At 38.7% G+C, this 111,401-nt stretch overlaps 1 protein-coding gene and 1 non-coding gene across 4 annotated transcripts; both read left to right on the forward strand.

The window, feature by feature from the left end:
• Nucleotides 1–33,345: 33,345 nt before the first annotated feature.
• Ugcg (UDP-glucose ceramide glucosyltransferase) lies at nucleotides 33,346–100,785 on the forward strand. Of its 3 annotated transcripts, XR_009227413.1 has the most exons (12): nucleotides 33,346–33,593; nucleotides 52,312–52,453; nucleotides 59,571–59,673; nucleotides 60,691–60,792; nucleotides 62,307–62,419; nucleotides 64,746–64,924; nucleotides 65,880–65,966; nucleotides 66,655–66,844; nucleotides 83,810–83,989; nucleotides 84,533–84,700; nucleotides 87,611–87,664; nucleotides 100,494–100,785. XR_009227413.1 is itself a non-coding variant. In XM_046451656.2 (9 exons), the coding sequence occupies exons 1-9, from the start codon at nucleotides 33,496–33,498 to the stop codon at nucleotides 67,486–67,488; spliced, it is 1,185 nt and encodes a 394-aa protein (XP_046307612.1). In that variant the 5' UTR covers nucleotides 33,351–33,495; the 3' UTR covers nucleotides 67,489–69,838. The 3 variants fall into 3 exon arrangements, 1 of the variants encoding a protein (XP_046307612.1); XR_009227414.1 differs by lacking the exon at nucleotides 87,611–87,664 and having other exon boundaries at nucleotides 100,494–100,783; XM_046451656.2 differs by lacking the exons at nucleotides 83,810–83,989; nucleotides 84,533–84,700; nucleotides 87,611–87,664; nucleotides 100,494–100,785 and adding an exon at nucleotides 67,318–69,838 and having other exon boundaries at nucleotides 33,351–33,593.
• Nucleotides 89,127–89,232, forward strand: LOC124097526 (U6 spliceosomal RNA). Its single transcript, XR_006853264.1, has one exon. It is a non-coding gene; the product is annotated as a U6 spliceosomal RNA (small nuclear RNA).
• Nucleotides 100,786–111,401: the final 10,616 nt, after the last annotated feature.

Below are 111,401 nucleotides of genomic sequence, written 5' to 3' on the forward strand. Positions count from 1 at the left end.
TACACAGAGATGCCACTATTACTAGATTTTGCAACTGGATGGTAACTGGTTTTGTCGCCATTATTATCCACAGTAACCACTAACGTGCATAGAATACAGTGGAGTTAGTAAACATTTGTCAATTGATTGAATGAGTTAATTAAAGTATAATTCCTCTCAGACTGTTTGTTGGGACAGACAGAACAGAGAGTTCTATTTTATTCCAGAGCAAAGAACTTGGGCCAAAAACATTAGTAACCAGGAAAACCATTTTGACTTCAACACCAAGCATCAGAGGTCAAGGGAGGTGTTGAATATCTAGAGTTCCTGCTCCCGGCAACCATCAGGAGGAAACTGAATTTCTACCTGGTGTGTAGCTACTACCACAGACTGAATTCCTAGACAGGGGATGGTGAGAATTGTTAGACTATTTCTAAGCCTGGGTCAACGAAGCTAATGCACTTCCTCACATGTGCCATTTCTTTTTTTCCAGCTTAAAGGTTGTGTTACTAAGTCCTACTCTTCTGAGACCTGGGATGTATAATAGGTTCATGCATATGTTCGTGACGTGCCAGTTATCTTTGGTTTCAGATCTCATAGAACACAAGGTCAAGGAAGTGGTTTCTGTTAATAGAAATAAAGAGCCCTTAACTTTTCAGATTATCTTTGATTTATGTGTTTCTGTGTGTAGCCAGGTTTCTCTTGGCCTTTTTCAAAACGAATGTGGTGTAACAATTGAAAATGTGTGGTAATTGACTATGGGCCTGTAGGGGAAATGTTATATTTTGGAGTGTTACTCAAAAATAGTTACTAACAGGGCTGGGGATATAGCTCAGCTGGTAGAGTGCTTGTATCCCATGCACAAGGCCCTGAGTTCAATCCTCCCACACACAAAAATCATTACTAATGGAAACCCCAAGGTAGTCCTTCAATGAAGGAAAAATTTATAGGTGTGATAAGCATAATCATTCCCCCCCAAAAATCCTGAAATTTTTATCTATCTCCCCATTTCTTTTTCTCTTTTTTTGTAGTACTGGGGATGGAACCCAGGGGTCCTCTACCATGAGCCACACCTCCCAGCCCTTTTGTAAGTTTTATTGCACATTTAGTGAGACTAAATAAATTGCCCAAGCTGGCCTAAACGTGCAATTCTCCTGCCTCAGCCTTCTGAGCCACTGGTATCACAGCTGTCTCTCACCATTCTTTTAATGTTGTAATACACATGAGGGAAAGGGGCAAAGTGATATGGGGTGAAGTTCCTGTGCATATTTGAGCAGAGCATGTGGTACACATGGAGGTGTATAGGTTGGGGCAAGAGGTGTGACGTCCATGAGTTTAGGATGAGGAATTGGTGGTGGCTCAGCATGTCCTGTGTCAGCTGTGAAGGCTGAAAAGGGCACTGAGTAAATGTGTATATACATGTGTAAGAATAAGGATGGTGGAAGAAACCAGGGATGTGGTGTTGATAGAATGGGGGGCAAGTATATGGATATGTGGTCAGGATTTATATAAGTGTGGGGTAGGTATGGTGTGGGAATCTAAGAGTGTAATATAAAAGAGAAATGTCTGTGTGAATGGACTTGGTGTGAGCATGTTTGTGTTTTGTGTGTGAGAGTAAAACTATTGGTGGAATCTAAGTGTGAAGTGTGGACAAAATGGTGGGGACAAAGTCTGCAAGTGTATGTGACAGTGTATGTAAAGAAATGAGGATTAGATGTAATGTGTGTATTGAATTGAACAGAGTGTAATTGTGTTGGTGGGGGGAGTAGTTTTAGACGTTTGTGCCTAATTATAGATAGGATATGTTTTTGAAAAGTTACTTTTATGTGGCAGGTCATATGCTTTGGACAAGGTGTGAGAGAGAGTGTGTGTGCATGTGTTCGTATGCACTAATGCACAAGTATGTTAGGACAAAGTATATGTGTGGCAGATAGAGCCCCAGTATATTGGTGAGTGGTAGATCAGTACAAAAGTGTTTATGATAACTTTGTTTGGTAAATGTGTGTGTAGTGCAGACCTCATGGTGACAATGAGACCCTAGAAGGAACACCATGTCACAACTGTGCTTTTTTCTCTCTCTCTGACTTGCTTATTCTATTTCCATTGTACTGATTGTTAATGAAAGAGGACCTTCAGCCCCCTCCCGATGGGTTAGTCATACCCAACAGACAAGTGGGCAGGGAGATTTCAACACCATGCTTCCTCAGTTCTGCCCTGGGTGGGTGGAGAGGATGCCCCCAAGATATTTTCACCCAGAGGCTTTGTGCCATCATCCTCTCAGCATCCCTGAGTCTCAGCTTTGTTGTATAGTACTTAAAATTTTATTCACTTCTGTCCTGAAAATGTCTGGGCCCATAGTGTGTTGGATCCAAAAAGATCCTCAGAGATGTTCTAGCTACTGGTTCCCATTCAGGATAACAGGGCAAGGGACAGTGACTACAACAGAATCTAAGTCTGATTAAGAGTGGGAATGGGAGGATGGTTCAGGTTCCAGGCAGTTCTTAAAAAAAAATGCTCCTTTCATCATTTGGATGTCATTCTTTCCTCCTCTAATTGAAAAACCATACTGCTCTGGGCCAGCCCTCTCCTAGAAGAGATAGTTTAAGAACCAGAAAGGGTAGGTATCCAGGCAAGATAAAACAGCCTTGTCATCAGCATGGATTTTGCTACCTTGAGATTCTCTGAGCCACCATTAAAGATAGTAACCTTTTGTTACTCGTTAACTTTTTATATATTTTTGGTACCGGGGTTTGAACTTGGGCACTCGACCACTGAGCCACTTCCTTAACCCTATTTTGTATTTTGTTTAGAGTCAGGGTCTCACTGAGTTGCATATTACCTCGTTTTTGCTGAGGCTGGCTTTGAACTCACAATCCTCGTGCCTCAGCCTCCCAAGTGCTGGGATTATAGGCATGCACCACTGCACCTGGTCACTCATTAACTTTTTTTAGTTTGTCCAACCCTGAAGACAGCACCTGAATTAAATCAGCATTCTTTGTGAGGTTAATTAGACAAAGACAATGATGTACTACATTAAAATGTGGGGCATGGGGGAGATCATAAATATACTACCTGAGTTTCAATAAAAACTGAAAGATGAGCATTATGACATTAGTAAGACACTCTGGTATATGTATTCATAATGGATAAAAATATCAGGTGGTATAGAAAAAGCATCAGTGTGTGTTCTAGGATGAGACTCTGATCTTCCCAAATTTTGAATCAATATGCCTAAGAAAAAATAGAAAAATAAGAAATATGATTCCCCTGTCCTTTTTGCCTCTCCAATTTGCCCTCACTCTTTACAATGGCCTTCAGATCTAAGCTAGAGAATTTAGAGATAATAATTCTTTGAATCTTTTAAATGTATCTGTCATTTCCTTTCTGCTTTCTTTGATCCCAAGGTTATTCATCTTCCTGCTCAAAAAGTAAAACAATGGAAAAGAACACATAATTTAGAAGTAAATAGATATTTCTGTAAATTTTGGCTCCATCTCTTACCTCATGACCCTAGGAAATTTGCTTAACTTCTCTGAGTTTTGGCTTCTCCATCTATAAAACATTATAATACTGACTACTGTATAAAGTTATAAAAATTGAATGATAGTATATGTTAAATACATGGCCCAGAAGAAACAGGTAAGTGAATATGAGTCCTATTTCCTTCTCTAACACATACTTTTTTTTTTTTTACCTTTACCTGCTATGCCAAATACCATTTGTCCAGTAAAGTCACTGAAGGCAGAAAACACCCCAGACTTCATCTGCCAGGGGACCCCAGAAGGATCAAGACTAGGGTGAAATGAATGAGGTACTTTTCTTAGGCACATAATTTAAGGAGATATCCAAACTGTTAGTAATCAAGATAAATTATATTTAATGTGTTTTTTAATAAAAATGAATACTTGGGGGGGATGAACATATTCTAAAATTATATAGTAGCCATGGTTGCACAACTTTATGAATAAATTAAAAACCACTGAATTGTACAGTTTGAAAGTATGGGCTTTATAGTTTGTGAATCATATCTCAAAATAAAGCGGTTATAAAAAATTATACAAAAATGATGAACAAAATGTCAAAATTTAATTTCAATGAAAGTAAAGGTCTAAGGACCACAGATACTGCTTGAGAATCAGTAAGAAGGAAGAAGTGGGGCCACATGCAGCAAGAAGGAACAGCATACTTCCTGTTTGTAGTGTTCATTTTTCTTTCCCAAGTTATGAGCACCAATTTTCCCCTGAGAACCTTAACGTCCTCTCAAGTCTCTTTCTTCCCTTTCTTCCTCTTCTCCACAGTTTATAGTGGAGAATGTGTGAGAGAGGAAGAGAAACAGTTTGGTAGCTAAGCTTAATCAGGGTGTGCAAAGCAAAGTCACTCTATTTCAGGCCCACCTCTAATCCAGAAAAGTCTTATAATAAGGTGAAGGCAATATTATATTAACAACTGGCACCTAAATTCCTAAGGGAAAAACTTGGAGAGCGAAAGTATCTCCAAATGGTTCAATGGAGAAGGTATTAACTAAGGGCATATGTATCAGTTGGTATCTGGGATTGTAGTATCAATCTTGCTACCTTAGTCAATGAGGGGAATTTATCTGGAGAAGACAGTAAAACAGAATAAAACAGCTAATTGTGATGGAAAAGGGAAAAGAGAGAACCTGGAGAAGACATGAGACCAGGTTCTGCATGGGGAGAATGGCGAGAGAGGGATCCCCTGAATGAGCAAATGGGGAGGGACACCCAAAAGACTTTTAAATAAAACAGGAATATCCAACATGAATTTTAAGTGTTGTTTGATGTATTCTGTGATGTAGTATCTCCCCTATAAACTCCATTCTTAAATAAATTCTATGAGTGAATGAGGGGTTGGTGTGGAAGCCAATGGGGGGGCTGAATTGCATGTATAGATTGGTCAGCTCATAATGAAAAATGGGACAGAGGAGGCAGAAGCCCGGATGCAGAAGACACTATGAGGAGTAATCCCCTTGGGCTGTTCAAAAACCTTACAAAGGGTTCTGGATTCTTATTGTCCTTTGGAATGGGGACAGATGAATCTATTTTGCCTGGTTCTCAAGGATCAGGCAGGTCACATCTGAGATCCAGGTTAGAATTAGCTATACATCCTGTTGAAGGTCCTGTGGGCTGCACGGAAGAGAGTGGAGAGAATCCTGCAAGTCCATTCTAATTGTATCCAGAAGAAAAGTTGGAGGAAGAAAGAATTGATCAGATTGCTACCAACCATAACTTCAACAAAGTTAATTGAAATACTTGGGGGCCCAATTCTCTGAGGTCCACACCTAAGGTTATTATTTGGCACATTTAGAATATGTCACATTCAAAAATTCAGAATCTGTATCAAGCTCAAGATCTCAGTTGGACAGCCAAGTTTTTAATTTTGATGACAGACATTCCAATTTAAGAACAGATGTTTTCAATATTACCTTACATAAATGATTCTCTTCTTTCCACCTGACCTCACATTAAAGGAGGTTTCCAATGGGAAATGAGGATTCAGTATAAACTAAACAGATTCTATAGTTTCATAGCATGCCAGGTGAATTTTTACTGGCTTTTCTATGTCTTTGTGTGTGACCAACAACTCAATTTTCTTCCCAGAACTTTCTTATCACAGACCATATTGTTTTACTTTGGACAAGCCTCAGAAATACTTACTCCAGCTTAAACCTAAAAATTCAAAGGTGAGGCTCTGGGCATAGGTATTTTTTTTAAAAGCTCCCAAATTATTTTAATGTTCTGCCTCAGTTGAGGATTGCAGGAACTGAATTGTTTAGGCATGTGTATTTTGAAAAACCCCATCCCTTCCAACTAGTTAAGCTTTGTTTACTAAAATAAGATTTAATATTTTCTAATTCTATGGATTGAATAATTCTTTCTGGTTTTTTCCTTATCAAAAGCCCAAACTAAGAAATGCAAATTTAGAAATTAATAATCTTGAAGAGTCCTGATAATTTAGTTCCTATAAACAATAATACTTTTACTCTATTGAGACAGAACTTTCATTTATTTGTTTGTTCATTTAATCAATATATTATTAAGCATCTTTTATGTGCCGATACTCTTCTAAGCACCGAGGATGCAAAAATAAACAAGATCCAAGTCCCTGCCCTCAGGAAAAATTGATAACAGGGAATTACAATACAGTGTGACCCACGTTAAGAAAGGAGTAAGCATGCAGAACATTTAATTGAATCTTGAAGACTGGGAACGTTTTCAAGGCACGGTCTAAGATGTGGCTAGGTGAATGAGAAGAACTTAGACCAAAAGAAGATAAGACTCAAAAGAACTGTAACTACAAAGGCAAGAGGGGTAAGGCCCAAAATCAAACAAGCAAAGAACACTCAAAGATCACAAGTATTGAGTGTGACCACAGCCTAAAATTCAAGATGGGTAGTGATTAGAGATAAGACTGAACATGTAAGTAAAAGTCAGACCATGAAGGGCCCTGTGTATCATGCTGTAGTATTTGGAATTTATCCAGGTAGAGTGTCAGAGAAAGATTTTAAAAGTCACTGAAACTGTTACTACCAAGAAGATTGAACACCCCAAGATCTGATGAAGTTGTGGAGGTATTGTGATTAGTACTAGGTCTACTAATGCTCTTATGACCCAGCTATTCTTCTGTAGATTTTTTTTTAATTTTTTTTATTGGTTGTTTTCTGTAGATTATGTGCCCAACAGAAATAGAAGCTGGTATCCTGCAAAAGATGTATAAAAAAATTCATAACATAAAATCTAAAAACCTAGAAATGACTCAAATATCCATCAACAGTAAAAAGAACAAGTAAATTGAGATTTATTCATAGAATGAAATATTACATAGCAATAAGAAATACTGAGTTACTTACACATGCCATGTACTATGTGAATGCTATATAATTCTACTTACATGAATTTTTAAAGTAGGCAAAGTAATCTATGATGACAAAAGTCAGAAAAGTAGTTACCTCATGGGTGGGGTATGATTCCATAGGGAGGAAAACTTCTGGAGTTCTATACTTGCTCTTATATACATATTTAAAAATATATCAAGCCATAATTTTAGATTTGGGCCCTTTCTTATACATAAATTTTACCTCAATAAAAATAAAAAGGGGAAGGCAATAGCAAAGTTTGCTTTTTAGAGTGGCTATTCTAATTGTAGAATAGATGAAAGGCAAGGATAAAATGTAGCAGTTATCTCAGTAAGAGATGGTGGTGGCCTGATGGTGTGGGTGAATTTTGCACAGAAAAAGGTAAGGAAAGGGGGCTTGGCACTTCCTGTGCGTGGTGGATGAGGGGGAAGGAAGTGTTAAGAGTGACTCAGAGGATCCTGGCTTAGGCAACAGGATGGATGGCGATGATATTCTGGAAAAGGGAGTATAGGAGGTAAAACAGGCTTGAATTCATATTTAGTCAATGAGAAAAACTGGGAAGAAGAAAAACTGGGTGTGGCCAACTTGGGCCATCCATTCTCTCTAGTTGGTCTGATGAGATGCTCATAATCTTAATTTAAGTCAGCTATATTTTATTGGCACTGGAAGAACAGGCTTGAGCCAGTTGGAGTAGTTGAGGGAAATATTAAGGAGTCACTGTCACCTTGTGAATAGAAATCTGGTTTTGAAAACAAGGTCTGTGAAAAAAAATGGATTTAAAGCAATAGGCTTTAAATTTTCCTAGATGTCAGGTAATGAAGAGGTAAAGGCAGATTATAGCAGAGGAAAGAAATATACTATCTTTATCTAAATGGTGAGGAACACAGCTCTTGGGCCTTTGAGAATGCACCTGTTTACATGGTTGTCTAGCATGAGGAGTAGTGGGGAAGAATGAGGGTTCAGAGCCAGACAGGTTCAGATCCTATCAATCAAACACCCATATCCGCCCCCTTTTTTGTGAAATGTTGCAAATAATACCCACCTTTCTAGAAGTATTCATGTATGAATACTCAACATATAGGAGCTCCCCTTTCCTCTTGTTATGTACAAAGTGTGTGCCCCCTTTTCAAGTCATGTAATCAATCCTGAAGGGTAATGACTTACTCCAACTACTTCTCCATAGACCACTATATTTTCTCTGTCTGGTTTTCCAAATTCTATTCTACAATCTTTCCTAATTGTGTCAAACAGTCATCTCCTCCCTCTAATGTATAGTATAAAAAGAGTAACTCTTAGTTATTGTAGGAAGTCTTTTTGTTCTTGTCCATTTCATCTTTGAGCTTTCATCTTTCTCTCACTAAAGTGCTATTAAAGATGTTTATTATTATTATTATTATTATTATTATTATTATTATTATTATTTTCTACTTGTGTTACTAGGGATTTAACTCAGGGCTGCTCTACCACTGAGCTATATCCCCAGTCCTTTTAATTTTTTTTTTTTTAAACAGGCTCTTACTAAATTGAGAGGCTGGCCTCAAACTTGGAATCCTGCCTCAGCCTCCTGAGCCACTGAGGTTATTGGCATGTGCCATTGTGCCCAGCTAAAGATAGTTTTTTAAGACCCCGAGATTGAATCTTTGGTCTTGATGTTATAGTCTAAAATCATTTTAAAATGTATCAGAATTAGTTTGGTGGCATTTAACCAAAAGTCTTAAAACAACAGTGATTCAAAAATGCAGAAATGTTTTCCTTACTTACCTTAAGAAGTCTGGATGCAGGCCTTCCTAGGTTGGCCTGGCAGCTCTTTAGTAACGTAAGGATCTTAAGCTACTGTATGTCCTCTGTCCACCATCTGGGTTTTTCATCCTCAAGTTACCTTGCAGTTCAAGATGGCAGCCACAGCTCCAGGCATTTTTTCTTAGCTGTCTTAGCTTGGCCAGAAGAAGGAAAAATGCATAAGGGCAATTAAGGGTAATTAAGGGATGAGACAACTTTCTTTATAATGGCCTTTATGAAAGTTCCACTAAAAATTTTCAGTTTAGGGGCTGGGGTTGTGGCTCAGTGGTAGAGTGTTCACCAACCACGTGTGAGGCCCTGGGTTCAATCCTCAGCACCACATATAAATAAATAAATAAAATAAAGGTATTGTGTCCAACTCCAACTAAAAAATAAATATATTTTTTTTAAAATTTCAGTTTACATTTTACTGACCAAAACTAGCTTCAAGGAGAGCTGGAAAACAATTCCAGGTGGTAAGATGCCCAGACAAAAATCTGGATTCTGTTTCTAAGGAGTGAAGGAAGAATACATATTGAGGTAGGCAACTAGTACTCTCCTCCCAAGAATTTCATTCATCTAGCAAATATTTATTATATGGCCTTATAATAAATAGTTAGTCACTATTCTGAACATCAAGGGAAAAAGAGAAAGGACAAATCTCTATCTTCATAGCATTTACATTGTAGTGAAATAATAGCATTTATTAAAGTGATTACTATATGGCAGACATGGTTTTAAGAATTTTACTTGTGTTAATTAAGATTTGTAACAATCCTTTGGGATTACCCATACTTCATAGATAAGGAGGAAACTAAGGCAGAGAGAAATTACTAAACTGCCCAAATTGACATAAGTCATAATGATAAAACCAAGATTTGGATTCAGACAGACTAACTCCAGAATGTATGCTTATAACTTCTAAACTATGTTGTTTCTTTTCCATTTCCCCATATGTTGAATTAGCTTTCTTTTCTTGGCATAAAAAATTATGCGTATGTTTTGGAGGCTTTAAATAGTAGGACTCAGTTTTCCCACTTTTCTCTGCTAGTTGCAGGGATCAGTAGAAGGAGAAACTCTGGCTACACCTCTTATCAGGAATGAGTAGGAAAAAGTTGTCACATACAGACCTAGAAAATTAGTGGGCTCAGACACCGTACAAGTAGGAAGTATCCTCCTTCCCTTTTTAAGAGCCAGAGGCCTTGTTTGCACATTTCTTCAAAGTATTATACTGGATATGTTTGTGACTTGGATTGGAGTCGATGATGGTATCACTAATTGCTCAATCCAGAAACCTGAACATCATCTCTGACTCTTCTCTGTCACTCCTATGTGTAATCAGTTAGTACTTGTAAGGTCAGGCACCGGTGACCAAAAGGAGGCAGATTAAAAGCAGCTGAACAAGGCTTTATTGAGATTCACTCCCTGGCGAGACCCTCCAGTCCAAGAGAGCTGGTCCAGGAGAATTGCACCCAGGCTCAGCCAGATTGGAATTTTATTGGGCTTAGGGCAGGAAGGGAGGGCTTGAGACAGGAAAGGGAGGTTTTTAGGGTCCCTTGTCCTCCTGGAGTTCATCAGGGGATCTTGCTGAGATCCATGTCCTTCCAGGATTGGTCAGAAGACCCCGCTGATTGACAGGTGGTTATGAGGCACCATCACTGCTTGTCTGTTGGCACCTGATTGGTTGTTCTTTTGTTGTAGGGACAGAGGAGGCAAGGCACCCAAGATAGCAGAAAACAGCTTTATTTGGCTGCAGCCAGGTTCAGAGGGCACAGCTTTTGCTGTAATCAATCCCCTGAACCCCAAGTCCAGGGAGTTTCAAAATTTTATACCCAGCATGTAAGGGGAGGGGCTCAGAAGTTCACAGTCTGCAGAAGGTTACATAAAAGCAGCTTTTTTTTTTCTTTCTCACTGTTCTGGGCAAGTTAACCCTTCAAGGACAACACCTAAGAAGGGGAGAGCTTCTTCTCCCCTTTCTTTCCTCTCCCTGCCAGCTGTTACCAGGGAGCCCAATTGTAACTTATCTTAAAAACATAGACATCTCTGTGAAGCCCCAGCTCAAGGCCAGAGGCCTTGTTTGCACATTTCTTCAAAGTATTATACTGGATATGTTTGTGAAAAACTAGTAAGGGGTGTCCAGTACCTGGAGTGCTGGTGTCTTCTTGGCCAGTGGCCAATTAAAACAGGGCAACACGAAAGTAGGACGTTTATCTACATTGAACTCTTTTGCAGAGAGTCTTTTGCTGACAATCCTAAAATCAGTCTGGGTGAAGATTTCTGGAGAGGCCCAATTAAGACTTTTCTGTGGAGAAAGGGGGTGCCACTTCACTTTCATGCACGGGTTGCCTGGTGCTTTGTTCCCTTAGCTACCTCAAACCCACCTAACAGTACTTTTGATTGAACCTCCTAAATATTTTGAGAATTTGTCAGCTTATCTCCATCTCCATTGTCACAGCTGCAAATCCATGCCACTTCTCTCTTGCCTGTGTGATTCAGTAGCCATACATGTGGTGATCCTGCCTCCAATCAGGCCCTTTTGAGTCCACTCTTCATGCTGTATCCAGGTGATCTAATACCCCAAACTTATCCCTCCACCCCCTACTTAAAACCCTTCAATGACTCCACATTGTCCTCAAAATAAAGTCCAAACCCTTCATTTGATTTATGAAGTCTTTCATACTCATAGCAGCTTGAAAGACTATTGCCAAATGGATTCCCCAGGAAGCAGACTTAGATGGAGATGAGCATGCAGAGATTTCTCAGAGTCCTCTTGGGTGTTACATCTGTGAAGGGAAGGGGAAGAAAGTAAACTGAACAGAGGAAGAAATTACACTGTGATATAGTCTCAACAAAGCCCTAAGCTGCCATTTTGTTTCTATCTGAAACTGGGAAAACCATCAGAATTATCCAAGTTGGGGTGAGAGGGCTGGGTCTTCATATCTCCGTATCAGCCATTGGATATGGGTTGCCCTGGGAAAGGGGGATGACCTTGGAGGGGGTCATTCATCCACCCTACACCCATTTCCACTAATTCCAAGCCCTTTTTAGAATAGTGACCTAACTCAGGACTTCCTTGTGCAACACCCTTGAGTACTCAAGGCCTTTTACCTAGTTTTTCCAGTATGAATTGGAGAGGGCAGGATCAAGGTGGGGCTGACTACCCTCAGGCTCATCTTCCCATTCAACTGCCTCTTACATCCCACACAGGACTCTTGGTTTCCTTATGGGATTTGCATTTTCTGGGTTCTTCGTGGATCTCCTTAACCCTATCAGGGGTTTCCTGCCCTGAGCCTTCTCTTACTCCACCACCAACATTGTACCTCCAACAGGTACTCTTAGGAAACTTCCCAGGAACTCAATATCTGAGGTCTAGTCACATCCCCTTCCTTCTCTGCTAATCAGTCCAACAGCTCTTAAATTTATCCTTATTGATCCCACATTGATATAGAAGTTTTATGGTAAAATTCTACCATGAATCCCTTAGCTTTGCCTTTGTTTTTTAAAGCCAATTTTTTAATACTTTTTTTATCTTAAGCATCAAGCTTATGAAGTTGAAAACCGTAATTGTCAAGATTATTGTCTCTGCTATAAATTTATAAAGGACTCTTCAAAAGCTCAAATCTAAATAATTTAACTGTGTGTGTGTGTGTGTGTGTGAGTGTGTGTGTGTGTGTGTGTAAAAATCTCTTCCTGCTCTTGGATAGTGGGGAGAATGATCTGAGCAAAAGAGAGAGAGAGAGAGAAAAAAATAGCCCACATTATTTTAAATCAAATTTTACCCCATTGTATAGGTAAGCCTGCTCTGTTTCACTCTACCTGCTCCCTTGGATCATCTCTCAAATAAGATTACCTGCCTCCAAATCGCGGTTATAAGTTCTGCTTTCAGGGGCATCCATTGAAAGGAAGCATAGTCTTCATAATCACTGAGCAGGCTCCAGAGTGCTCAGGAACAGGCTTATTTGATCTTCCTTGTGGTCCCCTCCTAAACTTTCCACACTGCACTCTGTGCTACAACTCTTATTAAATAGCTGAGCCACTGGACACAGGGTACTTTCTTGGAAATCACACCTGGTATCACCAGGAGACCCTCAAAGTAAGGAACACTTTTCTAAAGTTCAGAACACACTTTGGAAATTGTGTAATTTACCACAGCTCAGAGATGAGTCTGTGACTTTTAATGGCACAGGACTAAGGTTCAGGAATCGTGAAAAGGTTGTGCAATAATGAGGACAACTTATAACCATTGTTACAAACCCAAATCTGTCCTGAGGCCTTTTTTTCCTGACAGGACTAACTTCAAGCTTGGTTCAGTACTGCCTCTGTGGCTGGAGGGTTAATTTGCAGTTCTACCACTGGAATTATTCTTGGTCATCCCACATCTCAAAGTCAAGGCCAAACTGACCCTCTAGCCTCAAAAAGAAGGGCCATTTTCCCTCCAATTTCATTGTAAATACTATGTAAGTCTTCCTTGTCTTTATTATTATTATTATTATTATTTTGTTGGAGGTACTAGGGATTGAACCCAGAGCCTCATGCCTTGCTAGGTAATTGCTCTACTGCTGAGCTATATCCCTAGCCCTATGTCTTCTATATTTAACTGAATAAAGGACACCGTTTTCCTAACATAAATGTCAGTGGACAATTGTCAATGGATTGCCTGGAGGGAATCATAGGCATTATCTGGTTCTTTGGAACCAATAAGACACAATGCACAAAGTCTATAATCCCTACCTCTTTAAAAAATGTTTATATTTTGGAAGTCAGTGTTCAGTTTAGGTGAAGTCTGGTAGTCTAATAGTTTCAACATCAGTCATCTCAGAGTCTTTGTAAAACTTACCTTTGTAAGGGACCACCAAGAGACCGACTCATGCAACCGCAAAAGGGGGTTTATTGAGGATCCAGCATGCTGGGGCTCCGTGCTCACTCAAGAAGGGAGAGCGGCCAAGAGCCCCGAGCAGGGGTTAAGCAGTGCTTAAGTACACTTTTTGGGGAGGGCGGGGGCTTTGCATACATCAGAGCAAATCATCATGAGGCGCGGGAAAATCGAACAACAACTCTCGAACATGATTAGTACATTCATTGGCGGGAACAGGTCGGGTGGGGGTGATAGGTTAGTCCTAAAGCGGGGTACACATTTAAACTGATTGGTTTGGGCCCTGAATGCCTACGTGCCAAACTACACAGGGCCCAGGTTATTTAACAACTAAATGGTCAGGGGGAATATCTACTGGGCAGTCCCGTGAATTGTCCTAACAGCTACAGGAATTTCAGGTTTTGAGTGTAGCATAGGAACTTAACAATACCTGGTCTTTTACATTTTAACTCAGGCTTTGCAGCTTAGAATCTTTATGATGCCTGGTCTTTAACTTCAGTTTCTTTTATCCTTTCACCTTTGTTCCTTTTCAATCCTTTTTTTATTGAATATTAAAAAATCTTGGCATCCAATCTTACCCAGAGTCACCTTGCTACAAATATATAGGAAAGCTAGGCTCAGTGGTGCATGCCTGAAATGCCAGTGACTTGGGAGGCCAAAGAAGGAGGATTGCAAGTTCAAAGCCAGCCTCAGCAATTTAGCAAGGCCCTATGCAACCCAGCGAGACCCTGTCTAAATAAAACATGTAAAAGGGATGTGGCTCAGTGGTTAAGTGCTCTTGGGTTCAATCCCTGGTACCAAAAATAAATAAATAAATAAGTGACAGAAATATGACCTGTTCTAGCTCAAGCAGAAAAAGAATTTATGAGCTCCCATAACAAAATCATGGGAAAGAGATGACGTTTGTCTTTTCAGGGTCACTGGAGCAAAGCAATTGAATGTTGTCATACACACTCCCTCTCCATCTGTCATCTCTGCTTATTTACTCTTTATTGATTCTATTCTCTTAAGCCTCTCCAGTGAAAATGAACAGAAGTTGTGGTCTAATGGTCTTATTGTTTTTTTTTTAACAAAGTGATTAAAAACAAGAAAAAAATATTGTATTTATCATAATTGTTATCATTTCTGATACTCATTTCTTTGTGTAGGTCCAGATTTTCATCTGGTATCATATTTTTTCCATCTGGTGAACTTCCTGTAACATTTCTTAATCTATAGAACTTCTGGCAATAAATCCTTTTGAAGCCAGAGTTAAAGATAGGTAGTTAGTGTAGTTAAGTAAACAAATGGAGGCCATTATAGAGAATGGAGCCCAGGAAAGCAGAGCAGCACTTGGGGAAATTGAGAGCCCATCCTAAGGAAATGTTAATGAAGCAGCTCTCAGCAAACCTCTTAGCAAAAGGTGCTAATCAAAAGCCCCCTGCCCCAGGCCCTTCCTGCCCAGATTACTCCTCAGGCCCATCTGTCTCTCACCTTTTGGGCCTTCCCACCTACATTTCATCACTGCAAGATAACAGAACAAAGGACAGAAACGCAGGCGAAAGGAATGGTGGAAAGCTGAAAGAAGACCTTAGCTATAAAAGAGGGAAGACCTTCCCCTTCCATGGATTCCACCTCTTGTGTCCCCTTCTTCCTCCAGGGAGAAGTCTTTTCTGCTGTCCTTTAATAAAGCTTCTACTTTCCACTCTAACCTTGCCTTGCTTCTCTGGTGTTATACTTCAGCATTGGGGAAGCAAGGACTCATCACCAGTAAACAGCAGTAACACTTTCATCATTTTTCTTGAGAAAAAGTCTTTAGCCTTTATTTTTGAAAGATATTTTGGCTGGATGTAGGATTCTAGACTTACACTCTTGTTTTTTTTGTTTTGTTCTGTTTCTATTCTTTTTAAACATGATGTTTCGTTGTCTTTTGGTTTTCATAGTTTTTAATGATAAATATGCTGTAATTCTTTTCTAATTAAAATTTTTTTCTTGTAATTCTCATCTTTAACACTCTGAATGCAATTTGTTTCCTCTTGCTACTTTCAAGATTTTTCTCTTTACCCATTCATTTTCAGAAGTTTGACTTTGAAGTTACCAGGACTTATAAAGGGTTTTATTGGCCTGATTGTGGTTTTTCTGGGGTTTGTGGATCTATGTCTTGTTATCATAAAACTATTAGCCATTTTCTCTTCAAATATTTCTTCTGCCTTGTTCTCTCTTCTTCTGGTACTCCAATTACACATATATTAAGCTTTTGATATTACAATTCTAAGATACCCTCTTCTGTATTTTTCTCCCCCTCCCCTTCAATGTTTCAGTTTGACAATTTCTGCAGACATGTCTTCTATTAACCAATTCTTTCCTTAGCTGTATTCAGTCTGCTGCTGAAACCATTAAATGAATTCTTCATTTTCTTCTTAGTGTTTCCATTTCTCTAATGAAATCTACCATCTGTCCATGCATGTTGTGTACCTTTTTTTCACTAGATTCTTGAATAATTATTCCTATTGTTTTAAAGTCCCTACATGATAGTTTCATCTGATCTATGTAATCTCTGTGTCTGGTTTTGTTGAGTGTTTTACTTCTGGGTAATAGATAGTTAAATTTCTTGATTTCCATGTAACCCACATTTTTTTTTTAATTTAATGCTAGTCACTATGCATAGAAAAGAATGAGTTAATGGTACATATGCCAGGAATGAGTTAATGGTACATATGCCAAAAAGTGGGTATAGCTCTTCTTCTGTCAGGCTAATATTATGGAGAATTGAGTCAACCTAGTCTTGAATTGAGCTGAGTTTGGATTTTGTTGTTTTTTCTATTATCTTTGCTGAACCACAGTCTTCATATTCCTCCAGCAGTTTGTTGCTATTACCTTATGCATGTGGTACAGCCTATGCCCAGAGAGGGTCTCTCTTTACGCTATTGTACCTCTTAAGAGGTAGATTGCTGTTGCTTGTTACTTGACACTAGGTTCATAGGAGCAAGCAGCATTCTCTGTTGTTCTGATCCAACTTCCATTTCAGCCAGGCCCTAAGCTCTTGTACTCAGAGTTATAGTTCTTTCACATTCCTGTCTCTTCTTCCTATTTCTGCCTTGAGTTCCCATGCCAGTTAAACTCTGCCTTGTATCTGTGGTTGGTCTTGGGAATGAGGGAATTTTTTTGTGCCTTCTTAAGGGTAGCAGACCTCAACCTCATTTCAATGAACAATAATAAGCCCATAGGAAGTTTTCTCTTCCTTCCTCAAGGGAAAAGAATTTTTGCTTCTATCCCTTCCCCTTCAGCAATAGGTCTTTGCCTTTGTCTTATTGGTAAGATGATTTTCTTCTACTCCAGAAACAAACTGGTTTTGCCTCTACTCTTCTCCCAGTGGCAATGGTATTTTTCTTGGCCCTGGTGGTTACCAGAGGCTGGGGGAGGTAGGTAGATGGGAAAAAAACAATGTTGATCAAAGGGTACAAACTTTCAGTTAGATAGAGGGAATAAGTTTTAGTGACCTATTTCACAGAATGGCCACTATAGTAAATAATTATATTTCAAAATTGCTAAGAAAAGTAGATTTTAAATGTTTTTGCCGTAAAACATAAATATGTTAGGTGATGTATATGTTAATCAACTTGATGTAATCATTTCACAATATAAACATATATCAAACCTCACATTGTACTCCATAAATATATACAATTAGTATTTTCCAATTAAAAATAAAATTAAAGAAAAATAATTACTGCCGCAACCTGTGTGGCCAAACCCTAGAAACCAGTGAGGGGTGATAGAGATTAAGAAAGACACCTAAGCATTTACAAAGAAAAAGCTGGGACCAGGTGGGACTATGACCTCTGATGGAGGAACAGTGACCCAGAGCTATTACAGCACATTTATTATATAGGTTTTATCATCAAAAGATTATTTGTGGGAAAATTTTTGTAAAGCAGACAGGCTTGAAGTTTGCAGCACATGCAAGATCATGTGGTTATCTTGCTATGGTCAGAATTCTGTATCCCTGGCAGCTAGTGTCTGAGCTCAAGGTTAAGACTGTTATTGTTCCATGCCTTTGCATGAAACACTCTGCATCTCTGCATGGATCTTCCTCAGGCAGGGCACTGCTATAGCTCCTTGGAAATCTTTTCCTACACCTTTGCACAGAATGTTCCCAGGGAAAAGTGCAGCCACAGCTCTGAGGCAGTCAAAGACTATGGTCCTAATCACCACTCTCCACAAATTACTATCCCTTCCCAATGGCTTCAGACTTTTTATTCCTTTGAGAGAAAGATCTAGGAAACTAGGTAAGATTTTTGTACCTGTTCCCTAATAGTAGCTAATTATCTTCTTCATGCCTGGAACACGTAAGAGGGCTCTCATAAGTATCCTGCGCTGTCCTCATCTTTCTTGTGAGTAATCAAAGGAGGTCATAGAATAGGTTTTGCCAGTGAGTACAAATTCCTCCAATATCTAGCCATTCCAAAATGATATACTAGTTCACATTCGTCCTTTAAGAATTAACATTTTATTTTTTATTTTTTTTAAGAGAGAGAGAAAGAGAGAATTTTTTTTTTAATATTTATTTTTCAGTTTTCGGCAGACACAACATCTTTGTTTGTATGTGGTGCTGAGGATGGAACCTGGGCCGCACGCATGCCAGGCGAGCACACTACTGCTTGAGCCACATCCCCAGCCCTGAGAATTAACATTTTAGATAAATTCTTCTTATTTGTTTTTATGGAAGCAACCTTTTTCTCTAATATCTGCCAAAGGTGGAAGAGTCTGTGTTTCATCTCCCCCTGTAGGAGTTTGTCACTATGGGAATTAAATTTATTCAATTTCCTTTTGGGCTTATGTGATGATAGGTTCAAGAAAACATGTTTTATAGATTATCTGAATTTTTTTTGGTTATGATAGTGGGAGTCATGTTATTTTGGGACTTGCTTCTTCACCAGAAAGATGCTTTAATTAGGAAAAAAAATCACAGGAAAGAATCTGATTGGCCTAGTCATAATTGACCTATATCATATGTTCTTCCCTGCACCAGTCACTCTCCACAGGGGATGACAGAAGGAATAGGATGGGGAAAGAGATTCAGGGTGTCTTACCAGGCGAAGGAGTAGAAAGAATGTCTAACTAACAAAAGCAGCAATCTGTAATAGAATACAGATAATTTCTAAAACCATTTTAAATGAAAAATAAATGTACACATGGAAAAAAAATTCAAACAGTATGTGAGTATACAATGTGAAGTAATTCTCTTTGCCGAGTCAGACTTTGGTCAGCCTCCTCAGAGGCAACCATAGTTAGCAATTTCCTGAATATCCAGCCAGAAAGTTTCTCTGCATATACAAACACATACACACACAAACATATACCTTTACTCAAAATAGATGCTTTCTAAAGCAAACCTCCACTTAGCTGACTCATAAGATTAACTACCACTGTTCACTTTCTCTGGAATACACACAATGAATGACTACAGCATCCACAAGACCACTTCTACTGGGTGAGTTTCATGCTTCCAAGTCTGTTGTGTTTATTCTAAATCTTTTTGTATCAATTGTTATTATTATATTTAAGTAATTTAATGAATTGTACATAAATTGATCAAAATTAGTGCAAAAAGGTCAGTATTTATTAAAAAATTCTTTGGAAAAACTTAATAAATGTGATTTTTAAAAAAAATTTCTTTAGCTGTGAGAGAAGCAACTAAAAATTTTTGGAGGAAAACTAAAAATTCAAAAATGAGTTTGTGTTGAGGTTGTTTTCAAGCTATTTAATTGTTCAGGTCTTCATTCTACTTAGCAAATCATAAATAATGTTTCAAAAATTAAAGTCTCATTTTAAATGGGGGGCTTAGAAAATGCATTTTATGTCTAGTTGATGCGAGAAAGAGAACATGAGATTAATCAATAAATTCAAATCCAAATAAAAGATTTTGAGTTAAAATAAAAATTTTAACATACATTTAAGCTGGTCGCAGTGGCACAAATCTATAAACTCAGTAACTTGAGAGGCTGAGGCAGGAGGATCACAAGTTCAAAGTCAGCCTCAGCAACTTAGCCAGACCCTAAGAAACTTAGTGAGACTCTGTCTCAAAATAAAAAATAAAAAGGCTGGGGATGTGGGGATGTGGCTTAGTGGTTGAATGCCCTTGGGTTCAATCCCTAGTACAAAAACAACAACAACAACAAAAATAACAACAAAAAACAAATTTTAAATATATCATTTTATGACTTCTGGTTTTGTTTAGTCTTTTGATTAAACAATCTAATGATTGTCTTTATTTCATTGGATAAAATGTTCTATTTGGGTAATATGTGTGCTAGTGTGTGTGAATGTATATCTATACCCATACATACTAATTTAGTGCATTGTGGGTAAAATGATATTCCAATATAATTAACTTATTTTGCAATTCAATATATTTTGCACTTAATACCTATTTTTGAGAGGGGTCTACTCCCTCAGACTTCTGTCCCTCACTTTGCTCAGGTCTTGGCTCAAAAGTCATTTCTACAGAGAAACCCTACTTATCACTACAGAATCTAGGTTTGCTCTCTATTCTTTCTTTCACACTATCTTAGGTATTTATTTTTCATTGCCTACCTGCTCCATTGGAATATGAGTTGAGAATAGGAACTTAGTATTATTTACTGCTATTTCCTCATCACTCAAAATAGTACCTATGACATAACAGATTCTCAATAAATATTTGTTGAAGTTATAAATAAACAAATGGGCTTAGTCAGTCTGTTGGGTGTTCCAACACTGGGAGCCAAAAGAGGATGTTCAATAAATTCTTGGGTATAATTTGATTCAGTGTGGAACAGTAGCTTCATTAACATTAATCATGTAGTAATTCAAATGCAAATCAAAGAAAGGCATAAATTTTTCAAATTTACCTTTCATTCATTTTTGCCTAGTGATTTAATAACAGACTGACTTGGTACAATTGTGAATTGCCAAACATATTGCAATGACTAGCTTTTTGTTTCTTTAGAATGTTAGGTTATTTGCTGTCTCTTTCTTGCCTATACATTTTATAGTCCTCTGGTAAGAATCCAGTTACATTGTTAAATGTATGTACAAGCAAAGGCTAGTTAGTGCTACAGATCAAGGAGTAAATCAAGGAGTTTGTAAATGCTAGTGAAAGTTTTTCTTTCCTTGTCAGTCTTACATTAGGACATTGATCAACTCTCACTATTCCATGTATGCTAAGTGGCCAGTAAAATATCTCAAATTAACATAAAGTTCAAATTTTAGGAGCTAGGGATATAACAGTGGTAGAGTACCTGTTTAACATGTGTGAAGGCCTATATTCAATCCCCAGCATGGAAAAAAGAAAAAGACATTCTTTTTACAATGCCAAGTTGCCATAGATACAGAAAGATTGGATGATGGAGTATGGAAAGAGAAACACAAGAATAGGAATGAGGGGACACTGGGAGCAACTTTGAGAAAGTAAAACAAAACCAAAAATCCCAAATAAACAGGAAAAAAAAACATTTTGCAAAATTCTCCTAATCATCTGGAAGGCAGACCATTTAGAAACGTCTTACTATTAATCCAGATGTTGATAATACAGGTGCCTAGATCCTCAATTCTTGGAGTAAGATTTATAGACCAGCTTGGACATTGCTTGGGTGTCTATTAAAAATGTAGAATCTCAGGCTCCACCCCAGACCCATGGAACTGGAATCTATATTTGCGAAGGTCCCCAGCTGATTCCCCCATGCATATTGAAGTCTGAGAACCTTTGGCCTGGAGCAGCAATAATGAGGATTGAAGAGCCAAAGTGAATTTCAAAACTCTCCCAGAAGAGAGTTCAAGTTGTTCAATTAAGACCCTCTTTGCTGTGATGTTATTAATTCACAAATTTTTAAAAATCCAAGCCTCATATCTATTTATTATCTGTTTGAACTTGGGTAAATTATTTAACTCCCCTGTGCTTCATTAATATGTCAGTAAGGCCCCCAAAAACCTCTAGTTGCCAACTCTATGGATTATTTGTAATACCCCTCCTCTTTCACTGCCCTGTCAAATGGTCATACAGTTCATCACACAGTTCACTTTAATCTATTTGATCTACCTCATTATAAAATAACTTATAAAGGAATAAATACAAGGCCTAATGATGGGGCTCTGCTTTGAGCTGTGGGGAATAAGATTGCCTCCCTATGGACCACAACTGTGGAAATAGAAAATTGCTTAACAAGCTTATTAATTATGCCTAATGTGCACATAAAAGAAATTTGGTAAAAATAACTGATCTATATGCGAGCATTCTAGATTATATAAGAATTCATTCCTCTTCCTTTAGCATGATGGTTTTGGACAAATCATTACCATCATCATTTTTAACCCTTAGAATAACTTTCTAAAGGCTTATTTACCCTTAGAGTATGAATAGTGAGGCTAACGGGCTGAGAAAAAGAAAAATAAACAGAGTATATTTTAAACTTAATTGATGATAACTTCCAAGTTTTATTGGTATATTATAGTTATACATAATAGTGGGATTTGTTTAAACTATTTTTATTTAAACTATTTTGAACCATTTTTACCCACTATTTTTCTACACCTAGAGCCTTGTTAAACAGAATTTCCAATAAACTCTAGCCAGTATGCAAACACTTTATGGCTTGGATATGAAATATCCCCCAAAGGCACAAGCTAAGGGCTTGGTCTCCAATGCAGCAGTGTTCAGAGGTAGGGCTCTTGGGAGGCAGTTGGATCATGAAAACTCTGACCTCATCAATGGATCAATCATTGATTGTTTTGTAGCTGATGACATTGGGAGGTGGAGAAAAGAATAGGAGAAGGGGCTTAATTGGAGAAAGCAGGCCACTGAGGGCATGCCCTGGAAGGGTATTTCTTCTCCCCAGCTCCCTCCTCTCCCTTTCTCTCTGGCTCTCTTTCTCCTGCTCTGTTTCCTTGGAAGTCATGAGGTGAGTAGCTTTGATCTACCATGGCCTTCCACCATGATACACTGCTTCGCCACAGGCCCAGAAACAATGGAAAGAGCTGATCCTTGACTGAAACTGTGAGTCAAAGTAAATCTTTCCTCCTCCAAGTTGATTTTTTCAGGTATTTTGTCAGTGATGGAAACTTTCTAATAGAATGCCAAAGCTGGAGATAAGTCTTTACAATCATGGGTCAAATCTAATATTATTAAGATAAATTGATCTACAGATTCAATGCAACCACTGTAAAACAAAACAAAACAAACAAACAACAACACAAAAAAAAACCCCAGCATTTTTGCAGAAATTGACAAGCTGACCCTAAAATTCATACTGAAATGTGAGAGACATTGAAGAATCAAAATGATCTTGAAAAACAAGAACAAAGTTGGAGTACTATTACTTCCTAATTTCAACTTATTACAAGTTCACAAAAATCAAGATCGTGTGGTACTGGTGTAAAGATAGATATATAAATCAATGAGGTAGAATTTCAAGTCCAAAAATAAATTTTTAGATCTATATTCAACTGATTTTTGACAAGGGTGCCAAGATCATTCAGTAGGGAAAGAATAGTGCTAGGGAAAATCAGATATCCACATGCAAAAGAATGAAGTTGGACCCCTATCTAACACTGTATGTAAAAGCCAACTGAAACTGAAACAAAGACCTAAATATAGCAGCTAAAATTATAAAGTTCTTAGAAGAAAACGTAAGTGTGAAACTTGTGATCTTGAATTAGGCAATGATTTCTTGGGTATGACACTAAAGCACAAGTGACAAAAGAAAAAATTAGATAAATTGGACTATCAATACAAATAGCTTTGTGCTTCCCATGATAGAATCAAGAAAGGGAAAAGTCAACCCACAGATAGGAGATAGTATTTATAAACCATATAATTGTTAGGGAACTTGTATCTAGAGTACATAAAGAACTCTTACAACTCAATAATGAAAAGATAAAAATGCACCTGGAAATTCAACAAGGGATTTTAATAGACATTTTACCAAAAAATATACAAAATGCAAATAAACACATATAAATATGATCCATGTTAACAGCAACTAAGTAAATGAAATCAATACCACAGTGAGATACCATATCACACTTACTACAATGACTATAACAAACTTTGGTGAGGATGGGGAGAAATGAGAACTGACATATACTGCTGCTGGTATTGTAGAGTGGTGGAGCCATACCCAGAACTCCTAGCTATATAACAAAGAAAAATGCATGTCTACACAAAACCTGCATTCATCATAGCATTATCTGCAATAGCCAAAGAATGGAAATCATCCAAATTCAAGTCAACTGATGAATGGACAGCAAAATGTGGTATTTCCATACAATGGAATATTATTTGACTATAAAAAGAAATTAAGTACTGATAACATGTTTCAGAATGAATGACCTTAAAAACATTATACTGTGAGAGAATGTCACAAAAGTCACAAAGTTACCTATTATATAATTCTATTTCTATGAATTTTCCAAGATAGACAAATCTCTATAAAGATAAATTAAATTAGTGGTTTCCAGGGGCTGGGTGTAGTGGGAATGAGAAATGACTGCTTTGGGGTGTGGGATTTCTTTTTGCAGGATTGAAAATGTTCTGAAATTAGGTGATATTATGGTTTGGAACTAGAATATTTCCAAAAGCTCACATAGAGAAAGCATACAGCAAGCATTAGAGGTGGGGATTTTAGGAAATGATTCATATTCTGACTACACCAGTGGATTAATCTACTTGCTGGAATAATCCATTAATACCTGAATGGACTATTAGGAAAGTGGACCTAGGTGGAGGAAGCTGGGGCCTGGCCATCCAAGTGGCATGGCCTTAGATGGCCTTGGACTCTGTCTCTGGCCCCTTCCTCTTTCTCTGTCTCTCTCCTTCCTGGTTGCCATGCAGTGAGCACCTTTCCTCTACCATGCCTTTCTTCCATGATGTTCTTCCTCTCTCTGGCCCAGAGCAAAGGAATCAACCAACCATGGACTGGGGTCTCCAAAACTGTGAGCTCCAAATAAACTTCCCCCATTTTAAGTTTGCTTTCAAGTATTTTGGTCACAGTGACAAAAGCTGGGTAATATAGGTGGTAATGGTTGCAGAACTCTGAATAAACTAAAAGTCACTGAATTATATACTTTAAAAGAGTGAATTTCATGCTGTGTAACTATCTCAATAAAGATGGTTTATTTTTTAATTAATTAATTAGCTTTTTGGTACTGAGGATTGAACCTGGGCCTGAGCTACATCCCCAGCTTTTTTTAAAATTTTGAGACAGGGTCTTGCTAAGTTGCTTAGGGCTTCACTAAATTGCTGAGGCTGGCCTTAAACTTGCAATCCTGTCTCAGCCTTCCAAATCACTGGGATTATAGATATGTGCCACCACACCTAGCAAGCTGTTGTTTTAAAAACAAAATACAAAGGTCAAAAGTGGTTACCTGAGATCTTTGTATTTAAGATGTCCTAGAACTTCTCCATTGTTTTGGATAAACTCAGTGTTGTGGGCCTGGTGGTTTCCTCTCTAATGCTATTCATCCCTCATCTATTACAGCCATGCTTCAATTGATCCTAATTTGACCATTCTAAACGTGCTTGCCATAGCCTAAGCTAATTAGCAAATGATATTCAAGGGTATGCAATTTGTAAAAAAGAAAATTAAGATTTTTATTAGATACTTGTGAATAACTAACACATTCTCTCTTCCTGAATATGAAGCGAAAACTGTGAAGTACATGTAATTGTTGGCGGCCATTTTAAACCATGAGCAAGTCAGGTGAAAAACAAAGCTAATATATAGAGAAGGAGGGAGGCAAGACTACCCAAGAAAATGGAGCAAGAGCCCAGGTGAGCCATGCCTGACCCCTGTGTCCTTTAAATAGACTGTGACTGTATGACTAGCTTGCCTGGGACAGTCTCAGTTTACAACAGTTCTGCTAGCCCAATTGTTAATAGCGCCCCTTTCTTTCTCAAAAGTATCCTGTTTTAGATAAATAATTTATATGGTCATGTTCCCTCTAACTGGGTTTATAGCTACATATCAATTAACTTAGTAGTTAACCAAGGTCAACTGTTTCTCAAATTGTGTCCATTCAGACTGTTTTCTGCCTGGCTCCCAACAGGCTCCCTGAATTCTTCAGTTGTTTAAGTTACTTAGATTCAAAAAGTAACCACAGGAGACATCCTGCTTTCAAAACTCTCTCTGCCTGGAAATCTTAAGTCTTTTTTTTTTTCTGGGACATAGGTGAACTTCTCCATAAAGTCTTTCTAGACTTTTCAAAATAAAAGCAATCATTCCCAAAGCCAAAACAATTCTCCTCATCCATACCTCTATATCAACACTCATTGCATTACAATAATATGTTTTTATTTATCCTCCACAGAAGACTGTGAACTTTTTTTGTTTTGGGGGGGAGGGACTATATCATTTTAAACTTGTACACAAAGCATGAGAACACTGTGTGCCTAAAATGTAATACATTTTAATATTTTTTTTGGTCAAGGAATAAAGGAAAAGAAATAACTAGATAAGAAGTCCATTCATTTATTTTGCTTCATCATCTTAATAGAACGTTTAAATAATTTTACTCAATATTTTTCATTGTATAGTGATTGACCATTAAAGAAGGCTCCCAAGTCTAAATGATCCCAAATTGTTCAGATGAGCAATTGAGTTTAATGAACTTACATGATCCACAAGGCCCTGATAATTGTTCCTGTTTCTTTGAATTGCAAAATGAATTGTTGCATGCTTTTTCATGTTGGAGATGATACTACAATGCATAACCACAAGGCTTAAAATAATCAGATATGATTTTTTGTGGCTTTTTTTTTTTTTTTTTGGGCGGTGCTGGGAATTGAACCCAGGGCCTTGTGCATGTGAGGCAAGCACTCTACCAACTGAGATATATTCCCAGCCCTCAGACATGATTTTTGAATCCTAAAATTACGAGACTTGAGTGAGGGCTCTATTCTTCACAAATTCATTGTTTGGTACCATTCATATAAATATTATTAATTGGTTTCTGCTAATTCTGGACTAGAAAAGAGTTTGTATAAACTTGACTCTGAAAACTTTGCCTTGTGTTGATTCTGATATATCTTATTTTTAGTATTTCCTAAGGCATTTATTACCCAAAATAATTTTAACATCTATTTGATATCACAGTTTCTTGTATGTCAAAAAGTCCCTGTAGGGCTGGGGTCATAGCTCAGTGGTAGAACACTTGCCTTGCACGTATGAGGCACTGGGTTCAATCCTCAGTACCACATAAAAATAAATACATAAAATAAAGGCATTGTGTCTCTCTACAACATATATATATATATATATATATATATATATATATATATATTTTAAAGTACTTGTATACCTTTCTAATCTTATACTTCAGTTGTGTAGTATAATTTCAGGCCTGAAATTTAGTTTTCCCATGGAATAAAAGTCTATTTGTTTGTTCCTTACTGTTTAATTATATTTCTCCTGTTTCATACAATTGTCATCTAATTGCATTTGTTTCTGATTGACCAAATCAGGTATATTATCAAAAGGAAGAAATCTATAGGACATTTTGCCTGTGTAATAAGCAAGAGTTATGAAGTACTCTATGTTTCTGTCATGGAGGAACTGATTTGCTAAAAAATACCCTTAGAACTATAGCTAACTTTTTTTTCAATATTTTTTTCTAGTTGTCGATGGACCTTTATTTTATTTATTTATATGGAGTGCTGAGAATCCAACCCTGCCCCACACATGCTAGGCAAGTGCTCTACCACTGAGCTACAACCCCAGCCCATATAGCCAACTTTTAAAAACAGGTAGAAATAGTAAAGGAAGAACTCAAGAAAACAAAAGTGAGTGTTCGAGATGAGATGAGACCAAATGAATGAATCTTCTTTATTAAAAAATAATAATGAAATTCATAGAATATACATGAGCCTGGGCTATTATTTTTTACATATGTTAACTCATTTTATAGACAAGAACACTGGGGTAAGAGAGGTTAAGTGGTTTGCTCTGTAACTAGTAAGCAGTGAAACTGAGCTTCAGTGTTTGGGGATAAGATCTCACTATATTGAGTATATATATATATATATATATATATATATATATATATATATATATATATAAAAATTCTGGCTTTGAACTCTTGAACTCAAGGGATTCTCTTGCCTCTGTCTCCTGAGCAGCTGAGATTATAGATGAAGCCCACCACAGGGCTGGGATTCAAACCCAGCCAGTCTGCCCTTCAAGGAGTATGTGCTTAACGAAGCATCTGCATGGTATCCTAAAACAAAACATTCTTAAAATAGAAGGTATTTTGTAGAAATTCTAAACTCAGGAAGTCTAGTTTATCTCAACAGCTCTGTTCTTTAGTAAAAGTTAAATTCACATTTTAACCATATTATTGGTAATTCTTTGAAATATTGTAATGAAAAACAGACTTTATTGGTATTTTCTTAAATTATTTTATGAAAAAAAATTGTGAAAAAAATCCTTTTTTAAAATTCTTCCATTTGTTGCTTAACTCTACACTGTCATGTTTACTTATATGGCATTAACTTCGAAGTCTGACAGACCTGGGTCCAAACTCCATCTCTCACTTATCAGATATATCAACTGGGTAGTTTACTTAATCTTTTGAGCTTCTAATTATACATTTCATGACTGTTAATATATTTTTTAATTTGCTGGCACATAGTAATTTTTCTTATATTTAATAAATATTTCTCTTCCACCCCTGTCTCTTTCTCTCTCCACAATAAGTTTACTATTTGTTTTCATAACAGCCCCCACAAAGCGCGCGCGCACACACACGCATACACACACACACAACCAAGGTGACAATTCTAACATTCTGAACTGTACTAAATAAACTGGACTGAGGCATAACTATCCATCTATCTAAAAAGAAAGAATTTTTAAAAAGATCTTTAAAAAAGTAGTTGATATTTATGTGGGTCATATTTGGAAATCTTTTAAATTTAGATTCCTTTAAGAAAGAACATAAATGCATCAACCTAGTAAACTGTGGGGTAAAATGAAATCAAATCTGATTTTAAAAATTTTTTTGGTGGTGCTAGGAATTGGACCCAGGGCTAGACAAATACTACCAATGAACTATATCCCTAGCCCTCAAATATGACATTTTAAAAGAAAAATGAGTATGTGGTAAAATAGATTTCAGTGGAGCATTTGGATAAGAGTTGGGAAAGCAGCCTAGGATGATGTGAACTGCAGTGACCTGCAGGCTCTGCCCAGGACCATGCCCACAAATGTAAACACGCAGCACCAAGTGTTTATCAACAAGATCAGGCCCTGAACCGACAACCTGCCTGGAACTTTTGTAGCATCTGAAGGGTGATCAGGGTAGTAACTTATCTTTGGATCTGAAGGTTTTTACAAAGATACTACTTCATGGACAACAAACCAATGTAACTTAATCACCTGAGCTGATACATAGATAAGGTATTTTTCTACTGATTCCAAACATGCCTAGAAAATAATGCAAGACAAGAATCATTGTTTCTCTTTGCAATTGATTCTCATTTTGTTTTTGAAACTTCAAATTTACTCACTTTTGGGGGATCACCTTTTTTCACCTTGGTTTAAAATGTTTTTATAGGGCTGAAGTTTTACAACACGCCTACCTTTTTAAAACAACAGATTAAATGTAAGAAACTGAACTGTGATTTCTAAAATGTTTATATGAAAGTTTCTTATAATAATAACAACAAAGATGAAAAATATGTCCAATATTGAAATGAACACTGCTACTGACTCTGTCAGATAGAGCAGGAGCTTTGTTATAGGTCTTCATGCTGAGTTTAAGTGAACAGATGCCTAATTACTTTATTTATTTATTTTGCTGAGGATGGAACCTAGAGCCCCCAGCTCCTATACAGTTACTTCTATTCTATCTCTGTGACTTAATTTTGTGAGATAAAGGAGGGAATATGGTGGTTAATGGTTATTTTTTCACAAAGAAAAACTTTTAAAATGTTTACAAGATGAAATTTTTTCCCATTGATTTTTGTCAATGTAGATTAGTTTATTTATTCAAGCATTCACCAAATATTTGAGTGTCTACAAGGTGCAAAGCCCTGGGATCTCATGGTAAACTAGTTTATCTTGTTTATTCAGACACTTACAGCACTTACACACACACACACACACACACACACAAAATTTCAAGTTAAATATTTAAATAGGATAAATTTTATATAATGTATATAAATGTACACTAATTAAAAAAAAATACCCCCCTTTTGTTTTGTACTGGGGATTGAACCTAGGGGCCCTTTACCACTGAGCTACAACCCCAGCCTTTTTTATTTTTTATTTTGAGACAGGGTTTTACCAAGTTGCTTACAGCCTTGCTAAATAGCTGAGGCTGGCCTTAAACTTGCAGTCCTCCTGCCTCAGCCTCCTGAGCCACTGGGATTACAGGCAAGGGCCACTATGATTTAAAATAATTTTTTAAAGAGTAGATTTAAGGTTCCCTGCAAAACTGACTAGAAATTACAGCATTTCCATATATATACCTCCCTCTCCCACAGCCTCCTCTATCAACATAGCCTATTGGAGTGTTATATTTGTTACAATTGATAAACCTACATCAATGTATCATTATCACCTAAAGTTTATGGTTTATATTAGGATTCACTCTTGGTGTACTTTCTGGGGGTCTGACAACTGTATGGCATGTATCACATAAAATAATTTTACTACCCCCAAATCCTCTGTGCTCTGCTTATTCTTCCTTCCCTTCTACCCGTTGGCAACTGCTAATTTTTTACTATCTCCATATTTTTGCTTTTTTTTTTTTCAGAGAGTCACATAGTTGAAATCATATGGTATGTAGAAACTTTCCATATTGGCTTTTTCTAGAAATCTTATCATAGATGATATTTTTCTTAGACACATCCCAAATCAAGAATCCTAATTATCCAAAATGGGATAAGCTTTTAAAAATATAACATGATATAGGCACTTTGGGCAAAATGTAACTACGTATCAAATGGCAGGTTAAATTGTTTTGTTTCTCTGAAATAACTTATGTACCTGTGTTCTTCCAGTCCACTGCTCTTTTCTGGGATATTAAACCAATACAATTTCATTTCAGTTACAATTTAGAATTAGTTATAATTAAATTATTTTGGTTTGGGTTTGGTTCAAGCCAAAAATGTTCTTCAACCACTTGGTTTGAACCAGACATTTTGAATTATTTTCTCATTAAGGTTTGATAAACTACCTATGGTCATTAAGAGTTGAACTTGGGTTTTGTTTGCTCCATAATATACATCAATCTAATATATATCAAATGTTACTGAATCACCACTGGACAAAGTCAGAAGTGCTGAACTTGATGGAATCGTTTTTCTGGAATGGAAGCCCCTTTAAACAAACAAACATATTTTTAAAAAGTTAACTGTCCCACGGGAGATTAGCAATCAGGGTCTTTGCTGCATACTACATGGAGGAAATTTAGGCTTTGGAAAGTACATAATCTACAGAATATTAGGATTATTATTCTAAAGCTGTTGTTTAAAAACCAGATTTGGGCAGACTTAATTTAACTAGGGTCAAGTATGATAAAGCTGATCTCTAGCTGATTACACTCCATTACAGCAATTCTGGTTAACTCTTAAGAACGTCTACTTATAACTTTCTTTGGCCTCACTTTCTGTGTTATTGTTCAACTCTGTTGTAAGTCTGCAGAAAACATTTTGGAAAAATGCAGAATGTAACAAAATGTTTAAACGGAGCAACTGATGGAGTTCACCAAATCAAAGATGATATGAATCATAAGATGCAAAATTATTATACATATCACTAAGATGCACATTAGAAAGGGGGAAAATATCCTATTTTTTGTAAGATGCCATTGACTGTGAGATGCATTCGAATTTCAGAAATGTTAAAATACATTTTTTTAAAGTGTCTTAGACCCGATTAACTACAATAATGACATTTTAAATTGGGGGGGGGGGGCGGTTACCAGGAATTGAACCCAGGGATGCTTTGCCACTGAGCCACATTCCCAGTCCTTTTTATCTTTTATTTTAGAGACAGGGTCTTGCTAAATTGCTTAGGGCCTGGCTAAACTTCTGAGGCTGGCTTTGAATTCACAATCCTCCTTCCTCCGCCTCTCCAGGTGCTGGGATTACAGGCTAAAATTTCCATTTGTAGTTATTTCAATGTTAGGATTTTATTCTGCTATAACTTTATCAACCAGTAGCTCTCAACAATAAAAATTTAATTTCTAAGCACTGGTCTCTCTTTACACTAGAAGAACAAAGGGCATCGAGCATTCAGCACTGGTTCTCAGCACAGATTTACTATTTTTAGTAAATCTGTAAAAAACTGTGGTTTATCATTTAATCAAAGATAGCAGTAGCTCTATCACTATTAACTACAATAAGTAGTAATAATAAAATAAATAACTACTTTTCGAAACTGAATTCAATTCTAAAACCTCTCAAGGGAGGTCATGGATTATTTAAAAGGAAATCACTTGAAATAATAAACACTGTTTAAATGTAGAACAATCGAAAAAAACATAAACTCATCTAGGCTAAAGAAATAAACGGAAACATTTATTACTAGCACCTCCCTGGACTTAGGGTAAACACTAAGTTACGTTATTTTCTGAAGTAACTCTTTTTTTCCATTCTAAAGCAGTGCAATCCACGTTTAATAAAATTTTTCTAGGAGCTAGTCACGTTTTTTTAAAAAACGTTTTTTAAAAAGTGAAACTAACTTAACGCAATATATCCAAAACTTACCATTTCAGCGTGTAATCGATATAAGATTTATTAACCAGATGATCTACATGCACGGTGTATTGTCAACACTAACAGCACAACCGCTTTCGAACTAGCTGCATTTCAAGCGCTCACTTAACCTCTTGTGGCTACCTTCCGCAACAGTGCAGTCCCGGGAGATTTCAATTTCAACCTAATTCTGTACATTTTGAGTTTGAGAATTTTATTACATAATGTCCCTAAGATGCTTAAAGATCTGTGAGGCACACGGATATTTAATTCTTCGGTTCGTTTGGAACCAAAATTCCTAAGCATTAAGCGCAGGGGGTGACGCGCGGTGGGGGGGTAGTCTAGGGGAAACCCTCAGGTCCTTGAACGTGGCCTGGAGGAGGGCCTAGCCGCTCGGAGCGACGCCGGGTGGGGAGGCTGCAGACGCGGCGTTGAGAGATGAATTTCGAGACAAGGTCGGGAAGCTAACCGTGTCTTTTTTCTCGGGGAACCACGGGACTGCAGAGCCGGAGAGAGGAGGAGCAGCTCCGAACCCGGCACCCGGTTCCCGAGTCACCGCCGCCGCCAAGGAACGAGCACAGCTCAAGCTGTAAGGCAGCCTGTTCCCGGCGCCTTGGAGGCTAGGTGGGCGGCATCTGGACCGAGCAGCCTGCGGAAAGCCCGGAGCGCGTCCAGCACAAGCCGCCCAGGGGCGCGCTCGCGCCGGCGACGCAGCGGGCGCGCGAGCGGCGGGGTAGGCGGGGAGGAGAGGGCGCACCGCCCCTCCGAGGGGCGGGAGCCGCGGTTCCGGAGGGCGGGGGCGGGGCGCGCACCGCCGAGGAGTCGGGGCACGATCCGTTGGTTTCGATTAGTGCGCGGAGCCGCGGCGGCGGAGCAGGACGGCGGAGCTGCACCGCCCGGAGCTCAGCGGCGAGGAAGCAGGGCAGCGGGGAGGCAGGGCGGCGGCGGTGCGCAGGGTCCGGCCAGCGGCCGCAAAGGTCTGGACACACGAATCAGAGCCACGGGCAGCGTCAGCCCAGATCACGGAGCCCGGCCATCGCAGCGCCCGCAGCCGCGAGCGCGCCGAGGCCAGCGCGCGGGCGAGTGCCCGCGGGCGGGGGCGCGCAGGCCCTGCCCGCCCCTTCCGTCCCCACCCCCCTCCGCCCCTTCCTCTCCCCACCTTCCTCTCGGTTCCCGCGCCCCCGCACCGGGCGCCCACCCTGTCCTCCTCCGGCAGGAGCGCTGTCCGCGGCGGCAGCCGGAGCGGGCCGGGCCGGGCCGGCGGGCCGGGGGATGGCGCTGCTGGACCTGGCCCTGGAGGGAATGGCCGTGTTCGGGTTCGTCCTCTTCTTGGTGCTGTGGCTGATGCATTTCATGGCCATCATCTACACGTGAGTGAGGGGCAGCTGGAGGAGCTCGTGGCTAGGGTCTGGGCCTCGGGGAAAGGCGGGAGTGGGAGGTATTTGTGTTTTGGAGGGGACTGTGCTTGGGAGGGGTGAAGAAAGCTAGTTCTCAGACGCTTCCCTCCATCCCCTCTTCCCTTGTACAGGATGGGGTGAGGAGGGAGCGAGGGTCCTTGGGTAGGAAAAGTGACCAGTGAAGGGGTTGCAGGGTTGCAGGCTATTGAAAAGCCAGGGGGAAAGAAGGCTGTTCCTTACATATCAGGTTGCTTGTACTGATTGTACTGGGATTCGTGTGATTTTTTTCATCTGGGCCAAGATGTATGGTGTATTGTTTTTTTCTCTCGGCATGGACCACATTTCTGTTACGGTGATGATCGATTCCACTCTTCCGGGAGCTGCTCACAGCTACCTGGAGATCTCCCTGTGGATTTTCTTCTTCCTGGAAGTGTTCAGTGCGCTCTGATAGGTGTGAAGCACCTGTCCACCTTGAAAAATGTCCACTAAACCTCCGATCTGGTTGTTATGGCTTTGAGTCATTCTTAGTGTCTACATTTCAGTATGGTTTTCTTTTTTTTCTTCTAATTCCTCTTTTATTGTCTTGTTTAGATTTGTACCCTTCTCTTGCCCTCCTTATCTCTACAGTATTTAACAAATACTTCTTGAGGCCGACAAGATACCGGTTACTGTTCTTGGCTGGAACACACTTGGTGAGCAAGACATAATTCCTGTCCTCATGGAGCTTACATTCTTGAAGGAAGATACGATGACAAAAATCCAAAGAAGTTTATTCGGGGTAGCTATAAAGCCTCTGAATAAAACAGAATAGGGTGAAAAGGTGGAGACATGCGATTTGTGGCTAGTTTTGATATTTCACTCAGTGTCTCTAAAATTAAATTTGCCTGTGTAAATAAATGAAAGAATTGTGTAGCGCACATTACTGATGTGGATGCACTTGGCTTTTAGCCTGGGAGGAAAAAAGTAAAAATAAAGAAAATTTGTAAACTTTATCCTAATAGGGAGTCTCTTAGGAGACCAGAGGACTTGAAGAAATTCGTTTCTTCTAGGTTTTTAATTTTTTTCCCCTTTTTACTACAGAAAAAAAAAAAAGATGTGCTTTTCTTTTTGGAAACATTGCTTTTTATTAATAGAGTGTGGCACTTCCTGATGCTATAGAAAGATGCTCCTTGTACAGTATACATTGATATTTCTTTGAAAGTGAAAGAAAACATGCCACTTCCATATTGTTGATATTGGTTTTTGGAGTTTTTGAGTTGTAGGTACTGAACATGTATTGGAGTTCATTTTAAGTATATGTATGGGTTCTTTTTTTAAAAAAAAAAAAGTTACTTTTCCCAGTCATAAAAATAAAAATGCTCACTATATAATGAATTTAGGCAATATGGAGAGGAATAGAGAGTTAAAAACATGTATACGCAAACATTACCTTGTTAATCTTTTGTGACTGTCATTCCAGTTATATCTCTCTGTGTGTCAGAGAGACAGCGAGAGCAAGAAAAGAAGGGGGAAACCTTTTCAAATTCATCTAATTAATAAATGGTTATGAGAGTCAGTTTAGTACAAAGCACTGTTCAAGGTGCTAGAAATAAAACACCCAAGGTCATTGTTGAAGTGGAGCTGACATGTAAAATGTCATGACCATTTCTTTTTACGTCAATAACGAATATCTCTGCAGTTCTTAAAATTATTTGTTTTTTGGTACTGGGGATTGAACCCAGGGGTACTCTAGCACTGAGTTCCAGCTCCAGTCCCTTTTTTATTTTTGTATTTTGGAACAGGGTCTCACCAGGTTGCCCAAGCTGGCCTGAAAGTTGGTGATCCTCCTGTCTCAGCCTCCTAAGTAGTTAGGTTCACAGAGTGTTCCGCTGCACCCAGCTCTGCATTACTTCTAATAGATTTATGAGAGTCTAACGTTTTTATTCATTGTTATTGATGGCATTTAGGTTGTTTGCAGTTTATAAAACAACACTGTTTTGTTTGTTTTTTGGTTTTGGAGCTGAGGATTGAACCTAAGGCCTTGTGGATGCTAGGCAAAGATTCTACCACTGAGCTACATCCCCAGACCTTTTTCAATTTTTATTTTGAGACAGTGTCTCACCAAGTTGCCCAGGCTGGCCTGGAACTTGTGGTCCTCAGCTTTCTGAGTAGCTGGCATTACAGGAGTGCACCACCACACCCAGTAGAAGTGGTGTATCTTTTAAACTGTAATACAAGTTGTTCTGTAAAAATGTTGTATCTATTCATAGGCCTGGTAACATTGTATGATGTGCCCATTTCTCTTACAAAGTGTTAGGCTTTTCTTTTGTTGTTCTATTAATTACCAATCCTGTCAAATATTTTTCATATATTTATATACTACCTGCTCCTAAGTAGTTTTTTTTTTTTTTTTTTTTTTTGGGGGGGGGTGTACCAGGGATGGGCACCTAAGCCCTAAGTCATATCCTAGCCCTTTGTACTTTTTTATTTTAGAGAAAGGGTCTTGCTAAGTCTCTGAGATTGGTTTTGAACTTGCAGTCCTCCTGCCTCAGCCTCTCAAGACACTGGGATTACAAGTGTGTGCCTCCATGCCTTGCTTCTTTCTTGAATTTTTAATTTTACTCTTTAATGCACCTGATATCTTGCTTTGTTATGAGATTCTAGAGCCCTGATTATTTTAGTTTCATTTGTCCCAAAATCATTTTTCAAATTATTGATAATTCCACTCTTTTGAAAATACCATCTTTATATTTTCTTTTCTTTTTTTTTTAATATTTTTTTAAATATTTATTTATTTTTGGTGGACACAACATCTTTGTTTGTAGGTGGTGCTGAGGATTGAACCTGGGCCGCACGCATGCCAGGCGAGCGCGCTACGGCTTGAGCCACATCCCCAGCCCATCTTTATATTTTCTTCTTTATACTTTGGTATTTTAGAGGGCTTCCAGTGGCATTTCACAGATTTATTAATCCTTGTATTTATATTTATTAATCTAGTTTTCATTTTTAATTAATGAAATTTTATTAACTGGTGAGGCAAACCTCTCCTTGTTCTTTTGCAAAACGTTTTGAATTGGTACACATTTTTACTTAAAGATGAACTTTAAAGTCTTTGTTTCAGACTCTTAAGTAATCTTTTTCTTATTGTTTTGGTTGAAATTAAATTTATAGCTTCATTTGGAAAAGCCTGAATTTCCACATGGGACCATGATATTCTGCCTCCCTCCATTATATATTTGTAATTATATATATCATACCTCTTTAATTAAAATTAACCCCATTTCAGATAAGCATCTGGAAATGTTCTTAAACTTGAGGCCACTCTGGAATTGTTTTATTTCCTTTGGCTTAATGGTAAACAACAGATGTTTTCTTAAAATACTTTTTTAAGTTTTTTACTCTTGGGCAAATTTTTAGCTTAGTTGCGATAATGTAGAGAGGCTTTGTATTGTCTATAGCCCCACAAAACTGCCTTTTTTACTGATAGTAACAGGTTCCTGAAAAGCATGTGAAAATCAAAGAAAACGCAATTAGTTTGTTACAGTTTGGAGTGCCTTGTTAATTGCAGTAAACCTGTGAATATTTTTATGATTGAATAACTGATGGAAGGTAGATAATCAACAGATTAATTTGTGTATAAATTAAGTCTCATCTTTTTTGATAAGTCTTTTTTTTCTGGACTGATTCCACCATCAGGATTTTTGATTTGATACTTTTTTAAAATTGAATTAAAAGATGCCTCCCAGTTTAATGAGTCGTTTTCAAACAGATAACTAAGCACTTTTTCATCTCCCTCTCCCAACTGTATTTAGTAAAATTGCAGTTGAATCTCAACATTTGACAAACAAGGTTAAAGAACTTTGGCAACAATATATTGGTTAAAATACTGTGCTAGATAGTTTATATTTTATTAAAGGATATGTTTTCTGAATACATATTCTATATCCCCTCAAATCCTTTTTTAAAATAAGGCAGCATACCAGTTAGCAGGTATTGATACTTCTGAAAATGTGTGCTTGCCACTGGTAGAAATGGAACCTATTCTTAAAAACTTATGGCTCTATATCTAGGTGTCAGATTAAGGAGCATGGCTTCTCCTTATTCAAAATGTTTAAGTAATATAAATATTGTAAAGAGATTTCAAGGAAAAATTAAAGCATTTTAAAAACTGGTTATATTAGAAATATTAAACACCATGTATATCAGTGTATAATGGCATCTACTTAAGTTAGTCTTGATGTTTTTTTTGTATCTTCTTTCAAATAAAGAGCTAAGGATTGGGCTTTATTTTAAAAAATAGAGCTGAAGTTGATTAGAACAATAAACAACTATTATTTAGTGAGGTTATTTGTTCTGATTTTACAGGTGTCTTACAATTCATTTAAGCCTGCAATTTAAAAAAATTTTTGGTATCAGGATTGAACCCAGGGATGCTTAACCGCTGGGCCACATCCCCAGCCGTTTTTATATTTTTATTTTGAGACAAAGACTTCCTTAGACTAGGGCCTCCATAAGGTGCTGAGGCTGTAAGCCTGCAATTTTAAAAGCCGTGATAACTTACAAACTAGAAAACCAATATTTCCAGTGTTTAGAACCATCTTCACGTGACATTATCTCCACCAGCCGCTTTGCTCCTTCCAATTTTAATACTGAACTGAGGCTTAGTCATTTCCTAACATTTTAGATGGCAGATACTTGTTGGAAGGGTCTTATTCCCAAGATTTTTGATTTCCTAAAAATAGTTGATGACGAGAGCCTCAGCAGGCAGAGTTATTTGGTGATCTTCGTGCTGTTCCCCCCCCCCCCTTTCCTTTTTGTGAGAGTAAGCATGGCTTGGTAGTTGGGGACTGAGGGGAAAGCAAACACAGGTCTGAAACTAGGTGTCTTCTTCCCTCTTAGCCCCTCAGAGCCATCTTGCAGGATAATGAGGGTATCTAAGCAGGACGGACACCTTTCCTTTTTTTACTGCCCTTTATTCTTTTTCTCCTTTCTTTTCCCCACCCAACTCTGTCCCTCTGATTATCAGTTTCCCTCTCTTTTGTAAAGTCCTAATGTTTAGCATTAGACTCTGTGTTTCCTGTTCATTGACTAGAAGTGCCAGGCTAGTGTGGTAGTAACTTCTTGTATCCACAGATACTAACTGTCCTCTAGTAAAGCAGAAGTCCTTTTCCTGGAGGTTTTTTCAAGTGAATTCTGCTTTGTACAAATACATTTCTAAGGTTTCCAGCAGAGCATTTTATACCATTTGCATAACTTTTGAATAGAGGTTATGTGTTCATTGTGATTACAATTGCAATAAACTACCTGTCAGAAGCTAGTTGTGTTTTTAATCTAAATTTTAGTATTTAGAATATTTAGGTGGTATGATTTGGGGCTTAAATTCACGTATACATTGGTCTTCTAAACCTTGATGAAATAAAAATCGAGAACTTCTTTTCTGGTTTAAACCTGAAGATGCACTTGGACTTTGGTCAAATGTTGATCAGATCTGGGTGTGTGGCATATGCCTGTAATCCCAGCAGTTTAGGAGGCTGAGGCAGGAGGATTACAAGTTCGAGGCCAGCCTTGGCAACTTAGATCCTGTCTCAAAATAACACATAAGAAGGGCTGGCTCAGTGATAGGTACTAGGGACTGAACCCAGGAGTGTTCTATCCCTAGTACCTGAAAAAAAAAAAAAGTTAATCAGTCAAAGTCATTGTGGCAGGACCACTTCATGATGAATGAATTAAACATTTCAGCAGTTGAGCCTCTTTAACCTGAGCCTAGAAACAATCATATGTTACCTTTAAGGAGAAGAATGAAAATTATAATTTAGTTTCAATATTCAGTGATAACTCTATTGATTCATTTCTCCCTCCCTTTTGCTACATACATAATTATTTCCATACACCTTTCTTTTTTTTTTTTAAGAGAGAGAAAGGGAGAGAGAGAGAATTTTTTTAATATTTATTTTTCAGTTCTTGGTGGACACAACATCTTTGTTTGTATGTGGTGCTGAGGATCGAACTCGGGCTGCACGCATGCCAGGCGAGCGCGCTACCGCTGGAGCCACATCCCCAGCCCCCTATACACCTTTCTATCTACCCTAGATTATGGAAACTATTTCTGCTCACTGGTATCTTTACCTACATCCTTGCTCTCTTTCTATTTTATCCTTCTGGAACACTAATCTTGGTTCATATGCTTAAAGACTTACTATGACTCCCCAGTGCCTTCAGGTTAAAAATCAGTCTCCCTAACAAGACATGTACAGCTCCTTAGCATACCATGCCCTTTTACCTACCTGTTTCTTCTGTATCGTTGAGTTGGTGGCGTTTGTCTGAATATGCAATGGACTTTCTGTAGAATTCTCTCTTCTCTTCTTTTTTCCTTTTTCTATAACTCCTGCTCCTTCAAGTCATTTTATATTTTAATTAATTAATTATTTTTTTGGTACTGGGAATTGAACCCAGAGGTGCTTTACCACTGAGCCACATCCCCAACCATCCATTTATTTATTTATTTATTATTTTGAGACAAGATCTCAAGAGTTTGCTCAGGGCCTCACTAAATTGCTGAGGCTATCCTCAAACTTGTGATCCTCCTGCCTCAGCCTACTGAGTTGCTGGGATTACAGGCATGTGCCACTGTGCCTGGCTCCCTGGCTTGTCATATAATGTGTAGCTCCCTACTGGGTTAGATGCTCCCTCTGTGTCTTTTCATAGTACTTCAGATTTACTCATCTAAATTGTAAATGAATGTCTCTTTTCTCATTAGATTTTTGAGGATAGAGATGATTTCTTATTTACTACTGTGTATTCAGGGTCTACTAAGCACTCAGTTACTACCTGTTAAATGAATGATCTTTGAGGTTTCTCCAGTAGCAATCCTGGATTTTTATTTATTCATTAATTCAGTCTCTGATGGCCATTGTGGTTTGAGGTATATCATAGAATTTGGGATGCTTTCAGTGATCAGAGATTTTAATGAAACTGATTAGAACAAGTAAGATATTTTTTTAAAATATTTTTTTTAATAGTTATTGATGGACCTTTATTTATTTGTTTGTTTGTATGTGGTGCTGAGGATCGAACCCAGGGCCTCACACATGCTAGGCAAGTGCTCTACCACTGGGCCACAACCCCAGCCCCACAAGTAAAATCTTTAACTCACTATTTCTAACTAGTTACAAGTTAAAATAGGAATAGGGATACATCAATAACTTGTTTGCCTTCAGATTCTTTGTTAAATCTGAATTTTCCTCCAAAGGTTTTCCCAATGGACTGGCTGTCTTTCCCATAAATAATCTTGATGCTCAGATCTGTCTTTGGGGCAGTCATAACCCAGGGCTATCCTGATTTGTATCACAAATGCTTTTTCTCCAGTCATGGAATTTTATTTTATACATGAATAGTTTAATTTAAACATTAAGTTCACTTTTTCTTTTTTATATATGTATTTTTTATGTATAGACCTTTACTTTTATTCATTTACTTATATATGTGGTGCTGAGAATCGAACCCAATGCTTCATACATGCTAGGCAAGTGCTCTACCACTGAGCCACAGCCTCAGCCCTAAGTTCACTTTAAAAGAGTAATTTTAGGGGATTTTGTAGAAGAGTATAGAGACAGTCTCATTAGTTTCCTTTTGATGCAAATGTGGCTTTGGGCCTGTGGTGTGTTTGTGGGTGCTGTGTTTTGAAGTGCTTTCTAGTGAGTGCAGATCTACTAAGCAATCAGCAAAATGCTGTGTTCTACATGTTTTCTATACACTGGAGCTAATTCTGTTGTCACTAAAGGGTTATTGAATTGGGTCTTATGTTCCTGTTTGAGAACTTAATAAGGATCTTCTCTTTGTTTTCTATGGTGGTGGACTCCTTTATATTTTGTAATATTGGTATTTATTGTCCAGTGGAAATAGTTGTGTTTTCCTGTACAGCTAACTCATTGTCAGTTATTTTTCTTTCTCTGGGGAATCTTGTCCGGAGAGTCAAGGTTGCACTGGAAGGTATGCTTTGTGTTGCTACTGAAGCCCATTTTGTTGCAATGCCATTTTAAAATGATAAGTACTGTGTCAATAATATTAGTCATGACACATACCAACCAGAATCACATAACCACCACCTTCCAGAACAAAATCATAACAGCAACAACAACAAAGGCCTTTAGTCTTTAATCACTGGGAACTGCTGACATGGACTGTGTATAGTATGGGCCTGCCGATATCAGAATCAACCTAATTTTGTGTGAAATATTAACAAATGTGGTGGCGTGGAGCAGAGGAGATAAATTCCTGGGGTTAGATAAATTGTTTTAACTGAATTCCATAGCAGAACTATAAAATAGCAGTCTGGATCTGTTAAGCAAGGTGACCTTTGTCCTTGTGGAATCCATATTCTTTCTTGGAATTTGTTAAATGCAAGTCTTGTGCCTCACATCTGGTGGAGAAAAGCTATATAAGGTTGCTGCAGAGCCTGCTGCCAGCCACCTGAAGGGGAAAGAGCACCGCCCACCACTGCCGTCGTTCAACTTTGTCTTCTCTTTCCAAGGGCTTCCCCTCCTATCAGGCTTCCCTCTTGCTGAAACTAAATTAGAATAGAAAACTGTAAAAGAAACCAGTTAAAAATGGTACAAAGCATTAACTGAAAAATCATTGTGGTCGATGAGAGTAAAAAGATGAAAAGACTAAACAATCAGCTAACATGATGAAAAAGTAACAATTTTAGAGACTTGGATGCTAGGAAATAAAAACAAAGCTGGGCACCTGCCTGTTCTCATGTTTGCAGGAGTGGGGCAGATGGGTGGAGAGGTCTGATTTGAGAGTCATACTTAGGGGACCTATAAGGAGCCTTCTGCCAGCCCTTCTTCAGATTGCTCAGGTGGCAACAGAAGGGTCACACTCTGTCCTGTCACCAAGTCTAGGTGTGGGCTGCTCCTAGTACTGACAGAACAAAGTCCCACTCCTGGGCCTGCCTTCCCCTCCCCACTGCCACAGGGAGCAAGCCCATTGGCTTTCCCCAAACTATTCAGGTATGACCTTATCTCAGATTCCTGCTTTGGACAGGGGACAGGGCTAGGTACTCCTATTCCCAACCTCTGTTGGTATCTTCTCTTGAAAGAATAAAATTGCCTTTCTCCACGAAAAAAAAGGGGGGGGGGCGGAATTGGAGAATCAACTAAGCTAACATAAGGCCATCCCATCAATTCAGAGGCAGTTAGGATCATTAAGCTAAGGCAGGTATAATGCTGGCAGAACCCCTTAATATTTCTTACTGTCACTTGAAGTTCTTTGAAGTCTTCCCTAAATAGATAGATGTCCTTCTAGCTCACAATGGAAAAAGCAGGACCCTGAAGGTCTCTCTCTTTTGCCTCTGACTCATCGCTCACCACCTTTGGACTTTAGGCTGGACGAAGTTGCTTTGAGGAAGCACCACTCTGGTACCTCCACTCCTCCTCTGTCACCACTGTTGGCAATTCCAGCCCTGAGCACTTCCCTGTCCCTGTCCTTGGGGGTGTTAATGTCTTTAGAACACCTGAATGCCTTTTTTTTTTTAGATGGTGAATCTAGCTCCCGATTTAAAATTTAATTTAAAAACAATTCCTTGGGAAAATGATACATCTATTGGAATTTTACTATGCTTTCTAACTCCCCAGAATTGCCTACCTGTATCAGGATCACTTTTTATGAAAAATGGAATCAAATCATTGATGATTTGTATAGGAAGGCTATGCCCTTTATATACCCACTGCATTTCTGGAAGTGTAATAAAATCAAATTTCTGAAAATTAAATGGATATATGTGTTAGGAGGGCAGATTATATTTCAAGAGAACTAAGAATGTTGTTAAAAATCACAAATGATTTTAACACTTGTGGTCCAAATGCCTGAGAGCTTGCCTTGCCACGGAGCGCTTTCTAGGTGTTAGAGACTAGGGGAAGGGGCTTTCTCTCTCACCCTGAGTGGGGTGGGAAAGCTGGTGGGTAGCTTCTCTGGGGGCTGTGCTGGACATTGGAATATAATGGTCAATAGAACAAACATAGTCGCTACAGTATCTTCTGGAATTTTTTCAACATCTTCATACTAAAAGGCAGTAGCTTGAAGTTACATAATAACTAGCAGTTGCTTTCTGCCTTGTATCTGCTGCAGAGTGGAAACAGTTCTGCCTTGCTGGTCTTAGCTCTGAGGGAGCCACCTTCTGCCTGTACTAGCCAAGGGACAGGGGTTCTTGTTACCCAGTGTCTTGAGTCAGCCTCTGAGGATAGGAGCATTAAGAGAAGCCAGAACTATGCAGCATCTCTGCCCAGCTAAGAACCCATCGCATGGTTTAAGAGGAGAGCATGGCTAAAAAACAAATGAGCAAAACAGTAACAGGCCATTTTTGTTGGAAAGTAATTTGTGATATTCAGTGTTCCTTACTCTTAAACTTGCATGGTTTTATGCTTTTGGATGTCTATAGCACTTTAAATTTCCTAAATATATGGTGTGATTTTAGCTTTACATACAATTTTTTTTTTAATATTTATTTTTTATTTCTCGGCGGAAACAACATCTTTGTTTGTATGTGGTGCTGAGGATCGAACCCGGGCCGCACGAGCCACATCCCCAGCCCCTACATACAATGTTAACCTAAATAGTGGGCATGATTTAAACTGTACATTAGGTGTGTTTTATGCCATGTTTTGACTTAATTTTGTTTTAACCATAATTGGGGGCTTTGGATAATTTTTTTTCTCCCCTTTTAATCTTTCTTAGTACATTCAAGTTTATTTTATGTTTTTTTAAAAAAGCATTCAAGGATTATACTTGGAAAGAAATAAAAAAATGAAAACAAAAAAATCATAATGGCTTAATATATGAATCTTTTGGAAATATATGAATTTCTAGTCTTTCCAATTTGGCATATGTCTCAGCAATATTTGACGTCTCTGAATCCCTAATCAAAACTATGATACTTCAGAGAAATTATATTTTGGTGGAAAAGTCTTTGAAATTATAGCATAGGTCTTATTTTAAAGTTATGGATAGTAATAGGTATATTTTTCTTTGTGGCTTTAATCTCATGTCTTTCTCACAGCTTTCCTGTAAGATAGGTACTATTATGTACACTTTTATTTATTTTATTTTTTATTTTTGGTACCAGGGATTGAACTGAGGGGCACTCAACCAGTGAGCTGCATCCCCAGCCCTATTTTGTATTTTATTTAGAGACAGGGTCTCACTGAGTTGCTTAGCATCTCTCTTTTGCTGCCTCAGCCTTCGAAGCCACTGGGATTACAAGTGTGCACCACCTTACCTGGCCTATGGCCTATTATACACACTTTAAAAAAACACTTAAAGAAGTAACTTGCCCAAGGGCACAGCTAGTAAGCTGGGATAGAAACCTAGGCAGTCTGCCACCAGCCCAGGCTCTTAAATCACTATGCTATATACTGCCAGAGGTGACTTCAAAATAACCCCGGAAGTAATCCATAGGGGTAGGGTATCTAAATGAGGATTTCTCCACTTGCTGTCTTAGTCTGTGGCATTGGAAACACTTAGATTATGATGGAGAAGGCCCCTGCTCATTCACCTCTCCTACTCTTCACATTTTCAGTCCATCCCATAATTGCTAGTCTTTAAGTTTCCACCTGGGCCCTCCTCTGTTCTTACAGTAGTAACCTAGTCTTCCTGGGTCTGTGGTTCTCCACCCAGATGGCACTTTGGAATGACATGAATGGCTTAAAAAGTACTGCCACCTGGACCCCACCCCGAGAGATTCTGATTTAATTGGTCTCAGCATCAGGATTTAAAAATCAACTTCCCCAGGTGATTTTGATGTACAGCCTGGACCGAGAACAGCTGCTCTAGACTGTTGATCCACAGTTGTTACCTCTTGGCTTCATTTAGTTCTCCCCGTAGCCCGAACCTGCAGTTCATCACTTTATTATCCTGCGCTTTGCCTCGCCTCACCTTCCCTGGCCTTATATCAGTCTGCCCTGCTATCCTGAATCCATCCAATAATTTATAGCTTCTCAACTTTCAAATCCTGCAGAGGGTAATCACACGCCATGTGGATTAGTACTACTACACATTCATGGTCTCAGATCTCAGCCAAGCCTACAGTGCTATCTGGCAGTACTTTGTTTCTTTATTTAGCTCTGTCATCCATTACCTCTTCTAAATCTTCACCATTCTACCACATTCTTGGCAGATTTATCTTAATTCCTACTTCACACTGTGGATCCTATCATGCCATTAATTTTTTTTTTTTTCTTTTCTTTCTCTTTAACTAGCTCTTTCCCCTTAGCCTGTGTCCTCAGGCATTCTTACAAAACCAAACAAATCTTTGTGCTTCATCTAGTCACTCTGTGGCCCCTTCCCTCCCTGCAGGGTTTCAGGGAACTAATCTTATTCACTATCATCATGTCCCACCTCCCATTCGCTTCCTTTGTAGCCCGTGTACCCCGAGGCTCCATCAACTACTCCATCCCTGCCAAAAGTGCTCAGAGGTCATCAAGTACATACTAAATCTAGTGGACATTTCAGTTCTTGTCTTGACCTCTTGGCAACTTTTAATGTTGTTCTTTCTTGATCCCTTGAAGAAGAAAACAGCCACCCACATAAATCTTTCTGTTACTTTACTTTCATCCTGGCTGTCTTTCTACCTCTGATCACCACTCACTCTTGATCCGCTTCATACATTACTAGTTTGATAATATAAGCTATATTCATCTTTTTTCATGTAATTTTTCTACTTCTTTTTAAAAATTTGTTCTAATTAGTTATACATGACAGTGGAATGCACTTTGACACATCATACATAAATGGAGAATAATTTCTCATTTTTCTGGTTGTACATGATGTAGAATCACACCATCATGTAGTCATAGATGTACATAGGGTTATAATGTCTGATTCATTCTACTACTTTTTCTATCCCCATACCCCTCCCCTCCCTTCACTTCTCTCTCTACCTAATCCAAAGTAACTCTATTCTTCCCTAGCCCCTTGTTCCCTTATTGTGAATTAGCATCTGAATACCAGAGAAAACATTCCAGCCTTTGGTTTTTTTGGGATGGCTTATTTAACTTAGCATGATATTTTATTCATTCTTGACCACCTGTAGATAGTATATGGATGACTCCCATATTTTTGTCTCTAGACCAGTCTTACCTCTTGAGCTCTGTATCTGTTTATTTACCTGTAATCTATTCAACAACCTAAAAAAATACTAAGAGTGTACTCTCTAACATTGTTTTGCTGGGGGCTGGAGAATTTATAGTTTACTGTGGTTTTTCTCTTGTGCAATGTCATCCTATGTTAAAATCACTTGGGATATTTAAGAAAATGCATACCTTAGGCTCAGGCTGGTTCATTAAATTGTGTTCACTTCCTGTGAGCACTGTCCTTACTCATAGTGGCCAACTACTAGCCCCCTGAGAAAGAGATTACCACTTCATGTCTTAAGAGTAACTTTATTGTGTTCAAAATAATGTTCATTGCTTTCTTCCATCTATGATTGTGGCCAGATTTAATGAATGGCACTAGTTACCCAAGCCCAAACCTGAGAATCATCTGTGTACATCCTTATCACCTCCTCCACCCCTCATTGAACACTGGCCAGACCCCATGAATTCTGAAGTTTCATTTTTCCCTTGACTTTTTTTTTTCCTGCTCTTCTCTCTGCTGCTTTTTTGGCTTATGTACCTGTCTTTTTTTTTGGGCGGGGGGACCTTTAGAATATTGCCCCCTGCCTTTTCTCATACTTGTACTTTTTTTTTCTTTACTTCTATGAATACAAAAATAGTCCTGTTATCTTCTTTTTAGTCTTTCATGTTTTTTTCTTGCCAAGAGGCTGGGCTCCTTTTCAGCATTGTCTGTGAAGTAGAGGAAGAGGCTATAGCACAAAGGAATTTTAAAGTATTTCTTCCCAAGCTTGAATGTGCCCACGAATCACCTGGATATCTTGTTAAAATGCAGATTCTGTTTCAATAGTTCTGAGGGGTAGGGGAACTGAGAAAGATATTTTCACAAGCTCCAGGAGATACCAGGGCTGCTGGTCAGTGCACCACACTTGGAGTGTGACAGTCTTAAAGGAATGCCATCTGTTGAATGTTAGATGCTTCCCTCTCTCTCCTTCCAGGGTGTGTAAAATAAATAAATAAATAAATAAATAAATAAATAAATAAATAAATAAATATATATATATATATATATATATATATTTTTTTTTTTTTTTTTTTTGATACTGTAATTGAACTCAGGGGCACTTGACCACTGAGCTACATTCCCAGCCCTATTTAGTATTTTATTTAGAGACAGGGTCTCACTGAGTTGCTTAGGACCTTGGCCTTTGCTGAGGCTGGCTTTGAACTTGCCATCCTTCTGCTTCAGCCTCCCCAACTGCTGGGATTGCAGGCATGCACCACCACACCCAGCCTAAACATACTTTAATGATAGTGTATACCATGTATGTACAGAGACTTGGGCAGAAATTACTTTTAAATGAGAGGTGGCCTGTGCACAGGTGACAATCACCAATCCTATTCTAAACACATGGAGATGATGTTGTGGTCATATAACACGTGTGTTCGATTGAGAATGAGCATGCGTGTTCACACGCAGCCCTGAAAATAAGAAAGGAAAATCTCCATCACGATTCACAAACCAAGAAGTGGAAACGGGTAACCAGGAAAAACTCTGTCAACGTGTAGGTGCCTTAGGCTCAAGTTCATACTGTACCTAACGCGGAAATCCTGATCTGAGATACTGAAATAAAAACTGTTCAAAACCAGTAAGCCTTGCAATACTTTGTCAGAAACACTCATAAAACTGGCTCAAGCGAGCCAGGCACAGTGGTGCATGCCTGTATCTAAGCAACTCAGGAGGCTGAGACAGGAGCATCACAAGTTTGAGGCCAGCCTCGGCAACTTAGCAAGACTGTCTCAAGATTAAAAAAAAAAAAAAAAAAAAATTAAAAAGGTGTGTGGGGGGGACCTGGGAATGTAGCTCTGTGGTAAAGCCCCCCTAGGTTCAATCCCGAGTACAAAACAATCAATCAAAAATGGCCCACTTGGAGGACTCCACCCCAGACCATTTTTGAGAAAAGTATAAATGGGCTGCTGATCACAATTTGAAACATACAGCTGTAGGTTGATTTACAACACACTGATCATGGGCAAGGTCTCGTTTCTGTGTGTGGCAGGCAGAGTTACTACATCCTTGCTCCAGAGCATAGCTTTCTTGTCATCCATAAGAATTTTATAAGAATTTGTGCAACTCCCCTCATTAAACCACAACTTGCTGATTGTAGATAATTTGCCTGTTCTTCATTGTATCTCCAGTCTATAGGATAATGTTGAACGGGCTCAAAATAGATTTTTCACTAAGTGAACTCTAAATAACATGGAGCATCACTATATGCCAAACACCATGCAAGTTTTGTGATTTAATCAAAATCACATGCTTTGTGATTTAATGGGTATTCTTTCATTATTTTGGTAAACATTTTATGTAATTTGTATTATGGGCCTCTGTCAGTTTATTTCATAAGTCAAAACAGTATTCTGCAAAGTAGAATCTTATATCCTAGGGGGTACATGACAAGCTCACCCCTTGGGCTATGGAAAGAAAATCCTACTAAAGAGCGATTGCAGATGAGAATTTTGAGGGTTCTGCCATATCGTCTGACTTATAACTATTTTTGAGTAGAAATTTCAGATATACTACTTATCAGTTCTCTTTGCCCATAAGCTTTCACTGCTATTTGGAGAGTCAGAATGAGTTTATGATAAAATACTGCATTCTCAATATGAAAAGCTCTTAAAAGGATAGCAGGTGCATCCATGTTAATATTTGAAGTAAAATATTTTAAGACGAGGAAGAAGAAGAGGAAAATAGGATTCACTCTCAACATTTTCACAAATTGAAAACTGTAAGACTGCTGAGTAGTTTAAATGGCCCTTGTTGCTGTTTTGTTCTTAATTTAATGTCTGCCAAATGCAATGGAATTATCAGTGGGCTGGGTTTCACTATAAATTGGTCAGCACTTAATGTAAGTGTTTTGAGACAGTTTCTTATTATTTAATGGTCACATAATGGGGAAAATGGATAAAAACTAATGAGATTTCAGAGTTCTGTTGTCCGCTCCTAAACTCTTTCATGATTCTCTGTGTGTTTGCCTCTTAGTCTCTCTGTGATGCATTTTGGGTGATTGCTACAGATCTAGTTTCTAGTTCTCTCTTATGCTAGGTGTATGTGAACTTCTGTCTTAACCTGTCCATTGAATTCCTAATGTCAACGAGACAACTTTCCTTTTTAGGTATTGCGTGGTTCTTTTCATAGCTTCGTGGTCCTAGTTGATGGTTTCTCATTCCTTCTCTTGAGTTTTGTTCAGGCAACACTGATACTTTGCATTCTGGGCCCCAAACCCACTTGATGGGGTGTTTTCCAAAAAGACTTTTCCTTTTATTTTATAACACTTAGGACTGAACCTAAGATAAGCAGCATCCCCGGCTTCCTCTTAGGGCCAGGCCTTTTCTGCCTTGCCTTTCAGGGATGCTAGATTTATACCAGGCTTTCAGAACAGATTGCCTGTCATTCTTATGTCAGGCTTGTCTCCATCTCTAGGTCACCCAGGACCAGCAGATGGCCTGGAGGTGAGCATTGGTCTCGGCACATACTCACTGAAAAGTTCTTGTTTCTGACATAGGAGGCCTTTTAAATATTTTCCTAACAGTTCAATCATGTATTTTAAGACATGCTTTATTTTTAACATGTTTGAATTTAAAGGGAGGGGAGAAAATTGTATTTTGTTCACACATACATGCATACATACACACAGTTTGTATGCTTTGGCTTCTATACACATTTTTTAAATCTCTGGAAGGATGAGTAAGAAACTAATAATCCCGGGGTAATGATTAGAATGGGGCAGATGGGGTAAGGGTGATGGGGAGACTTCTTTTAGGAGAACATTTAATATTTTTAGTGATTTCAACCATATGAACATGTTACTGATTTAATCAATCAAAATGTGTGATACGAACTTTTTACCCCTCAGCCATCCAAATTCCTGTATCGGGTAGGTTTTTCCAGACAGTTGGTGTGCTGTTTTATTGGAAATGGGCAAAGGGTGATTTCTGTGGTATTCCAGCTCCGTAGATCCTAGTTTTGCCTCTGTGTGGCCCTCTAGGTGCACTCTGGAGATGAGTGGTTTCCACACTGTCTGTGGCAAAAGATTCATTCTTATATTTTCCAGACTGCCGTGAACTGATAAGTTTGCCAAACTAGAGTAAAAATAAATTGTTGTAAGTTTCTTAAGTTTTCTGTTAGTTTCTTCTCATTGCAGACCAGCGAAAGGCAGCTGGTGGACCAGAGCACACTCTGAATAGCACTGCTGTAAAGGATGTTCCGTATTTTCTGGTGTTTGATGTTGTGGATCAGAAATTAACACTACCGTGTTCTATGCATTTCTTACCAATTAAAAATGGTTCCATTGTATGTAGCCTGTTTTCTTCCTGTAAAGATGTTTCCGTGGCCATTTCTGAAACATGAAGTGTTTATCATAGCACATCCTCACCTTAAATAGCTGGGAGTGAGCTTGCAGCTGGCTGCTCGTCCTGCTGTGCTTCCAAGTCACTCATAGGGTCATAGTGTAATTCTTTGATTAAAAGATGCATTGATACTAGGTGTGTGTATGCGGGGGGGGGGGTTGTTTTGTTTTGTTTTACTAATCTTCTCAAAGGTCTTATTATTGTTTTTCACAATTCTGTCAGGACTGCCATCTGGTTGGCAGCAATTATAAGATGCCATTAATTTTAGACACAGTAAAATGTGGGAAAATGTGTCTGAGAATATCTTGCAGGGGACCCATGATTGTTCTAGCATCTAGTTACTGTTAACACTTGGAGACTTCCTTTTGAGAAGTACTTGCAATGTACTTATGAGAAGCAGAGAGGAAGTCTTTAGTGTTCTGTTTTAGAAACCTCACCACTCTGTCTCATGTGGCATCTTTTGTTTCGACAGCCCGAGGTACAGTGAAACACTGATTGGCAGGGATTTTTTTCAGCAAGGGCCCTGTGCTGAAGCACCACTAGTGAGAACCTTGGCCAACTTGACACTGGCATATCTTCCAGTGTTGTTAACAGACATTTTTCTCATTGAGAATTTTTCTCCTATTTTCAACTTCCCTTATTCTACTCCTGCCATTCTGAGCTTATTAGTATCAAAAGTCATTATCCCATTTTCTTCTTCCCCTTAAGATGTTTGACGTTCCTTTCAATTATATATTATCTGGACTGTTCATAATTTTCTCAAAACTTTTCTTGTTTTGTTTCATATTTTTCTGGCATAGATAATGAATTTTATTTTACCTATAGTTCTTTGCCCACCTTGATGGCAGTTCAAGAGGAAGAGCAATAATGTGTGGGCTATCACTGTCACTCACTTCTTCGCCATGCCATTCCTCTATGCCCAGCATAATTCTTAGGCACCGAGAACACAATAATAAACCAAGAGTCGTCTGAGTTCTTCATTGGAACATTTGTTCAGCTTAGTTCTGTTTTTCCTAAACCAAAAGCTTAATTGGTTCTACTTTCTTCATTTTCAGGTCTTCTTTTTTAGAAAGATGTCAGCTTTTAAAAATCTCATTTTAGGATTTAGTAATTTATTGATAGCTTGCTATGTGCTTTATTTTGATTTGACACTAATATATTCTCTAGAAATAAATTATGTGTCATTTGCTTTACAGCCGATTACACCTCAATAAGAAGGCAACAGACAAACAGCCATATAGCAAGCTTCCAGGTGTCTCTCTTCTGAAACCACTGAAAGGGGTAGATCCTAACCTCATCAACAACTTGGAAACATTCTTTGAATTGGATTATCCCAAAGTAAGTACAACATTGTACTCACTAGAAATGGGCTGGACCATGTGTTTATTCTTCTCTCATAAACACTTAGGAATTTTCACACTGCATACAGTGAAAGATTTGAAAATTCACCGTGATGTTGGACTCATAACATTTAAGCTTCATTAGTAGTTGTCACAGGACAGCGGTAGGGATGACCAAGGGGTGTAAATTCCTTGTCTTAAGCACCTATATGTCCATCTAAAGTAGTGAGCCTCCTGGAACTTAAGACATGGTCAGGTGCTGGTGGTATGAGTATAAAAATCTTGTTCCAGCTGGGCATGGTGGCAGACACCTGTTATCCCCAGCTTGGGAGGTTGAGACAGGAGGATCTCAAGTTCAAAGCCAGCCTCAGCAATGGCAAGGCGCTAAGCAACTCAGTGAGACCCTGTCTCTAAATAAAATACAAAATAGGGCTGGGGATGTGGCTCAGTGGCCGAGTGCCCCTTGGTTTAAATCACTGGTACCTCCCACCTCCCCCCCAAAAAAAAAATTCTTGTTCCTTGAGATTCATATGAAAACAGAAGGAAGAGGAGGATGTGAGTGAGAAACAGGGTGTAGTGGTCTGAAATGGAATGAAGACAGCTAGGACTAACATGAATCCCCTTGAGAAACTGGCTTTGAGCCTAGAAGGGGTTATGATTAGTGGCAAGCAGAGGTCTCATCTTACCTAATTTTTAATTTCTTTATTCTGGTTTTTAATGCTTAATTGTATTGCTCATACCACTTACCTATATATTCTGCATCTACAACTCAGTGTGCCCCTTCATTGGAGAACTTCCAGTTTTCTTAAGATAGATCTGTATTATTTTTATAGATTCCTTTTAGTATTCACTTTGAGTTTTTTGGGAAAACTTAATACACGTTGAATTTTCATATTTAGCTTTACTGAAGGTTTATAAATTGCCTATTTGAGCTAAGTGAAATAAGCCAATAGCAAAAATACCAAAGGCAGAAGGTTCTCTTTCATATGCAGATGTTAACATACAATAAGTGGAGGAAGAATAGAAGTTCATTGAATTAGACAAAGGGAAATGAAGGGAAGAGAAGGGGGATGGGAATAGGAAAGACAGTAGAATGAATGGGACATAACTTTCCTATGTTCTTATGTGAATAATGACCATTGAAACTCCACATAATGTAAACCACAAGAATGGGAAGTTATACTCCATGTGTGTGTGATATGTCAAAATATATTCTACTGTCATGTATAACTAAAAAGAACAAATAAAAACAATCAATTAATAGCCTATTTGAGACACTGCTTTTCAAAGGGTGTAGATTACTTGTAAGAACAAAGTGTCTTTAAATTTTTACATGCTTGATTTTCAGTACAGCTTAATTTTCCCTTTGTCAGTACTCACTTGCCTCGATTTTTTACCATTTCCTCAGTTGTGTGTTTTTTTTTTTCAGTTATTTTTCTACTTGGAGGCTCTTCCCTGCTGTTTCTTTAGTACTCTATAATCTGCACTATCAGGTGATGATGAACATACCACACTTCTCAGGGGGATCAGTGTTCATGCTCTTTCTTTTAGCCCTTATTTTTCTTGGTGTAGCACCAATGAAAAGAATAACAAAGACACAGCTATGGTAGCCTTAATATAGTTCTTAGTAAGTATGGGGACATGAGTATCATTCAGGTTTTTTAGTGTTATTTTTATATTATCACATTGTGAGTTTTAGATTTATGTATTGAGAACTAATTAAAGCAAAATTTTCTTCTGGCCTATTATGTGTTTATATTTTAAAAATTCAGAGATTTGAATTATATGTATATATTATACAGTCAAATAAATATGTCATTTTAAAAAAATAAGATAATTATATGTTTCCCCCTTTAACTAGAGATGCAAATTGGAAAGTGATAGAAATAAGGTTAATTATAAATTACAATTTGGAAAGAATGATAGAAATAAGATTAATTATAAAGTAACTTTCACAAGTAGAAAAATGGAAGTTTTCAAGACCCACATTATATAAGTAAATGCAAAGGAAAATTTATTTTTATGAATGAAATATTTTCATTCATTATGAATAAGTATTAGGGCAAAGCTTAGAATTACAAATTATATACCTTTATTGATGTGGAATGTGATCTCATATTTTACTTTCTTAACCATCATCTTATCCTTTCCCCATTCAATCACCCCACCCTCCTCCACATTCAGTCACTCTTTTTTTTCCATGCATTGCAATTGTTTAATTGATGCATAATTATACATAATAGTGGGATATGTTGTGACATAGTGTTTTCATTCTTTTCTTGCTTTACTTCCTAGAAATTGTTCGTTTTTGAAAAAGGTTTTGACCAAATATAGTACTACCTTGCCTTCACATGGCAAAAGCTCTTTCCCAACCATTACATATGATGCAGTCCTGTAAGCAAATGATAATATTATTTGACAGATTAGCAAACCAAGGTACAGAGAGGATAAGTGGTTTGCTCCAATTCACTGAATCATAAAATGCCCAGAATAAATACTAAGTTTGTTAAATTACTGTAGTTGTCTTTCTGCAGTTCACTTAATAACTAAGACCATGTTCAAGTGTAAATAAATGAGTTTGAATTCTAGAATTCTAGTGACCTTTCAATTCCAGGCTTTAAAAACAAGATTATGTTTTGTGCAAAATCACCTCTGATCTATACATGAAATGCTGCCTCAACCAACATTGATTTGACTGCTTTGCTTCAATCACTTTTAAGCCTTGGTTATTTAATTTTTATGTTGCAGCCTTTCTGAGGTGATAAGTCATGGGATTTAAATAGTTGAGGAAGTTTGTGCAGCCTTTAGTTATAGAACGTGTTCTTAAAAATAACCCTGGGAACATATGTTCCATTAATTATGAACACTTGGGGTGAATCTGTAATTGATTTCTTCTGAATGAAATTTTTAAAAAGTGATATAATTCAGGATTATTTCAAGCTCCAGTTTCACTTAGGTCTTTTACCATTTGCAGTATATCATTAAGGTATTTGAGTTAGTTGAAGAGAAAGCTATTTTAGTGCTCTTTATGAAATGAGAACCAGCATATGCAGAAGATTATTCCTATTCTAAAGCAAACAAGTTTATTTTATAATTATAAAAGCTGTGTAAATAGAATATTTGGAAACCAGAGGAAAAGTGCAAAGTGCATGTGAATTAGGTACTACTGTGCTTGGTCACGCGTTTTACTTGTTCTGTCTGTAATGAAACATTTGCAGTAATAAATTAGACCACTGAAATCACAGTTCTGAGTGTGAACTGATGCAATGTTTGTGTCACCAGAGGCAAGTAATCACAAAATAAACAGTCACATGACCGCCAGGCCCAGCACACTTTAGTGTTTGCTTTTTGTTGAGTGTGAAGGTCATTTTACAAAAGTATGGAAATATCTTCCTTCTGGACATAAGTTTTTCTTCTGCTGTTTGATTTGGAACATCATGGGCCATTTTGGGGAAAAAGGGTAGAACATATGTTGAAGTTTTAATTTTTTATTTAATTTTGGGCATTTGCAAGAATATTTATTAGTGGTACTTGTTCTGAATTTCTAGTAAGATTATACTAATTGCCCTGAAAGATTTCTGTGCTTGAAATGTCTTATAAATTCACCTTCATGTTGATGCATATTCTTTAGGAGAAGACACAAGAATGAAAAAAAAAATGATACAATTCATTTTCTGCAAAATTGAATGCTCATTTGGCATCAGCATAGGAGAGGTTTGGGGGAGATCCAGCAGTAGCAGAAGGATTCAGCATTATGCATCTAAAGTGGCTTGCTAGCTTCACTTCAGCCATGTAAACACTTTTAAAATTAATGGTCAGTTTTTAACAATATAGCTATGGTAATTGGACTTTTTTTCTTTTCTCTCTCTTTTGCAAATGTAGAATTGGTTTAAAATGTTACAAGTTCAGAGCTATGTTTTAGATTCCTCATTGTCGGTGGTGCAGTTATCCTTATGAGGAATATTTTTCTAATGCAGTAGTCATCTAACAAAGAATTAAAAGACTTTAAAATAGAGGCTGGGGTTATGTCTTAATGGTAGAGCACTTGCCTCCCACATGAGAGACCCTGGGTTCGATCCTCAGCACCACATAAAAATAAATAAACAAAATAAAGATATTGTGTCCACGTATAACTAAAAAAAATTTAAAAAAGACTTAAAAATAGGATCAATTGAAAGCTCAAGTACAAGTGTTGTTAATACATGTAGTAAAATGAAGTCTGAAAGATGAAGAATTTATCGAATGAATTTGAAAAACTGTATCAACAATCTGTTTTTTGAGACTAGATAACAAATATTCAACCTTACCTGTCAAAACTTTGAATTTGGAGCAGTTTTCTTATAAAACATCTTCTTTCTGGCATCTTTCTTTTGCTTAGAAGTTACCCCAGACAAATGTTTTAACAAATATATTCACCACTGACTCTGTGCCAGTAAATGTTCTAGGCATTTGGGGTTAAAGTACCTTCTGTCATAGGATCCATATTCTATTGTAACCCAAATACTACAAAATTGTAAATATGATGTGAGAAGTAGTTATTTGTAAATAATAACTTAAGCTATTTCAAGGTATTTCTACTTGATAATTCAATATAATTGATCCATGCATGAAAACATTTTTTAGGACCGGAGGTGTAGCTCAGTGGTGGAACATATGGTTAACCTGCACAAGGTCCTGGATTTAATCCCCAGCACTGGAAAAAAAACAAAAAACAAACAAAAAAACACAAAACTTCTATTTTAAAGAGATATTTTATCCTGTTCATTACAGTAAAACATTTACTTTTCTAATGTCTACAAGACTGAATCAATGGAATTTTTAAAATATTTGTACATTTAAATCTGTTACTTATGCAGCTTAATATATTCATAAATGCAAAAAAGTCATCATTATTGCAATTTTATATATTCAGTTCTTAAACATTAAAAGACTGGATGTTCTTGCTTGTGGATTTTTTTTATGCCTATCTTGTTCTCAGCCTTTTAGTCATTTCACTGTTTTTAAAGAAAACGGGGAAATTACTTTGTTTGGCTATTTGCATAGCAATCTTACTAAAGACTTAATGGAAACTAACCTTATGCCTCGTTTGGAGTTTTAAGTCTAGAGTTCATGTATTCAAACAGTATCTATTTAAAGTAGAATTTACTCTCTTAGATCCCTTGCAGATGTATAAAGTAAATGTTTTCTTGAAACACCTTAAAAGTGTTTTTTAATAGACACTGTTTTTTAACATATATATTTATACCTAATCCTTTAGAGCGTGTAAAAATACTTGAAAGTTATTTTTGTATGAGCTAAAAAGCCTCTCACCAATTTAATATCTTGTGTCAGTTACAGTGTAGTTGGAATGATTTAACTATTTTAATACAGAGATTTCTAGTAAATCAAATAAACTGAAGACAAAGGGGTGGTTATCATAGCTGAAAAGCAAAGAGTCCTCATTAAAATTTGATACTTTAGGAAACACTTGGAATGCTTCCTCCAATTGGGTGTCATTTTTAATATCAGAAACATATATACAAAAGCTGTGTGTCTTAAAGAGTCTGCACATTTTTTGGATAATGTGATATTGAGTTTCATTTGCACTCTGGCTAATCGGAAGGTATTTGTTTATATTTTGGAATTAAGCCTAAGAGGTGTCATCAATAAAAATTTAAATCTTTAAACCTTACATCTAAATACAGTTCAGCTGTACGTCCCTTAAAAAAAAAAAAAAAAGCTAAATCTTCTTCACTGACCTTAGTCCTGGTCTTTCTGGGCTTAAGCCCCACAGTGCTGAAGATTGAACCCATGACATTGTGCTTATAGGGAAGCACTCAGGCTGAGCCACATCCTGAGCCCTGCAAATTTCTTTATTGCCAACCTTTGGTGAAATAAGGTGTATTTGGCAAGTGATGATTAATTATTATGCTCAACAGTACTGTGAACATTTCATTTGCACTTTTTACTTGTGTATGCTTATCGATAGACTTAAATAAAATAGTCTTTCCTATTATCCAAGTTAGTTCCTGTGTATTAGACACTTAAAATATTATGTCTGTAGCTCTTTTTGTTTTTTAGAACACACAGCTTTGTAATTTTTTCACGGACATAATTAGCTTCCTTTCTGTGCTTAAAAATGTTCAACCAGTTTTAGAAAGAGAATCTGGTAGGAAATTTGTCATTGAGTCAGCATGAATTTATCACCACTTATGGTAATATTATACTTAGAATATATATCCCACAAAATAAACATCTTTATATGTGAGAGCAAGCACTTTTAACATTTAGTAGTTTACTAACTGGTAACTGAGAATTTCAGCTCAAGACGTTATGAACCTGGCTACGCATCAGAATCACCCCCAGAGCTTCTGATTCAGAAGTCTAAGAATAGGACCCAATCCTCTTTTTTAAAATAAATGTCCTAGGGTAATTTTGACACAGCCATTCAAGTGTGAAGAAACGACTTTCTGACTAAACGTAGCACTGAGCAAAATGAAATCCTGAGTATTTTCATAGTTATAAAGCTGGCAAAGCATGATTTTCATGATAGTAAATGTTCAATCAAATAAAACTATATTTTATTTCAAAAAAATTATATAATAAAAAAGATCTCATCTCATTTTGTCCTTTAAGTGTATCATAATGGGCTTTTACTTGTAATTTATAGCACCTTTATGAAATAATATTGAGTTTCAAGACAAAGCTTCCAGAGGATAGAGGATGTGTTTATATTGCTTCCTTTCAATGTTGCTTTTTATTCTGCTGGTGCCCTGTGAGCATTTAGCCTTCAGTGACGAAGGCCCTGGAAAAGCTCCAGATCCAGTTTACCCACTAGAGCCTGCCTGTCTGGGAATGGGCAAGACCTCAACCTTGGGCACTGCCAGCCTCTGCCCGATTCCTTCAGCTTGCAAACAGATACTTTAGGAAGTATCTTGTCTTGGATGATCCCTGTCTTAGATGATCTTCCCTCCATTTAAGCAACACTCGTTCCCATCAGTGTTTGCAAATACTCTATTCACTTGTAAACTTTGTATATATGATTGTTTTTCTTATGCTTTTGATCATTTGTAAATGCTATCAAAAACTGCTTATTTTTGAAGAGGTTAATTTATATAAACATCTTCTTTGACTAGTATGAAGTACTCCTTTGTGTACAAGATCATGATGATCCAGCCATTGACGTATGTAAGAAGCTACTTGGAAAATATCCAAATGTTGATGCTAGATTATTTATAGGTAAGCAACAAATTAATTCTACACCAACCATTTTGTTTTGTTAATATTCTTAGTCTTTTCTGCATTAAACTATAGATTATGTATTTGCCACCCAGTGATGTTATTAGCATGTTTGCTCTAAGCATGTGTTTTGAGGAGTGAAAGATGTTTACATTCTTTTGAGAAAAGTTATCAAAACAAAGGATTTTGTTTTTTTTCCCCAAAACCTGTGATTTACAAAACATACCAAAAAAAAAAAAAATGACATTTTACTTACCAGACACTTGAATGTGTAACCCTTTCTGGGTATCATTGACTATAATTGGAAGTAAGCAAAACAAATCATTTTTATTATATTGCAAAATGAATATTTTTGCAAAAGCCTATAGGCTTATTCTTGAGGCTAGTAGAAGTATATTTACCATTAAATTTTTTTTTATTTTTAAACATAGGTCTGATTCCATTCTATTTCACTGTTTCATCCTACTGGTCAATTTCTCTATGCTGTTTTAATAGCTTCAAAATGAGTCTTAAAGCTTTTGTTTCTTATTATCACTTTTTTAAATTGACAGAAATTTATATTCATTTATGGTGTATAATATGATGTTTTGAAGTATGTATACTTTGGGGAATGGCTAGATCAAACTAATCAGCCTATGCACTACTTCACATTCTTGTTTATTTGTGGTGAGAAATCTACTCCTGGTAATTTTCCAATATTCAACACTTTGTTATTATAACCATAATTATCATGTTGAACAGTTGCTACTAAATATTGATTCATATTATTAATGTAATAATTTAAGAACTAAACTAAAACAGTGAATCTTCAAAGCTAAGTGATATAATTTTCCTTTTGAAAATGAAACATTTCTTTTAGATATTATGAGTAATAGAAAATGTAAAAAATGTAGAAGTATGTTTGCTTAAATTATTAAATATGAAAATACTTTTAACTTCTCTCTACCATCTTTCTTTATAATAAAAATATTTTCAGTATTATAAATTTTTTTTACTGTTGTACCTTTACATTCTTAGGTGGCAAAAAGGTTGGCATTAATCCTAAAATTAATAATTTAATGCCAGGATATGAAGTTGCAAAGTATGATCTTATATGGATTTGTGATAGTGGAATAAGAGGTGAGGTTTTCTTATTTATTTTATAAAACTATTCATTTAATGATTAAAAAAAATCCGAAACTAAATTGATCAATCCTTTTTGTTTGCCTAATAATTTATTTCATTATTATCTCATGATAGTATGTTCAGTTATACTTACTAAGATTTTGATTTTTTTCTTATCCTAACCCAGAATATTATACACATTAAAGTGTTTTCATTTTGAAGAGAAAATTCCAACCATTAAAAAAAGTGGTTACAGTTCATTATACAATCAACGAACTTTCTCGTGTGTAGTTCTCGTTTGTGTGAGGCATATCTTCTGCTTCGATCTGTCGTCTTTGCATAACACGCTATCTCACACAAAGGGACAGAAATCCACTAAGTGCATGTTGTACTAGAATACACTTATTAGGGTTTGTCCATGTGTTCTTAGATGATTTTAGTAAGAAGCCTTTTATATACTGAAATTATAATTTGCACTTTTAAACACTCATACTTACATTAATTTTACAATATTTTGCCATATTCTAATTACCTTATGTTTCTCAACCTCAACACTATTGACATTTTAGGCCTAGTAATTTTTTGTTGTGGGGTCTGTCCTGTGGGATGTTTTATCAGCATACCTGGCCTGAACCCACTAAATGCTCCCTGAACCCACTTCTCAGCTGGAAGAACCCAAAATGTCTCCAGACATTGTCAAGAATCCCCTGTGGTGAAGAATTGCTCCTGGTAGAGAACACTGACCTAGAATAGGAATGTTTAAGGTCCAAACACAATTTTGTTATATACAGTATGTTTAGTTCTGAAACACTAGAAGGAAACATTTAAGGTCATGAAAAATTAGATGTTTGCTATTTGAAAATAGGGCAAAGACTTACATTTTTTATTAACTTAAATGCAAATTTGAAAATTAACACATGCGATACTCCTACAAATTTCAGGATCATTACAAACCTGTCAACACCTGGTCTAGTCTTATGTTCATTCTGTCAACTTCTTCCACTCATTCTTCACATTTGCCATCTTATGTTATTAACTCATATTTTTGTTATGCCTTTCAAAGTACAAATCTTGGTTAAATATACTCTTACTCCATTCCCATTAGCAGTTCTAAGGGATCAGGTACAAATAACACTGAGAAAGGTGAGGTCCCACTTCTTATGGGTTGGAGAGTAGAGACAAGAACTACAGTCCTTTGACCTCCTCCAGAATCTTTTCCATAGAACACATTGCCTTTATTCTTTTTGGAGTGGGGGAACATTTGCAAAGTATTCCTGGAGTGTGATATGTATTAGATATATACTGGACTGAATATGTATAGAGGAAATTATGATAAAGTATGCCTTTTCAAAATTTTGTGTCGTGCTCTTAGAAAAGTGATTGATTAATCTTATTAAATCCAAATGTTTAAGTTTTAATTTAATAACAATTCATAAGAGTTATTTTACGTTAATGAGCATTTTACTAAAAAGTAACTTTTTCTCTCCCTTCTCCTCATCTTTATTTATTTATTTATTTTTTAATTTTAGTAATTCCAGACACACTAACTGACATGGTTAATCAAATGACAGAAAAAGTAGGCTTGGTTCATGGGCTGCCTTATGTAGCTGACAGACAGGGCTTTGCCGCCACGTTAGAACAGGTAAGTATGGTGGTTATAAATAATATTGGTTATCAGATCACTAATCTCCTAGAAGCTTGAGATTGTTCTGAGAGTTAGAATTGGCTACCTGAAGTTTCATCTATACTTGGGAACCTGCTGAGAACTAGAATCCTCAAGGTGAGAGTAGCTGTTTCTTTAGTGAGGACATCTCTGGTCCTTAGGGTTACTTCCTGCTGGACTGACCATACCCTGGCACCAGGAGCTGTGCCTGGGAAATGCCCTGTGTTCCTTCTGCCAGCTGAACACAGTATGTTCTTCTTATGATCCTCACCTAGTTCCACAAGTTGTTCTAGACTATTGATTTACATAAAAGAATCTTCTTTCAAAGATTCAAACTGAAAAATCCTTTTTTACATATCATGAAGTATTTCATATATACAAAAAAGGTGTTTATATAAGTCCTTATACAACCCATTTGATTTCCCCTATTTTGCTTCAACTTTTTGTTTGCATTTGGTACGGGGGATCACACCCAGGGCCTTGTGTGCTAGGCAAGTACTCTACCACTGAGCTAAATTCCCAGGCCCTTTTCTTCAACTTATAAAAGAAATATTAACTTGTGTCTAGGCAACTGTAAACTATAGAAAAGTTGAAGTAGTAAACAAACAATAACAACAAACAGTTTATCACTCTACTAATTAGAGGAAATATTTTTCAAAATTAAAGTTTTCATTTTAACATTTTAGTACTTTGAATTCTAATTTTTTTCTATGTGCCTTTTAAACAACAAAGTTGGTAGTATTTTAAAAGTAATTTTCATTTTATTTGTCACTTTATAGGCCTTTTCCATCTGAATAACTTAATTATCTTTTATAAAGGTAATTTTATTACCTGTAGCATAGTCTATCCTATGTAAATTCCTCTACCAATAAACATTTAGGAAGAAAAACTTATCTTCATGTTATACAGAAGGATACATGGTTTCAGTCTTTAAATATATCTGCATTTATAGTCTTTGAATTGCAGTGTTATGATAGCTGCAGATCTGAAGGGGTAAAGGTACATTGTCAGAACTTGCATTTGACCTTTGGCAACTTGAACCATGATCTTTTTCTTAATATTGCCTATGAATGTTTCTCCTACTGCAAGAGGTTGTTAGTTTTAAAAGAGAAACTCTGTGTGTAGCTGTGTTAAATTAAAATACTGTATATTCTTTTGTGCCATATTGTACTTTCGTTTATATCCAAGTTGATGTATATGTCAGTGATAAACATTTCCCAGAACACATCTATACTCTATGTAGGTTTAATCCATAAAAGTCACTCTGCCATAGTTAGAATAAGTGAAGATCAGTCAGAGAAGTCCTTCTGGACTCTAAAAGAAATCTTCAACCCAGTCCCAAGTTCCACTTAGCCCTAAAACCTCACTGCTTAAAGGATTAAGATGTGTGCCTCTGGTTTCAGAAGTTAGGTTTGATTCAGTCTAATACCATGGCTTCAGTATGCTCTGGGCTTAAGAGTGTGTACCAAGAAAGCCTATGTAGAGAACGGGCAGTAAGATGTAGAAGACAGAATGTTAGTGTCCACCTTAGTGAAAAGTACAGTGAAAAGCAAAATTGTAGAAATTGGGAAGAATCTCATTGATTCAGGACAGAAAGTAGCTAGCAATGAACGGTTGCCAGAAAAGGAATTAAGAAGTAGGACTGTCCTGAAGGTTGATAAAACTATAGATAATGTGTGTATATACATGCAGACTTGTATATACTGGTGTTACCTACTGCTGGACTGACCATATCCTGGCACCGGGAGACTTGCATGTATATACCCACATGCACCTGTACCTGTATGCATGCAACTATAGATGACGTGTGAACACATAGAATTCTGTATGTATATACCCACACATACCTGTACATGTGTGCATGGAAATATATGTATATATAGATACACTGATCAAATAAAACAAGAAAATGTGTAGGTTTTTTTAAACATCCTAAAAACATGATACATTAAGTAACTATTAATACTTATATGCCAGTTAATGACATTGTACCTGTTTGATTTAATATCCAGATTAAGTTTTATTTGGATAAATTTTTGAGTCTCAGTTTTAGAAGGCAGTATTTAAGATATGCTTTTCCCTCTAGAAGTAAAGATTTCTTTGTAGTAGTGGTAACAAAACTAATCAACTGAATAAAATACTTATCATCTACTAAATGTAAATACTCATATCCTGCTTTTTATTCAGGTTGTTTAAGATTAATAGGATATTCACTTAATCAGAGAAAATCATTAGGAAAAAGTTTTTGAACACCATATTTTTGAAGTCAAGTTCTAATCTTATATATTTGTGTGTTTCTGGACAGGTGTATTTTGGAACTTCACATCCAAGGTCCTATATCTCTGCCAATGTAACTGGTTTCAAATGTGTGACAGGCATGTCTTGTTTAATGAGAAAGGATGTGTTAGATCAAGCAGGAGGACTTATAGCTTTTGCTCAGTACATTGCTGAAGATTACTTTATGGCCAAAGCAATAGCTGACCGGTAAGAAAGCTAAATTAAGCTGTACTACTTTTAGTACCTAACTTTTGTTGGTTTACTGTTTCTGTTCAAATCATGGATTAGAGCTATTTTATCTTTTGTCATTGAGTATAAAGTATATTAATAATTTTGGCAAAGCAATCTATATTAGTTATTCATAGATATGTACTAATGAAGCCAAATACATGTTCTGATTTCTCTATTTTCAAATTAGTACAGTTGAAGTGGTGAACAGGAAGCTTCTCTGTGATTGTGCATTTTCACTAGTATAGATAGGAATTTCAATTAAATTTCTTTCAAAAGAATTTAAGCTATTAGTGTAATCATAAGCCATTAGGCTTAAAGTATCAGTTCAGCATTTGAAATTTCTTAGCAGATTGTTTGATGATTTGCTAAGAAGCCTCTAAAGGTTCATATGATTGACTTAGCATTTCTGTATCACAAAAGGCTTGTTTGTTTAAAGGACATCACTGCTTTGCATGATAGTTTATTTAAAATGTGGTTTTTAAAATTGAAGTGTTTTTTAAAAATTCTCTCACAATGGTGTTCATGTGGTTCAAAGTCTCCTAATGTCTCCCATGAGATATATAATGCCACATTTTGTTTATATTTCTTCTTGAATACAGACATGCCTTTTTGGGGAAGGCAGGAAGTAGTGGTCAGGGACTAAACTATCAAATACAGAGCCTTCTCCATTAAGTACTTTCCAAATGACTGCCCTTTATGTTATCTTAAACTGTGAAATAAGAGGGCTATAGTTTCTTCTAGTTTGTAGATGGTGCTCTCTTGGGCCGACGTAATTGCTCAAACATCCGTGAGTAGTGTGCTAATCCTGAGGTCTGGGCTCGCCCTGAATGCCAGCAGTTGCTCACTCTTATGGTGATTAATGAATGCATACCCAGTCAAGCTTGCATGTGTTCATCATCCTGGTTCATTTTATAATTATCTTCATTTTCAGAGGTTGGAGATTTGCAATGTCCACTCAAGTTGCAATGCAAAACTCTGGTTCATATTCAATTTCTCAGTTTCAATCCAGAATGATCAGGTAAATCGACTGTCGTCTTATTATACTTTATTAAAAGAAAAGCAGAAAGTGAGAGATTTTTGTTTGCTTCCAGAAAATAGGCTTAGGTTCTTTATTAAAATAAATTGAATCTAAATATAATTTTTTTACTGTGTAACACTGAGTTTTGGTATCTGTGTGTGTGTGGGGGCTGGTACTGGCTATTACACGTCCTCAGCCCTTTTTTATATTTTATTTAGAGTGGTTCTCTGTGAGCTCTACGTGATGCTTAGTGCATCACTAAGTTGCTGAGGCCGGCTTTGAACTTGCAGTCCTCCTGCCTCAGCCTTCTGAGCTGCTAGGATTACAGGCATGCACCACCATGCCCAGTATAACACTGAAATATTAAAAAAAGATGTTAAAACTTTGAATTTTTTTTATATGCTGATTTCTGTTGTCTAACTTTCAGTACTTTGATTAAACTTTATAATCTGTATTCATCAAAGTGTAGGCCATGCAAATGAAGTTATAGTTTTCTCTTTGATATACTAAATAAAGAGAGATTCATAAATACAACAACAAAACCAAATACCCTCCCCTCACACAAAACTTTTTAAAGAAGAGAGCTTTTATATGACAGGGTGAAAAGTTGATTATTTTGGGAAATATAATTGACTAGTTTTTGTCACTAGCCTGTTGTCTTAAGAGAAAATCCTTTTTATTTTTTTAGGTGGACCAAATTGCGAATTAACATGCTTCCTGCTACAATTATTTGTGAGCCAATTTCAGAATGCTTTGTTGCCAGTTTAATTATCGGATGGGCTGCCCACCATGTATTCAGATGGGACATTATGGTATTTTTCATGTGTCATTGCCTGGCATGGTTTATATTTGACTACATTCAACTCAGGGGTGTCCAGGTATGTGGACAAGCATGAAAAAGTTACAATTCATTTGGTAGAACTAAAATATTTCAATCTAGAAAAGGTTGAAGGAAATCTATCTAAGCGCCATTCTTCAGCTTCTCCGTGAAGGTTAATAACAGGTTTAAATATTACTTTCCTTAGTGGAATGTTTTGACGCAAAATTTAACTTGATTTGCAACTTTCCGTTGGTTATACAATTACTTTTATTAAGGTTCCAGAAAAAAAATCATGATAAGGAAATCAGTAAATATTGAAACTAAGCATATAGTGGGGTAGTAGTTATTTTAATGCTGCTTTTACTGATAATCAGCATTTTCTTAAATGGTATTGCATGGCAGTTGAATTACCTAATGAAACAGATTTGATTTTATGCCATATACTTAGAAATTTCATTTTTAAAAACTGTGTCTTTAGTCTGACAATGAGGAAATTAGTTTATGTATTGGTTTTTCTTTTCTAATTCCTAGGGTGGCACACTGTGTTTTTCAAAACTTGATTATGCAGTTGCTTGGTTCATCCGAGAATCCATGACAATATACATTTTTTTGTCGGCATTATGGGACCCTACTATAAGCTGGAGAACTGGTCGCTATAGGTTGCGCTGTGGAGGTACAGCAGAGGAAATCCTAGATGTATAACTATGGCTTTGTGACTGTATATAAAAGAAAAAAGAGAAGTATTATAAATTATGTTTATATAAATGCTTTTAAAGATCTACCTTCAGTAGTTTTATCACATGTATGTTTTGGTATCTGTTCTTTAATTTATTTTGCATGGCACTTGCATCTGTGAAAAAGAAAAAAAAAAAAAAACACATCTGTAGTCTTGGCCAAATGGTACTCTTTTATTTTGTGGAAGTAGAGAATCAAGAGAATTGGTTCTAGGAACCTTGGTTTGTTTTTTGTTGTTTATTTTTTTAAACAAATAAATATATATAAATATATATATACACACACATATGTATATGAATGCTCTGCAACAGACACTATGACAGTATCCTTCAGTAGAGAAAGTTTCTTCTTTGAGTCCTCTCTCTCAGCTCATGGATGAGCAGTTGGCAGCGTTGTTGAGGGTTTAGAAAGGCCATGAGCTTTCACATCTTAAGTGAATGGTGTCATGCAGTGAACCACCCATGGTGAGGTACTAACTGAGAAACTTTTTCATGCTTTATGCCTACCTCTTGTAGTTGTTGCAGAGCAAATATAAATTGTAATAAGGTAGCTAGGCCTTACAGAAACAAATGGGAAAACTTTTAAAAATAATTATAATAAAAGAGCTGGAGTCTAGTATTTATATGGAATCTGTGAGAGATTTTTTTTTTTTTTTTTTGGTCTCACTGCAATGAACCAAAAGGGGCTGAGTTTGTTTTTTAATTGTAGCCATGTATTGAAGGCATCTTTTTGACCAACTCTTGTTGGTTCTGTCTTGAACCATTGTTAATCACTGTGCTGTAATTAGTATAGCTGAATCTTTCTTTCCCTGCTCCTTGCTGGGCCCACCCCATCTTTCCTTAACTTTTTTTCAGGGGGGGTTGGGGGTGATTTTGTTTTAGTATGAGTGGATGTTTTGATAGTTGTCAGGAAAAATGCATTTCAGACACATTTCACACATGAGCTATTTTCTTACATAGTATGTCTTATTGTTAATAAGAATGTAATTTCATGATACAGGTATTTAATATCTTTTTTAAGTAAGTAAATATTCTAGCCATCAATAAATAAATTGCAGTAGAGTATTAATTAAGAGGGGACAGGATGAGTTTTACTCTTAAACTCAATCAGTATCAAACTAAGTCTACTGTGTGTTTTTTTTTTTTTTTTACTATGATAGTCTAGTCTTATTTAAATTGGATTTTTGTATTCCAGTTTGTATGACAAAATAGACTAGATCAGTGCTAGTTGTGAATGCATGCTGTACTTCACTCTTCTCTCCCAGTCATGCAGCTAAACTTGCTTGTCAGGTTGTTCTTAACTTGTGGTGAACTGGACTTGTTTTTGTTTAAAAATATAAGGGACAGTGCATAAGCCTTTTTATTATTAATATTATTTTGGTAGTGGTGGTCTGCTTTTCTTCAGGATTGGGTGGCATGTTGTCTATATGATGCCTACTGCAGGGCTAACACTGGCAATGTGGCAGCTTCGAATTCTAAGTTACTACAGGTTCCGTGTCAAAGCATAAAAAGTAGCATATTAGCAATAACTACATATTTATAGAAACTTCACTTTACTGAGCCAACTCATTTAATTGTCTAATAACTATACACATTAAATTGCAATATATCTATAAATGTGTATATTCTACATACACGTTTTATTGAAATTTTTCTCTGGGCCAAACTGCCATTTTTTTTTTTTTTTTTTTGCCTTATGATGAGTTTGTTTGAAGGGCATTTTCTTTGCGAACAAAGGCTTGGATGCATTTTCCTTTCTTTATGTGAAATGAGTAATTTTGTTCCCTAAGGAAAGTTGCACAGTGAAAACCAGTCTAGTTGTGACCCACTACTTTATTTTTTCAATCACTCGTAGATGAGCTTCGCTTGACCATGTTTGTCATTTGTTGGTGTGTTTTATGAAGTTTGGTTGATGCCATCCTTTGCACTGCTGAAGTGAAATCTTGCTTTTACTTAGCTTTTTTGCTGATCTCAGTATGGGCAAAGTAACAACAAAACCAAAATGGCTGGACAGACTTCTTGTGTCTTGTAAATATAAAAATGACTGTTCTATAAATGTATTCTGTGTGGCAGTGGAATACTCTCTTAAAGTGAGGCTTCACATTAGCAGAGTTGATTCTTTGTTTAGCAATTTTGGAGTGCAGATAAAAATAATATAAATGTTGAAGAAAGCATCACAACAGAACTGTAGGAGTCCAAATTTAATAACTGTCTTTAAAAAAAAAACCCAATAAGTGTCTAGAATATACATGTTTTATTATTTAAAATCGTTGTCTTAAGTTTTTTGTTCAAAAAATAAAAATTTGAATACAATCAAATCATTCTCAAGTGTACCTTTTTGCTTACTCTCTCCTTTTATATTTTTATAAGTAATCTAACATGGTCCACTATTCACATCAGAATTACTAGAAGGATTCTGTCAAGTATTGGTTTTGAAATCTTTCTTTTACTTGTGCTATAAGCAGTCCTGTAACTTAAAGTAGGACTTTTCTACATTGGTTGTATGTTAGAATCACCTGGAGAACTTCTTAAAAACTATAGATGCCTGGGCCCTGCCTGTGGAGATAGTTATTCTGGGAGGGGCCTGAACTTCTGGTTCTACTATAAGAATCACTAGGGCTGTGGTTGTGGCTCAGTGGCAAAGCACTTGCACCACATAAAAGTAAACAAAATAAAGTTATTTAAAAAAAAAAAATAAGAATCACTGGCACTTGATAAGAAAAACCCAGTGGTCCCTTTGGCCCCTCTCCCCTGGGCTTATAACTTCAACTCAGCCTCTTAGATCTTACCACTCCTGTGACTAGGAACGATAAATCCAAGAGACTGGGATAATGTTGCTGCTTGAGACCTAACTGGGAAATCAACTAAGCTGCACCCAAGTCCAGGGCAGGCTTTTCTGGAGCTGGTGGCATTCCCAGGCCTGTTTTACCACTAGCCCGTGAGAAACAATACTCTTCACTGGAAATCATATCTCAAATATGAAGAGAAAGAATAGACAATGTTATACCTCCCTCCAAAATCCTGTTGAAATCTAATGCCCAGTGTGAAGGTATTTCAGGGTGGGGCTTTTGTTTGGCCCTTACCAAACACTGAGTCCACCTGCATCCTGACAGAACAGTCAATAAACTTACTGCCACCCAGTCTGGTATTCAGGCACAACAGATAAAGAATCTAAAAGGGATCTGGCTGCAAACTGCTAGAGACTCCACTCCAGCACCTTGACCCAGAAAACAAGCTCATTCCTCCCAGTTTGTGTACCTTTAAAGTTTAAGAAATAAAGAAAGGTTGAGTATAGCTAGACAAATCTTGAAATTCCCTCACCCTTACTCTAGAGTGAAGCAGCCCAGGTGTCCATTGAGAGTTGTGGTCACAAGGGCTCAGTAACCTGGCCTTGGCAGAATTGGGAGTAGCCCCTGCATATAAGATAATCAGGCCATAGTACTGTATGTTCCTCCACTGGGTCATTTCAAGCTCTGCCTATAACAGGTTTAAAAATTACCTAAATCTTAAAATTTAATAACCATCTGTATTCTGACTCCTTTTTTTGTTTGTTTGTTTGTTACAGGGATTTAACCCAGGGGCACTTTACCACTGAGCCACACCCCAATCCCTTTTTATTTTATTTTATTTTTTTATTTTGAAACAAGTCTTCTCTAAATTGCTGAGGCTGGCCTTGAACTTGCAACCCTCCTACCTCAGCCTCCTGAGCTGCTGGGATTATAGGCGTGAGTCACCATGCCCAGCTTGTATTCTAACTTAAAAATCCTTCTAGAGAACCAGATTCAAACCTGCAAAACAAGAATGTAAATTACTGTAAAGCTGTTTAAGGTAAAATGCTTTATATACATTATCAATAGAGAAGATAAGTGCATACCACACGAGTACATTCATGTGAATGAAAGTGGTTCAGGCTTTTCCTTCTGAAGTTTATCAGGATATAGTGCTTGATTTGTTATTCACTTCAAATTATCTTTGCCTGTACCAATTTCATGGTGGTGGGAAGAAAACAAACATTACAAAAAGGTGAGCAACTACGCCTGTGGAACTAACTGCAAGGATATGTGTTTAATTGAAGAATTTGCTTTACAAATACTGGTTTCTGCAGGAAAGTTTAAAATCACTTTCAGCACTTTCTAAAGACAAATAGAAATATTTTTAATAGAACCAAAATGTACTTAACCTTCACAGGGTCCCTTGCCAGTTCTGGGAGAGATTGGCAGAGACTGGGTGCCCCTGGGGTGGTTTTACATGGTTATGCTCTTTAGGCCGTTAGTCATCAGGACACCTGTGCTGATAGCAATGAACTATATCTAATATCTGATTTAATCAGTGTGGGGAGATCATTTAGTTTTTCTACAGGACTGAGTCTCCTCTCCAACCTTCTCTGCTGCCTAAACACCTCCCATTGCAATTATGTGATCTTTGTGCTTCGGCCTTTGTACCCAGTCCTGGGAATTCTGTCATCTCCCCTCATGACTGACAACATCAGGCCCATGGGGATGTTGGAGAAGCCCAGCAAACTGGTGCAGCAAGGGAAAGGAGTGGGGTTAAAAGTCATTCCACAGAGCTGATGCCTGAAAATAGTGAACATGATTATCCAGAGAGTCAACTGATGAGAGCTAAGGACAGAGTTTTGGGGACCTGTGTAGAGGTGCAGTGGGAGAAAAACATCCAGAAAGCCTGGCTGCCAAACCTTGGGTTAGACTGGAATTTTGGTAGCTGTGGGACTTCAGGCAGCTGTCTTAGTTTCTCTGAGCCTGAGTTTATTGCATGTAGAATGGTGGCTATTAAAGCACCTACTGATTATATGAAATAAAGCATAGAGCCAGTTAGTTGCATTCTACCTCCAAAAAAGTAAGAAATATTAAAAGGAGAGCCAAGGGGGTGCCTTGGAAAGAGAAATTTCAAGTAGGAAATGCTCAAGAGAAGGGTCACAGACAATTAGGACCAGCTGGTGAGTTCTGGAGCAGGCCTACTCCCTGCTCAGTTCATTATGAGTTGTCTTGTGACAGGTGAAATATTCGCATGGGGCTAACATAGCTTCTTTTTTAAAAAAAATTTTTTTATTAGTTGCTCAAAACATTATAATGATCTTGACATACATTTGATTCAAATGGGGTACGTAATCTTATTTTTCCACGTGTACGGATTGCAGGATCACATTGGTTTTACAGCCACATTTATACATGGGGCCATACTAGTGTCTATTGTATTGTGCTGCCCTTCCTATCCCCCCTCCCCTCCCCTCCCCTCCCATGACCTCTTTCTACCCAATCTACTGTGACACATTTCTCTCTCTCTCTTTTTTCTTCCCTAACATAGCTTCTTTACGAATGATTTTTGATTGACAATAACATTTTATTCCATGAGTGAGAAAAGAGTGGAACTTTCAGAGCCAGAAATTGTTCATGCCCCTGAGAAAGCCCATTTACCCCTTGTGCCAAAGATATCTTTTAAGATTGGCTGCTCCTCTACTATAGAGGGGGAAAGCAGGGATGGGACTGTTGGGTTAGGAGCTTGTGAAGAAGAAATGAAAGTTATGGGCACATATATTTGGAAACTGCAACAATGGTGCATTTCTTTTTTTTTTTTTTTTTTAGTTTTTCGGCAGGCACAACATCTTTGTTTGTATGTGGTGCTGAGAATCGAACCCGGGCCGCATGCATGCCAGGAAAGCGCGCTACCGCTTGAGCCACATCCCCAGCCCCACAATGATGCATTTCTCATACAAGGTCCCAGTAATAGTAAGCTAAAAAAAGAATTTTTGAGGTTTTTTTTTAAACAAAGGGAATTCCTTGCCCTGGCCACAGTGCACATTTTCATTTTGTTTTTAGTCTCTGATTTTTGCTTATGTTGCTTGTTTTATTTCCTGCTTTGTTTCTATGTTGATCTATAGTTTAACCTCTGATTTTGGCTTCTTTTCTGACCTCATTATTTAAATATATGATTTTTCTTTTCTTCCTCACCCTGCCCTGATGCCCCATACTGGATATTAAACCCAGTACCTTCCACTGAGCTACATTCCCAGCCCTTTTATTTTGAGATGGTGTCTCACTGAATTGCCAGACCTGGCCCTGAACTTCAGATTTTCCTGCCTCAGCCTCCTGAGTAACTTGGATTTTGGGGTGTGTACGCTGATTAATTTTTTTTTGATGAGGGTAAGATTTAATATTTTTACATGTATAATCATTAGCCCCTGGAATTTCTTCCATTTATTAATCTTATTTAAGTGAGAATCTAATTTCTTATTATTTATTCCATATCTCTTTTCATTTTAACCATATGAAACAATGCATGTGACCAAACAGAACCCTTCCCTCTTGGAAACACTTTGTATTTAGGGGTGTCCTCAAGGCAGGATGGGGTAGATCAGCATTTGTGCAACTCAACAGCCCACATATGTTTTCCAAATAAAAGATCAGCCTTCCCAAATGTGATTTCCCTCCCTCTTTTCCAAAGAAAACCATTTTTAGTTTTTAAGTAACAGTATTTTTAGAGTCTGTATGTATTTGTTGTCTGAAATAAAGCACATTTGGCCTTCAGTACATTTCTGAATTCTGTTTTCATCTGTTTTCCTAATTGAAGTTAAAAAAATTATTTTTTTCCTATGCTCTAAAAATCTAAAAAATTAGGTGTAAGGTCAGGCAATGGTGGCGACCAAAGGAGGAAGATTTAAAGAGGCCGCTGAATGAGGCTTTGAGACTCACTCCCGGCCGGAACTGACAGAGTGGACAGGAGGAGGGTCTGAGGAGAAACCTCGTGGGGGCTTGGCCAGACTGGAATTTTATGGGGCAGGAAGGGAAGGGCTTGGGACAGGAAAAGGGATTTTTGGAGTCCCTTGTCCCACTGGAGTTGGTCGGGGGAGCTGGCTGAACTCCAGGATTGGCCAGGGGATCCTGCTGACTGACAGGCTTTAGCCAGGAGATCCCGCTGATTGACAAGTGTTTCCGTGGGCGCTTGATTGATGTTTCTTTCATTTGTAGGTTGCTTGGTGCTTTGTTCCTAAGTCACCGCCACCGACCTGACATTAGGAACTCTGTTCCTTGAAAGTTTGAAAGAATTTATCTGTAAAATTTGGGGGGACTGGCACTTACATAACACTTTCAGTTTATTTGATTGGTGATGATCAGTTCATATTTTCAAAAGTCAGTTTTAGTCATTTGTACCCTAGAGATGCACATAGCAGTCTCATAATTATTTCTAAACATTTTCTTCTTCTGGTCATATATACTGTCAGTCGGGGGGTTTGCAGCCCCTGTGCTGATTGAACTTGGGCCTCTGTGGTTTGAGAGCGGAGTCGAAGGCAAGGCCATCTCTCCCATGTCTAGGAACTGTCTAGAAAACCAGGCCCCCTTGTGCCTCCTCTTAAAACCCCTCCATTCCTTCAGGATGAAGCCCAACCCTTTCTCATGGCATCAAGGCTATTTTTGGTTAAGTCCCAGCCAACTTCCAGCCTAGACTCTTGCCACTTTCTCTAATCCACTCGTATAAACTCCCTTTATAATGAACTTCCTGCCATTTCTGACATCTGGCCTTTCCTGTTTTGGAGCTTTGTGTGTGTTGCTTCTTCCACTGGGCCCCGCAGTTCCTGACTAACTCCCACTCTTCCCTGCGGGATCCACTCAGACGCTAACCTCAGGTTGGTTACCCCAGTGTCGGTTCCTCCACAGCCTCACCCTTCACTTCTGCTTAACCCAGGAATGATTTTAATTGTTTTCATCTTAGATGGGGAATGTCAAGGGCAGGAAGGATCAGTAACTTACTTGGCTTTGCACGTACCAAGCACCCACCTGACACAAAGTCCTTTTCATTGAACAAATTAGTGAACAAATAAAGATAAGCACACTGCTATCACCAATTTTATACAGCCAGCCAATCACGTCGTAGTAGCAAGGAGTATAGACTGTGCAGCCGTCTTGGGTTTCATTTTCCAACATCACCATCTGCTTTTGTACAAACTTTGTGCCTCAGTGGATGCCAATGTTATCAGTTTCTCAAGGTTGATATGAAGATTAGGAGATAATGCACTGAAAAGTCATATTTTCTAGAAAAATTTTGTGTTGTTATGATATGGATCTCAAGTACTAAGTCCTGGTCACTAAGTGAGAACAAAAGCCCAATGACCCAGTAGACACAGAAGCTTTTCTTCCTCCAAGACTTGAGGGAAAGAACCATTCATGATCTGAAGCAGAGGGTTACATGATCTTTTCTAGAAGACTGACCCTCAGCCCTTGATTATTTTCAGAGAAAATAATCTAATAATGTTAGATTATTACAGTAGCATATAAGTATGCTACTGTAGCCAGCATAATGTGTCCTGAGTGTTTGAACCAATGGATGAACCTGAAAGACATCATTGCACAGACCTGTATTTTTACAAAAATAGTCCACAAAATCTGAAAACTAAGGTGTTCCCAGCAAAGCATGGCATGTACTTACTGCCTGGAGTAAGACACATGCAGAACATTGAAGAGATTTTATGTGGCTATGATATTTCTAGCTGTTACTCTTGTATTTTATTATTATTAATTTTTTTTTTGTTTTGGTTCTAGTGATTGAACCCACAGATCCTTAACCACTGAGCCACACCCCCAGCCCTTTTTAGTTTTTGAGACAGTGTCTCACTAAGTTGCTGCTTAGGACCTCAGTAAGTTGCTGAGGCTAGCCTTGAACTTTTTTTTTTTTTTTTTTTTTTTTAGAGAGAGAGAGAGAGAATTTCAATATTTATTTTTTAGTTTTCGGCGGACACAATATCTTTGTATGTGGTGCTGAGGATCGAACCCGGGCCGCACGCATGCCAGGCGAGCGCGCTATCGCTTGAGCCTCATCCCCAGCCCAGCCTTGAACTTTTGATCTTCCTCCCTCAACCTCCTGGGTAGCTGGAATTACAGGTGTGTGCCCTGCAGTTGTTACTCTCTTGATGGGTAACTGGTTCCAGAAAATTCAAAGACAGTTTTCAGGTGTTCTCCGACTCTGAGCACTGAGAATAGTGAGGCCAGGGTGCTGAATCTTTTCTAGAATTGGCCATCAAAAGGCCTACCTGGCTTTGCAGCTTTGATGGCTGTCAAACTGTAGTATGAATAAGAGTCATTTTATATCCCAAGAGCAGTGCCCTATTCCCCATGTGGCGAAGCCAAGGACTGTACCTTTATAAGCTTCCCTGAGACTCAGACGCAGGCACTTCCAGCCACTCTTTGAGGAACAACTCAGAAAAGATAGATCAACAGGATGGTGCATTTTATACAAGTCAGGCTTAGGGTCTGGAGGGTTAAGGCTCAGATCCTAGGGCATCATTTTGTTGATCTCTACGTAAAGTGACCCAGGAGAAGTGTCATCACCAGAGGTTCCCACAACACACAGGAATCTGCAAGTCAGGCCACATGGAATGGCGGATGTTAGTTGGCCATCAAACACTCTGGTACCAGATAGGGAAAGTAGAAGCAGAGGAAAACTCATTGAAAAGATAACAGAAGATTTTTGTTTTCAAAAAACCTTATTTTCTCAGAGACTGGCATTTTGAACTTTGTCACTAGGGTAACAGGAACTTAAAAATTTTGGCTTTGTTTTTGTGTGTTGTCTCAAGACTACCATTATTCTAAGGAGAATGAACCAAAGTTGCCAAATGAAAATAGGAAGCACTTTCTATCATTCAGAGTCCTTCTGACTCCTGCACTTGCCCAGCCTTGGGGAATTCTGGTCCCATATAGTCACTAGGACTACACAGATAGAGGCAGCACAGGACTAGACAGCTACAACAACCCACCCAAAGAGTCCAGACAGCTAGGAGCTCATTAGCATCTAGGGATAAGGATCCAAATCTGTCTGCCTTGCCTCTTGCTGTGACCATCTCTGTGAGACTATGACCAATTCCACTGATGTCAATGGAACCAGAAAGGGGGGGGGAAGGGTTTAGCTTTCTTGCATTTGAAAATAAAGACCCAACTCCAAATTGCTCAACGGAAAATCCCAGTTATTACTGGTCCATATTTCAATGTCAGGCAGCCCACCACTGCTTGAGGGATTCCAACAGCTGGCTTGACAAATCATGAGGCAAAATAAAGATCACAAAGGGAGCATGTAATTTTCTGGAAAGAGGCTAAATTGCATGACCAAAAAGTTGTGGCTAACCTAGAGGCAGAATTAATAGGAGAAATGAAGTAAATTTCAATTTGGACATAAAGAGGGGGAAAAACATAATGAGGACTTTTAAGGACATACAATTAGAGCATAAAAAATGAAATAATGGAGTGAAAAAGTATGGTTTCTAAATTTAGAATTCAATGTAGAAATTAAGGAAAACCCATCAATGCTTCTGAGAACCAAATTAGTGTTTGGTGGGATCCCAATAACCCTCCTAAGCAAAACCAAACAAAATGGTAGCAAATGTAGTGAGTATTAAGAGAAGTCACCCTTACAAGACAGAGAGAACACATCAGGTGGAGAATTACAGTCTAATAATAGGATTTCCAGAAACAGCACAAGTTAGAAAAAAAAATAAAGAAAGACTTGCTGCTTTAGATCTAAATGACTGCCCTACTTCCGGGTGAGTTTAATGAAAAGATACACTCTCAGTGTGCTGTGAAATTTCTTAGCTCCAAGGATAAATTTACCATCCATCAGGTAGAAAGAACAAGTTGTTGACAAAGGAATGGGAGTTGGACCAGCAATGCTATTATAATTTAAATATGAGGTGCCCCTTGCAGCCACATCAATGTTTATAGCAGCTCAACTCACAATAGCTAAGCTATGGAACCAACCTAGGTGCCCTTCAACAGATGAATGGATAAAGAAAATGTGGTATATACACATGATGGACTATTACTCAGCCATAAAGAAGAATGAAATTATGGCGTTGCAGGTAAACAAATGGAACTAGAGACTGTTATGGGAAGTGAAATAAGCCAATGCCCAAAAACCAAAGGCTAAATGTTCTCTCTGATATGCAGATGCCAACACACAATCAGGACATGAGAGGGACGAATAGAAGTTCATTGGAATAGACAAAGGAGAATGAAGGGAAGAGAGGGGAGATGAGAATAGGAAAGATAGTAGAACGAATAAGACACAGTTTCCTATGTTCAATATATGAATACATGACCAGTGTAACTGCATATCACATACAACCAGAAGAATGGAAATTTACACTACACATGTGTGTAGTATGTCAAAATACACTCAACTGTCATGTATCTCTAAAAAGAACAAATTTAAAAAATGCATCTCTAATCATGGAAAAAAATACTCAAGAAAATAACCCCAAATATAAACAGCCCCAGGGGAAGAGAAAGTACAAGAAAACAACAGAGGTTAACAAATCATATGATAGTCCTGATCTAAACAGTTGCCAGCCTGACTTGGGACAGGAAGAATTTTTGAATTGGATGAGACTGACTCTCGGGGAATTTCTAAGAGCCTCACCTAAGATTCTAAGTTATCTCAAAACCTGGGAGTCGGAGTGGGAAGACCCTGGGGGAGTGGAAGTGGTTTCATGCTTTGTTGAGGTTTATGAATTGGGAGGAAGGGGTGCAGTGCCTGTCAACAGCACACTGCAAACGGCTTAGGACTCCTCAGAAAAAGGTTGTTCTGAGACTCCTACCCGTTCGAACATCAAGGACTTCTTACTGGTAATAGTTTCTCCCTCTTTCTCTCCTCTAACTTTATTATTATTATTATTATTATTATTATCATCATTATTATTATCATCATCATCTATATTCTTCTCTTTCTCTTTACACAGGACAAATTAACCACAGATTGCAAATTTAGCCCCTATGCTTTTCCAAAACTCATCAAAATGTTCAGTTGAATGAAAAAAAAACCTTCTCCCTTAGTAATTATACAAAGGACCAGCAGAAAGCTGATGACCATGTTCTTTCCTGTTATAAGATCTGCCCTCTTTGGAGGACTGCATTTTTCAATAAGGCTTCTTGGCCATTGTTACAGTCCTGTACGTTCAGCGCCACTGAAAAGCTCTCAACTTGGAGACTAAGGTGTTAGGGAATGGAGGTGAGCCAGGGTTGAGCATGGAGAGAATGGCAGTGCTGGGGCATAAAATGTCTTAAAGGGCCCGTTTAGGCATTTGGCAGTAAGGAGTCATTGAACGTGTTGTGCGTGAGATTCATCTGGCTGCTCTGTGGAGGGTGAATTAGAGACAAGGAGCCTGCAGGCAGAGAGACTCACAGGAAAGCTGTTGCTCTAATCCTAGTTAGGAATGCTGTTTATCCCACCCCTCTGACCTAGGTGTGGCTATAAACTTTTTTTTTTTTTTTTCCTTTTGCACTGGTCAAGGGGAATGTACTTTTTACAAAATCCTCACTATATACAGTGGGAATTCTTCCTTTTTCGGTATCAATCCTACACCAGCCTTATGAGGATCTGACCTCCCAAAATAAAAGTCCACGTCAGGACCACAGCCCACTTATTTAACTCCCTGCCTTCACTTTACCTCCCAGGAGGTCACTCTCCAACCATTTCCTGCATAGGACCCTACTGGCTTTACTTCCTGTTCCAGTCTCCTACAACCTCTTGGACTTGATGACCAACTTGGCTTCCCCACTGTTCCCTGATACTCAAAGTTTGATTCTGTAGCATGTTGAATTAAAACTTTAGTTGAATTCACAGCCTCATTAGTCCTATGACAAAAGTTATGGCATAAATCAGAAAGAAGTAAATCCAAAAGAATTGATGCTTTTTATGTGACTCAGAATACCCCAAATCCCACTGCGCTTCTCTGGCCAACAAATGCAACTCCTCTTCCTCTTTTGTCAGAGAGCCCAGAGTGATCTTGCTAGATGGAGTTAGTTACCTTGAAAGAGGAAGGTGATTCTTTTCATACCCTCTCTTCTTACCATCTCTGATTGCCTCTGGTCTTAAAACCAGAATTATTTCCCATCATGCCCTCCAAGATCCAGAACCAAGAAGACGACGAAAATGTCAAAAGAGCATTAAGTTTTTTGCTCATTCTTATCAGCAAAACCCTGGAGAACATGTGTGAGAATGAGAACTTGGCCAAGAAAAGAAGGACATAAATAAAGCTGAATTTTTCAATACAGTGTTCTTTTCAGAGATTTCAGATGAAATGCCAACTCCAGCAGCTGGAAGTGATTCTAATTGTTTTTTCTCAGTTTGCTGACTAACAACTGTGGCTCAAAGAAGGACCACACCAAAGGAGACTAACAGGCCAGAAATTTCTGGGTAGAATTAACAAGATTCAATACAATGCCTTAGGAAGAGATTTTAGAGTGGATTTATCATATAAGATTCATTCACCTCAAAACCATGCCCCTCCTCCCCAATAAAGACTAAGTATACAATAAACAAAACAACATAATCAACCTCACACTGAGTCCTATGATAGCCAAACTCATCCGTGGTTCATTGTATAACTGGAATATATTCAGCAATTTGAATAATTTCCAAATTGACTTCTAGACTCTTTCATGAGGACTATAATGGCAAGAAAAGCAAGTTAGGGTTTTAGAAAGCTTTGAGAAATACATTGGTTCCAGGAGTGCCAGAGTCTTCATAAGCCCCTGAAGGCCAAGGATGCAAACAGGAGAAACTGTGCTGAAGTGGTCTCCCGGATTCCAATAGGGAATGGAATGGGGAGTCGGGCACACAGGCAAGAAGACCCACACCCATGCATGAGCAGGGAACCATCCAGAGGCATGGTATCTGTGATTGGCATAACTGGCAAAGGTGCTGACGTGGTCATAGGAATAGTTTGACTCTTTGGTGGTATCTAATACCAGATGGGCATCCCACCCCAAGTTTAATTTATGGAACCCAAAACTCTAAGTCTGGCAAAAAAAAAAAAAAAAAAAGAGTCCTTACTCGAGTCAGTACAATAGACTCCTGCCTCCTCACTCAATTCCTGGGTCTCATTCATTTCAGAGGCTCTAAGCCCCTCAAATGAAAAAGACTTCGATATCATGACAGGTGTATACTTGCCTCTTTCTCCTCATCTTCTCCAAAAGAAACAACTCTTTATCAGGGTCAATGTATAGTTAGGGAAAGAAAATATCCAAACCTTCAGTTTTGAAATATGAGAGGTCAGAATGCCACTATGGACTGCCAGTCTGTGCCAGCCTTATGATGATCAGGTTGCTAATAGTCTGACTCTAATCAGCTCCACACCAGGCCTGGTGAGACTTGAACTTATCTTGTGACTGACTGGATAGTTAGTTGGGTGGGTAGTTGGAATAAATAAATTCAGCAATTCATTTAATTTTCGAATTGACCTCCTAATTCTTGTCATGAGGGCTATTATAGAAAAAAAAAATTGGCCTTAAAAGCAGTACTGTCCAATAGAAGTATAATGTGGGCCACGTGGCCAACTTTAAATTTCTGTAGCCACTTTTTAAAAATGTATTATCTCTTTTTAAAAATACTTTTGTTTATTTATTTATTTTAATATGGTGCTGAGGATCAAACCCAGTGCTTCACACACAAAAGGCAAGCGCTCTACTGCACAGCTACAACCCCAACCTCTGTAGCCACATTTTAAAAAATAAACAGGTGAAGCTAATTTTAACAATACATTCTATTTTATACAACATATCCAAAATAGGATCATTTCAACATATAATCAATATAAAACTTAGCAATGGCTTATTTTTGTACTGTCTTCAAACAGAAGTGTATAATTTTACAGAACATGTCCATATTGATTAAACAAATTTCAAGTGCCCAATAGCCATATGTAGTGTAGCTACGGTACTGGACAGCACAGTTTCATAACCTCCCTCTTTGCCATGAGAGCAAGCCCACAGCAATGCCACCATGTTCCTGAAAAAGTCTCAGAAATGCATGTGCAATCACAAGACAGCCAAAAGCTGCAGGGATATGGTGACTCTTACAACACCTTGGTAGATAGATTGCAAAGAAATCTAGAGGATTCACAGGAACATAATTAGGTAGTGGCTCAAATTTTATCTGCTGCTCCAGATGTGGCATTTTAATAAGGGAACAAGGCACAGTTTCCAACACCTGGTCGTGGTAGCTGTGTGGTATATTCAAATAACAAGAAAACATCACCTGTCATTTGTTTTCCCTTGGCAGGAGGGGCTGGACACTTTCTTGACTTACCTGGAAATTTCATCACCTCTGCCATTGTGCCACATTTTAGGCCATGCTTGTCTTTCTCCCTTGACATCATGCTGGCCCATTATATTGCTGATATCAAGCTAATAGGATTTGGAGACCAGGATGGAGCTAGTGTTTTGGATGCCTTGAGAAAGACACACATGTGCCCGAAGTAAGAGAAGCATCCCATGAACATGTAGGGGCTACCACTTCAATGAAGGATAAGTCCCTCATAAAGTCCAGGGACTGAGTTATCACCTTCAATGGAAGAAGTATGTGTACTTGCAACATCTAGCATTAGTGTGAACCTTGCATTGTGTAGCACTAAGAAACATAGTGTTCGGTAAACCTCTTCAGGCTTTGAGGCAATGTATGCTACATTAAAGCATGGATGGTGTTTTGACCATTTTGCTGTCATCTCAAAGGCTTGCAGGATGGAGAGAAGAACCCAAATCTGATTTTAACAGTTGACACTCAGGAGCCTTGAAGATCTAGTGGTGTTAGATGGATCTGTGCAATTATAAGATGCTAAAGAGCTGCTGTGGCAGCCCTTAACAGGACAGTCACAACTAAGACCCGGAGGTTTTAGAGAAAAGACGGGTACTCTTTGGCAAGTCACTGTTCTTGAGAAGCAATTGCCTTTGGTGGATAGAAGATGGAATCCTGTCCTTGGACATTAAGAACCCATGCAATACAGACTGTCCATGATGAACTAGATTTTATCTGCCTTCCAAGCCATGAAGTTAAGCATGATTGACATCTAAAGGTCCTGGAGTTCCTAGCAAGTTATATGAGCAGGCCACTCAGAGTCTCAGTGTGCCTACTCTTTCACACTGCCACTTCTTCACTGACATATGCCTATGGTCTCATGTGGAGTCCCTTATATGCAGGCCCCCATAGCAGGAAGGAGAGCTCACCCAAGGCCCCATAGCAGGGAGGAGAAAAGGTTTTGTACAACTCAAGATTTTTCACATTTCTGCTTGCAAAGGCTGATGTGACCATTGCTGTGATCTCGAATACGCACTTCCCAGCAGGATAACCAAACCAAAGCCTCTGCAGGGATGCCATGATGCTGGGGACCAGACAGCTACCTGGTGGCAGATTATTCACATTGGATTCCTTCCATTATAGAAGGTAGTCCTCCCTAGAAGAGATGCTTTTTCTGATTTTTAATTCGTCTCCTCTGCCCTCTCTGCTTTTTCCAGCTGCCACACACTCCACAGGTTCTGATCAAGAAGCTCAATTTACAACTTAAGAAGAAAATGAGCCGATGTTGATGGCACCCAGCTGCCTCACGTGTGCGCTGAATTCACCGGACTTAAAGATGGTGGAATTGTTGATCGAAGACTTAGTTATGAAAAGGACTAGGAGACAAAACCTTGAAAGTATGTGCTAAAGTATGTGCTGAAGTATGTGCTCTGAACCAGAAGTACTGATTCTTCTTCAGCCCAGATATATAGGTTAGAAGTAGTTTAGCATTTCTCAATACCACATCTAAGGAGCCATTAGATCATTTTTTATTCTTGCTTCCGTAACTGTGAGCTCTGGTAGTTTAGAGGTCTTAGAAGCCAAATAAGGAATATTTCCATCCAGTGACACAGAAAATGATGATGCTGACATCTGGATAGGTTTGAATTTGATAAGTCTTTTAGTCCAACCCAGAAAAACTAGTGGCAGCAAAAATTATTGGCATCCCCAGAGGAGAAAGAGGAATGGAGAATCTTTGTGGATAGTGTTGGGGCCTGGTACTCCTTCACAGGAGGCCAATATTCCTGCAGGATGTCGTCCTTCTTTTCTCAGTTTGCTTCCGGACCCTCAGATCAAATCACTCTATTCTGTACTCAAAGTTTCCTTAAGCATACAGGCCCAGGGATGGCAGGGTATTGGAAAGTGAGGTGATGCTAATTATCCATGCTCCTTCTTCCTAGGCCAACTGCCAAAGCAACTCTGAGATATATCCATGAGTTATACAGCTCAAGATCAGAACACTTACCTTTCTGGCTGATAAAGGCAACCGTGACATGACTGGCTCAGATTTCCTACTGCTGATCACCAAAATTATAGTCCTTCCCTACTAAGGGTCAGAACATGTTCTGGTAAGTACATTGCATGGGAAAGCAGAGAACCTGAATTTGCTGAGAGGAGGATGCTCCAAAAAAGAATATTCTCATCCTCTCTAGTTAGTCACTCTCTCTCTCTTGGGAAATCCGTGTGAAGGATAAAGGGGTTGGAACAAGCCCGCCGTCCTTCTTCCACTTCTCCATGAGAGTATGAGGAATGGGACAGGTGTCTTCCCTCAACACTATGCCTCCAACACTGCAACACCCCCTGAGTCTAGGGATCACCAGCAGATCTAACATGTAATCCATTCTGATGGTGAAAGAGACCTTTTCCGCCTGTAAATATCCTCTGATATCCTGTATGAGAAACAATGATCTTTGCCGTCTTCCCTGGAAGAGTAGTAGGTCAACATGGCAGTCATATTAGAGGAAAGACTAGCAGTCTGGAAGAGCAGATGTAGTATTTGGGGACTGATAATAACACCACATTTAATGTCAGAGCTATGAAGACCACTCAGGTCATTGAGGATTTGGGATGGGATATTGGGCATTGAGCAAGTGATAAGAGGGGCAAAAGCTGAAAGACACAGACCTGAGGGTATGAATTAATCAGTACGGTGAGATCAGCTGGAGAGCAGAGAGGCTCTCATGGGGAAAGACATGCCCAGTAGGAAAGATGGAGGAGTGAGACTGAAATGACGGTGAAGCTCTAGAGCAGCAATCAGCTCAGGCTGCTGCCCAGGGAAGCGTAGTGATTGCCCAGTTGAAGGACCTACATGGAATTCTATTCTATCTTCTGATTTCCAAACTGTGTTTGGACAGGCCAGTAACAGGTTTGCCATGGACCTGTCTGCATGGCCAACATATTACGCTTCATTACAAATGTAGTTTCGTAAATCACCAACATTCAGGGTAATCTGAATCAGTTCATTTGTTACCTTAAACTAAAAGGTGCTAATAGACCAGCATTCCCATTGGCAACTGTGCTATATAGGACCACATAAATTAGTATTAAAATTTCTGATCCAATAGTTTTAATCCCGCTGATAATAAGACTTGAGGTCTTAGCCAGGTATGTTGGCACATGCCATAATCTCAGTGACTCAGAAGGCTGAGGCAGGAGGATCTTGAGTTCCAAAGCCAGCCTCAGCAACTTAGTGAACTCCTAAACCATTTAGTGAGACCCTATCTCAAAATAAAAAAAAAAAATGCTGGGGTTGTGGCTCAGTGATTGAGCGCTCCTGGGTTTAATTCCCAACACAGTCTGAGCCACATCTCCAGCCCTTTTCGTTTATTTTAAAAATTTTGATACAGTTGCTTAGGGCCTTGCAAAATTGCTGAGGCTGACTTTAAACTCTTGATCCTCCTGCCTCAGCCTCCCAAATTGCTGGGATGACAGGTGTGCACAGCTGCACTTGGCCCTGAGGTTTTTTTGATCAGCACAGAATTTGCTGTGGTCATTTCTTGCATCCGAAATCATCAGTGTTGCAGCTTCAGAAACCTCACTGTTAACCCTTAACCTCTTTTTCCTCACATTTCTAGCAGGGGCTTCTGGGGAGTAGGTGCATCCATATCTAGTACTGTCCTGAGGTCTGAGAATGGCATGAGCAATCAAATGCCTACAGCAGAATTCCTTGCCACAGAAAGTAAAGCACCTGGGTGGAAATGGATACCCTGGTTGTGGGCAGCTAAGCTCATGGGGGAGGGGCAGGAATACACCTGAGTAGCCAGGAGCTCCATCCTCTAGCCACGATCTCATTGGTCCAACCCACGGCCACCCCACGTCCTCACCGCTTCATCCCATTTTTTTGGCATCTGCTACTCTCTCTCCTCCTCCTTTCCCTGTCCTCCTTCCTGTCCCCTTCTCTCTTCAGGATCCTAAGTGGTATGAGTAAAGATAAGAAAGCATTTATGGAATCCAAGTCGCCTCCACCAAAGAGTTTCCAGTGATAAAAGGATGGATTTTGTTTTCTAAGTTAATTGTATTTTTTCTTTTATTTTTTTGTCACCCATAAAATTGCAAAGTTTAAAAGCCACTTTATTTACAGAGGTATGGGAGAACAGGCGCTCTCATACATTGCTGGTGGATATATAAATTCACAACCTCTGTTTGAAAATTACAAATACACATGCCTTTTGACCTGGCATGTCCACTCTAGGCATTTCTTCTGTGAGTATATTCACAGATGCAGCAAGCTTTACTTTTAATGTTTTTTAGGGAGTATCCATTAAGAATGGCTCTGATGAGGAAGTGGCATTCTTTGGAGTTCTCTGCAGCCTGAGATATGAGATGACTCAGGTTGAAGCCAACAAATCTGTGTGGATGGAGAATGAGTAGGTAGATGGCATCTCTCCCATCCAACCTTCTTCTGATTTTTTCCTACTGAATACTCTGGATAGCACCCCATGACACCCTTGTGGATTGAAGCTGAATATCTCAAAACTATTCACCAAAAAGCTATTCTGCTTTTCTGACAAACAACAGAGGACAAGAGGATCGTGGCTGTGTAATATGAGATGTTGGGCAAGAGGTGATTAAAAAGCAGTAGCTCAAGTTACACTTGCCATAGAGGCATTGAATACCATTGCACCCCAAATGCCAGAGTGTTGTGCAAATGGAAAAGTCATCTTCAGTTCTCATCTCAAGCATGAAGGGACTCCTCTAGCCACGAAACTCCTTGTTGTCATCATAACTTGTATGAACATAGCCCCTAGAGGTCAAGGGTCCCAGCAGAGTGCAAGCCAAGAGCCTTGGGTTGGCAGTTCGGAAGGACAGCCTTACTAAGCTACTCCCACACTCGTCCTTAGACACTGGACCTTCCACATGTGCAGAAAGAGAGTTAGTCACGTAGCCCTATAGAAAGAAGTAGGCAGCCCATGTGAAACAGGGATTTGAAGGCTGCCTAAGGAGAATTAGACCCAATTTAATTTACCTCTCTGCTTTAGGGTCCCCAGTGGTATCCTCTGAAGAGACGCAAGAGCCAGAGATGAGAAAGTATTGTGAGTTTTTATTATCAGTTTGTTTTGGTACTGGGGAGATTTATCACTAAGCTACATCTCCAGCCTTTTTTATTTTGCATTTATTTTTTGGTGGTAGTGGGGATTGAAACCAGGGACACTCTACCACTGAGCCACATACCCAGTTCCTTTTATTTGAGACAGAGTCTTGCTAAGTTTCTGATGCTGCCTGTTACCAGTTTCCTTCTCACCATTCTGGCCACACATCACCCCAGCTCATTTAAGGGGGAGGGGCATGAAAATTGGATGAAAAGATCACAGCACTTGCTGATTTTTTGGCCAAGCCATCCTGTGCCAAGGTCTGTAACAATTATACTGACGTGGGAAGAATCGTGCTAGTGGGATGATGGAATAGAATAATGTTTGGGACTTGAGTGCCTGGATGAAGGGAGACCATTCAGACAGATTTATTCAGAAAATAAAGTGAGCCATTGAGAGGCTGGAAGGGAGAGAGATAGGAATCCTGCCTGTAATTGTAGCTGTGGTCACTGGGAGGACAGGTGTTTTCCCTCTGATAATAAGCAGACTGTAATCCTGGGTGCGAGTATGAGCCATTGTCAACAAGGGTGTTTCCAGAGAAATTCAAAGTAATTGCCCAAGACACAATATCAGCCCATAGCAAATTCTCACACTCAAGAATGACATTACAGGCAGGCAGGAAATAGCAGTCTCGATGCAGCACGTTAGGTAATAAGGAAGGCACTGGTTCTTCTAACTCAAAGAACATCCTCCAATGCTTCAGGAGCCAGCCAGGCAAGCTATTCCAGCAACAGAGAGGTGTGGCTCCTGTGCGTGGTGACACACTGTGAACACCCAAGCTCTGCAGTGCTCATTAGTTGCGTAAAGGATGGATGAGTCAAAGATCATGCTTCCTAGGACATCGGCCACTTGGCTGCTCCCAGGAACTGGCTCCAGTCTGCCACTGGCCCTATATGAGCAATCCTGATTGTGAACCCAGAGTTACCGTCAACACCTGAGTCTCAGTGGAGTAGGTGGGGAGGCAAGATAAAGAGACTCCTGGCTCACATCCTTTGATCTGAAGCAGGGATTCAGTCAGGGACTTTGATTCTGTGAGCATCTTCATTGTCTTCAGGGCATTGTGAATTTGTGATCACTACCCAGTGGAAGGTGCACAGTAAGAATCTGGTTCTATGGATTATGTATCCTAGGGCTGGAGGAGGAAGGCTTCAACCTCAGAGTTTTCAGCTCTGGCAAAAGTCTTACTTCCAAGATAGGGCCTCCACCGACCAGTCAATTGTGACCAAAGCCAGGGTTTTATGTTCTTTGCAGCAAAACTCCTTCCCAAAGTCTCCCTGACTGTAGTACTGGTATTGACACTGGTCACACTGCTAACCCAAAGTCCTAAGGTAGTTGAGGATCCCTAATGGTCCAGGAAGAATCAAGTTCTCCCATACCCAATGGTCCAGGAAAAATCAAGGAGTCAGTGCTCACTTCGGCAGCACATATACTAAAATTGGAACATACAGAGAAGATTAGCATGGCCCCTGCGCAAGGATGACACGCAAATTCGTGAAGCGTTCCATATTTTTCAACTTGGAAAGCAGTATGGAGATTCCTTGGAAAAGCTGGGAATGGAACCACCATTTGACCCAGCTATTCCCATTCTTGGACTATTCCCTAAAGACCTTAAAAGAGTGTGCTATAGGGACACTGCTACAACAATGTTCATAGCAGCACAATTCACAATAGCTAGATGGTGGAACCAACCCAGATGCCCTTCAATAGATGAATGGATTAAAAAATGTGGCATTTATACACAATGGAGTATTACTCTGCACTAAAAAATGACAAAATCATGGAATTTGCAGGGAAATGGATGGCACTAGAGCAGATTATGCTAAGTGAAGCTAGCCAATCCCTAAAAAATAAATGCCAAATGTCTTCTTTGATATAAGGAGAGCAAATAAGAACAGAATAGAGAGGAAGAGCATGAGAAGAAGATCACCACTAAACAGGGATGAGAGGGGGTAGGGAAAGAGAGAGAGAAGGGAAATTGCATGGTAAAGGAAGGAGACCCTCATTGTTATACAAAATTACATATAATAGGAAGTGAGGGGAAAGGGGAAAAAAACAAGAGAGAGAAATGAATTACAGTAGATGGGGTAGGGTGAGAAGATGGGAAGGGAGGGGAGGGGAGGGGAGGGAAGGGGAGAGGAGGGGAGGGAAGGGGAGGGGAGGGGGGATAGTAGAGGATAGGAAAGGCCGCAGAATACAACATACACTAGTATGGCAGTAGGTAAAAAAGTGGATGTGTAACCGATGTGAATCTGCAATATTTATATAGGGTAAAAATGGGAGTTCATAATCCGCTTGAATTAAATGTATGAAATATGATATGTCAAGAACTTTGTAATGTTTTGAACAACTAATAAAAAAAATCAAGGAGTCAAATATTCCCAGGTCTCAATCCTGGCTGAACTTCTCAATATGGACCAAGAATTAATCTCTGGCTCTTCATTTCTATATCTGTAAAATAATATTCACTTTGTAGGGTTCTTCAGAAGATTAAATTACAACAGGTATATGAAGCAGGTAATTAATTCAGGTATATAAAGCACCTAACAGAATACCTAGCACAAGTAAAAGCCCGTCAATGATAGTCCACAACAGAGATTAGTGAACGTCAGAGTTGGAAGGATTTTTAAGTTATCCAACAAAACCCTCCTGCTTTTCTGTTGCCAGAATCCCCCATCCCACACCCAAGGCGTGTGACCATCCATCTTCTGCTCTGAATCCATCCAAGGCAAGGGAATTCTCCTTAGGAGTTATAAATTCTTCCTGATATTGAGCTGAAATATAGCTCTCAGGGGCTTCTGCTATGTGAAACAGCAATGCTGTGCTCAAGTAGGACTAGTCCTGCTGATTTTGCAGACTATATCCTGCTCGGCTCCAGGGTTACTCTCAACATAGACTCTGACATAAAATGGTGCACCCTAAAATTCCACAGGGTGATGGCCCTGTTATTTAAATATCTGTTGTCAACCTCATATCCTCTGGACTCTTTCCTTCTCCAATGACAACACTCCTGAATTCCTCCAACACCTCGCTGGATGAGTTCGGCATCTCCCATCACTCAAGTCACTGTTTGAATGCTCAGCTATGTAGCTGGTTCTGAGCACCATGCTCTGCCATCATCTGACCAGCTGGGGTAGTGAGATTCACTTTTCACACCTCATCCTGCCTGTCCCTACTCCATCCTGACCTTGCACAATTTTTGTTGTTAAGTTTTAGTTCTCACTTAAGAGCAGGACTTTATATTTACCCTTGTGAGATTTCATCTTGCTAGATTCTGTTTATCATTCAGGAGGGTGAAGACTTCTTTGTATCATACAACATTCTCTTAGAATGATAAAGATCACACAAGACTCATTGGGCCAAAATAGAGCTCTGTCTTCACCTCTTAGAAAGTTCCCTTCATCTTGACATTGAATCATTTTTCTTTTTTCCTTATTTCTTTTCATTCTTGTTTGCATTTTTCTTTTAATTTTTTTTATTGCACTAGTATCCAGATGTCTTTATTGTAACTGCAATTTTATTATGGAAGACTTTGTTTAGTTTCTTGTTCAAGTTATTATTTCTTCAGCAAACATTTATTGAGCACCTTCTGGGTCTTGGCACCATACCCGACACTTGTAGAGCAGGCAGGGCTGTGGTGGTAAATGTTTAACAACCAAATACCCAGGAAGAAAAGCCCTGGTTTGTCATGTTTGCTGACTTCTGGGAAATAACTACTTCCAATATGGCAGATTTCAAACTACCAGTATGGTGTCGTTGAACATGGAATTGGCAAAAGATTCATGTGCATGATCAACTTTAGTGAACCAGCATAAGCCAACTCCAGCACACACTGATAACTGTCTCTGCCTCAGCAAATCCTCATGGGGTCCTTAGTCTGGTAATGCAGCATCTACCTCCCCTCTAGACCCACCATGGATGAACCATGTGAAAGGGCGGAACACCATGTGTCTGGTATGATTTATTCTCAGTGAGCCCATGTTGTTTTGTAGTTGTAAAGGGCTCTTTGGGGTGCTCAGAAACCATTCTTTTCATGTTTCATTCAGAATTATTTCCAGAAACAACAATAAACTCATTCACCTTTAATTTATGAGATCTAACTTCTTTAAGACACTGACCAATGTTTGCCCCGTTCTAATCTTCTAACACTTTTATTATTCTCCATAAATCCTATAAGTTCTCCATGAGCAATTTGTAAATTTCATTCCTAAATTCTCTCAGTACCTTGGGGCAAATTTTAATCCAACCCTGGAGCCTAGAATTTATTGTGACTCTTCATTCATCTTCAGCTTTGATTCCATCTAGTATGATTTTTCTCTTTTGGATCTGAATATCTTTCTACTTGATCAGGGAGATAGAAAGGAAATAAAGATAAATGTCTTTTCTCCACACTTCCAGGGAACAAAATTATTTTTTCCCCAACAGTGAAAGGAAGAATAATGCCTTCCTCCAAAAATGTCCATGTTCCAGTGTCTGGAGGGAAATGGTATGGTCCATGTGAATCTGTTGTTATATGGCAAGGAAGAGCTAAGGTTCACATGAAATTAAACTTGCTAATAGCAGATCTTAAAATAAAGGATTATCCCAGTGAGCCCAATTTAGTCCCAAGGCTCCTTTAAATGAGGAAGAGAGATACACAAAATATCGAAAGATGCTATACTTTGAGCTTTGAAGATATAGAAAGAGTCCCACAGACTAAGGAGTACAAAGGGCCCCTAGAAGCTGGAAAAAACTAGACAATGGATTCTCCTCTGGAGCCTCGAGCAGGAAAACGGTAGTGCTGACACCGAGATTTTAGTCTAGTGAGACCCATTTCTGACTTCTGACCTCTAGAAATGTAAGATAACAGATTTGTGAGGGTGTTTTCTTTTTGTGGTACTGAGGCTTGAACCCAGGTCATTCTACCACCGAGCTACATCCCCAGTCTTCTTCTTTTATTTTGTGATAAGGGTCTTGCTCCATTGCATGGGCTGGCTTTGAGCTTGTGATCCTCCTGCTTCAGTCTTCCAAGGAAGTGAGATTGCAAGCATGTACCATTGTGACTTGCTAATAAATTCGTACTTTTAAACCATCATGTTCATGGTAATTTTGTTATTGCAACAACATAAAACTCATGCACTAGCCCATCCCAAACCTCCTTCTCCCTTGCAATCTTTCACTTTAGCGGTTGGAAAGCCCAGTACTTGCTATGTTCACAGTTCTGGATGTTTAATGGAGACTCAGATACCACTTTCACCAATATAAGGTGTTCTGGAACTTTAGAGGACCTTGACCACTGAAGAAAGTGCTTTGGCTGTCAAGACATGCTGTGGGAGAAAGTGATACTCACCTAGAGATAATGTTACTCTCACTGCAGTCACATCCATGGGGGAGCTCTCCAGTTCCCCAGCTCTATCTTTCAGTGACGGGTGCACACACAGCCTCTTTCCAAAGTGTCTTCATAGCATTAAGAATGCTACATCTGGAGAGAGTGCCAAATTTAGCCAACCATTCCACCTGGAACTACCTTTCTCTACAATCTCAGTATCCTAACTCTTGAAACCAGAGGTCCACCTCATTCCAATCTCAACACCCACCATGTTTTCTAACTCAAAAATCAATGCTATTTCTTCCAGAGAACAACTCACTTTATCACAGTAAAAAGTGCATTGCTGCTTTCCTACTTCCTCTGAGGAAAATGCTTCAGTAATACCTCAAGCCTTTCTCTTGTCAATCAGTATTGCTTCTCCATCACTGCTTCTCTCTTTCCCTCTCCCTTGCTCTCTCTTTGGTACTGGAACTGAACGCAGAGGCATTTTACCACTGAGCTATAATCCCAGCCCCTTTTAAAAATTTTGTTATTTTTAGTTATACATGACAGTAAAATGTGTTTTGACTTATCATATACACATGGAGTATAACTTCCCATCCCAGCCCTTTTTAAATTTTTATGTTGAGACAGGGTCTTGCTAAGTTGCTTAGGGCCTTGATAAGTTGCTGAGGCCGACCTCAAACCCACAATCCTCTTGCTTCAGCCTCCTGAGTTGCTGGGATTATAGGCAGGTGCCACCACAACCAATCCATTGCTTCTCTTAACTGCTGCTACCTTTGCCCATCACCATGAAACTATCAGCAAAACAAAGCAAAGCAAAACTTTGCCACATATTCCAGCCTTATATGAATGAAAATTTCAGTAGATGATGAAGAATCTATTTATTGCTGTTTCTTGCCCTTTCCTTCCCTCCAGTTAGGTGGGCAACCTGCAAATCTTTCCCATAACCATTGTATTTGTTCTTTCTTCTTTTTTCCCTTTCCTATACTTCCATAGAGTCTCTACGTTAAAGGAATTGATTCCCACACCACCATAAATGTTCCCTTGATGGCTCTGTTTTCTGAACTCAGGTACCCTCTGTTCATTACTCATCAGTATGTTCCGGTGCTGTGAGGTATCCCAGCTTTCTCATGTGACAGGCATCCTGCCTTGTAGTTCACAGTCCAGTTTGGAGAATACTAGATAACTATGCCGTGAGTTAGGAAGTGGCAGGAAAGGAATTGATAAGGTGCAATGAAACCCAGAGGTAGGTGAGGGATCACTCCCAGTTTGAGGAATGTCTCAAGGAGGAGGAACTTTGAAACTAGACCTTGAAAAGCATGAACAGTGTAAAGACATGAAGGGGGTGGGTGGCATCACAGGCAGAGGAGATTTCATGTGATCAAAAAGTTGAGAGGTGTGATAAGGCCAATGTATCTGCAGAGAAGAATGTCATTCAGTGTGGGGGTGGGGGGAAATAGATAAGATAGAAATATAGGTGGAGCCAGACCTTGGAAGGCTGTAAAGTCAGCAAACAGGGTTTGGTCTTTTATCCATAGCCAAAGAAAATCTTGGAACCCAGGTGAGTGCAGAGTGAAGTCATGTATATTGTTTTAAATGTATAATGGCTGCTCAACAAAGAAAGAAGAAATGTTTGTGTTCAGATATTTAACCAAAACAATTTTTAAACAAAATTTCCAAATTAAAAGGAACAAGTGAAGAAAATACACTTTAGGTTCTGAAAGGTCCTACCTATGCATAACCCGGAGAAAACTAAGGCTGGAAACAAAATGTTACCCGTATTCCCAGGTACTGGGCTTCTCCAAGCCATGCAACTGGAGAAAGATGATAATCAGGAGGAAGCAGCCCTCAAAGAGCTGCAGTGTAAATGACCTTAGAATGACATTCAGACAATCAGGAGCCTAGATTGTGACTCTTCCTCTGTCAGTGATTCATAGGTCCCTTCCCTTCTCCTAGTCTCTGTTTCTCATCTGAACACTATTGCATGTTTAAAGTGGCCTCTGAGGTTCGTCACTGCCCTTAGGACAGGACTTACTGCTCTTACGTCTATGGTGCCTCAGCCATGGATAAGATAGAAATGTAGGTGGAGCCAGACCTTGGAAGGCACAAAATGAATATACTCCACTATTCTTGTTTCATCTCTGGGACTTCTCTTGTCCTAAAATGCTATACATAGATTTCTGGATACAAAGAATTTCAATCATAGCCCCCTTAATTCTATCACCCTTTTCTAGTAGATTTGGGTAAGCAATGAAGAGAGATTTTAGCAGGAGTGATGTTGAAGAAAACCAATCACAAACCCTCTGTCCAAAAATGGCCTGCCCTAGAGCACTATTTAGAAAGAAACAGAAAAAGCATGGATTGGTACAATTAACTAGGTTGTGAAATTGGGTCAGGATCTGGATGGGTGGTAGTATTGGTAAGTAGTTCCTGAATAGGGATCTGCCCAGCACAGGTTTCCTAGTCCTAATGCCTGGAATTTCAGGTAGGCCTGGGACAGAGCTCGTGGTCTGGAAATGCAGTTGTCCCTCTATTGTCATCACCTGTCACCACTGAGGGGCAGGACAGTGCTGATGGAATGGCAGAGGAGTCAAAAGTAGAGGCAGGAGTAGGGCCAAGAATGGTAAAGGAGGTAGGGAGGATCCTAAAAGCTGCCCCAAGATCTTGCAGCATAGCTCGCCTATGAAGGAGACAAACCCTTCTCTGCAGATCTTTTTCAGGGACAACTTCTATCATCCAGGGGTAAGAGCCTTCTGGAAGTTAAGCCAAATCTTGTGCTGGAGCCAAGGCTCCATCTGTAGTGAAGTCCCCCACCCAGGCCGTCAGCCAAAATGATGACATGGGGCCAAGCCTGGCACTGCCCAGCTAGAAGGCCCCCGAGAGTGCCTAGGTGAAGCTTACCCCTCGACTAAGGAGGAAAATGAGGCTCAGAGCAGGGGAGGGCCTTGTCAAAAGCCATCATCCAGCAAGCGGCTGCACTAGCACTGATGTGGGGCCTCCTGATACCAGACCCGGTGGTTAGAAGAACATCAGCCCCAAAGTCAGGATACATGGCTCCAGATCCTGGCTCCACCTCTGTCCGCTGCGAGATTTGATCAGTTTTTCAACCTCTTTCACATTCAGCTGCCCTTTTTGTAAATATGGTTGCCACAACAGACTATACCACTCAGGGCTGATATTCTGATCACATGAAATAATAAATGAAAAGCACTTAATATAATGACTCACGTTTAGTAACTGCTTGGTACACATTGGGAAAAGTTGCCTAATTTTTCTGTTTTTTTCCTCCCCTTTGCAATAAATGATCCCCACCCCCAATTCTTGCCCCCAGACTGGGAAGATATTGGGATTTTCCAGAGCTAGTTCTCAGTGCCATCCCCTTCAAAGCAGAGGTGGGGGGGGGGAAGGGAACAGGGACTCTGCTCTCGAAGCCCCACCTTTCTCCATCCTCTGTCTGTGGAGACTGGGATCACACATGTAAACATCCTTGGAGAACAAATAGGTATGTTACCAAGTGAAGCCCGACAGATGACAAATTGGAGAGAACGATTTGGTCCTAGACTCAGGTCATGGCCTTTGCTTGCACTTGCTGTGATGCTGAGAGCTGATATAAAACCAGTCACTATGGACCAATCATAGCTTGAGTTATAAGGATGTTTGAAATGTCACCTGTGTGAGAGCACGTGGAGGGTTCTTGTCTTATGCCAACATGAGCCAGGTACCTTTTAACACGTGATCCAGGCTGTTATCTCACTTGCGCAACAAACACCGTGCTCTTGTAAGTTGCATTATTGACAGCTCAGGGGCAAATTGGTGACCGCACATAGAGAGAGATCAGTGCATTTTGGGTTTTTTCTTTTATTCTATTTCATATTTTAAAATTCCGTATTTTTATTAAGAAAGGAGTTTCCCAACTTGTCTCCCATCCTGCATTCCCTGTTAACATACCTATTTGTTCTCTGAGGGCGTTTATACATTTTCAAACAAAACTATATAATTTAGAAATTTTAGTCTCTTATGTAGCCATTCCTTCAAAAATAAGCTAAGTTAGAGTTCAATAGTTTCTTCCAGTTGTATTTTACCGCAAACACATACTATATTAGTTTGTGTTCTTTGCCGTAACAAAGAACCCCAGGCCGAGGGGCTTAAATGGCAGGATTTATTTCCTCACCGTTCTGAAGGCTGGAAGTCTGAGTTCAAGGTGTCAGCAGGGTTGGTTTCTTCCAAGAACTCTCTGCTTGGCTTGTACATTCCTGTTGTTTCTGCATCTTTGTGTGATTTTTTGGTCTGTGTGTGTTTGTGTCCTAATTTCCTCTTGTGAGAATACCAGTGATGGATTAGGGCTCACATTAAATGGCCTCAGCCTTAATTACCTCTTTAAAGGCCTCAACTTCCAATGCAGACACATCCTAAGATATTGGGGAATAGGATTTCAACATGTGAATGGGGAGTGGTGATTTAGCTCCTCTCTCTCTCTCTCTCTCTCTCTCTCTCTCACACACACACACACACACACACACCTTTTTCTCTTGTACATCTCTGCAACTTGATTTTCTCAGAGAAGTTTCAGCATGTTTTCAAGTCAAAGGTGTGTGTCTTCTCAAGGAGGAAGAGAGAGAGAGAGTCTTTTGCCTGTGCATCCCATACAGTAAATTTAGGCAGGCAAGAAGGCGGTTGGGAGGAGTTACTACATTGAAGAGCAACAGTGTCTGTCAAAAAAGTAGGCTGGCTCTTCCCAGCGTCTCTTCCTTCTTCTAATTGCTTTGGTTCCTCTGACTTGTCATCTGAGATTTATGTGATTTTTCTGAAGTTTATTCTTCATATCACACATAGGTTGGCTACTGAGTCGGTGTTTCTGTTATATGTATTAGTTCTGGAAGGAGATTTTGTCCTCACTTTCTTTCCTTAGCTCTTTCAACTTCCTTGTTCAGCCTCATTCTATTAATGTATTGCTGTATCTTTTATATAGATATATTTAGTTGTCAATGGACCTTTATTTATTTTTATGTGGTGCTGAGAATTGAACACGTGCTAGGCAAGCGCTCTACCACTGAGCCACAACCCTAACCCTGCTATATGTATTATCTCTTTTTTCACAGAGGTCACATGATCTCTCTTTTCTGTGACAGCGCAAGGTATCCCTGCATTTTTCCAGGATTTTTCTCCAGGTCTCAACTCTGAACAGTGTGAAGGACTGAGGGATTCTTTGAGTCTCTAGGTTCTGTTGGTGTTCTGCCCCTAGTAGTGAAAAATGGGCCCAGATGCCCTGTGTCCAGTGCCTCTGTGGTTTATAAGGCTCTGTGTGTGTGTGTGTGTGTGTGCATGCGCACGCACATGCGTGCGCGAAGGGGCGTGTGCGTGTGTATTTTCAGTTGTTTGTGTTTGTCTCTACCCTTTTCCTCTGAACGTCCCCTCCCTTTGGGGCTACCTTATCAGGACACATCTGGGCCTGTGAATATGCTCTCAGCTTTTAGACTGTTCCATTTCTGGGTGACACCCATACTCCCTGTTAGTTGCTGGCTCCTTAAGGCCCTCTGGGAATTACTTTGATGTGGCAGTTTTAGTGTTTTAGTGTTTTTTATGCCATGATTAGAAAAGACTTTCCTACTTTAAGATTTACATAAATATTCATCTATATATTCTTCTAGTAAATGCCAAGTGATGCCACTTTTTAAAAAAATGGCTATCCCACTTTTCCAATGTTATTTATTAAATTATTCAATTTTATCTCACTTATATAGCATATTGAACAGTGTATGGACAATGAGCCTTTTCAGTCTCATTGAAGACCTCTCTCTTCTAGATCTGTTTTCAGAATACTAATGTATTTACAAGCATACTACATTATGCCATCATGCATCACATATAAAAATGTTAGTTTTATACTATTGGTAAATCAAAAGTTGTATAAGTTATATAAACTCTCCCCTTTCCTTCTCTTGCTACTCAAGATTCCCATGTACAAGGTCTAGCCCTAATTCTGCCTGATCAAAGCACAACAGATATGCCCCAACCTCTATCCTCTAGTTTGTGTAAGACATGGACCTCTCTCATGTCTTACACAAAAGCAAGCAGGGCCAATGAACTCAACCTGTGACTCTTGAGTTGTAAATTTTCTGAAGTTATCAAACCTTCATTTTTTATGTAACAAGGAGAAAGTCTTCTGTAGATGCTTAAAAATTGTCTCAGCAGGTGGTCCCAAACTTTATCCCTGGGAGGGAGCACTCTTTGTTGAAAAAAATATTGTTATTGTTTCTATAGGCATAAAATTTCATTCTCAAAAAATTTGATTCTCAAATTATAAAGCCTGGTCATGAAGCATGGAGTAAAGAAGGGAGTTTAATCATTTAGAGAACAAAAGGAATTATTTTAGACTCCTAAGAGGAAGAGACAGAAACAAGATAGAAGAGAATTAGGAAGAGAGAAAAGGTAGAGGCCAGTAACAGTAAAATTCCCAATGCTGGAAGAACTAAAAGGACTTTTAAGAGGGAAACTAGCCAGGTGCAGTGTGACATGCCGATAATCCCAGTGATTTGGGAGGCTGAGGCAAGGGGATCATGAGTTTAAACCCAGACTCAGCAACTTAGTGAGTCCCTGAGCAATTCAGTAAGACCCTGTCTCTAATAAAATATAAAAAAGGGTTGGGGATGTGGCTTGGTGGTTAAGCACCCCTGGATTCAATGCTTGGTACAAAAAAATAAAAAATGGAATCTAATATTCAAAGATGAGTTGTTAGCATTAGAGGACAGAAACTCCTCAATTTCTCCAAGTGTTCAGTATCATCTCCTCAGATGAAGACCATGTGTGTGGGAGGGTGGGGTGGGTGCAATTAGGGAGAATCAAGACTAATAGCTGTACTCCACGTCTAGGCCCAAGTGTTGTGTAATAGCCCATAATTTAATTTATTCAGAGGACATGCAAAATGGAAACCATGAGAAGGTAATTTGTCATGACATTTGTAAAAGTTATAGAATGGGAACTTTAAATTATAATAGCAGGGTGATCTCAGCTGACAACTTTCAGTTATCTAAAATGTCATTGACTATATCTATGTGTTTATTTGTAAAGGAACTGACATTTTTCACATCCTTGACAAAATAAATCTCCATGTTGCCCAATTCACCTCCCCAGAAACTAGGGGTAGCGGGGAGGAATACCCATAATTTCAAAGTCTACCAGTTCTTTCAATGGTCTTTTTTAAAGCAGAGCAAATTAGATATGATTAAGTTTTTATCTCAGCATTGTAGTGAAGATGAAATGATCAGTATGTCTAAAGTAGTTTCAAGAGCCCCACACACGGTAAATTTCCTGTGTTTATTAATATGATACTAATAGTCTTCCTTCATTTTCCTGGTAGAAAAGGGGAATTGATCTGGGTGGGGAATTCTAAGAGGAAAGGAAACTGGAAGCCGGGAGAGACGGAGGCCCAGAAAATTGACTATGTAACCCCCACTCCACCTGCAGCATCTCAAACCCAGAGGAAAGCTGATAATTACCCAAAAATGCCTGTGTGAAGTTTTTGAAGTTTTTGGAGACAGTTTCAGAAGTAAGAATCACAAAACAGAAGCTGAGCCATGGGAGAGAGAGAACAGCTTCAGGAAGTGAAATGTAAGTGAAACCAAGAGGATTTAGAGAAGTGAAACTTGAACTTGGGGCCAGAAGTGACCACCGAAGCTTGCAGAAACTTCCCAGGAATCTACATACACAATGGAAAGGAAACTGTTCTTCCCACAGAATATGAGATTAAAGAAATCTTACCAGTTTTTTTTAAAAAACCACTCAGTTGATAATTTTAACTGACCTAAGGTTACATTGAAAATAGAATGTATGAGAAAATCAACAAATAATTGAAGTTAAAAATATATTCGATGAAAATTTCTGGGTAGTTTAAATGTCCATTTCCAAGGTCCCTCCCTGTCCATATCCATTAAAATAAACAAAAATATCCAAAATAGAGAAGGCCCAGTCTTCTACATATTGAGAATACTGACCAGATGCAATTCAGTTTGTACCAAACTCTAAACTGGTGCTAAGAGTCAAAGTACAGCACTCAAGTTGGTAAGCATTGTTGTTCTTGGTAAGGGGAAAAAATTCTGAGGGTCCCAATAGTACTATCCAATATAGAGATGGGGGAGTTGTGGGTTACCACATTTGGGATGATTTCCCCCATAAGACATCACCAACAAGTAGCTTCCCTCGTTGATTTGACACTGCTTTGACTCTAAATAGGTCTTTAAGGCAGCTGCAGAGCAGAAGCATTGTGTGGGACAGGTGGGGAGGAGGCAGGGGTGAAATACATGCCAATCAACAAAACACAATTACCATGAGCATCTCCCTAAACAGACTTCCACCAACATGGCTGTCTTTTACCCAAACTGGAATGTAACAGAAGTTGGAGACTCACCCCACTGCTTTCCCCAGTCAGAAGGAAAAGCCCCCAAATTGCCTTGTTGATTTGATATTGCTTACAACTATAGGATTTTAAAAAACTTCTGAAGGAAATAGCAATTGCTCAGGAGATGTTTTTTTTAATAATAAAAAAGTAAACTAACAGAACACAGGGAAGAGTCCAGAAGTAGAACATTCCATATACGACCTATTGATTTTGTTGTTATTGTTGTACTGGAGATTAAACTCAGGGGTGCTTTACTACTGAGTCACATCCTCAGTCCTTTGTATTTTTTTTAATTATTATTATTTTTTTTTAGTTGTAGATGGACACAATATATTTATTTATTTATTTATTTGTTTGTTTGTTTGTTTATTGGGTGCTGAGGATCAAACCCAGTGCCTCATACATGCTAGGTGAGGGCTCTACCACTGAGCCACAACCCCAGAACCCTTTTTATTTTTTATTTTGAGACAGGGTCTTGCTAACTTGCTAAGGCTGGTCTCCAACTTGTCATCTTCCTGCTTCAGCTCCCCGGGCCTCTGGGATTATAATCATGTGCCACTGAGCCTTACTTGGCCAATTGATTTTTTTAATAAAGGTGACATGTTAATTCAAATAAGGAAAAGATCATTCTTTCAATAAACTACATTGTTGAAATTCTTTGCCTCATCCTAAATCTATACATCGACTTTTACCTGAACCTATACCCAAAAATTAACCAAAAAAATGAATCGTAGACTTCAATGGAAAAATGAAAACTACAAATCTGCTAAAAGAAAATGGAGAAATTTTTTGCATGCTTGGCTTAGACAAGATAAGACTTAAAAACCATAAGTCACCAAAAAAAAAAAAAAAAAGATAAATTGGAACTTCATCAAAATTTAAAACTTCTGCTCTATAAAATATACTGATAAGAAAGCAACAGTCTGGGAGGAAATATGTACATTTGCCTAAGCACTTATATCAAGAATATATAAAGAATTCTTATAGCTCAATAACAATGAGACAAGCATTCAATTTTTTTAAATATTCAAAAAGTTTTGATGACCAACTTATGAAAAAGAGATATATGAATGAACATTGCACACATGAAAAGATATGCAACATCATGAGTCACTGGGTAAATGAGAACTAAAAATACAATAATATACCATCACATGCCCATTAGAATGGCTAAAATAAAAAAGATAGGCAAACCAGGCACGGTGGTGCATACGTGTAATCCCAGTGGCTCTGGAGACTGAGGCAGGAGGATCGCAAGTTCAAAGCCAACCTCAGCAAAAGCTAGGTACAAAGCAACTCAGTGAGACCCTGTCTCTAAATAAAATACAAAATAGGGCTGGGAATGTAGCTTGGTGGTCAAGTGACCCTGAGTTCAATCCCTGGTACCTGCACACACACACACACACACACACAAAAAGAGACAATACCAATTTTTGGAAAGAATGTACAATACTGGAACTCTCTTACATTGTTAGTAGGAATGTGAAAAGCTACAGTCATTCCGGTAAATAGTTTGGTAGTTGGTTATAAAGTTTACACTTATAATATGACCTAACACCCAATAACATGAATGAATCCGAAAAATGTCTGCTGAGCTAAAGCCAGACACAAAAGACTCCATACTGTAAGATTCCATTTATATGAATCTCTAGAAGGCAAATCTAACATATTAAAGCAGATTAGTGGTTGCTTTGAGCTGGCAGTGCTGGAAAGGCAGAAAGGAATCACCTGGAATAAGGAAAATGTTCTCTATTTTGACTGTGGGGGTGCTTACAGTAGTATACACCTTGGTCAAAAGCCATCTATACACTTCAAATGGTGCATTTCATTGAATCTAAATGATACTTTAATAAAGTTGACTTAACAAAATTTAAAAATCAAGTATTTTTATTGGAAAAAGTAACATTATATAAGAATGTTATTTTCTGATAATAAACAGGAACCTGAATAGCCAACTAAAGGCTCAGTGTGTAGGGAGGTTGAATAAGTGTATTATATCCTAATTTTTTCAAAAGAAGAGGTTAGCAGACACTTAGGAAAAAGAGATTCAGATTCAGTTCAAGGTAATGAGCTCATTTACCAAGAGTTGCAGGTTCTCTCTCGTGAATGTGCAAGAGAAGTGTGAGCGAGAGATCAGTGAACTCCAGAACCTAATGTAAAACTGTGGGAAAGCAGAGCAGAAAGTGCTTGGGACTTGGTGAGAGAAGAAAATGGGCCTTGGGAGCATCATCATAATAAAAATAATAATAGTGGTCATAATAACCACTTACCAAGTGTTTACTATTTGCCAGACATTCTTCTAAGTCTTGTATATCTATATGAGCTCATTCAATCCTTTGAACAACCCTACAAAGTAGGAATTACTATCCCATTTTACAGATGAGCAAACTGAGGCAAGGTGAAGATAAGTCAAATGCCTAAGGTCACAGAGCTCATAAAAGCTGAGCTAGGCTTAAATGTGGGCAGTCTGGCTCCAGAATCACAGTTCCTGTCTCCACACTATTTTGCCTCCCATTACAGTGCTAGGTGACATGCCATTTCCTCTCCCCAACACTGTCTTCCTGGATGAATGGCAAGATGGTGGTAGTGGTCATGGAAGGTCAATTGGGGAGGGCTCTTCTGCTCTCCATTCCTGGCATCTTCTGAAATTGACAGGTGGTGGATTGCCTCCTGGTGTTTACCTTGCTTCTCTCCTGACCTGTAGCTGAGAAATTACAACTTGAGGACACAGTGCCAGCAAAAAAGCAGTGCCTGGATAAATTGCTTGAGAGATTCCCTAAGGAGTGGGGTTGCCTTGGTCTATTGGGGAAACAGCTAATATGGAGTGATTCATCCTGGCAGAGCCTCCCCCTGCCCACTTGTCCAGAGAAAAAGACTACAAAATTGGGCTCTCATTCCCGTAGTCAGACACAGGTCAGCTCAGGTAGCCAACAGACACAAGGAGTATGAGCTCACAAGAAATAACAATGGGACATCTGAGGAACAAAAGCACTATAAAATAAAGATCCCAGCTGAGTGTAGTGGCACACGCCTGTAATTCCAGCAGCTCAGGAAGCTGAGGCGGGAGGATCACGAGTTCAAAGCCAGCTCAGCAATGGCAAGTGAGCCCCTGTCTAAATAAAATACAAAATAGGGCTGGGAATGTGGCTCAGAGGTTGAGTACCCCTGAGTTCAATCCCCAGTCTCCCCCAAAATTAAGATAAATAAATAAACAAATAAATAAATAAAAACCACTCTGAGGAGCCAACATCTGAGAAAGTAAAATTAAAGGACTCACAAAATAAATAGTCAAATTAGGTAACACAAATGTCCCCAGAAATACAGAAGAGGAATTAGAAACACAACACTCTAGGGCTGGGGTTGTGGCTCAGTGGTAGAGCGCTCACCTAGCATGTGTGAGGCCCTGGGTTTGATCCTCAGCACCACATAAAAATAAATAAATAAAGGTATTGTGTCCAACTACAACTAAAAAAATAAATATTAAAAAAAAAGAAACACAAACACTCTGGAAAGGATGAAGATGTTATAAAGAAGACACAATCTCATTAGAGAAATAAGGAAAGTAAATAACTTTAGGTATACTGCTGCCTAAATAAGCAATGAAAGAAAGTTTAAAAGCAAAAAAAGGGTATGCCCGTAACAACGCATACCTAAAACTAGGCCATTCCAACACAATGGGAGAGAAGGCTAGACCAGAGGGATGAGATCACGCTAAACACTTGTCTTATTTGGGGAAAAGACATAGGTAACTTAAAAGTGTATAAAGATACTGACAATATGGTGACAGGGAGAAACATATCAGCTAACAAGAGCCAAAACTAAGGTGGAGAAACACCTTAATTTTAGGAAAAGTAGATTTTAAACTCTTTACCTCTTCCCCTCACTCCCTACCCCCAAAACAACAATAAAAAGACCAGGGAAAAAATTATGATGCCATATGATCGTATAAGATATGGAATAATTCCCAAAGACATAATGATCATTAACAGATGTACATCTAACAGATAGCCTTAAAATATAGAAAGTCAAGACCAATGGTACTAAATATAACCGCCATTTTGGAAGTAATTTTAACATTTCCTTCTCAGAAACTGTTAGATCACACAGACTTTAAAAATTGAGTACCAGTATAGAAGATATAATAAATATGAGATTGAATTTAAATCAGAATTTTTCAACATATTTTTTCTAAATATATCTGAAGAAAGTGACATTACAGCAGTGATTCTCAAAAACTAGGAAGTCCAGTTGAGAGAGACAGGGAGAATACAAATGCACAAAAATTAGCAAGAATGAAGGAAAACTATTCTTCTGATTAGAAGAGTCAAAGTTAGCTTAAAACTTAAAGATTTTAAAATTATGTGTGAAATAGATGAAATTCTAGGACACTTGACTCAATAAGAGTGAGGCTCTAATTAAATGAAACATGGAATACTTATCTTTTTTTAAAAAAAATCCAAGATCCTTCTCTCATAAGTCTTAGAACTAATATTTAGTAAGAACCAACCAACAGTGAAGCACTTGCCCATCCTGAGCTTTTTTCTACATATCAACTTGTTTTATCTTCAAAACAACCCTATGAGCCTGGTACCATTATCACCCTCATTTTACAGAAGAGGAAACCAAGGCACAGATAAAGTGCTTTGCTTGAGGTTATCTAGCTTACAAAAATGTGCCAATAACAAGCAAATAGAAAAGTGTTTACTAAGTATTAGAATGTAAGAGAGGTAATATTGTCATTATCATTTATATTTTTTAAATTGAGGTATCAGACACAGGGAGGGTTAAGTAATTTTCCCAAGGCCACGCAGCTAAGAAATGGTGGAGCAGATATTTGCATCTAGTTCGCTTCACTCCAAGAGCCCCAATGTGTGTTCCCTAACTTGCTTCTCATAATGAGATAGGAGTAGCTCTAAATCCTCCTTGTAAAAATGACTAAAGACTTTATTAGGTGTGAGTGGGGAGTGAGCTCCAAAGATCTCCTTTAAAAATATAATATACATTATACAAATAATATATGTCTATACATACATGTGTATGCATCATTATATAATGTGTATATCTGTGTGTGTGTATATATAAACATATTCATATATTTATACATAGAGACAAACAGACAAACTGAGAAAGACAGAATAATTGGGAGGCGTAGGAAGCCTGAGAAGAGTGCTTTGGAACCAGGCACAGTGGCACACGCCTGTAATCCCAGCAACTCAGGAGGCTGAAGCAGGAGGATTGCAAGTTGAAGACCAGCCTCAGCAATGTAGTGAGGCCCTAAGCAACTTTGTAATTTTGAGTCTCTTGTTTCAAAATAAAAAATAAACAGGACTGGGGATGTAGCTCAGTGGTTTTGAAGTGATCCTGGTTTTAATCTCTGGTACCAAAAACCAAATGTGCTTTAGAGCCACATCACATGTGTTAACTCCTGCTCCACCATTTATAAACTGGGTAACCCTGGACAAGATACTGAATCACTCTGTACCTCAGCTTCCTCTTTTGTAAAATGGGGATGATAATGGTGTCTAATTCCTGTGGAACTGAGTTGCTTCATGGAGAGTGGTTGATAGGGCAACTGCACTTTTTTTAAAAAATAAACTGTATTTGTTAAAGGTTATTTCTAGGGAATATTTCAGTGTGGTTACTTTTTACAACTAGGGGAAACTGATTGCAAATATTAGGAGAGACCTTAATGCAATTGTTAGGTAGCTCATCAGCCATGAATGGATGAGCAGAAAAAGGACAACTGAGGACAACTGAAAAATCACAGGGAGCCTGATCTGACAGGCTGGAATTGGGGGTTGGCATGTCCAAACCTCCCCCCAGCTCTAATCACATCCCTTTAAGAAAAACTACTGTTTCAAGAACATGTCACACCCCACCAGGAATGCTCACCAAAACGTGCCACAACCCCCAATCACCCTAGCAACCAAAACATCAAGACCTTCACAAAGAAAGATTGCTGAGGGCTATTCAAAGGATAAAAAAATAATTAAAGGGGGAATAATTTGAGTCAAAAACAGGGGACTCCATTTCTTTAAAAACTCCAACTCTATGAGCACCATACCATCCTCTCTTTGAGGCCCAGGTGGCTGTGCAGTTTTTATGCCATCAGTCAAAAGGTGGACTTTGTCAGGACTCTCTGGAAACTTTCCTGGGAACCCCCCACACACACCAATAAAATTGGAGGGCAGGAGGGGTGTGTGGCTCTCCTCTCTTCCTTGATGGTGTCCCCTCTTCCCTTTTCCTATCCCTTCAATAAACTCATGCCTGCCACTCTGAACAACGTGTCTGAAATCTCTCTGGCATGATTGCAAGAACCAGAAAAAAAAAGATGCTGTGGTTTCTCATGGGAACTGTTCCCTGAAACATAATTAAAACCATGTGACACTGATGCAGAAATAGGTCAAATAATGAACTAGAATAGGGTCCTCAGAAAAGTCCTGATTATATTGGAATAGTTATAGATGTTGAAAATGTAGAAACAGTGGGGAAAGAATAGGTATATTGTAGCCATTTGGGGGAAATGGTTGGCTATTGGGGAACAATCAAAGCTGAGATCAACAAAACATCTCCATTTCTTCTACAGACATGAAGCATATGGCTGACGTCGCAGGTCAGGCTTACTTCTCCACCTCCCTGCAGTAGATATGAGCTGGTTTAATATGTTGCTTTGGTTTTCCTCTTTTCCGAATTAGGGTAGCCACCTAGCATGGGAATCAGGTGTCCCCTTAGGACAGTTTTCTCAGCCCTTGCTGCACAGTAGACTCACCAGGGGAGTTTTTACTATTGTTCCCCTGCATCCTGAGTAATTAAGTCAGTCTCTAGATTGGGACCCAGATATTAGCATCTCCAAGCCCCCCTAGATGATTCTAACGTGCAGTCAGCATCAATAGCTACTGCTTTATGAGATATTGTTTTACCAAACTGATATATTCAATGTTGATTTCTTAGGGGGAAAAAACAACTCTTCATGCAAGTTATTTAAGAGTTTTGGGAATACCACATTCTTCCCATAAGCAGACTAGTTAACATACATCTTGCACTTAGATTTTCCCTAATGAATGCCATTGCCTGAGCTGTCACACAAGAGTGGTATTTTCACATTTCTTTGGTGGAAGTGAGAGGAGATACTGTAGAGCTTGGCTGAATTCTGACCTGTATGTCTATCTGTAAGGCCCTTAAGAGCAAGGGATCCTGTGTACTTGTCAGACTGGTGTACCCCTGGAAATGCAAGTCTGGGCCAGTTAAGAACAGTGCCAAGTAATCACCAAGCCACCCTATATAGCCTGACACTACAAGAAAACCAAGTCTTTCTTGGGTCAAAAAGTTCTGCTTGTGTTTCCAGCTCTTTCTTCTTTACTTCCAATTGGCCAGTTACCTGCACCTAGGAGCCAACAATATAAGGAAGGAAATGGATTATTCCAGGTCAGAAAGGTTCTGGGAAACTTTAAGTAAGCTTGCCTCTGGAGAAAACACTTTTGGCCCCTGTTCCAATCTTGGCAAGCATCTCCATCTTCTGGCTGAGGGAGAAGAAACCCCTTCATCCTTTTCCAGTTAGTGCCTCTTTCTAGACCTAACTTCCTGAGCTTATGCTGAAATCCTGTTAACAATCCTGTAGGAGAGGCAAGTGACTTCAGATTAGACCACTAAAGATAAGGCTGAGCAGGGGGAGCAGTTGCCAGAGCCATTCATTGATGTGTCCACAGTGCCTGCTTGGGGAAGTCCCTGTGATAGGCCTACAGAAATATATTATTATAGACATGTACAAAACATTTTGAGTGTTTCTAGAAATGTGTAAAAGCTACTCTGTGGGGGCAAGGGCAAGTGGAAAATTCAAGGGCTCTGATTGAGAAGTTTAAGGAGGTATCTGTCTGCTCACATGGACAATCTCCTTTCCCACAGTGTCCATCGCAGACCTTGGTCTCCACGTGGAATTGAAGCCACTGCTAAGAAATCAAATACTGTGCAGACCAAGCCTTACACATAAAAGTAGAGTTGGCACAGGAAGCACAAGAAGAAAAAGTAAGAAGTCTCATCCAGGTCCAGGAACCCCTGGACGTCTCAGGGACACTGGAGTAAGAGTGAGCCCAGGCCAGCCTCAGCCAGCTCTGCAGGAGAGGCAGAAGCTGCACTTGACTTTGGTTTCAGCCACGTGCACTCTGTCAGACTGCCATCTGCTAAACTCTTTCCATCACTCCCTCTGCTTTTATGTCACACACCTGTAGTCCCCTCCCTCATAGAGATCTTATGGGCCCCAAAGTGAGATCCTTATTAGAAAGTACAAAGAGAAGAAAAAGCGTGGGTCTGGAAATCAGGCCAGAGCTCTTGGACCATGTACCCGAGGACACCATCCTTTCCTTCTCTGATCTCAGTTCCATATTTTAAAGGGACAAGAGGCTCAAGATTTTCTCCCCTGCCACCTGTGTAGCACCCCGTTTTCCCCCATCACAGCAGCCCTATTGGGATTACTTCATGTGTCAGCCTACCGGATTATGAGGTCAGTCCAAGAGGGGCCAGGTCTGTCTTACACATCCTGTGTCCTCAGTGCAGTGGCAGGTACACAGGTACTCAAAAATATTTCTGTTGCATGAGGAAGGAAGGAGGAAGATAGCCTTACAAGCCCCAGGGACCTATTTGCATGAAGGCTGCTAGGAGTCCTGAAAGTTCCTGCAAATTAACAAGGAAGAAAACTGGTTTTCTCCATTCCCTAAAAAGGAAAAACAGTGAAGCAAGTGGCAAATGACAAAATAGGATGTGGTCTAGATTTTCAGGCTCTACAACCCTGAAAAAGCAAAGTTACCTGTGGGCCCCCAAACCTTGTGAACCTCCCAGGCTGGTCCTTCCCAGGGGGTAGACTGACTATAGTGGCTTTTTTCCAATGGTGTTAGAGGCCTGAGGCTTTGCCAAAGCCAACAGATGAGACTCTGTTAGGGCTTTATAGTTTACACATATTTTTTGTTTATTTGTTTGCTGTGCTGGGCATGGAACCCAGGACCTCCTGCATGTGAGGCCACCCAGCCCTACACACACATTTTCTTATTCTTCAAAGAACTCTGTAGAATAGGGAGATTGCCTGGGGGCTGAGGAAGAAGGGTGACATTAGAACAGAGTGGGACCTGGGAAGGACTGACTAGAAGGGACATCAGAGTTGAAAGCCCCAGAGTTTTCCCCCTACCGGGAATAATTTGGAGGGGACTCTGATGTGTGCCCTTAACACACACAATATCAGAAAAGGGAGGAAGGGGTGACTGAGCAGGTGGACTTGGAATCTCAGCAGGTCTATGTCATGACAAATACCGCTGAATATAATCTGGGTTCTTGATTTAAAAACGGGAGCCGGGGGAAGGAAAAACGGAGAGAGATTTAGCATTAGATTACTTTTACAATAACCCAACTCATACTCAAATTTTGGAGTCACAGAACCAAATGCCTTGCCTTCTACAGGAGTATCCCCAACTCTCCACAACATCAACATCACTGGCAACCATTTGGTTCAGCTTTTCCTCCCACAGGATGGGACTGGGGCGTGGTAAGTGAGGCAGTGCCTGGAGGGGCAAACCGTAAGAGGTGCCAAAAAAAAAAACTCAGTAAACATGTTCAAAAACTTTTTTCAAAGACTCAAAATCAATGCCAAAAAAGTTCACAGTGAACAAAATATCAGTACTTTCAATACAGACAGGATCTAGCCCCGTACTTGCTCAACATGTGAATGCCTCTTCAAACTCACCACGATCCTAGCTCTGAGCAAACTCCTTCTCGTTTTGGGACATTTACACTTGCTGTTCTTTCAGTCTGGAACATTCCTTCCAGATCCTTACCTCCTTGGCTCCCTCTCACTGTTTAGGTTTCTATTCTAATGTCATCTTTCCAGAAAAACGTTTCCTTCTCTGACTTACGACGGAAAAGTCACCCATTCCCGTCCCCACTGCTGTCTTCTTACAATTACTCTCTGTCCTGTCACAGTTTTATCTGACCAC

Source organism: Marmota monax, unplaced genomic scaffold (genome assembly GCF_021218885.2).
Source record: "Marmota monax isolate L192 unplaced genomic scaffold, Marmota_monax_Labrador192_F-V1.1 WCK01_AAM20220418_F8-fsc00020, whole genome shotgun sequence".
Classification (NCBI taxonomy): domain Eukaryota; kingdom Metazoa; phylum Chordata; class Mammalia; order Rodentia; family Sciuridae; genus Marmota; species Marmota monax.

Bases quoted from the DNA above. Each gene is read 5' to 3' on its own strand.
- Ugcg (XM_046451656.2), top strand. From the start codon at position 33,496: ATGGCGCTGCTGGACCTGGCCCTGGAGGGAATGGCCGTGTTCGGGTTC. The intron at 33,594-52,311 runs GTGAGTGAGGGG...TTTGCTTTACAG, and splicing joins TTCATGGCCATCATCTACAC to CCGATTACACCTCAATAAGA. The intron at 52,454-59,570 runs GTAAGTACAACA...TTCTTTGACTAG, and splicing joins TTGAATTGGATTATCCCAAA to TATGAAGTACTCCTTTGTGT.